Consider the following 141,347-nt stretch of genomic DNA (forward strand, 5'->3'; position numbering starts at 1 on the left):
AATACAATCTGTCTCCTACCCACTGTAATCACGTGCAAATAACTGTAATTTTGAAGACGAGAAACAGCCCAAGGTGAAACGTGTCTAAACAGAGGTCGATTTGAAAAATCAGGGCTATTACCTAAATCTGTAAAATACATATTGTAATAAAACCAGCAACAGCAATCTCCAATAAGTAGTTTTTTTTTTTTTTTTTTAATGTAGCTTGTGTTTTGATCTTCTTTATGCACCCGGTCTTCACTGGCATAAAAGAAAAATCCTTTTCCAGAAATGGTTTCATTCCATGCGATGTAAATTGCTTTCCTTGCTTGGGTGTGGGTTCAGATATAGTAGCAGGCTCCACAGCACGAGAAGCTGGGCCCACAGAGGCACGATTTCAGATACTCACCACTGACCGACACTGCGGTTCCCTCAAAGCGTGCAGTATACAAACGTTTGCCTTTCAAACAGCATGCTGTTTTGCAATATTTTGCTAGATTCTCCAGAATTGCCAGGCATAAGAGACCAGGCCTTGCTGCTTTTTCTTTTTTATTATTTGAGTGTGGAGGATTGCAAGAAGGAATGGGGAATTAGGTGAACAGACAGGGAGAAATACCACCTTCAATTTTATATTCCTTTAGCCTTAAAATTCATTGCAACCTTATAAGAATTCTTGTAGTTTTTGCTTTATCATCTCAAGTAGTTGAAGCTAAGCTGGATTTTAAAGTTCTGTCAAGACAGTCATTTTTCTCCTTGCATTGGTAGAGGCTCACTGTTATACTGGGGCATTTTTGTAACTGTAATTTTAAAATGTATTTTATACAGGGGAATTTACTTTTATATATTTTTAAAGATGTATTTATTTATTTGAAAGTCAGAGTAACACAGAGAGCGAGAGAAGTCTTACACCTGCTGGTTCACTCCCCAGTTGCACTCAGTGGCTGGGGCTGGGCCAACCTGAAGTCAGGAGCCAGGAGCTTCTTCCGGATCTCCCACATGGGTGCAGGGTCCCAAGCACTTGGGTCATCCTCCACTGCTTTCCCAGGCTCATTAGCAGGAAGCTGGATTATACGGGGGAATTTAAATCCAAGGTGAGTTAACAGAGTGCAAATATGACCCTAAGTACTGCTACACAATGTGTGTAAACACCCACTTGGCCAAATGGTCGGTGCTTTTACCTACCCCTCCCCCACCCTGCAAGGCCCGGAAATGTTTCCTGGTACAGGGTCCTCTATCTCCACTGTGGCCCTGCTCCTTGGCATTGCCTTGGTGAGAAAGCCACAAAGAACTTTCCCCAGAAGACCGCCATCACCTGTAGGGAGAGTCTGGACCTCCTAGCGTTTGTGTGGGTGTTTAACAAATCACCAATTCCACATTCTCTAACCAGAGCAGGCCAGCTGAGCAATCCCCAGCCATCCGAGTCAGTCTCCACTACCTTCTTGGGTATCCCATGCGTTTCTTATTACGTCTGCGTGAAGTTCCTTTTCCTATACATTAAACTCATATCCAGGTAAGTTTAATTTTTTATAGCTCTGTGATTTCCTTTTTGGCCTTGGTTTTGAGTGGATGTCAAGTGTGAATGTTACCATGGATGGAGAAAAGGCAGGCCCGGGTGTAGTTTGTCTCTACAGTTTGCCTTGGGAAATGATTCCTGATCCTCAAAGAAAGCAGAGACAATAGGTACCGAAGAAAGACCACCGTGTTTTCTTGTGGTCCTGCGTGAAACCCTAGACCTCCTAAGCTCTTTGGCTCTTAAAGAAGAGGAAGACTCTCTCAGAAGGACTTTCTGATGACCCTGGAAGTGTCCCTAGGATGTGCAGGAGCAGGGATGATCTTAGGCGCAGAGAGGCGGTGGTGGGGGTTATTGGAGGTGGGGGTGACACTCCTCCATGGCTCCTTTTGTACCATCCTCTGGCTCTCTGCTCTCTGCCCTGCCCCCATTCCAAACACCTGTCCTCCCCTAAAACATAAAATTCCTAAGTGCACATATATACGGCAGCAAGCTGGCCTTATCAGTTATACGAAGGGTCTTTAAAAAGTCCATGGGAAAGGACTTGTTACCAAAACGTTACACATGAATTCAGGAATTTCATGCCTCAAAATAAACTTATTTTTTAATTGCATTTCTCCACAAACATGTTGTGAAACCCTCTGGTATACAGGTAGATATTAGTGCACAGACAATTATGTTCCCTGAGCTCTGTAAAATTTGCATCTCTACAAATACAGTCTAGCCTCCCCATTCTGCGAGGGGGGAGCGAGGTTTTCAAAGCTGGCTGTCAATTATCTTGGTTTCAGTCATCAGTTAGCTGGTAGTCCTCTGATGCCTCTGGATTGGCCCCTTTGTCAAACAAAACAAAACACACACAGGCAAAGCCAGCGGAACAACTCTGGTTTATTCAAAACTCTCCTGGAAGAATTTGGGAGGCTGGAGAGTGGGGGATGGGGTGTAAGTGGAGATCCGAGACGCTGGAATGGAAGGGAATGCTTTGATTTTTATCAAAGTGGTTTGGGTTAAAGACGCGCTGGAGTTGTGCATTTGTCCTGCAGTTTGGGCCAGTGGGGTTTATGCAGAGGTGTGATGTTTGGGGTTTGGGGAGATTCGACTGGGTATAGAGAAGACATGGCTTGGTTGTAGTTATATTAAGTCTATGTGGCAGGCCCTTTTCCAACTTCACTAGGTCTCATTTTTTTTTTTCCCCCCTAAATGCCCTTTGAAGTCCTGTTGTTTTAAGAGCCAGTCATTGATTTTTCTAAACTAGTATAACATATGGAGTAGCCATCGGCTTCCAAAGGCTGAAATGTAGATGACACCCCAGGGACTCAGGAAGTGCCCAAGAGTGATCTGGTCCTTTGAGAAACTAGTCTTCTCAAAGAAAAAAGTTTAAAAAAAATATATCACCATATGGTGCTTTGTTATCATCAATGGGCCATGCGTGCATGTAAAAACCTGTGCACACCAGAACATAAAACACACATCAAAGTCAAAATGAAGGATAAGTGGATATCAGATACCTGATTTGTCCCCTTTCATTTAATGTACAGCTTTGATTTGAATACTGATTGACTTGGGGGAGATCTAAAGACGTATAGATGGTGTTCCTCTGGTTTAAATACCCCAATAAAGGCTGGAGACTGCTGTTTGTAACAATCTGTGATGTCAAATCTAGTTCACGTAAGGAAGTGAAGCAGCTAATTGGCAATTTTTTTTATGGAGGTGAGTCAATAGCCATTACTTAAGATACGTGACGTAACTACCCACAAAGTCACCGCTGAACACGGGAGTCACAGGTCCTGTCTGGCAGCACTAAGGCCTTCTGTGTGTCCCTGTGAAGTAGACACCTGCACGTTGCAACTGTCCTGTGGAAGTTACCGCCCCTTCAAAACCTGGGATCCTGATGTCTTTGATGAAATTCGCAGCACTTTCTGGCTTTAAGATGTCCACATTCCATCTCCCGCAGAAAAGAAGGGGGAATTGCAATGAAATATTTAAAATGTGGTCTAAAGGTTTAAAATATATAAACACGTTAGCTTAGGTACCCTTGGAACAGCTATTACAGTAAAATGCTCAACTTGTTATTTCATATTAACCTCTCTTATCCTGTGACCTCACAGTCCCATTAACTCGGCTGCTGGCATTGCTCCCACCATAAATCCAGAGGAAGTTCCCTGTCTGGGGGCTGCAGACCCGGTCTTTCCAGGACTTAACCCCCACCCCGAGATAGGGTTACAGATCTGGGGGCGAGGATAGGGCGACTGAAAAATTGCCACCCGGGTTTGTGTAAGGGGTTAATCTGTCTAGAATATTTGCCAACCATCGATTTTCATTTAAAAAAAAAAATAATAATCCTGGCCCTTGGCGTTAATTTGGTTGGCTGGGGCTTTATTTTATCTTTCAGCCTTTTTTTTTTTTTTTTTTTTTTTTGGAACCGCCTAAGACCAGGTGGAAAAGCCTTGTTCAGGGAAAATCTCTTCCCATAGTGGCTTTGCAATGGTTTCCAGAGCTCGAAGACCCGGAGCCTGGCAACAAAAGGGTTACTGGTTCCCCCATCACCGCCTCTACCCCCGGATCGATTTTTCTTATTTAATCAGCGAGTTAAAAAAAAAAAAGGGGTGGGGGGAGTTGCAGGCTGGGCCCTGCGGTGGGGGAGGGTGCGAGGCCCGAGCCGCCACTCGCAGCATCTGCGTCAGGAGCCGGGGTTGCGAGCCCCCTGAGCCGGGAAGGGCCGGCCCCCGGGGCGCTCGCCGTTCCTCGGCTTCCCGCTGCCCGCGAGCGACCGCGTTTTGCGTCCTGCACACCCTCACCCTTGCATTTACCGGCAGCCTGGCCTCGCAGCCTGTTGGAGCTGTGTTTTAATAAATAAATGTTTTCTGTGAATGAGGCATTTTTTTTTCCCTTCCTGCGGGAGGTTCCTCACCCCCGATCGGGTTGGAAAAGAAAGCGCTTTGTCTGCACAGCCCACCCCCCGGCGCACCCCACCCGCGCCCCGGGTGTGCTTTATACGCGGGTGTCTCTCGGCCCCCTCCAGTAGCCCCGAGAAAGCAGCCGGCCAATCGGAGGGCCCGGTTTCATAAAAGCTGCTCTCTGATTGGCCCGATGCGAAAGGGCACTGCGAACAAAGAAAAGTCCCTTTCAGGTACAGCGGCTGGGAGCTCGCGCTGCTGCGCTCCCCCGCGTGTGCGTGCGTTGAGTTTCAGCCCAGATTTCGGTGCTGCACAACAAGCCGGTTGCGCGTGTAGGCACTGGGGGCAGGGGGAGGGAGGGGAAGCTTTTTTTGTTGTTGTTTGTTTTTTTTTTAACTTTACATTTTTTTTTTTATAAAAAGTACACAGGACGGTCTGTGACACTCTGATGGTCCATCTTCTTTCCTAATAAATTTGTTGAAGAGATTAGAATTTCCAAAATAAAGCGGCCGCCACCTCCACCACCACCACCACCACACACATTCAATGCAGTTAGAAGGAAAAGGTCAACTCGGTGCCAGACAGACCGTAAGTACGGTTGCGTGGTGTGTCTCTTCTCTCTCTCTGGCGCTTAGCGGGGACTGGAGGCAGGGGAGTGCTCGCACGGCGGAGCTGGCCCCAGGGTCCGGCTCGCGCCTCTGCAGCTGCCCGGCCCGGGGAGCCGTGTTAACCCGCGGAGGCTGCAGCGTGAGTTGAACTTCACGCAGTTCCGCTCCTGCGGGCGCTCGGGGGGACTCGCAGCGAGCTGCCCTTGCGGGGCTGCAGCCCGCAGGACGATGGCAGCCACGCAGCTCCAGGTCCCGGGCCACAGGGTCAGTCCTCTCGCCCGCCTGCGCCCTCCCTCCGCTGTCCCGGCTGGGGCAGCCCCCTCCCCAGGCCGAGGCGGAGGAGGGGGAGGGGACCCCGCCGGGTCTCTGTCCCCCTGCCACGTCCCAGTGTCCAATAATTTAATCTCAGACCCGTGTCCCAGTGCAATGGGGATAAGGACCGTTTTTTTTTCCACCTCTTAAAAAAAAAAAAAAAAAAAAAAAAAAAGCAAGCAAGCCCTCCAAATACCATTGAGAAAGAAAGAGAGAGAGAAAAAAAAAAAAAAAGGCCCCACCCAACCCAAACAAACCCACGAATAGTAACAACGGTGTGTTTATTCCCCGGCTCGGCCCGGGAGCCCGCGAGACGGTTCTTTGTTTCCTGCGAGGGCGGTGGGGTGGCAGTGTGGGGGTGGGGAGCCCCTCCAGCGCCCCCCCGAGCACCCCCCCACCCCCGGCCCCGGCCGACAAATTGGAGCGAAGTTGAGGAAAGGTTTATAAGGTGGTTCTGCCACACATCTGCTGGGCTCCCCGCGCCCCGGGCAGACCCCAGGACACGGGGCTTGGGTGGCTGCGGGCGCGGGGTGGGTGCGGGGGAAACCCGCAGCACGTGCGGGCCGCCCCGGCGCGGGGGCGAGCGCGGGGACAGACCGTCAGCAGCTGACTGCTTGTGTATTTTTTTTTTAAAGACCAGATCAGTATTTTCTTGATACGCTTGTCACCATTTTTCGCTCTCACGCCGGCCAATGGAGCCCGCGGCGCGCACGTGACGGTGCGGTGGTTGGCCGCCCCGCGCTTCCCGCGGAGCCCCCCACCCCGCGCCCCCCATCCATCACCGATTCATTACTGCTTTTAGCTTCCCCGACGCCGGCTAATTAAAAAGACGAAGCCGGGGCTCCGCGCCACTCGACGCGGGCGGGGGCGGCGGGAGGAGGAAGAGGGAGACACGCGGGGACACGCACCGGCCGAGTACCAGGAGGGGAAAAGTGTCCTGCAAAAGGTCGCCTTGGAAAAAAAAAAAAAAGATTTTTTTTTTTTTCCTGACTCTAATTATCGAATTACCACATGACCGATGGGCTGGAGCGACACTGGCCGCCCTCCTCCTCCTCCTCCTCCCGCGTCGCCCGCGCCCTCAGGGACTATCCTGGGAACTCGGTTCCTTTTTCTTAAAACAACATAAAACAGGAAAACACCACATCCTCTCGGGTGGGAGGGCCGCGCCCCCAGCCCCCACACCTGCGCCCCGCGCCGCTCCCCCGCCCCTTCCTCCGCCGCCGCCGCCCCCGCCGCGGCCCCTAAGTTAGTTGGAGAAATCAAATCTGTCAGGAAGGGCGGAAAAATGCCACTTCCCGGCTGACAGGCGGAATCCAGCCCGGATTTTCAGGGCTCTCTGGCCTCGCTTTCTTCCCCGGCGCTGAGCTGCCGCGGTGCGGGCGCCCGGGGCTCGCGCGGCGGGATCCGCGCTCGCTGCTCGCGGGGACGCGAGTGCGGGGCCGGAGGCGCACTCCCAAGTTGGGGAAAGTTTTGTCTCGGACCCCTGCTCCCCCCGCCTGTGTCTCTCTCTTTTCTCTCTTAAAAAAAAAAAAAAACAAACCTATTATTCTCGATGCTTGTTAAGAGGAAAAAGCCCCTCTGGTGCTCTGTCGTGAACGTGAAACATTATCTTCCAGCCACAGTGACACATTTTTTTTTTTTAAAGGGAGAAAAGGACTCCCGAGCTGCTTGCCAAAAAGGGGTGGGGGTGGGGAGGCGGAATAATGCGATCGAGTGATGATTCTGGCTGAGATGTGCTCTTGGGTTTCTTCCTCCTTGATCATTCGGTGTTTAAGTAAAATGAGGCACAGGCTTGTTTCCGAGTGGACGGGGAAAAGCATTTTGATTTGCTGGCCTAATTAAAAAAATGATAGAGGATTAAAGGTAAGCGATGTGTGTGTGTGTGTGTGTGTATATATATATATATATTTTTTCTTCCTGACAGTCAACTGTTAAAAAGGGGCTGATCCCTTTAAAAACCGTTTTAACTGCTCTTTGTCAAACACACACTCATTTGCGGTCATTGAGGCCAGCTTGGCGCGGATCACTTAGAGTGTATGTCTTAATCAGTTTCCTTGTACAGTCAGCAGCAGCACCGTATTTAACAGACCGAGCCATTCTGTGGGCTGGGAATAGAGCAGAGTTGTTTAGATACATTTTTTTTTTTTTCTCAGAAGGCAGATACTTAACCTTTTGTTAGAACACAGAAATGCTATCGAGACATGTGTCTGTGTGTTTAAAGAAATCGTGTGTGCTACTGGGGGAGCAAGGATAGGAGAGAGGGAGGTGTATGTGTGTGTACTGGGGGGGGGGGGTTGTTGGCGGTGTTTTTTTTTTTTTTAACTGTTCCTTCCTGGGAACAAAAACCAGATTGCCCAGATAATTTCCAAAAAAAAAGTATTGAAATCAGAAATAAGGAAAATTCAGCAGATCGCTGCAGAGAACTTGGAGGTCTGGGCTTTTAAATGGCAAGAGCTAGGGCACAGTCAGGGGCATTCAGATCTGTTCCTTCGCTCTGAGTGTTGAGCCTGTGAATTTAGGGGTTGAGATAGCACATGTGCCAGGCCAAAAAAAAATTCTATACTTAAAACATAGGAACCTACAGAAACCTTTCTGGACTTGAATCAGATCCTGAGGATTTTTATAATGCCTTTTTTTTTTTTCCTCTTTAAAGAAGTGATTGTCCTCGTGTTGTTGCTACAGGATTTTTTTTTTTTTTTTTCCTCTTTAGCTGCTGTCGGAGGCTCACTGTCCTGGGCATGTGTTTCGGGTCTGGTTCTTGCCCTTCTCTCCGACACTGCACGGGGCAGACAATACCCCAGGCGTCCCGGTCCCTTCCTGACGCCGCAGTGGTAACCGCGTTCTATTCCGGCAACACCCAGACGAGAGAGATCGGCCTTCTCCCCCCTTCGCAGGAAAAGATGGACCAGGACTGAAGGGTGTCGGACGCCTGGGGCGCGCTCGTGGGACGCGGAGACGTGGAAGCTGCTGCTGCTGTTGTTTCCTTCCGAGAGCGAGCCCCGCGGAGCCAAGCGAATGTCCCCTCACCTCCCCAGGAAAGTTCTCCGGCTTTTGATGCTCCAGAGCTCGAATTCAGGATGTCAGTGAACATTGCGGCTGCAGGCAAAGGCGTGGATGCGAACGCGGTGGATGCCTACGACAGCGGTGATGATTGGGAAATCGGGGTTGGCAATCTGATCATCGATCTGGACGCCGACCTGGAGAAGGACAGACAGAAATTCGAGATGAACAACCCCGCCGGCTCCGCGAGCGCCGGCGGCTCCAAGGAGTGCGGCGGTGCGCCCGGGGCGCCCGCAGCCCTCGCCGACGGCCTGAAATTCGCTGCCGTGCAGCCCTCCGCTCCCCAGGGGAATTCGCACAAAGAGACCAGCAAATCCAAAGTGAAAAGGAGTAAAACTTGCAAGGATGCTAATAAATCTTTGCCTTCTGCTGCCTTGTACGGGATGCCCGAGATCGGCGGCGCTGGCAAGCGGCAGGAAGTCCAAGGGCGCCCTGGAGAGGCGGCTGGCATGAATTCAGCGCCGGGTCAGAGCGCGGGCGGCGGCGGCGGGGGCGGCGGCGGCGGCGGCCCCAGCGGCCCGGGTCCCGGTCCCGGCCCCGGCGCGCCCACCGCGGGCGCGGGCTCCTGCGCCAAGGCCCGGGACGACAAGCCCGCCAAGAGCCAGGGCAGCCGCGGCGCCAAGCGGGACAAGGACGCGGGCAAAGCCAGAAAGGACAAGCACGACCTGCCGCAGGGCCACCCCGGCGGCGGGGGCGGCCAGGCCCCTAACGGGGGGCACCTCTACGGCTTCGGGGCCAAGAGCAATGGAGGCGGCGCGAGCCCCTTCCACTGTGGGGGCGCCGCCGCCGGGGAAGTTACCAAAAGCGCGGCGGATTCGGGGCTGCTGGGAGCAAACTCGGTGTTGGTCAAGAAGGAAGAGGAGGAGGAGGAGAGCCACCGGCGGATCAAGAAACTGAAGACCGAGAAGGTAGGACAGAGTTTGCCCTCCGCGCGGTCCGCTGTGGCGCGTGCCTTGGTGTGGGTGTGCGGGCCGTGCCCTCCCTCGCCCCCTGCAGCCTCCCGGTTCTGCGGGAGGGGTCCATGGTGTGCACCTGTGCGTGCAACTGCGACGCCGTGGGAGCTTTCTTGGCTGCAGCGTTTGGCTCTTGCAGCGGTCGGGTCCCCGGGTGGGAGGGCCTGAGGGGGGGTCCTAGAGCGCCTGTCCCCGCAGGCGGGCTCCCAGCCCAAGTTGCAGCGTGTGTTTTAACCGCAAGCAATCCTGCGCCCGCTTCACTTGGCGGTGGGGGTTTCTCCTCTAAGGAGAGCGGTCTTCTGTGTGGACTGACCGGTTCTGGGGTGTAGCGTTCCAGCGCCCTACTTGGAGGGGCATGCCCAGGATGCTAACTTGCCCTCCACTGTCTTGCCATGAACTCACCCCCCCCTCCAAAAAAAAAAAAAAAAAAAAAAACGATTCTGTCCAAGGATGTCCCTGGACGGGTCCCTGAGGTGTGCTGGGTTGTTGGTTTCCTAACTGAGCAGAAAGGCTGTTTGGCTTGGCGGTTGCTGGGATCCTGATCCCTGGAAAGTGGAGTTGTCACTTGCGCGGGCTGGCGTGACTGGGGAGCGGTGGAGTGGATGTTCCAGGAACGTGGAGCCCAATAGGAGACTCGCGGGCTGCATTTGAACCCTGTGCCCAGGGACTTGGGCCATTTTGAGCCTCCCTCCAGCTGTCCCGTGGTCATAACGGTGGTCCTTACACCAAGCCTTGGACAGACTGCCCCCAGCCTGGTGCTGTGGAGGGGGTGGGAGAGACAGGCGGGCGTCTTCCTGGTCTGGCGATCTTGTGCACTGAGTGATGTCTGGGCGCCCTAGGGGCTCTGTGTCCACGAGGCAGGGTGGCGGCCAGCTGGGGCTGTGAGTGACGTTGTTCTAAGTTAAGCCTTGTAGAAGTGGCACTTTGTGGACAGGGGGTGTTTGGAAATGTGCTTACTAAACGACTTGATTCCATCTCTCCGGTTTCTGACTTGATCAAAATTCTCAGCGGTGGTAAATCATGTCTTTGGGCAATTGTTTTGTGTGTCAAGGTACTTTGCTCTCTAAGCCTTTTTTTTTGTCTTGGCGTGGGTGTTGTGTGTTCAAGATTGAAGGTGGAGTATGGGAGATGAAGTTGGAGTATGAGAGATGAAGTTTGGATTTTGCAAGTTGATGGAGCTACTTGAAGGGGTTCAGCATGCCAAACCCACTGAAAGCCTTTGGACCCTCCCTCCCGCATACACTTCAGCTTCCTTGGTAAAACAGCGTCTTTTTTTTTTTTTTTTTTTTTACGTTGATGAGTTTAAGTGGGTTTTTTGAAGGTGCCAGGTTTTAAATGTGTGGTTTCTCATCATTTCTGCTAAAAGGCGTTCTGAGATCTTCCCATTACTGAGTACAGTGGAGCATTTACTTTTGTTGCCACTAGTCTTCAAATTGCAGTTCTAATCTGCTTTAACTGTCTCGATGGATTGCCCTAATCCAGTGCTCACAATGGCCGTGGCGGAGGAGTCAGCGCCGTTTGATTGATTCGCGGGCTGATTGGAATGTGGGAGGGACTGCCCTTTTGCATCCCCCTTAGCCTTTTAATCTTCCAGCCAAATGTTCACATTCAACAATTTTGTTTAGCTGGCAACCGGGACATTGCAGACTCTCAAAGGCTGCTGTCATGGCAACCGAGATGAGAGCATGGTGTCGCTTCTCTGGTTTTTGTGTTCCTTTCACTTAACAGCCACAGAGGAAACTGGATGCAGAATGGGAGAACTAAATTATTCATGTAGGTGCCCCTGTTCTAGAGTCTGAGCGCTGTGTGAATTACATCAGTGAGGAGCCCAGGAGCCCTGGTGCTGGGGGCTGGGAGAGGGCCGGAAGCACCTTGCACCTTTAGATTCCCTCCCCCTCCCTGGCTGGGACTGGGGAGGAAGCTGCACCTGTACTGTCCACCTTAGCCAGTGGGGTTGGCACAGGGGCCCTTGTTGCAGTCTCCAACGCTGATCCTTAAGGCTCTGCTCCCCAGCCCCTGGCTGCATAAGGCTTTCATTCCTTGTAGGAATGCCAGCCAGGGAAGTAACTTTCTGCTAACGAGTGGAGGTGTCAAATTAGGCTTCAGTGTAGACAGGGCGTCCTGATGGTGGGACAAGGCCTTGTAAGCAGTCAGGGTTCACCTGACAATGTATTGCAGCTGCGAGGCACCTTGGAGGCAGGTTTTCTGACCTTTTTAATACAGTGTCCTAACTTCCTTGATTGTGCGGGTTTCTGAGGAGTCAGCCAAAATGACTGAGTCTGAGCAGAGATAGTTCGTGAGGGGCTGCACCTGAGAACCAAAGGGACATGGTATATGTGCACTTTGTGTGCACGTGTGTGTGTGTGTGTGTAGTTTGGAAGGTTCGAAGGAGATTCATAAGACTGGCTGCCATCGGTTAATTTTCACAGCGTGCCTAAATGTCTATTTTTGATCTGTTTATTCTGTTTCTTCACTGTACCATCATGTAAAACATGATAAATTGGACCTTATGAAACTTAATTAAATCAATGAGTGTTCTATTCCTTTATGTGGAAACCACAAGTATGTTGTAAAAGTCGCCACTCCCATAATACGTGAACAAAATCAAAACATGCCGTAATTCTGAGATGTGTGAGCAGTGCTTCTGTAGCCATTTTGTGGTTAAGCCACCAGTGACATGTCTGAATAAGTAGATTTGGCGGGTTGGCTTTTGGTTGTTAAGACCTGCCTCTCTGCCTCCGCCCTCCTTTCTCGGGAGGGGGGCGGCGTGATAGCTTTGCACCAAGCTCTCTGGCTGCAGCCTCAGCTGGCCTGCAGCGTTCACTTATCAGATTGGAACAGGCAGACATTCGGCTGAGCTCAGCAGGCACGTGTAGGGAGCACTGGACCTGCCTGTATTGGTTCACTGAAGCACTGGAGAAGACAGGAAAATTCTTAAAAACAGCTGGTTCTGAAGTAGACAGGAAAGGTACTCTGGGTCTTAGAGTTGCATGGCTTAGGGTTCTATTTAGTGCCTGTTGAGATAGGAGTGCCCTAATATTGCTATTGATGGGGCCCTTGTCATCCTAAAGGGGGTGTCTACAAATACACCAGTCCATACAAGATCCCATTTCCTCTTATTCTCTTGCAAAAACGTTTCAGCACACAACACTAGGAAATTCTGGTGCATTTTGAGTGTGAGCAGTGTTAGGAACCTGTTTTGATTGAGTTTTAGGATGCTTTGGTGTGGCCCGTTGGTTGCAAACAGTGTCCCCTGCACCTTCTGCTTGGCGTGCCACTTCTCAGCTGTGAAGGAAAAGGGCAGTGAGGTCACTTGCTGCCATTAAAGAACAAAGTCCATTGTTGGGGTCACCCAGCTGTTCTGTTGGGAACGTTGGGAACTAAGGGTGCTCCCCCCCCCCCCCCCCCCAGCATCACAGGTCCAGGGGCTGGCTGCTCTGGAGGCTTGGCTTTTCCCCATGGAGATTTTCTGTGAGAACCGTGGAGCTTGGGGTGTTTGGGGGGAATCACAGCTTCAGCACAAAGCCACAGCTTAGGATTTGAAATCTGTTGGGTTCGCGGCAGAGATGAACAGATCCTGCTGATGAAGATGGCACCAAAGGAGAGAAGTAACATGGAGCAACTTCTAGTCACTTTGCAAATAGTCTGTAAAACAAAGGCGGGGTGGGGGCGGGGAAGGGAGGGCAGCTGCTCGTCCCAGTGTCAGGAGGTTAAGAATGCTCTTCAAGGGAGCCTGCTTGGCTGCAAGATGGTTTTAATTAGAGCGTTATAAAGACTTATTTTTTCCTAAGCAGCGTTTTATAGCCAGTAAATGAAATGTGTGCCGAAAGTGCTAAGCAGAAATCTCCCCAAGCCCAGAGGTGTTCAATAACCAGATTCAAACAACGTGGGAAGGGGCCATCTGTTCTTCGTTTTCAGCATGAAAAACCGGGATTGCATGGCTGAGATTGGCTCCAATTTGGACAGTGTCTGTGTGTGCTTTTTTTTTTTTTTTTTTAAAGATTTAAAAAAAGTTCACCTGGTACTTCATAGGAACTTGAAATTGCGGTAATGTGACCAACACTGTGAAAACACATGTTCCTACATTTATTTTAACCAGTTCCATTTTTATTTAAAAGATTTCCAGAAGCTGAGCCCCTGAGCACTTTATAATGGTTATTCGGTCCCTGCAGGCAATCGCGGTGTGAGGGGTCAGTTCTGGGGAGATCTATTGAGCCAGTACCTGAATGATTCTGTCAGTTTCCTCGCCTGGAGGCAGGGGTGGGGGCTGGGGGAGCTGGCGAGTCAGCCTTTGTGGGTTAATCTAATTGTATTATGTGATGGTGCCCGGTGCCGGTGCCGGTGCCGGTGCCGGTGACCCAGAGCCCTTGCTCTTACACAGAGCTGTAGCCTAGGATTGTCGGTTACTGGGAAAATACTCTTTTAAGATAACTTTTGAGTCCTTGACTCTGTGGGTTGTGGGTTTGGGAAGAGCCCTGGGTGAAACATTACCCAGCCTTTGTTTGAGGTCTTTTTATGGAAGCTAATGACTGGGCTTGTGCCTCCCTGAGATAAATGACATTATCTCCAAGTGGGCTGACAGGAAACAGACATGTTAATGGTGAGCTGCGGGGAGGATCTGCCCAGGTTCTGACAAAAGAGTCCAGAAGGGACCCCTGGTTGTGGTCATTAACACGGAATGCATTTGCTCTCTTCCTGAGAGGCCCTTGGTAATTGGAAAGCTATTTTAGCCACAAGCACTTAAATCGTAAATCTACTACTCCCAGTTCTTTGGGCTTCTTAAAAGTAGGAGTGTGTGGTGCGGTGTGTGTGTGTGTGTGTGTGTGTGTCTTGGTTAACACGTGTGTGATCTGTATCTTTTCTTGTAAACATGGTGGCAATTTTTGAGGGCTGCCCAGAGTGGCATTTGGAGAGCTGCAGCTTGGGACTGCATCCATCAGATGCATTTGTGGGTCTCACAGCAGTGTTCAGCCATCCATCCCTCTGCTTCCTGATAGCCAAAGAGCATGCTCAAAGCTAAGAAGTCGTTTTCCTACTTGGAGATGTCTCGTGCCAGGAGCCTAAAATCTCTTCGTTATAAATTGGGAGAGAGGTTGTGCTCAGTGATTGGGAGTGTAATGCCGTCTTTTTTGATGTGTATGTTTGGCAAGAAGGTCACGGGCGTAATTGAGTTTCCGGGCAGTTTGAACTTTGTGCTTCTTAAAGGAAGAAAACTGCCATGCTGAACCCAGTCTAGAGATGAAAGGGGTCGTGGTATTAATACTAAATACTGCGGGTCTCTTACAGCCATTACGGTAGCACAGCATCATTTTGACTGCCAGCACTCTGCATTTGCCAGCCATCTGAACGTCAAGAGTTTTCACTCGCATACTGAACAGCTGATTCCTCAGTTGCCAGGTCCGCGTTCTAGCCCCACAAGGAAGCTAGAACTGAGGAGGTCCTTGTGGGCAACGTTACAGTGCAAACAGCCCTCTGTACTATCACTGTTGTCAATAAGTGACAATTCTCTCTTAATCTCTGTGTCGCTGAAGATAGCAGACAACGAGAACAGGCCAGATCCTGCCACAGTCACGAGGTAGTAATACAGAGATCACATGGGGGTGATGGACCTGGTGCTCCACAGGTGTGTCTCAGGACATCCTCCCAAGGCATACATAGGTGGTGGGTTGGGACTGTTTAGTTAGAATGGGCTTGACTCTTTAAAAAAAAAAAAAAAGGTCACTGTTGATTTTGTTTTCCTAAACTGGACTACAGACTAAATGGGCCCCTCCCTCTCCCCAGCTGAAGCTTCACTAGTGACTACTTGCTTTCTGTTGCAAGTTCTTTTTAATTTAAGCTTAAGGTCTTGGCAACTGGAACAAAGCCTTTGCAGCTGAATGGAAGGTTGTTAAACCATTCACAGTTGATTGGCCAGCACTTGGGGCTGTTTGTAATGTTGTTTTGAGAGCTGCGAAGATACTCGAGAGGGTGAGACTGGCACTTTGCTCCTAACTGCTAAATGTGGCTTGGAAATACCTTTGGGAATGTAAAGGAGAGGAGATTATGGGTTTTGCCTGAAGAACTGAAATGATCACAAAGCAAACACTTCCATTTTGATAGCTTGGTGCGCCTAGAACCACGGGGATCTCATCTGTTATTCAGAAGTTTTTTTTTTTTTTTTACCCCCAGCGAAGCTGAATAAAAATTTTAAAGTATGTATTGTAGTTGCAATGGAGAACTCCGGGGGAAAGGTGTTTCTGGTTAGAACAAATGGGTTTGAAATGCTGATCAAATCCCACTGCTGGTGTTCTGGGAGCCACTTTCTCTTCTTTCTCGTCCCCGCCCCCAGCCCAGTGTGATAAGTATTCACTGTGACTGTTCCGGCTCCACCACTGAGCTTCTGCCTCCCGGGAATCCTCATTGTCAGCCGTCACCGTAAGAAAAATGTGCCTCCCGGGACATTTTAGGCATATTCCAATCTCGCCATATGAATGCAGCTTTTACACGTTAAGAAGAGTCACGAAAAAAGTATTGATTATATTTTGTGTCGTGTAGATGTGGAAAGCAGATATTTGGGTTGTGGAATTGGCCTATTATGTTAACCAGAGAGCAGATGGCACGCTGCCACAGACGTATAATTTTACTTAAAGGGACTTTTAAGCTTTGGATGTGTTTTCTTTTCCTCTTATTTCCCCGATGGCTTCTTTTTATTGAAGGGTAACTTAAGGAGACCTGGTAGCAATTTTACTGCCTTCCCCTGACAGTTTGAAATAATAGCTGGGTCTTTGGTTGCACTGATCTTCTCCCAGTCAACTGGATTCTGGTTTTTGTTATGTGGCAGTGAATTAAAAAAAAAAAAAGTGTTTGTAGTATGTTTCAAGAAATGGACTCTTTTTTATATGCTTCAATTAGCAACAGACGACAGAGTTCCAATTGGTCACACTTTCATAAACTCCTGGAAGTCACTGTTGGTCCTTTGATGAAAGGGGAAAAATAAACTGGTTTGGTTTCTCAGGAAAGCCCCTGTGGGCTTGTGGCTGCTTTTGTACATTTTGGACACCCTTCTGTCCTCCCTCAGGGTTCAGAGGTCATGTCCAAGTCGTTTCCGGAGGCCGGCGCTTGCGTGGTCTGGAGTCTCCTGGGCGTGAAAGCACCTTGAGTCTACCCATTCCTCACCCATAAACCTTGGAGGGGCTGGCAGGTGCCTCCCGGACCCTGTTTGGGCGGGTGGGCGAGGGCCAGACCCGGCGACTTAGGGGTCTCCCGTCTCCTCCTTGGCAGCCCTGCGCGGCCTGGACGCTTGGGGCTTCCGGGCTTCACGCACAGGTGTGTGCGGCTCGTTCCACGCCCTCCCCGCCGTGATGGACATGAGCCCATGTCCGCGGGGAGGGGACCAGAGAAGCAACTGGCGGTGACGAGAAAAATAAAAAAATAAAAGCAAATAAAATCAGCGCGGGAGGGAGGAGGGGGGAAGCAAGCGGCGGTGACTGAAAAACAAAATTAAAAATAAAATAAAAATGAGCGCGTGAGGTACCGCGGAAGGGGTTGGGGGTAGGGAGTCTGCCCCGGGAGACGGCCACGGGCTTCCCGCGCGCCCACGAGCGCGCGCCCCCGCCCCGCGCGCGTCCCCGCCGCCTTTCCCACGGCTCCGCGGCAGCTCCCCGGCGCGCTGCTGTTGCCATGGCTACGGCGCCGCCGGCCACGCCTCGCCCTGGGCGTCCGACGCCGGAGTCGCCCTCTTAGGCTCTGGCAGCCTCGGCCGCGAGCCTGGGGGCGTGGCCGGCGCGTCGGGAAGGCGCACGCGCGCGGCGGCGGCGGCGGCGGCGGGGGCGCGCCCGGCTTCCCGCCCCGGGACGCGTGGATGGCCGCGAGCGCTGTAAATCTGTCAGCTCTCCGCGACGCCTTCCCTTCTTTCTTCGTTTGCTCGGGCTTCTGGTTTGACAAGGTTCCCCCGAGGCGGAATTCTAATCTGCTTCCAATTAGTTGCAAAATGTGAGTGAAACTTCCCCACGGTGAGGTGACTGCCGGTGGACTGGCCGGCACCCCTGCCAGAAGCTCGCCGATGCTCCTGCACGGTGGTTTTCCCGGCCCTGGGCTCTGCCGTCGGAGGAGGAGCTGCCAGCGGTTCGGAGCGACTTCCAAGGAGGGGGAGGGCTTCATTCTCCCCCCTACCCGGAAAGGTGTCTCTTTTCCTCGATCTGTGAAAATAAAACTAGCAGGGACCGGCGCCGTGGCTCACTAGGTTAATGCTCCGCCTGTGGTGCCGGCACCCCGGGTTCTAGTCCCGCTTACCCCTCTTCCAGGCCAGCTCTCTGCTGTGGCCCGGGAGTGCAGTGGAGGATGGCCCGGGTGCTTGGGCCCTGCACCCGCATGGGGGACCAGGAGAAGCACCTGGCTCCTGGCTTCGGATCGGCGCAGCGCCAGCCGTGGTGGCCATTTGGGGGGTGAACCAACGGAGGGGAAGACCTTTCTCTGTGTCTCTCACTGTCTCTCACTGTACCTGTCAAATAAAAAATAAATAAAAGTAGCAAAGGGGCCTTACCCCACCTTAACGCGTTTGCCCAAGCGGGTGGCGGTGGGCACGGTTAGGACCCTGTGCCCTGTCTAAGGTGGCCCAGACCCAAGGCCTCTGGAGCTGTTGAAAGGCCTTAACCGCCCTCTGAAACTCCGGGGGTGCTGGGTGGTCTTGGCACGCGGGAGGGTGGCATGAGGATGTCCCTGCGGGCCGTGACAGGGCCCTGGGGTCGCCTTGGGCCTCTGCAGCCCCCAGCGCGGACGCTGTCTCCCCGGCCGTGTGATCTCCTGGGGTTCAGGGTGGATCCGCTTCTGAGGGCTCATCACCCTGGCTCTGCGTGTATCATGGAGAAATCACGCGTGGATCTCAGAGTCGTTTCCCTCTGATTCCTCCCCACGCCTGCTGTTCTTGAAGGACCCGCCTACTCCTCAGTGACTTTGTCTCCCGACAAAGGTGTTGATCTCCCTGATTTTTTTTGAGTCTGGCCTGCTCGGTGCTTGCAGAAGGCGGGAGGTTTAAGACTGGCCTGTCTTCACCGGGCTTGGGAGCTGTTTGCTTCCTGCAGCCCTGGGCCCACAGCGGCGCCGAGAGCTGGAACCTTTCTTAAGTTGGGGAACCTACACAGTAACGTTGACTGTTTCCACTTAGAGTCCACTTGTCCAGCGTCCTGGCAGATTGATTTCCCGGGTCGTGATGGACCTGAAGGAGGTGTGCAGGGTTTTGTTGGTGGTAGATTGGTTGTGTTGATCCCTTGACTGGCTCAGATTCTCAGTAACACCTTCACATGTAAATGGATGCCCTACAGAGTCCTAAAAGCCCGTATTGATTGGTACATGATGTCTTTGTTTAATGTGCTCTCTCACAGTCTGTGTGGCTAGGGGGTGGAGCTTTTATTTCTCTTGGTTTAAACAAAACTTACTTTTTATCTGTGTACAGAATATCAATTATTTAAATGAGTTATGGGAAAACTCATTTTCTGCTGTGCCGGGTTTCCACAGAAGCAGCAGCCATGCTCTTTGTGTTGCTCCCTTTCTTGTTAGGCAATGACTGGTCTCAAGGAGAGAGAGAAAAAAGAGCCACATGGAAATCCTTAAAAATTTCAAATGTGGTTCTTTTAGATTGCAGACCTCCTGGGTTTAAAAAAAAAAATGATGGCCCCATAGTGAAGTGCGCACAATAGGCACGATTGTGGTAGCACCTCAAGTCCTGGGGTTCACTAATTACCCTTTAATGAGGTCAGTCTGCCCCGGCTGGCTCTCCCCCTACCTTGGGTGGAAAAGCACACACGACAGTTGGAGTTCAAGTGGATCGTGCTGTATTTGCAACTTAGCATAACTGCTTGGAAGGCCCCCACAGCGCTTAATTGGGGCCAGGCATTTTTGTTTTGGGGTGGGGGGGGATGGAGACTACACACAGCTCTGCCTTGTGCATGTAAAAGCCACCGTGCATCCCAGAAGCCTTCCGTCCTTTTGTTGATGCTGCATAGCTTTATACACTCCAAATGAGCTTATTGCCTTTTCACCATTGGGAGAGCTAAATAATGGAAGGACCTAGAAAAGTCTCTGGATTGGGCAGCTGCCAGGCAATTAAAAAAAAAAAAAAAAGAATGAATGGTTTAATTGTACAGCGAACTATTTGTTGACAGATTACGACTTACTTGGTCACCAAATCCCATGGACTGGGAGGTGGAAGAATGAGGCTGTGAGGTACAGAAATGGAATGCCCAGGGTTCCTTGTGTGCTCACGCACTGCTGTTTTTACCTCCCCCACCCTGGGTCTTTTTTTTTTTTTTTTATTTCCTTACAATGGCACAGTGAAGTAATGGTGAGAATGGCTTGGCCTAGTGAGGAGAGGGAGAGGGGGAGGGGCAGGGAGCAGGTTGTTAACTTCTTTACGGCCTGGTCAGGAAGCTGAGGTCTTATAGGTTGCTCTGATGGAGAGGGGGCAGGAGGCTGGAGGAGGAAAGACCCTGGTGTTGGGGGAGGAGGCGGTAGGGAGACGGGTGTGTGCTGCAGAGCCCTGTTGCAAATAGCTGGGGCTGTTGACAGAAACTCCCTGCTATTTCTTTACGAAGTGAGTAGAAAGGGACTCTCCAGCAGCGGCTCTGAAGTGGTACAGCAGTTTGGGGACGAAGAGCTGTTGACCTGCAGCCTGCATTTCAGCATCGTGTTTTTTTTTAATTTCTTTTTTTAGGGCTAGCTTATATTTAGCAGTAGAAGAGCAGAAATCATGGCCTTTGTCCCCAGTTGTAGTTGTGGTTGGCTTTAATCTTCTGATTAAACAGGGTTATGGAAATTCCAAGGGGACTGTTGCTTTCTGAAATGATCCGTCTAAAGACTGCCCAGTTGCCTGTTTTTTGTTTTTAATTTTTACCTTCATTCTTGGGGGCAGTAGTGAGACCCTTGATCTTGAACGCTTTTTTGTCTATCATCTGTCACCCATTCTGGTAACCTGGGATTACAACTATTGTTTCCATGGGATGTCTTTATATGAAGAAGCCATGAAAAAGCCCATTGTTACTGTAACACCAATGCTTGATGCATTTTTGATAGATTAAACAAGGCATCTGATCTGGCAAACAGTGATCTTGTTTGCTTCTTCTCCTTACTTTTAAGGTCTGGTCCTATTCTGTTGGCGTCACAGTAATTTGGAAGTAGCTTGGCTCTCACGTCTAAATTGTGGCTAGGAGCTTCACTGAGAGCGTGGAGAGGATGAGGCCTTCGCGGTCTCAGTGCTGTCTGACGACTGGTGGCTTCTCCAGGCCGCTGTCGCGGTCTCAGTGCTGTCTGACGACTGGTGGCTTCTCCAGGCCTCTGTTGCTCATTCCTGATACTTTTCTGTTCATGTTTTCAAAAGGCCTGAATGTTACCTTTTGGAGCATCCAACATACTTAGCATGGTCACAGTCACTAAAGAGACTACATTTATATAAACACATTTTTAAAAAATCATGCAATTTATATTTTACAAAAATGGTCAAAATCTGATTTCCTTGCTTTGTTTTTAAACATTTATTTATTTGAAAGAGTGACAGAGAGAAAGGGGGGGGGTCTGCTTGTTTACTCCCCGAAAGGCTGCAATGACCGGGCCTGGGCCAGTCTGAGGCCAGGAGCCAGGAGCTTCTTCTAGGTTTCCCATGAGGGTGCAGGGGCCCAAGCACTTGGGCCGTCACCCCCTGCTTTCCTAGGTGCATTAGCAGGGAGCTGGATTGGAAGTGGAGCACCCCATGGGATGCTCACACTGTAGGCAGGGGCTTTAATCTGCTGTGCCACAGTGCTGGCCCCCTAAATTTGATTCTTTGGCAGTGTTTTGAACGTTCATATCTGCTCAGTCCAGATTTAATTAGAGGCCCAAAAATGTGAAGTAAAAGATCAGGGCTCTTGTGGATATTTATGGCAGCCTAGGTGCTCGGCAAACTTCCGGTTTCTCTGCAGGCTTAAGAAAGGAAGCTTTTCTGTGCACGGTCAGTACCTCCACGGTGTGAACACTTCCGGAGGTTGTAGAAACATACCAGGTAGGGGCTGACGCTGTGGATTAATAGGCTAAGCATCCCATATGGGCGCCAGTTTGAGTCCCAGGTGCTCCACTTCCAATCCAGCTCCCTGCTATCGTGCCTGGCAAAGCAGCAGAGGATGGCCGAAGTCCTTGGTCCCATGGGCCTGCGTGGGAGACCCATAGGATATTCCTGGCTGCTGGCTTTGGCCTGGCCCAGCATGGGTCATTTTGGCCATTTGGGGAGTGAACCAGAGGATGACATACCTTTCTCTGTCGCTCCCTCTTTATGTCTGTAACTCTCTCTCTCAAATAAATACAGTCTTAAAAAAAAACCAGGTAAACAAAGTTGTTTTAGTCTGAGTGGTCCATGTTCCCTCCCATATCACATAAAGGATGGTGAGCAGGTGCGATGCTTCCTGCCTTCAGAGTTGAGCATCAGGAGACCTGTTGTCCCTTGCCCCTCCCCTCCATCTCCACACTATGTAAATGAATATTTTTGTTGTCACATGAAATAGGAAAAGAAAAATGCTAACCCAAGATGCTATGAACATGATTTTATAAATCTGCTTGTGTTGATATCTAAAACTCATGAAAGGCTTCAAGTGTCCTTTGAAAGCCTAACAAAGGACTCCATAAGCCTGTTAGAAGTTCATGCTTTTTTTTTTTTTTTAAGATTTTTATTTATTTATTTGAACGGCAGAGTTGCCAAGAGGCAGAGGCAGACAGAGAGGTCTTCCATCAGCTGGTTCACTTTCCAAGTTGCTGCGACAGCCGGTGCTGGGCCGATCTGAAGCCGAGAACCAGGAGCTTCTTCCGGGTCTCCCATGTGGGTGCAGGGGCCCAAGGACTTGGGCCATCTTCTACTGCTTTCCCAGGCCATAGCAGAGAGCTGGAATGGAAGTGGAGCAGCTGAGGCTCGAACCATCACCCATATGGGATGCCAGCACTGCAGGTGGCAGCTTTACCTACTACGCCACAGTGCCAGCCCCTCATATATGTTATTTCCTGGTAGAAACCAGTGTTTTCATTTGCCTGGAGTTAGTGCGTTGTGGAGTTACCTCCAGCAGGTAATACTGTCCGATTATGGATTGATGGAAACGCTCTGATCTGTAGTCACACACTGGTGATTGGTTTCTAACATAAAGTCATTTGCTCTGGTTGGATTTCAGTGCTCTAAATGTGCTGAATCTTAAATACATTGAATTTTCCCTTCCCAAAGACTAGAAAACGCCCCCGTCACTTCGTTACTGGTGTTCAACACAGGTACGGTCTGCACTTACATCCGCGTCTCTGCAGATCACGGATTTCCCACACCAGTAGTGGGAAGTCAGATGATGGTAAAAATGCGCATGTCCCATCTTAAGTCTGTAAAATAGACCGGGAGAGGTCTCTAAGAGGTTTGGTCTCAGTTTGTCTCAGCCCTTCCCCGGATCTGAAGGATGATCCCACCTGCACGCACGATTTTTGCACGGTGAGGTGTAGCTGCCTCCATGTTGAGTGAGCCCGAATGTGGAGAGTTGCTAAGAGGGAGAGTGTTTTCGCTGTGGTACATGTGGTTTATACGTCCTAGCGCTGAGCATAGCATTTGCTTTCTCAGCTTACCCACAGAATCTGTGACTAATTTGGTGAATGTGAAGATTTTTGTCCAGATGGTTAGGTTTAATTGTAAAAGCTGGGAAGATTTCAGAGTCCCCTTTGGGGGAGTGCGGGAAACAACAAGTAAGTAAACAGCAAGGAAGAAGCGAAGGGACCTAGGAACCACTAAACATAGCATGCATGTACGTTTTTATATTTATAAACACACACGGGCATCTGTCCTTACACATACACACGCATAGAAGTATGTGCAGCCCAGGAAAAGCTAAGAGACGTGATGGTAACACAGTGAACAAATGGGATCTAGGAGAGGAGTGGTTTTGAAGGAGCTACAGTTCTCTCTGTTCTGGTCTTAGGCATTTCCTGATAATGTGTGTGATTGGCCTTTCTTGGCTCAGAATAGGTTTCCCCGAAGTGTGTTAAGATGTTTGCTTCTAGTTGCTGGTTATTGGCTATGAGGTGTTGGTTTTTACCCGTCCCCACCAAACATTCAGGCCAATCCTGCTCTTGCCCAGGACATAACTGGCTGATCTTCCCAATCCCTGGGGCTCTGTGAGGCCTGGGCAGGTCTGCTCCTCACTTGCTGCAGTCGTGCGGCTCTCTCAGGAGTTCTTGCACAAGAATGGACATGTGGGGGCCGGCCTTGTGGCGTAGCAGGTTAAGCCACTGGCTGAGACACTGGCATCCCATTAGGGCGCTGGTTGGAATCCTGGCTGCTCCACTTCTGATCCAGCTCCCTGCTGATGTGCCTGGGAAAGCAGCAGAAGATGGCCCAAGTGCTTGGGCCCCTGCCATCCACGTGGGTGACCTGAATGGAATTCCAGGCTCCTGGCTCTGGCCTGGCCCAAACATTGTGGCCATCTGGGGAGTGAAGCAGTAGATGGAAAATCATTCCCTGTGTGTCTACTTCTGTTAACTCTGACTTTGAAATAAATAAATCTTGTAACAACGACAAAAAAGGGGAAATGTGCCTAGCTATAAATAAATACGTTTCATAATATTTAGAAAGTGTAGCGAAACGAGCTAAATTTATATGTGTTAAATTTACCATGTACTGCTTGCTTTAACATTTGCTTAGTGAGTCCTTGGCCCAAGGAATGAGCTTGAGGTTGTCTCACAGGGCGAGGAAGACAAGGAGAAGGCCAGCCAGCTGTGTGGGGACAGTGATTTCCAGATTATGGAAAACCTGTGTCAGGTGGGATGGGAAAAGGTGCTCAGTGCAGAGGAGGAGGTACAGCCCTGGGAGACCCCGACTGCCAGTGTCGTGGGGGAGCAAGATCCAGAACCCGCCAGCCACCCTGAAGCAGAGGTGGGCTTTGCTTTGATCTTTATGACTAAGTCTCCTTTAGACCTAAATCTCCTTTACCTTTTGCTGTGTTCCTGCCTGCTCAGAGCCCACGTTTTCTCCACCGATCGTGAGCCCTTGCCCTCTGCTAGGTGATGGGAAGATGGAACCACTCCACGTCACCCGTAGGCTTTTAAAGACCCAAGACCTGGAGCTCACATGTAGGGGCTGTGTTGGGGGAAGGAGAGGCCTGAAAGTTTGCCTGGTGTCGTAGATCACATGTTGTGGGCAGTCGTATTTTCTGCCTGTTTGTAAAGCTGGTTCTTTAAGAGTCTTAGAGCTGACAGCAAGTTGTAAGTAATGAGGCTGCAGCAGCAGTTTTTGTTTGTTTATTTGTTGTTTTTAAAGAGACTTTTGTAACTCATATAAGGAGTGAGATTTAAATAGGGGCCGAATAAGAAGTTAGGATCCCCAGGATTGGTAGTGTCATGATGTTGGGGTGTAAGTCAGTCGAAAGTGATATAAGTGTCAGATATTTCTATTTTCTGTATTTGTTCATGTATTTTTAATGTACGTTGTGCTGAGTCAGCAGCTTCGGCCACTGAGGCTGTATTGGCAGGGAGCCTGGAATCCTGGTTGACTGGACGGCTATACTTTGTTCTGGTCCTGCCTTCTGGTCTCTTCCTTGACTGACTGCACCTGCTGTTCAATCCATTCGGGTAGGAGGAGTGGAACGTGGTGTGTGTGGCTGTGTCCAGAATGGCTGGGGAGGTGGGCTCCGGCCAGATAGGGCAGGGCCTTTGCAGACCGTGGGAAGGAGTCTGCATTTTGGTTTATCTGTGAGGAAAAGACACCTTTTCAGAGTTCAGAGCAAGGGAGTGACATGCTTGGCTTGGTTTCTGAAAAGCTTGCTCTTGACCCCTGACGGGGAGTTGACTGTGAAGGGGCAAGAAGTGGGTGGAGGAGTCAGGGACAGCTCTTCCCAGTCCTGCTGGGCAGAGACCATGGACTTCTTGGGTGGTCCTGGAGTTGGAGATGCTGAGAAGTCTCCACATGGGCCCAGAAGTGGCCACATGGGCCCGAGGTGACAGGCTTGGGTGAGGGGTCATGAATGCAGGAGAATTAAGGATAGACTTGAATTGGGGGTGGAGGGCTTGAAGGGACCCAGGAGTTGTGACTCCTTTTTGATAAATCCCGTGGCTGCTGGGTAGGGATGATGTTCACGTGGGTAGTGGAGCTGGAGACACAGACTGGGAGACATGGACATATGGGGGGGCGGGGAGGGGAGCTTTACATTTGCCAGGCTGGAATAGTGAGTGTTGTTGGACCAGGGCCCCAGGCTGAGCCCTGGAGCCCCCAAGGAGGAACCAGCACTGATCGGTGACCACAGAGGAAGGCAAGGGAAGACATTTCTAGCAAGGGGGTGGTGCAAGCAACTGTGACGAGTGCTGCCACAAAATCAGACCGAGGTGAAACTCAGCCCGGTAGTGACTTGACACACGTGGTGCTGGGTGGGGGGTGGGCACCGGAAACTGGGATGCTGAGGCTTTGTCTTAAGGGGCAGCACAAGATCAGAAGTAATGATCACACTATCATGAAGTGGGGAGCTCAGCTGTCCTCTCTGTATGCTGGTGGGGGGGTATACAGAGGAGGCCCCTCCTCGGAGAGGAGTGGTGGGGTGATTGCCTGGGAGGAGGCAGGGAGCTGGGGAGGCCTGGTACAGGGTGGATCTGGGTAGGCCCTCCGCTGTAACAGGAAGAAGATGCCAGAGGGCTTCAACAAGCTACTGGAAAAATGGAATGAAAAGATAAGCTAATTATGATGCAGACATCTCCAGGTCTGTGCTTTGTAGCTGTTCAGTGAAATTCATTTTCCATGAACATTTGAAGACCCTTAGTGTGTATAGATGTAGGCAAGTTGATAGGTTCTATGATGAGAAAAGGAGGAAGTGTCCATTTTACCATGTGTGTGCAGTGTTGCCGTGTTAAGGGATACAACAAGAAAATGCACGTGTTGTAGACAGTTCAGCATTCTTTGGCCCTCCAGTCCCAGCTGCGTCTGTCACCCTGTGTTTGGATGCCTGTTCTGTGCCAGTCACAGGCTGTAGGCACGGCAGCCCAGCACACAGAACCTCTGCTTCATGTTCTGGTTTATTCTGCAAAGGTGGCTGTTCACCTGCTGGAAAGGGTAATCAGGAAGGGGAAGGTGGCAGGTGGCAGGGACAGGCAGGAGGGGCAGCCTGTGTGCAGACCCTGGGGGAAGGGACTCTGTGTGTGTGTGTGTGCACGTGTGCACGGCCTTACAGAGATGGAGGGCGTGAGGGCCAGAGGAGATTGCACAAGGCCAGGCTCCAAGGAACCTTGAAGAGCAAACCAAGGGTGGGCGTGGGCACCACGAGACACCCGCATCCATATCTGAATGTCTGGTTTTGGGTTCCAGCTTCCTGATAAAGCGCGCTCTGGGAGACAGCAGTGCTGTAGCTTAAGTACTTGAGTTGCTGCCACTCACCTGGAGGAAATGGATTCCTTTGGGGGCTCCTGGCTTCTGCTTGGCCCAGCCTTAGGTGTTGTGAGCACTCGGGGAGTGAACCACAGGGTGGAAACTCTTGTTCTCCTCTTTAAAAGACTTGTTTATTTGAAAGGAAGACTGGCAGAGAGAGCAGAGGAAGCTAGAGAGAAGGACAGAGAGAGATAGAGAGAGGGAGGGGAAGAGTGAGATCGTCTGTCCACTGATTCACTGCCCATATGGCCAGACTCAAGCCAGAAACCATGAACTCCTGCTGGGTCTCCCACGTGGATGGCAGGGGCTCAGGCACTTGAACCATCATCTGCTTGCCTTCCCAGGGGCATTAGTAGGGAGCTGGATCAGAAGTGGAGCAACCGTGACTAGAGAAACTACTTTGGACAATATATATATTTTTTAAATTAAATGAACTGCATCAGGTTTTAACTGTGTTCGTGGGACAGCCTGTCTTGGATATCCTGGGTTCTTTTTCGACCTTAGATTCTGTGATTTCTGAATCTGTGCTGCTCTGATTCTGTGATTGTAATAGCATGGGGAATGTGCCCGGTATCTCTCAGACCGTGTGTTCTGCAAAATCCCTTTGCACACACACACACACATCTCAAAACCTACCGGCTCCCAGCCTCACCCTGCATGGTTTTGCATCTCCAGTAGTGGCCATGGAATGTGTCGGTTACTGCAGCTTCATGTTGTGAGTTACCAATTTTCTGGCTTAAAACTGGGCAATCTGATGGAAATGCATGATCTTAATTTGTGTTTTTTTTTGTGTATGCAAGCTGTTTTTTTTTTTCCCCCCTGCATATTGTTAATTTTACCACCTCAGGCTAGTTTTCTAGTGAGTCTTTGGGCAAACATTTCTTAAAGTATTTGAGTGTATGTTAATGAAATACACCATGTTCATGTGGTTTGCAAATATTTTTCATTTGCTTTGTGAATTTCTTTTTTTAACCTTCATTTATTTGTCTTTTGATTCTGGTTTGAAAAACTGTTGTTTTGTTTTCTTGTTCCTACGTCCTAAATTGTATAGTCATCTTTATAATTCATCTCCTATTATGGCTGCTGGGTTTGGTACTAGTTTAGGAAGACTTTGTGACTCCAAAGGTATTAAAATTTTTTCTTCCGCTTTGATGGCCGTTGAACCATCTTTATGGCCTCTAGCTGAAGTGGATGACCTCTGTATACTCGGCTGTTGGCTTTGGGGCTCACTTTTCTCTACAAGTCCCATGACTACTGCGGTGTCTGGAGTCGTTGAAGCCTGTAGCGGAGTGTTGGGGCTTCGTCAGAGTGTGCTGTTCAGAGGCTGCAGAAGTGTTTGCATTTCCCCAAACCCCCAGGCGCCATCGTTCTCCTCTGCTTCGTGTGCAGTCAGAAGCTTCAGATAGCTCATCTGTGGGCATCTGTCCCCTCTCCTCTCTTCCTCCTCGGGCAGAAATTAGCATTTCCTGTTTGTTCTCTTTAGAAAAGCCGCCATGGAATTGCTTTCAGTGTGACCTGATGGAGGTGTTCTACAGGTGGTAACTTAGTGTACTTGGGCAAACGGCAGACTGTGCAGGAGGGACTCAGGATTTGCAGCTCCAGTGCTAGGGATGCTGGCAGCCAACAAGCACACTTGGCAGTGCTTGCTAGGATCCTGGGGCAGCAGGTGCTCCGCAGAGATGAACCCCGTAAGTACTCAGCGGGACCCGTGGCTTTGCTTGGGAGCCATTCTGGTTTAGCATGGGGAAGATTAATGGGGAGGCGGCAGGTGTGTCTGGGTTGGGGGTGCACACGACATGTGGCTGTAAGTGTCAGTGCTGTGGATCTCATCTGTGGAGGTCACTTATGTGGTCAGAAAATGGCCAGGTTGCTGTGGTGTCCTTTTAGTCTGCAGAACGTGGCCAGCATGTCCCACCAAGGTGGGCCACATGGGACTGACAGGTAGTTTGCTCCCTGTCAGGCCTCTTCCTCTGATTGCTGTTGGGTCATGATGGGGAGCAAGATGAGGGAGAAGCTCTGGACCTGGGAATTGGGAGGCTAGGACTCCACTTGGTGATGGGCCTCTTTTCTGACCTTGGGTACAGGCCATGTTCTGGCTCTTGGTTTTCTCCTGGACTCTATATTCTGAGTGTCCTTCCAGTTCCCAGAGTTGTTTCCGCCTTTGCTGTTCTGCGTTGTGTGATGTTTGGTTCCCCTGCCAGCCCGAGAGCGCTGAGGCGTGGGTGCCATCTTACATCTTTTTATGCACCCAGCAGCCTTGCATGGTGCCTGTTCTAGGCCGTGTGCAGTCAGTGTTGCTTGGACCAGGTTGCGGGGTGGCGGGGGCGGGACTCTCCAGGCTGGCACCATTTGCTGCGTAGCATTTGTCCACACGCCGATCACAGGCACAGACGCTGCCGAGAATTATCTGGATTTTCTTCTGTTGTGTGTTTCTGCGATAGTTTTCATTTGTTAAAAAATACTGTTGTTTGTGTAATCTGTTCTGTTGCACCTGCTTTCCCAGGTCCGCGTGAGCCTGTCTGTTGAATTTTAACAGCTGCTTTATCCGGCAGGGTCAGCCGTGTCAGAGCACATCGCAGTGGCGTGCGTTCTGCTGGCAGAGTTTTGTGTGATGATTTCTTTGTTACCCACACATCCTTCAGGCTGCTCTTCCAAAAAAAAAAAAAAAAAAAAGAGAGTCATTATTGAAGAGTAGAAGTGTCTTATTAAAACTTATAGCTGAGGCGTGACCTTGGGAAAGCTGTTTAAACTGGGTTAACACTCCAATTTGGGGGAGAAAAAAAGCCAATCCAGGGGTTTAGAGTGCAGTAAGATCTTAGGAACTGAAGTGTGGGTTTGGCCCCTTTATCTCTGCCCAAGTTTGTGTAGGAGCTTGCGGCGCAACACATTCTGACGACTTTGGTGTATAATCACTGATGACAATCTTATTTTAACTGTTGTGAGAAAGAACAGGGGTTTGGTTTTCACCTTGAAGCTGCCCGTTAAACTCACCATGTTATTAAAATATGTTTTTCCAAGAAGCGCACTTGGCCGGCGGGACATGCCCTAGGCGGGTTTGCCGTGAAGGCCGCTGTTGTTGGAGTGAGTCCTGCTGCCGCAGGCGGCCACTGCCTGGTTGTGGCTCCTGTGGAACCTGAGCTGAGCTATGGGCCTCCCTTGACATCGAACAGGGTTTTGGTGGAGGAGTGGTAGAGAAAGCGAGACTGAGTCAAATATAACGGGTGAGGATGGCCTTCGCTCAGCTTCTGAAAGCCCGGGACAGCTCCCCAGCAAGTTCTCCAGGTACATCATCTGCTCAGAAGGTGATTTCCTTTCTTTTTTATTTATGTTTTGAAAAAATTTTAAAGATTTATTTTGTTTATTTGAAAGGTGGGGGGGGGGGGGCGGAGACAGGAAGAGGGGAGAGGAGAAAGAAAGGAGAGGAGAGCGAGCGAGAGAGAGATATTCCAGCTGCTGGTTCAGTCCCCAAATGGCCACAGCAGCCTGGGTTGGACCAGGCAGAAGCCAGGAACCAGGAGTTTCTTCGGCGTCGCCCATGTCCGTGCAGGTGCTCAAGCTCTTGGGCCGCCTTCTGCTGCTTTCCCAGGAGCATTAGCAGGGAACTGGATTGGAAGTAGAGCAGCAGGAACTAGAACAGGCCAGCATCTCAGGTGGCAGCTTAACAACCATTATGCCACAATGCTGGCCCCAGGCTATTTCCTTTCTAATATTAAAAATACAGTCAGTGGCCTGCGCCGCGGCTCAATAGGCTAATCTTCCGCCTAGCGGCGCCGGCACACCGGGTTCTAGTCCCGGTCGGGGCACCGATCCTGTCCCGGTTGCCCCTCTTCCAGGCCAGCTCTCTGCTGTGGCCAGGGAGTGCAGTGGAGGATGGCCCAAGTGTTTGGGCCCTGCACCCCATGGGAGACCAGGAGAAGCACCTGGCTCCTGCCATTGGATCAGCGCAGTGCGCCGGCCGCAGCGGCCATTGGAGGGTGAACCAACGGCAAAAGGAAGACCTTTCTCTCTGTCTCTCTCTCACTATCCACTCTGCCTGTCAAAAAAATAAATAAATAAATAAATACAGTCAGTAATTTTTAATGTTGGCACAATGAACGCCTAGTGTCTGAGGCCCGGGGAGTGTTTGCGAATTCCGCAGCCACGTCCGGTTACGTTACTTCCGTGGTCGTCAGAGAACATGTTAGTGTTCCGACTGGCAGGTGAAGAGCTGAGGTGGAGAGTGCTTTAGATGCCAGTTTAGCAGCCGTTGATTGAGAATGCACTGGAGTGAAAAAGCAGAGTTCACGCCCTTGCATTTGCTGCATGGTCAGTTCTTATTCCTTGTAGGTTAGGAGTTCCTTTTTAAGTTTGATTACTGAGCATCTATGGCCCACCCTCCCCGCAACCCCACCCCTGGGCTGGTGAAAAAAGTAGAGAGAAAGTGCACTAAACATACACCTTTGCTGCTGTAATTACAGGCTCCCCAGAGGCCACCCCAGGTAAAGAATCTGTGATTTGGCAGTTGCTTGTCAACAAGCCCTTGAATTAAGTGACTGACTCTGGGGCCAGCCAGCCTGGACTGGGAAGCTGTCGGAATCCCATGCTTCCTCTCCCGCTCCCCCCACTCCCGCCCCCAGTGTTTTTCCCACTGCCTCCTGATGATTTTGCCATGAAAAAAACAAATGAAATAATGGAAGACACTTTGTAAGTACGGAGAGTGCTGCAAACATAAACGCAAACAGATCTGGCAGTGGCAGGGGGGTCAGTACCCATTTCCTAGTGTGGCTTCTGTTCCTGGATGAGGATGAGGGCGCGCCTGCTGGAACCCCACTACACCATGGGTTGCCAGCTGTTTGTTTTAATCTGATCATTTACAAAAACATAGCAATCCTCACTGGCGTGTATGTTAAATACTGATATAACTGAAATGAACGCTGTGCCTGTGGCACGCATTTGCACATGCTTTCTATATATGGGCTGTGAGAGCTGGTTTAATTCTAATTGCCGGGATATCAGTTGGGATTTATGTCTGTTCCTTAGATAGTTGAAACGAAGAGATTTAAGTACTTAGCGCACGTTTTGATTTTTGTTCTGTGGCAGGAAGAACCATGCTAATTTGAAGAAGCTCATTAATGTGCGAGTTAATACCAGTAGTTTCTCTTAATTAAATTTTAGTGGCTGGCTGGCTGAAGTATTGGAAATAGACTGTCTGTGAGATCTCACAGAATTTCTGATTTTGTGGGTACCGAAAAGCCAATGGACATTTCTGTTGTATGCATTACTTTAAGAAGAATTCAAGAATGACTTCACTTGCTTCATTGCAGTTTAAAAAGGGACAGCGAAGCCTTGCCTGCCTGTATTCAGCCAACAGCAGCCTTGCAGACCCTCGCAAGTTCCCATGTGTTGGTAAAAAACATTTTCCAAGAAATTGGCAGCTTTGCACCTTGTAGCTGATGCCAGCTTCCTCTCTGGGCCAATTCAACAGAGGAGAGAGAGAGAGAAAGAGAGAGGGAGAAATGACTTGTTTTAGTGGCTGAATTACCCTGACAAGCTTTCACATCGCCCCTCCTCTTATTAATATTCTTTTTGATGTGCGCTTGTAAAACAGAGGATTGGCTGTTAATCTCCAAGATCTCAAGGGCTTCTGGCAGTGGCCCATAATTGATGTGTTCACATGGCTGTTGTCTGACTGCTAATGATTAGACAGCAGTGTTATCTACCAGCTAGATCAGTGTTGCTTATAAATCACACTTGATAAACTGTACTTTCATTTCTTCAAAGAGTCCGTACATGTCTGCAGACTTTGGAGCTGCCAGAGGCATTTCATGATCCTATGACAGCTTCCATTAGGCTTATTTTTCATTTCTGTTTGGCAAAATATTAAGACTCTGTAGCGCTTGTGTGAGAGAATTGTTCTGTTCCCCTTTAAGGAGGCACTCAGGGGGGTGATGAGCAGAGCTGGTGTACCTGCTGTCCATTGGAGGAGGAGGTTGGGCCTGTTGGGGTGGTATTTTCGCTGTCCCTGCCTAGGCCCAGGTGAATGGGGTGGGGTCGTGGCATTTGAAAGAAGAAGAGCAGAGGTCCCCTGGGGAGGAAGTTCTGAGAATGTGGGTTTGTGCTCTGATTGTGACGTGGTGGGTGTGGGGGCAGGCCCTCTGGAACCCTGGGATGGCGAGCTGCTCTGTCATGGGGTGTGACTGCATTTCACACAAGGTCTCCCAAGAGGAAGAGGTAACAGCTCCTGTCCTCTCTCACTGTCCAGTGGGAGCACTTGGCTAGCTACAGCCACACCCAGGGCCCCCATCTGCACCACTCTGCTGGAGGCAGAGAGGAAGCCAGGGCACACTTGGTGGTAGGCTTGGCTTGGGGCCTTCTGCTGATAGTCTGGGGACTTTTTTTGGCCACCTGCCTTCAGGTGATTTTCCCATCTGTAAAACTCCAGGTAAGGTCTAACTACTGAGGTGGTTTTGCTGTTCTGTCATTTTGCATATTCTCAGAAAATGGTTGTGCCTGAGGCCCTCCAACCCTTTGTAAAAGCTTGTATTTTTATTTAAAAGGCACAGTGAGAGAGAGAGAGAGAGCTAGAGAGCGAGAGAGTGAGCCACAGCGAGCCCCAGTTCTCTGGTTCACTCCCCAAGTGCTTACAGCTTAGGTGGGGCCGGGCCAAGGCCAGGAGCCTGGAGCTCCATCTGGGTCTCCATTGTGAATGGCAAAGACCCAAGAACATGGTTCTCACCTGCTGCCTCCCAAGGTGCGTGGAATTCAAGCAAGCTGGAACTGGAAGCAGAGGTAGTACCCCGCTCAAAACCTGTCTGCTAATATTACTCTTTACTCAATTCTTGGGGTCAAATATTGGGTTTCAAGGAAATGTTTAAATCAGAATTATTTGTCTGTGACAGTCAAGAAATTAATGTTTAAATGGGTTCTTAAAAGTCACACTGCCTAAAGAGAAGTTTGTGATTTTTAAGGGTGTCGAGGTTAAATGCTTTATAAAATTTACAACTTTTATAGCGTGTTCTGTAGCAAAGATTGGGAGTGGGGCTTTTGTTAATAAGTGATTACGGTTTAAAGAGTGACCAGGACTCTAGAACACAAGAATGCAGCATGTACTTAGCACCGGGGCCACCGGAAAAAGTGTCACCTGCCTCACCAAACCGAGCACAAGTCACGCAAGGGGTCAGAGGGCTTCATGGTTTTATGTCCTTAATTCTAGGTACCACGTTTGTTCCTTCACTGCTTGAGTGTGACTTTGACGTGAGACTCTGTTTGCCTTGTGAATTTTTGGGCTGTACTTAAAATGAGTCTTATAGTAAAGGAATGCAAGTTTGTGTTAAGTGTTAGCATTGACAAACAAGAGGTTTTTAAGTCCGCTGCTTATCTTAAAATGATTAATTGAAGTGGATGCCTCTTTTTTTTTCTTTTTTAACTAACCAAAGCAATGTAAGTGTGAGTTGTTTTGGTTATGGTTATTAGATTTTAAAACATTTTTTTACAATATTTTATTTATTTATTTAGCAGGCAGAGTTACAGACAGTGAAAGGAAGAGACCAGAGAGGTTTTCCATCCGCTGGTTCATTCCCTAAATGGCCGCACCAGCCAGAGCTGAGCAATCCGAAGCCAAGAGCCAGTCGCTTCTTCTAGGTCTCCCACTTGGGCCGCCATCTACTGTTTTCCCAGGCCATAGTAGAGAGCAGGATTGGAAGAGGAGCAGCCGGGACTAGAACCAGCGCCCAAATGGGATGCTGTCACTGCAGGCGGGGGATTAACCTACTGCGCCACAGCACCGGCCATTGGTTATTGGATTTTAATACACTGAAAAGAAACCCGTGCTTAACAGAGAGAAGATAGTTGTTTAGTGATTTTTAAATAGGTGCTCCATTTAGTTTTCATGTGTAAAGCAACTATGTTGGAGTTTCTAATGTAGCTGTAAATGATGAAAAATACATTAAAAGGTGTGGAGTATGGTTTTCATTAAATAAAATATGTACACATATGTCAGGGCTGGATGGTAATGTTACAAATAAATATCATGGGGATATTCTTGAAGGTTTTTATATCATCTTTAAATGTTTTCTTTTAAAATATTATGTGCACATTTATGAAATATATTACCACAATGGCAAAAGTATGCATGCATTCTTTAATTTTTCTCTTCACTGGGACTTGAACCAGGCATTCCGATATGGGATGAGAGCATGCATGCCAAGTGGCAGTTTAACCCACTGTGCTACGATGTCTGCCCCTTGCAGGTACTTATTTGCTAACAGGAAGTTATTGTAACATTGAGGGAACAAATACTAGCAGTACAAATTTTTATATAAATATGAGAAGCTCTGATGCTTTGATTCTAGTATACAGAATGTTCCTCTAGTATTATTTTTTAAATTACATTTAAGAAATTATCTTATTGTTTGGGTAATGTTGGATAGGTAATAATAACCACTATAGAAGTTATGGCTAAATATTTATTTTGGAGCTGATCTCTTTTGAAAGGCAAAGAGAGAGAAAGAGACAGGTCGACAGAGATAATCCTTCCACTGGTTCAGTCCCCAAGTATGTGTAACCACCAGGTCTGGGCTGGCCTGGGCTGAAGACTAAAGCTAACAGCCAGGAACTCAATCCAGGGTTCCCACGTGTGTGGCAGGGACCCACGTACTTGTCCATCACCTACTGCTTCCCAGCGTGCATGTCAGGATGCTGGAGTCGGGAGCCAAGCCAAAACTGGAACCCAGGCACTTCATTATGGGATGCAGCCATCCCGAGAAGCTTTTATACTTCTAGACCAAGTGTCCACCCAGAGTTACCATTTTTGGAGAATGCATATAATTCTTGAGGTACTCATGGAATAGCTGAGGCTTTTTTATGGACATTGACACCGGAAGACCCTGACCTTATGCTTAGGCAAGGATTCTTCCCAGGACTCCAGGATCTGGAAGAGGAAATATTGTTCCCCTCTAAATAAATCTTTACTTTATCCGTGATTTAAATAACTGTAAATAGTTAAGAATCTGCCTCCAGATATTTTGGAGTTTTGGTTTTCATTGACTATAGTAGCATTAAAAGAAAGATTTCTTTATTTGAAAGGCAGAGTTACAGAGAGAGAGGAAGGGTGGGAGGAAGGGAAAGAGAGAGAGAGAGGGAAAGAGAGATCTGCCGGTTCACTCATCGAATGGGTCTCAATGACGGGCTGGGCTAGACCGAAGCCAGGAGCCTGGAACTCCGTCTGGGTTTCCCATGGGGGTGGCAGTGGCCAGGTATTTGAGCCATGTTCCGCTGCATTCCTAGGTGCATTAGCAGGGAGCTGGATCAGAAGTGGAGCAGCCAGACCTCGTACAGATGCTTACATGGGATGCTGGCATTGCAAGAACTGGCTTAGCATGCCGTGCCACAACACTGACCCCAGTGGCATGTTTTTAATATGTTGATTCAGCCATGTGACATACTTATCCAACCCCATAAACACATGCTATGGAGATTGGTGGAGGCTACATGTGCTGGGGCCGACTGTAGTAACTGACACTGGTGGGTGCATTAGTGATGGGCTCTGTTGTGTCGCCTGTCCGTTACATCAAGTACAGTTTGGTAAGACTGTCCCATGCTCTGTTGGCCAGGAGTCTGAAGCTGAGCAAGGTTAATTAATTTTCAAGATACACGCCATGAGTAAGTGATCTGAGATTCAGAGAGATTGCACTCGTACTGGTTTTGCACTGTGATCACAGTTCAAAGGTGTTTCGAGGTCACGTGGCGCACGGCCTGTCCCTGGCACCCATCCTGTCCGAGATGGTCTTAGTTGCCGCCCTCTCGACCTCAGTTGTGAATCGAACAGACCAGATGGAAACTGGTTCCTTTCTAGTCTCCAACAAAACTCTGAAAGCAACAGTTGTTTATCTGTGTTCATCTGGTTTTCAAGATTAAAATGTTACCAAAATCACATGGCAATGTCATAAAATGTTCAAGGTTCCTATATTCCTTTCAGGGAGGTGTAGCTTACTGACAAGAATGTTTTGTTTTTAACTCACTTGTGTGTGAGCTCTGTGGAGGCAGGGATCTTGCCTGACTGAGCACAAGCAGCCTAATAGAGATGTTCAGGGAGTACTGACTGTTGTAGGTTGTGGTAGTTCAAGTTACACTGGAACAGAGCTCTTTGCGTTCTTTGCTGGGCTGTGACAGGTTTTACTGGGCGAGGCTGAGTGGCGGTGGGCACGCAACGTCTTTTCCTCTTTGCCTCCTTGAGAGTTGTTCCCTGCGCTTCTCCCTAACCCCGCCCAGTGCTCTGGAAGTACCCCAGCCCCTGCCCTCCTCCCACCAGCATGGGTTCCAGCCTGAGGGTGAAGCTGAGTGAGCTGTTGAAGGCTCAGGCATCCCCAGTAACTGGACCTCGGGGTGGCAGACTTGGCTTTGTAAACAGCTCCCAGTGAAGATTTTTGGCTTTGCAAGCCAAGAGGCAGAATGATAGATGTAGGTATTTTACGCTGGCAAAAGACAAAAAAAATTTCCATAGACTTTTTTTTTTCTCTCAAAACTTAAAATCCACCAATAGCACTTGAGCACAGTTTTCGGCTGTAGAGGTGTACTAATGAAAAGAATGAAATTCTTTTTGGAGGGGAGAGGAGTAGGGAATAACATTTCCCTTAATTTGATTTCAAAAGTAGTGTTTGCTGTCATTAAGTTGATTCTAGTCCCTGTCGGGGCACCGGATTCTGTCCCGGTTGCCCCTCTTCCAGGCCAGCTCTCTGCTGTGGCCCAGGAGTGCAGTGGAGGATGGCCCAAGTGCTTGGGCCCTGCACCCACATGGGAGACTAGGAGAAGCACCTGCCTCCTGGCTTCGGATCAGCGCGGTGCGCTGGCCATAGCGCACCAGCTGCAGCGGCCATTGGAGGGTGAACCAACGGCAAAAGGAAGACCTTTCTCTCTGTCTCTCTCTCCCACTCTCCACTCTGCCTGTCAAAAAAAAAAAAAGTGTATGTGTACCATACATTCTTGGCTTGTGAATCACAGAAAACCTGGAGTGGGTCCGATGTGGCCTACAGGCCATCAGTTGGTTTCCTCCTCTATAAAGATCCACTGCTGTCCGACTGGAAAGGACTGTGTCGTGGGGGGAATGGGATTGTAGGGTTGGAACACCCTTCCCGGGGAACGAAGGGGCAGAAGTTTCATTTTGCAAAAAGATGTATTTATTTGAAAGACAGAGTGACAGAGAGCATCTTCCATCTGCTGGTTCACTCAAATGGCTGCAATGGCTGTGACCGGATCAGGTTGAAGCCAGGAGCCAGAAAGTCCATCCTGGTCTTCCATGTGAGAAACAAGGGCTCAAATCACTGGGCCATCTTTTTGTTGCATTCCAAGATGCGTTAGCAGGGACTATGAATCAGAAGTGGAGCAGTTAGGATTCAGATCGGCACTCAAAGGGGTAGCTGGTGTTGTAGGCAGCTTAAGCGGTTGTACTACAATGCTAGTCTCCAGGACTAGTAATTTGACTTTATCATATTTTTTTAAAGATTGCCTTTTATTATTTATTTTTTATGTTTTATTTTATTTTATTTTTTTGACAGGCAGAGTGGATAGTGAGAGAGAGAGACAGAGAGAAAGGTCTTCCTTTTTGCCGTTGGTTCACCCTCCAATGGCCGCTGCGGCCGGCGCATCGCGCTGATCCAAAGCCAGGAGCCAGGTGCTTCTCCTGGTCTCCCATGGGGTGCAGGGCCCAAGCACTTGGGCCATCCTCCACTGCACTCCTGGGCCACAGCAGAGAGCTGGCCTGGAAGAGGAGCAACCAGGACAGAATCCGGCACCCTGACCGGGACTAGAACCTGGTGTGCCGGCGCCGCAGGCGGAGGATTAGCCTAGTGAGCCCGGTGCCGGCCGCCTTTTATTATTTATTTTTAAAAGCAGAGTTAAGAGAGAGAGAGAGATCTTCCATCTGCTGGTTCACTTTCCATATGCACAATGGCCAAGGCTGGGCAAGGCCAAAGCCAGGAACCAGGTACTCTGTCCTGATCTCCCTCATGGGTGGCAGGGGCCCAAGCATTTGGAACATCCTCTGCTGCCTTTCCGGGCCCATTAGCAGGGAGCTAGATCAGAAGTGGAGCAGCTAGGACTCAAATCAGGGCTCATAGGGGATGCTGGATGAGCTTGATGCATTACAATTTGGGCCCCCAGGAACAGAAAACTTAAATACAAGAGAAGGACAAGAGAAAACAAGAGTTTATCTCTGTTCTTGGCAGGACAGTGGTTCTTAGAGTAGAGGTGGTGCTTTGGGCTGGTTAAGGCCTCACTCTGGGACACACATTGGTTTTGGGGTTCAGCCTCCTGAAACGAAGGCCCCGTCATCTTGCTGGCTGCCCAAGACACACAAAGATGGTGGCATATGGCATTTGGGGGTGGAGTCTGGTTTCTCAAAGATCATGGTCATTTACAGAGAAAGGAGACTACAGGCCTGGTGTTGAGTTGTTTGCCAGCCTGGATCGAGGAGTTTCCAGGCTGGTGCAGCCTGGGTGAACTTACGGGAACTGTTAGGAGTCGGCAGCCTTGCCCTACTGATGGGGGGTGGGCTGAGAGGTACCCTGGGATGGCCTTGCAAGGGTGGTCTCCTCGCGGTGATGGTGGGTGCCGGCACGCTCAGCCTTCTCTTAGGCCTCGTGCTTTTCTCCCTTGCTCTTGGTCCCACCAGCCACTCTGTCCCTGGCCTCCCTCTTCCTCACGGCCATTGGGGTCTGCGGCATTCTGCCCCTTTGCATTCTCCCTGAGCCATCTCGCCGCTGCCTCTGGCTGCAGGACCCCTCTTAGGATCGTTCCCTTGAGTTCCACACATCCGAGCCGTCTGCCTGCTGGACACTGCCCCACAAAGCGCACCTCTGCCTGTGTCCCCTGGCTCAGGGAATGACCCAGTCACCAACTGACACAGACACCTGGCTAGCCCCCCCCCCCCCCCCCCCCCCCCCCGCTGAGCCCTGCTCCCCCATGCCCACGCAGCTGTCGTCTCTTCTTTGGGTTTCCGCCGTGGCTTCCTAACTGTCTTCTCTCCTCCGGGCTTGCCCTCTCTCGTCTGTTTCCCCACCGATTTCTGTCTGCTTTTTACCCAGTGAATAGTCCCCTGCCCCTGCTTTAAAATTCTCAGTGCTCCCTCCCGACTTGGCAGTGAGCCCCAAAGTCTTAGCCTGGCCCCTGGCTTTTTGTGAGCTGCCATCCTCTACAGCCTTGGCTTGATGTGTCCTAGAACAGACATCCAGAGGGGCTCAGCCTGCCCCCACCCCCGTTGCTCCCACAATGCCCTGGGCTTAACTGTCTCAGCCCTGCCATGCTCGGCTCTGCAGTCACTGCCCATCCACTGCCAGCCACTGGCTCCCAGAGGGCTCCTGAAGCAATGCTTGGCACACACTGGCTCCTGGCAAAAATTTGTTGGCTGAGGGAATGACATCCCGAACAGTGAGGCGGCTTTTTGCAGTGGCCCTTAAAGACAGGGGTGGGCACTGGGTCAGTATGCGGTCCTCACCTGTCCCACAGACCAGGTCCCGAGGCCACCTTTGGCCATGAGGGGTTGCAATGATGAGGGCCAGCCACAGGCCCTCTCCCCTGTGCGTTGGCCTTTGCCATCTGACTTAGCATCTTCGTGTTGGAAAGGTTTTTAAACAGAAGCGTTTATGTTGGTCCCTGGGCGATGCAGAAGTGGTTCCCTCCTGCTTTGCGTGTTCTCACACAGGGAACCTCTGAGAGGCTGCACGGGGAGCTAACTGCTGGAAGAACCGTGCTCGCTGGGGCGGGCCTGTTGGCTGTGAATTTCTGCCCCTTTCCAGGAAGGGCCTGTGTGCAGCCGTTGCTGTGAGCCGCTGGGATGTGGCTGGAAACTCTGCACAGGGCATGGCGGCCTTCACAGGGATGGCCTGTGGCTTCCATGGCTTTTGTTTCTTTTTTTAAATATTCGTTTATTTTTTCATATTCTTGAATAGCAGAGTGACAGAGGAAGAGAGAGAGAGAGAGAGAAAGAGAGAGAGAGAGAGAGAGAGAGATGGATGGATCTTTTATCCACTGGTTTAATCTCCAGATTGCTGTAACAGCTAGAGCTGGGCCAGGCTGAAACCAGGCACCCAGCACTCCATCTGGGGAGGCTTGAGGTTTACTGCATGTGGAAAGAGCCCAGGCTAATTTTCTGAACTCCCTGCTCCAAACCTGACTTGGTCCCACCTCCATCCTCCCTGCCAGTCCTTAACCTGCTCACGTAGACCCAATACATGTCCAGGAGGCTGAGCACGCACCTGTTCTTCCTCCCTCCCAAATGCAGATCAAAAACACTGACCCATCTCATCGAGTCATGGTTACACTGCTTGGTAAAGCTCTCTCCATGGCTTATCCCAGAGATGGAACCATTAAGGAGTGACTCAAAAAGCCGCTGCCTGTGTCTTCACACGCCTATACATGTGTGTGTGCACGGTATTTTTATATGTACGTAGGCCTTTCCACATTCCCATGTTCAAGACGCATCAAAGACAGAATTATTCTTACTACCGCTCTATACAAAGGCAAGGGTGGCTTTCCTTAGCTGATTTTACGAACCAGTGAAACAAGCCTAAGGTGTTAAGTTCCCTCTCGGTCAGAAGCAAAGACAAGGAGCAGGTGTGTAGTGTTTTGCACAGAGCTGGTTAAGCTGTGACTTGAGCACCTGCATTCCACATCCGAGTGCCAGTTAGTATCCTGGCTGCTAGGCTTCCCAGCCAGCTCCCTGGGGAGATAATGTACCCTGATGGTCCGAGCACCCATGTGTGAGACCAGGATGGAGTTCCTGGCTCCTGGTTTCTGTCTGGCCCAGCCCCAGCCTTTGTGGCTTAATAGGGAGTGAACCAGTGGATGGAAGACCACTCTCTCTGGCTCTCCCTCCCTCTCTCCGATGCTCTGCCTTTGAAATATATGAATAAATTTTCAAAATTTTTTTAGTTGACACCAACCTTTTTAGGTGGCTGCAAGTGAGATGAGGTCAAGAAAAGAGCTGCTGTTAGTGGAGAGGATTGGAAATGAGATGATTCTCAAACAGGCTTTTCTTTCCTTGTCTCCTTTCTCCCTCCGTGAAGCCATGCCTGTGTCCAGAGGAATCCTGCCGGCTTCCAGAAGGGTGAGACCTGCAGCCTCTGCTGCTTTCATCCTGGCTGGGGGAGGAACGAGCAGCCACGCAGGGGGCCAGTGTGCTCACCTCCGGTCCCTGCCTGCCGAAATAGGCGTTGCTCTCAGACGCTGGGACATCGATCTGTACACCCAAGTCCAGGAGCATCCGCCGAGCTTCATTTTTACAAAGTCCGCTTCTGAGGGCGCTGGGAACAAGGTTTCGTTGGTCGAGATGGAGGTTGTGTGCACTCAGAAGTCAGCTTTGTACAAATGGAAGGATGGGTGGGAAGGATTAAGCCAAACCGTGGCTTTTCTGGTACTCTTCTTTCTTGGCGGCTGGTGCTTTCACTGTCTTTGGAAATCAGAGCCCACTTAGGAATGAGATAGGAGAACACTGACCATCACTGCTATTTACGACCCGCCCCGCTCTCTGAACTGGGACGGATGAAGTATCTGGCTGAGGGGCAGGAGTTTTTCAAAGGACACAGGCGATGCTAAGTGGGTGACAGCTGGTGTGGTCTGGTGGCCGAGTCCTCAAGGCCCCTGAGAACTGTGTCCATTCCACACCCAGCTCCGTGGCCGTGCTGGGGAGCTGGACAGATGAGGGAAGCGCCTGGTCGGCTGAAGCCATCGCGTGCAGCAGTTTGCGCTGTGCACTGTCTCCGTGTGCTCCGTGCCTTGTGCTTGGCTGGGGAATGAAGTTCAGGGTAGTCACGCTGTGGAACAACTCTGACACATGTGGCTGGCCCCTGTGGGCCTCCACTCTGTGAATTGCACAGAGGCCGGTGGCCACTTCTGGGGTGACTTTCAGCCCCCAGAGCAGCATTCCAGCGACCCCTGTTGGCATCCTGTAAGGCCAGGGTTCTGGCTAGAAGTGGAAGCATCCGCTTGGCCCCGCTGACCCTGGGACGGGAGCCATGGGCTTCTGCTGGGCTCAGCACCTGGTCAGCTGCTGCTTCACAGCTGGTAGTGAGAAGATGGAAAGTAGTGATGTCGTTCCCAGTGTGTCCCTAGTTGTGGCTTCTAAACTTGGATGACTTAAGATCACAATAGCAAGAGAAGCCAACCCCAGCTTTGGTTTGAGCGAGGTCTTTAAGCGAAGTTTCTGCAGGGCTCACGGAGTTTGCTTGCAGTGCGGAGAGGCGCTGGTCCACACTCCGCAGGAAGCTTTCTTTCCATGTCATAGTCTGTCATTTTAGATTTAGACAGCTGTGGGTTCCAATTCTGGCTCTGCCACGTCGACCCCGGGTGACCTTTTCAGCTACTAAGCTTCCCCCAGGTTTTCCTTCTGTTCTGTGACAGACGTCTGCATGAGCGAGAAGGCACGGTGTGGTGCGGCCCCTTCCACGTTGCATGTGCCATTCCTGGGTGGCTCGTGTGTTCAGCAGCGGCTGCCGATGGGTCTGTCTTTAGGAGGAATCCCTTGGACTTTGAAACCAAAGCGCTTTGGCCTTGGGTTTCAGCTCCTTGAAGGAATTACCCATCCGCTGAATTGGCTCATTCCTGCCCGTATGGAATGTGGATGCTGGGTGGTCAAAGGAGATGGCCGAAGCAGTGCCTTAGCTCCTTAGTAATAAGTGGCCCGTGCTGTTTGCTTACGCGGCAAAGCTGTAAAGCATCAACTGCTTTAACTACGGCTTTAAAAGGAGAAGCCCCATCACATGTAGGAAAGGCAGACTTTCGCATGTCTACCCAGCAGGGATGGACTTTGAGCCTGGGTGAGTAACTTTGGAGGAAAGATCTGTGCCACATTTGAGGAAACCGTCTTGTAAGCTCCCCTTGCCTTTGTTGATGAAGCCGCGCCGTGCGGCAGGAAGGGTGAGTGAGGGTCTGTCCAGTGCTCACCTCTAAACGGTGGTGATCTCTCGTACCCAGCAGTGCGGTCTCTTGTCTCCTGATTTGGAACTGAAGAGGTGACTGTGCCGTCTCACCAAACAGCCAGATGCCAGGGTGCAGAGAAAAGTGCAAAGTCATCAGAATATAAAAACACTGAGTCTGAGCCGAGCAAAAGAACCCTGCCCCCACCACGCCCCATCCCCACCCCCTGGCTGTGGGCAGTCGGCGATCCCTAGGGCTCAGGGGTCAGTAGCAGGGTGGGTGTGGATGTGTGGCCGCAGAGGGAAGAAACCTTGGGCGCTGCCTGTGTCTTCAGCAGCTCTCCTGCTGGCAGCACAGGGCCCCGGCTCAGGGCAGCTGCGTCACCCCCATGTGTATCTCTTGGCTGGGATGGGAGTCCCCAGCCCTGCCCCAGCGGCTCCCTCCTCTTTTGCTATCAATTTCCGGTTCCCCGCAGTCGTCCCCGGCTGACGGCCAGGGGCTTGCCCGGGCAATGCCGCTGCCACCACCATCTCCACTCCAGCTTTGGAGCCTTCCAAAGAGCACAGATGGGCGGGACCCCCCACTCCCCTCCCGCACACCAAGAGCCCCGCTGTTTCCCTGGGTCCCCCGGCGAACCTCCCGCCCGCGCCCCTGGCCTCTGGGGCGTCGTAAATACTTGGGCTACTGCGCAGCGTGTGCTCACACCTGGGAATAATCATGCAAAAATAACAGCGAGGGCCTGTGGCGCGGCTGCGCTTCACATCAGCTTCCCCGGGCTTGACAGGCTGCCACCGCCAGCTGTGAGACCGGGGGCCCTTTCTTCCAGCTCCTCCCCGCTGGAGACCTGGGCTCTGCTTCCTTCTCATAGGTTACATCAGTGTCCCGTCAAGATGACAGGAAAGAGCCGTGCCCGTGGAACTGTGCCCCTGATGGGCCAGGGCTCTGTTCTGCGCCTTTGCTCCAGTTATTTGTATTCAAGATCCCAAATCCCAGCCCATCTGTGAATGAGGGATCTGTGATTAGAACCATATCACCCTTCTCCCCATTACAAGTGTCTGTCACGTGTCTGTTGAGCTGCCCTTGGATAGAGCGGATTCTCGCCTTCCGCCTTCCGGGGTCAGACCTATCGATTTCCTTTTGGTTCACATCTCACAGGTATTTGCAATCATGATAATGAGACTGTTGACTGACTGCTCCTGCTTACCAGGCCCTGTACAATCAAGCTATCCAGGTGCTGTTTGCATTTCACGGGGAGAATAAGCGAGATGCTGTAGCCGCCGCCGGGAGAGCTGGGATCGCACCTCCCAAGACTGATGGGGACACTGCCCTGGCTCTTCTTGCTGCCGGGGCCCCTACAGCCAGTCCCTCTGATGAAGTTCTGCAGTTGCTGTTGGCATTGCACTGTAGTCGTGTGATGGTTCGGTTGGTGTCACAGTCGGGCCCACTGCATAGTGAGGTCCAACGAGCAGGGACCTGGGCAGCCTGGCCCACTGTGGTTCTGGCAGGGGGTTCAGCGCCAGGCCCCCAGCAGGTGTGCAGTCATGTCATTAGTTCTGCAGTGGGTGTGGCCCTAGGTGTGGGTGAGCACGAGGAAGGGGTGGCCTAGTGTTGGCAGGAAGAGCGTTTGCAGAGGTATAGGGTACACTATGGCCTTCACGGTGATCTCCTCACTGCTGTAACATGGGGATGGATTAAGCCAGTCAACGGCTGCCAGATGCCAGTGTTTAAAAGAAGCGGCATCCCCCGGGCTGAGCTGCTCAGGGGTAAGCCCTTTTCCCTACACTTTTAACATACTTTAGCCGCACTTAACCATGCATGTGGAGGGGATTATGGATTTATGTTAAATATAGTAGGATATAAAAAGCAGCTTTGTAAGGTGGTGTGCAGAGTTAGGGAACTGTAATATCAGGCCAGGGACTATTTTTTCTTTCAAGTCAGGGTTTCTGTACAGCCACACATTGCGCTCTTCACGAACTGGCTGCATCGTCTCCTTGCTGCAACCTTGGGGGGGTCCTGGTAGGTGTCAGGCCCACTTCTTGGATCCAGACACTGGGCCTTCGCAAAGCTCTGGCACGGGCTCAGGGTCCCACGCTGGCAGGGGCAGGATTTGAACCCCTGCCTGGTCTGCGCACAGCACCCTGCTGTGCTGCCTCCTTGCGGGAGGGAGCCCAGTGGAAGCCGTCGTCCTCCTGCTTCAGGGAGCCTCGTTGGTTGAAGAAATTAAGGATCAGTGTATGGCTCGCTGGCCTGAGAAATCAGGGAGCAGAGGAGTGGGTCTTTTATGTAAGGCAGAAAGGACTACTTAAAATCTTGTAAACATTTTGCTGTCGGTACGGTACCTGTGACATTGTGTCTGACCCTATGAGATACGCAGAACGGGAACCTTCTAGGGGGAATGTCCCCCTGAGAAATAGCCCGAGTTCTTTGTGTGTGTATGTGTGTACATACATCTCTAAGGTGGAGCTGGGTTTTCAGGGTAGGAGCTCTGTTAGATGGTTTCTCATCACTGTTTGAAGGTTGACTGATGTATTTTCCAGTTGAGGAAAGTGGGTCCCTCAGAGGTTAAGTGACTCCCCAAGGTCGCAGGCTAATTGGAGCTGGGGCCAAAATCTTGGTGTGCCCACAGCCCACTGCTGTTGCGTTAACTGCTCACGAGTGTCCTTGTCCCCAGACTAAGAGAACTGGTGTTTTGTAAAACTGTCAGTGCATTCCATTCCTTGCACATCCATGGAAGCTCAGGTTTGTCCTCTTGGTATTCTCAGGGGGCCTGGAGCAAGTCATTCAAAGAATGACGTCAGCATCTCATTCCATTTTGTCTTTGCGTTGGCATGTGTGGCATCAAGTTGCTGTCACTTTACAACTACCTGTACAAATTAAGATGTTGTTGGGAAGCGTGCAAGAAAAAAATAAGACAGTAGCTGATTTATAATTCCGCTTGACTTTTTTTTTTTTTTTAATGAAAAAAAAATTCTGGAAAGTGATTCTATTCTGGGACAATGCTTTAGTTGCTATAAAGACTGCAGGATAGCGTTGGATCTCCCCCGCCCCTTAAATTTCCCTTAGATCCTTTTTTTTTCATGTGTCAGCCCGGTTTTAAAATAGGAACTATCAGTGCTAACTTTGGTCCACATTAAGCAACGTTTACACAAAAGCGTAAATCACCATCTTTGGGATTTGGGACTGTTCAAGGCTTTCATTTCTTGGTCTCTGTGATCAAGAATGCAGGACAATAAAAAGTGTGGCGCAAAAGGAGTTTTATGGCAGCTTTGAGAGCAGGAAATTAAGTTTCTTTGCCATACAGATGGGCGCAGGGCTGTTCGACTGGGTCTTGGATCACTCAGGCAAGCGAACACCACTTTATCATCTTAGTGAGCTGCAAGCTGTAGAAATAGCTCCTGCCATCATAGAAGCAGGGAGCACAGCCTCAACTGTGTAACAGGAGCATGGTTCCTCATGGACTCTCTCTGTTTTGTCTCTTCAACAAGATAAGAAGGATAACTGGGAATATAGGAACAGTAGATAGGATGGTGTTGTACTAGAATGACCTTTTGTAAGTGTCCTTTTAATATACATGATTTGTGCGCACGTGATTTGTGAGCCCAGCTGGAGATCCGTGCGGGTGTTTCGCTATGCGTAGGCCGAGTCTGTGTGCGTCACAAGGCCATAGGTAGTCTGGAGCCTTGGTGCAGAAGTGATCTGTCTGTGGCGTTCTCACAACCAGGAACCCACCAGCAGGTCACAGCCGTACTACAGCAGTCCTGGCGCTTGTGAAAGTGGGCCAGATGAATGACGGGGTTGGTTGGGGGTGTGCCTGTCGAACCTGCGTAGGCTTTGGTTGTGTGATGTCCAGACTTCTCTGCTTTCTGTAGTGAGGAACTCCTTTTGCTGCTCTCCCGGAGATAGGGGTGCCCTGGAGGTTTCATTGCACGGCGAGATCTTGTACTTGGCTCCCGTTTCTGTTTCCCAGATTGAGAGCGAGGGCCGCTGAGTGTCGGTCCCAGGTGTCAGGGAGTGTTCCAAGGATACGGGCGCTGGAGTAACTTGAGTGCTGTTGATGCCGGGCACATGCATTTATTTCCCTTCCTATGTGGACTTTGCTCAACTGTGCAGTAGAGAACTTCATTAGGACTTGACGCTGAATACCTGCTGCTAATACCCAGTTGATGTGTTTTCGTGTGTGTAATCAAGATTATATATTTTATACATTCAGCAAAGTTAATGTATTTTAGTACTGATTTAATTCATTATGATTTATAAAGTACTTTGAGAACAATTTTAGTCCATCTCTGGTACTTCAATGTCCAAGAATGTGTGTATTACTGTTGATGGGTATTTATTGGAGTTTCTCCTTTGGAAAATGTTCGTATTTTGAAAATAAGATTTCTCTACAAGCGGGAAACAGACTTGAATTCTGCCAAGTGGAATTCGTTTACATCTGCCAAGGCTAGAGGTTGTCCCCTGAGGAGTTTTAGAAGCGGGTGCTCCTGTGTTTACCTTGTTTGACATGAAAAATAAAAAATAAAAACCCCAAATGCTCATTTTTCTCTTGTGCTTTGTATTTTGGCACCCTTGAACCAGTCAAAGCGTATTATAATTGCAAATGGCATGTGGAATGGTGATATATTGTTGAAGTGATGTGAGCAGATTGCATTGAACAGAAGTCGTGGAATATAGCGCTACTGCAGTAAGCCTGTCTGTCTTTCAGGTTGACCCCCTGTTTACAGTGCCAGCACCACCGCCGCCGATTGCCAGCAGTCTCACGCCTCAGATTCTACCCTCCTACTTTTCCCCATCATCCAATATTGCAGCACCGGTTGAACAGCTTTTGGTTCGGACTCGGTCTGTGGGTGTCAATACGTGTGAAGTTGGAGTAGTCACAGAGCCAGAGTGTCTCGGGCCCTGTGAACCCGGGACCAGTGTGAATTTGGAAGGGATCGTGTGGCATGAAACAGAAGAAGGTAAATACAATTTATTTTTATCTTTTTCTCCACGCCCTCCTCCCTGATGCCTTTCTGTCTCTCTGAGGGGGATTTGGTGTTCGGTGCTCAGAGAAGAAAAGAAAGTGGATATTCTGCCGTTTGGGTTTTTGTTGAAATCAAAACTGTGTGTGTCGTCTTGTTGGTGGCTGCTGCTGTTGGGGGTGAGTGGAGTGTCCCTGAGGGAAGCTCTCCACGCCGAGCGTTAACGTGGAAGCTTTGTGAGAGGCAGGGTCGGGGCCAGCCTCCCCCGAAAAGGTGCCCTGGACACGAGCGAAGGAGGGAGGTCTCGTTTTCTCTGTGTTCCCACGCTGCGTCTTGGCACGACTGTGTTTGTGTTGTGGAGCCTCGCGTTTGCCTTCTGGATCGAGCAAGGGTTCTCGTGCGTGGTGCCAGCCATCGTCCTGATGCGCTCGTAGCTGGTTGGCGCTCAGAGCTGATGAAGCCTCGGTCAAAGGCCCAGGCCCTGGTGGAGCCGGTCATCCCCTGCGTGGCCGGGGACGCAGAACCTCTGCTGCCCTTTCGCTCAATGAAGCCGTGTGGCGAGTGCAGTCCATTAGTCACGAGAGAAAAAGGTACAGGAGAACGGTGAGGATTAATCCGTCATTGCTGCTGGAAGTATAGATCAGAGCACAGCTCGCTGTTGTCACATACAGAGTTGTTTACGGTGGCCGGGGTCGTTAACAGGCTAACAGATAATTGAAAACCAAGTACTTAGGAGAGAACTTCCTGCTCCGCTGAGGAATGGGTAGACTGGAAAAAATAAAGAAGCATGGGCCAGGGGACAGCAGTGGACAAAGGAAAACGAAGGGGGGATCTTTGTTCCCTTTAAGCCAGATTGGCTGAGGTTAAAGGAGATGGCGGTGGTCAGTATCCTGGTCATTGTGGGGTGGGGATGGGGGCAGGGAGGAAGCAAGGATGAAGGGAACAAGAAGGGTCTGAGACTCAGAGTTGTTCCTTAGTTTCCTCCCACTCACGGGGAAAAGCTGAGGGCTGAAACTCCCCGGGAGAGGGTGAGGTGTGTGCGGAAGGGGCTGGTGGACGGGAGAGCGGGCAGCGGGCAGTGGGCAGTGACTGCCGGGCAAGCCCTGGCGGAGGGGGAGTGATGCAGGACAGTGGCCGGCTGGGGAGTGAATGCAGAGAACAGAGCTGGGGGAGGAAAGCAGGCGGCGGGGTCAGTGCTCTGTTGGACGGCGGGAGGCGGCCCGGGCCGTTTCAAGATAGGAAGACAGAGTCTTCTGGAAACCTTTTGCGTTCTTTTTATTTCTTATTTTTTTGACAGGCAGAGTGGACAGTGAGAGAGAGAGACAGAGAGAAAGGTCTTCCTTTTTGCCATTGGTTCACCCTCCAATGGCCGCTGCGGCCGGCGCATCTTGCTGATCCGAAGCCAGGAGCCAGGTGCTTCTCCTGGTCTCCCATGGGGTGCAGGGCCCAAGCACTTGGGCCATCCTCCACTGCCTTCCCGGGCCATAGCAGAGAGCTGGCCTGGAAGAGGGGCAACCGGGATAGAATCCGGCGCCCCGACCGGGACTAGAACCCGGTGTGCCAGCGCCGTAAGGCGGAGGACTAGCCTGTTAAGCCACGGCGCCGGCCCGCGTTCTTAATATTACAGAAAATACACTTCCTCTTCCAGAACTGCCATAATCAGATGTAAAATGGTTTTGTAGAGCGCTTCGGGAAGAGAAAGTGAAGGCTTGATACTCCGAGAGGGAGCTGGCAAGGCAGGGCGGGGAAGCCCAGTACTCACTGGGGTGAGCTCTCTTGTGTGCTCAAAGGGAAAGGGATAGTTCCCGTGTGTTCAGGTTTTTTTCAGATACTCTGGGAAGCCATGCAGAGCAATAATGCAAACGCACATGGGGAAGAATTAATGGAGGAGGGACTGGCATTGTAGCCTTCCCATCCTGGTTGTCTGTTGAGATGCTTGCCGGTGCCAGCAGTGCCGGTTGGGGAGCAAGCTCTTGTGCTGTTGCTTGCTTTTGGGTTGTGCACAGTTTGCTTTCTCTTAGATTTTTTCCCAAAGCAGAAGTGGTGGGAAAAGGGTGTCAGGCCGATACCTTAGTGTGGAAAGTATGAAAAAGGAACCATAACACAAATAAGGTCATGGTTAATGAGTTTAGGTGCAAATTTCCAGGAAGAGAACAAGATGTGCAAAGAGTAGGGGTTGATGTTCATCGACTCTCAAGTCAGCTTTTCTGATAGCTGGGTAATGGACTCATCAGGACCACAGGCCGTCTTCCTGTGTCCCAGCATTGCCTGTCATGGGGCAGGGCTGAGGTCCAGGCTGTGACCTCCCTCCCTGGCTGGCGGATGTCAGAAAATGAGCCACAAGCTTTCTGGAGCAGCTGTGAGCCTTGGGTTATTTTTCACTTTGCCTAGGAGTCTGCTCAGTTTTGACTTTGAACCTGAGCCTCTCATAAGAGGTAGGATTATTTAGGGGAAAGAAAAAAAGAGAAACCTGTGCTTAAAAACTGTGGCGGGGCTGGCGTTGTGGCGCCGTGGGTTACACTACAGGTTGTGCAGCTGGCATTCTAGATGAGCGCTGGTTCTCGTTCTGGCTGCTCTGCCTCCAGTGCAGCTCCCTGTTAGTGTGCCTGGGAAAGCATCAGAGGATGGCCCAAGTTCTTGGGTCCCTGCCACCCCAGCGGAAGACCCAGATACAATTCGTGGCCCCTGGCTTTGGCTTGGCCTAGCCCCAGCTGTTGGCAAGCCCTGTGGGGAATGTACCAACAGATGGAAGATCTACCTCCCCCTTTCCCTCTCTTTCTCTCTGTCACTGTGCCTTTCAAATAAATACATAAATCTTAAGCCAAAGCGGGGGTTGGGGGATGGGGAGAGAAGCACTGTAGCAATCAGTGAAGTGCTGTGGTGTTGTGACTCTCTGGCCATGTGCTGCAGAGCTGCCAGTTGCTGTAATGGTGAAACGTGGCCTCACCGGTCTGCTCTATCTACCCTGTCTTCTGAAAACTCAGTCTCCTGAGTGGGATGTACCTGCTTCCGGATGCTTGCGTCCGTCCCTGTCCGTGGATGTCTCCATACGTGCTTGGAACAGACAGCCGGCGTCTGCGCGTTTTGAGCCACCGCGGCGGAGCCTTGGGCAGCCCCAGCCTCCTCTTTCCAGACTGCCTCACATTTCCAGGATCTGGAATGCGTGGATGTTTACTGCGGTGACACGAAGGGGCTGGAGCTGTTAATAGAGTTATTCTTGCTGAATAAACTAAACTTCTGACCTCCACGGAGCAGCGTGAGGGCTGGCTGGAGCAGAGGCCTGGCTCCTAAGCTGTGTGTTCCACGTGCAGCCATTTCTGAGAGCATTCTATTTGCGCTTGTTCTCAGGGCAGGGCGTCGGAAAGCCTTTGTGAGGATTTAAAAATTAAACCTACTTGACCGTTAATTTTTTCCCCTCCTTTGGGGAAAAACAAAGAAACACAGAACACACACATTTGGAGCCAGTTGTTTGGCAGAGCCTAAAGAGATGCATCTGGGGAGAAGGGAGAAGGGGAGGGGAAATGCTACAATAGTATGAGGTTTCACTAACAGAGGGCCTCAAGTCAGGCGCTTGTAAAACTGTCAGATGGCTTTGACTAATGTCCTGTAGGTTGCGTTGAGTAAAATCCCTTCCCCGGGACTTTGGGTTTGAGGCTGTTTGTAACTGCGGTATTTGCCGCAAGTCCGACTGGTCCCACGCACCCACGCCGGTGGGAAGGTAGCGTGTGTGCACGTGGCTTAAGATCCAGGAGTTGCAGGGTTCCTGCCTGCAGTCCTTGGGGGGCATGTTGAAGATTGGTGTGATTTCTCTCTCGTGGTGGTGGAGAGCTGCGAGAACAGAAGGTGACCCCTCCGTGCTATGCTTAATCGTCTGTTGTGCCGGGATTTGGGTATCGGAGGAGGGCTGGATGTTCGCGACCATCTTTTCCCCATCATTTCTGCCCATTCTGGTAGTCCGACGCACATGTGCCCAGCAATATGGCGTTCCCCTGGAAACAAACAAGTGGGTTTCCGATCACGCTTGACGTGAGAGAAAAGCTGTGAGTGCATTGGCATGTTTGCTCGTTCTCCTCTGATCTTGAAGGGGAACCCATGGAAGCAGTGATGTGTGGTACCAAATCACTCCCAGATGTTGGAAAGAATTTCCTTAGCATCTCATTCCTGACATTTGGGACACACATGCCTGTGCAGAGTTACTTGTTTGAAAGTACGACTTTCTTTCTTTCTTTCTTTCTTTTTTTTTTTTTTGAAAAAAGAAAAAGGAGCCAGAAACAGCGTGGTGTATGTAGCAGTGTTTGTGGATCCATATGTGTGGAGCTTGGCTTTGTAGCCTCTTGCCAGTGCGTTTTCCTTTTGATTTTTATTTCTCACCGAGTCCTGTCTGTTGCTGGGCTTTCTGTGGCCGTGGTGTTAGCACTGTTGTCTACTGCCTCTGTGGTGCCATGTCATTCCCAAGAGCAAGGCCTTGGGAAGGCAGCGGAAGCGAGAGAAAGAAGACCCCTACCTGCCAGCCATGGTCTTGTGGGTCCTTATTGGTGATGGAATCGTGGTTGTCAGCTCTGTGTCTGAATTGCCAGACCTTGTAAGACATCCTGACGCCAGGGCACCAGGCTTGTCATTGCCTGCGCCCAGCAACGTAGTCTCAGTTGGGTGATTTCTAATGTGCTTGCAAGGGTGAGACCTCTGTCTCTGGGTCCTTTGCAGGGTCCTTGACTTTGTCCTGTTAAGGGAGGCATGTAGATTTTTGCCTCTCTTTGCCCAAGTATGAGAGTAACAGGGATACCTGCCCTGTGGCTGTGCCTGTCAGAATGCTGTAGGGTAGTGGGCGAGCGTAGTTGTTCAGGCTCGGGGCTCAGGAGTAGTTGGGTCCAACCTGGACCCTCAACATGAACTCCACAGGGGCGTGGACGGGCTGAAGGAGCTGTGACTCAGTGCCCGCTTCCTAATGGACTCAGACGGTGGGGTGGTGCCTGCTGCACACTTCTCAAGCGAGCCAGACACTGTGCACAGCTTGATTTCTGTGAGGTCTCTGCGGATTTTTTTTTTCTTTAAAGATTTATTTATTTCCTTGAAAGAGTTACACAGAGAAGGAGAGGCAGAGAGAGAGGTTCTTCATCTGCTGGCTCACTCCCCAAGTGGCCGCAACCGCCAGCGCTGGGGCAGTCCGAAGCCAGGAGCCAGGAGCTTCTTCCAGGTCTCCCATGCGGGTGCAGGGGCCCAAGGACTTGGGCCATCTTCCACCGCTTTCCCAGGCCATAGCAGAGAGGTGGATTGGAAGTGGAGTAGCCAGGACTCGAACCGGTGCTTATATGGGATGCCGGCACTGCAGACAGCAGCCTTACCCACTGTGCCCCAGTGCCGGCCCCATCTGTGGAATTGTTTCTGAAATGGTTTAGAAACCCACAGTGGCACCTGGGGAAGTTGTTGTGTGGTGTTCAAAGACCAGTACTAAGAGAAGCAGAGTTTGCCGGGGTGACAGTGGGTATGCAGGTGGCGACTTGTGCAAGTGTGGCTGTAACGAGAAGGCTGAGCTCCAGGTACAGGGGGCCAGGCCTGCTTGTTGCCATGAGGTCCCCTACCTGATGTTCTCTGTGTTTTCCAAGGAAAGAAAAGTGGCTTGGGGAATGAAGTGTTTTCAAGGCAATTGACTGGAGAAACAAATCATTTCCTTTAGACCAAGGACGATGTTCATTCTCGTGGAACTCTTGTGCCTACGCGGTCGTCAGGGAGACGGTGTTGGAGTGTGTGGTGAAGGGCGTCCCGGCCAGCTCGTTCAAGGGCAGTGAGCCTGTGGGGTCAGGGTGGAGCTGACCACTCCGCTCCAGCAGTGTTGATCGCCGGTCAGGCCTTCAGACGGATCTGCCCTGGGAAACGTCTGCTTGATTGGAGAATGGATTACACACAGAGCTAGGCTTGCTTGGCTGGAATATGGGTCACACACAGAGCTAGGCTTGGTTGGCTTGAGCAGGCGCAGTCCTTGGGTGTCCTGAAGTGTTACTTAACAAGTGGCGTTAGCAGCTCACTTGGACTCCCAGGGGGAATGCAGCAGCCAGGGTTCTTTAATCCCACAGAACTGGGGCAGCCCTCAGGGAATGACTCCCACCATGGCTGCAGCTGGGAAGTGGCAGCAGCTGCAGGCTCGGGACTGTGAGCGTCACAGCGCACGCCTCAGCACCAGGGAGCAGTGGTGTCACCAGTCGGCTGCAGGCTGGAAGCCCGGGAGCCTGGCCCGGCCTGGAGTCCAAGGTGGAGAGCTTGGCCTTTGATACCCCGGGGCCTGGGGGTGGACGGGGTTGAGTGTGGGTGGATGGGAACCAGTGCATCTCGCGTGCACGCGTGTGTGTATATGTGTGTGTGTGTGTGTGTGAGAGAGAGAGAGAGAGAGAGAGAGCAAGCACTGTCCTTTCGACTTACTCACCTTGTCCCTGTGAAGAAGGGATTGGTGAAGACCCTTACTGTTGTACTGACTTTGAACTGAAATGACATTTCCTAACTCCGAGCAGTCTCCTTGGCTGCGGACAACAGGCATACGTGCTTTATAGCAGGTTACGGTGATAACATCCATGATATAAAAGTGTACCCGTTTCAGGTGTGCAGTGAGTGAGTGGTTTCGGTGTACTCATTGTCCTTGTGTAACCGTCACCACAATTAATTTCACAGCCCCAGAAGCTAGCCTGTTGGCGGTCACTGTCCCTCACCCCAGAGCCCTGTTTTATTGTTTCTGTGTCTTTGTCCGCGACTCTCTGTCGTCCTGTGTGTGGGCTGAGCACTTCCTTCGTGCCAGGCCTTGTGCAGGGCGTGTTTGCCAGGTAATGGCTTCCTGTATAATCCCCAGAACAAAGTCCAAACTTAGCTCGCTTCTGTTGTCTGTGCTTTTATTTTTTTTTTAAGATTTATTTATTTATTTATTTGAAAGTTAGAGTTACACAGAGAGTGGGAGAGATGGAGAGCGAGAGTGAAATCTTGAGTCTGCTGGTTCACTCCCCAAATGGCTCAGGACTGGGCCAGGCTGAAGCCAGGAGCCAGGAGCTTCTTCCAGGTCTCTCATGTGGGTGGCAGGGGCCAGCACTTGGACCATCTCCCACTGCTTTTCCCCGGCTATTGAGTAGGGATCTGGGTCAGAAGTGGAGCAGGTGAGACTCGAACTGGTGCCCTTATGTGATGCCGGTGTCGAAGGCAACATCTTTACCTGCTAAGCCTCAAAGCTGGCCTCCATCTGTGTTTTAATAAAGAAAGCTTAGAAAGATGGGGTGGACATTGTGGCACAGCAGGTTAGCCACAGCCTTGTACACATGCATCCCATATCAGAGTGCCTGGGTTTGAGTTCTGAATCCACTTCAGATCCAATTTCCTGCTCATGCACCTGGGAGGCAGTATATGATGGACCAAGTACTTGGGTCCTTATGACCCAAGTTGAACACCTGGCTAGAGTTCCGAGCTCCTGGCTTCAGCCTGGCCTGCCCTTTCTGTTGTAGGTGTTTGGGGAGTAAGCCAGCAGAGGATGGAGGATCTCTCTGTGTCTCCTTTCTCTGATCACCTGCATTAGATAGCACAGCTGCAATTGGGGGACTCTGAACTTGAACCCTCTGGGTTGAACTTCACAATCCCCTACTCAATTCTATATCTGGATATACTGGGGTCTGTCTACTACTATCCAGAAGCCCCTGTGTATTTAACATACTGCTCTTTGGAAATTGGGAATAAAAGGATGGATTAACTGGAGGGTTTTTTAGAAAAAAAAATTTATTTGAGAGCAAGAGAGATGACAGTATTAGCATTTATCAGTTCATTCCCTAAATGCCTACAACAGCTGGGACTCAGCAGGTCCAAAGCTGGGAGCCAGGAACTCAATACAGATCTCATGTGTGGATGGCAGGAGCCCAGTACGTGAGCCTTTGTCGCTGCCTCCCAGGGTGCACAGCAGCAGGAAGGTGGAGTCCTGAGTTGCAGGTGCTTTGATGTGGCACTTGGCATCTTCACGAGAGTGTCTTGACCACTGGGCTGCATGTCCAGCCCCTGGGGTTTTTATTTTTAAGCAAGGAATGGTAGGAATTTCTTTCTGGGTCTAGCTTCTGATTTTGGCAGTTGTACTTCAACCAGCTTCACATAGGTTGAAGTGCACAAACCATCTCTTCTGCTGGCCCTGCTGTGAGCTGCCCCGATGCACCCGTCACTCATGGACGTTCCCTCTTGAATCTCTGGTGCCTGCCACTGAGATGCTGCCCCACGCACATGTGTGCTGAGTGTTGGGTAAATCCATGGAGTTAAATGCTAGGCCCTTGGTTGGTGCCTGTTCAAACTTGAGTAGGGTTGCTTTGCAGTGAGGAGTCTGTTACTTTTAAGTTTCTGATGATTGAAAATACAGTTCCAGGAATCAATTTGTCGTTGACCTTTTTTAAAATTTATTTAATTTATTTGAAATATAGAGTTACAGAGAGAGGTAGAGACAGAGAGAGAGGTCTTCCATCCACTGGTTCACTCCCCAGATGGCCACAATGGCCGGAGCTGCACCGATCTGAAACCAGGAGCCAGGGGCTTCCTCTGGGTCTCCCACGTGGGTGCAGGGGCCCAAGGACTTGGGCCATCTTCTACTGCTTTCCTAGGCCATAGCAGAGAGCTGGATGTGAAGAAGAGCAGCTGGGACTAGAACCAGCGCCCATATGGAATGCCGGCGCTTCAGGCCAGGGCGTTAACCCACTGCGCCACAGTGCTGGCCCCAACCTTTTTCTTAAATGTGTTATAAAATCAGATTATTTTTAATTTCAGCTTTCAACCTTGCTATGCATTAAACTAATCAGGACAAAAAAAAGATAAAATATGTGGCATGCTATATTCTTCCCTTCAATATGGTTGTTATTTTTTTCTGATTCAATTCATAAAAGGAATACACGGCCATCGGTGCAGGAGGGAAGGTGTGGAAATTATGCACACACTCGTTGCTGCCTCCATGGAGAGCCCCTTTTTTTACCAGCATTTACTGTCAGCATGGTACACATGTTGTAATATGTTGTAACACGTGCTGTGACTGGTGAGCCCACGGTGACACGGGCTTGTCACCCAGAGTCCATTAGGGTTCCCTGTCAGTGGTACACACTGTGGGGTTTCAGGTGACTGTCGAATACCCTGGTGTCAGGCAGAGCATTGTCACTGCTCTGAGAAGTCCTCTGTGCCTGTCTGTTCCTCCCCCCTCCCATCTAACCTCCTGCAAACACTGGTTATTTATTTTTTTTCTGCTGTCCCATCCGTAGTTTTGTTCTTTCCAGAATGTCATGGTATTGGACTACATGTAGCCTTTTCACATGGACGTCTTTCACTTAGTAATACTGAAGTTTCTTCCACATCTTTCATGGTTGAGTGCTTGTTTCTTACCAGTACTGAATAATCGGTCTTCCATGGACTGGACTTTTCACGGCTTAGTTACCTGATCACCTACCGGAGGAGGACGTAATGATCGCTTCCCTGTTTGGCCGTGGGTAAAGCTGTGCGGATTTCCGTGTGGACATTTTTGCAGCTCCTTAGGTAAATACCTGGGTGCAGTTGCTGGGTCTCAGCAGCTGCTTTTATCAGAAACTTTGAAAGTGGCTTCCATCGTGGCTGCCCCTGCTTTATGCTCCTGGGGAATGAGGCTTCTTGTTCTCCATCCTTACCAGCATTTGGTGGTGGTACCAGTGTGTGTGTGTGTGTGTGTTTGCTTTTAAGATTTAGATATTTGAATGTCAGAGAGGTAGGGAGAGAGACGGAGAGGGCAAGAGATCTTCTATCTGCTGGTTTATTCCCCAGTGGCCATACTGCCCTGGGCTGGGCCAGGCTGAAGCCAGCAGCTTGGAACTCCATATGGGTCCCCCACACATGTGGGAGGGATCCAGGCATTTTGGCCATCTTCCACTGCTTTCCCAGCTACATTAGCAGGGAGCTAGATCCAAAGTGGAACAGACAGAATACGAACTGGCACGCAAATGGGATGCCAGTGTCTCAGATGGTAACTCAACACCCTACGTCACAACTGATACCACCTTCTCTTTTATTCTTGACATTTAAAACACTAACATTTCTGGGGCCCCTGTATCCACATGGGAGACCCAGAAGAAGCTCTTGGCTCCTGGCTTTTACCTGGCCCAGTCCTGGCTGTTGTAGCCATTTAGGAATTGAACCAGTGGTTGGAACATTCTCCTTTTGTCTATTTCTGTATCTTGTTCTATAACACTGCCTTTCAAATAATAAAAAAAAAAAATCTTAAAAACATACAAACTTTTCAGATGTTATTAAAATATTTCATCAAAAGCTTTTTTATTTGGTAGGAAGTATATTTTGTGTGAATCCACACCAAAGTTTAATTTAGTTTAAATTCCTCTACTGATGAGTGTTTGTATTACTTTCAACTTCTTAGGTAAGTGTAGGTAGTATTGTGTGGTATATCTTGTGTTCAAAATCTTTATTGTATTTTTTATGAATTTGAAGTTATGCTAGAATCTGTTTTTAAGAAACTGGATTGCTGAATCAAAGGTGCAAGCATTATTTATTTTTTATTATTATTATCTTTTAAAGGTTTGTTTATATATTTGAAAGGCAGAGTTACAGAGAGATTTCTCCCATCTGATGGTGCATTCCCAAGGACCGTGAGCCAGGACCCTGGAACTCCATGTTGGTCTCCAGCATGAGTGGTGGAAGTATTGCCCAACTGCTTTCCCAACGTGTTGCACTGGTTTCCACTTCCTGAGAGCACCTGTCCCACAGTCTACAGCTCTGGACCTAGGGACAGTCTGGTGCCAAAGGCGCTGAAGTTGTTAAGTGCATAGTGTGCAGTGTGTGCACCCAAGGCCCTGACCCAGTTGCAGAGCGGGAGAGACCTTCCCCTTGTCCTAGATGCCAGCATTGTTGAGTGAGAGAGAGCAGGTGTAGCAGTCCCGCTCCTGAGAGGCTGTGGGGCTGGGCTTTGCTCTGGATCACAGGGAGGTGTGCATCTCACTGCTGCTTGTGTCTGCAGTGACATATTTGAAGCTTTTCCCCATCCAAGTGAAGGAACTTAAGACACTTTTGAATGTGAGGAATTCAAATACCCTGGAGAGAGAATTAGTGTGTCAGGCTCCCCTGCTAACTGGCGGAACCTGAGCTGCATGGGTTTGTCTCCCCAGACGTCTACTCTTTGGTTCTGTTCCTTCTGAAAACGGAAAGGTAGAAGGCAGGATTCTTTTTTGTTTTATTTATTTATTTCTTTGAAAGGCGGAGTTATACAGAGAGAGAGGGAGAGACAGAGCAAGAGATCTTCCATCTGCTGGTTCACTCCCCACATGGCTAGTGACCTGGGGCTGAGCCAGGCTAGAGACAGGCACCGGTACTCCAGCCTGATCTCCCACGTGGGTGCAGGGGCCCAAGCACCCTGTCTTGGGTACTTGGGAGCATAAGCAGTGAGCTGGATCAGAAACGGAACAGCCGGAACTCGAACCAGCACTCCTGGGATGCCAGCGTCACAGGCAATGGGTCAGCCCACTCTGCCGTGACTCCAACCTCAGGACAGGATTTTTTTTAAAGAAAACTTTATTTTATTTGAGACAGATGAAGAGAAATCTCTCATCTCCGGAGTCACTCCTCAAATGTCTGCAATGTGCAGGGCTCGGCTGAGGTAGATTTGCAAGTTGGGAGCTCAGTGCAGGTCTCCCACGTGGGTGGTGGAGGCCCAACTCCTTGAGCATGGAGCTGGAATCGGCAGCAGAGCCACGACTTGAATCCTGATGCTCTGATATGGGCCATGGCTCCCCCATCCCCTTCTGTCTTAACTGCTGGGCCTAGCTCCGCCCGCACTGCACCCACAGGTCTGGACTTCCCCTGGTGACTTGTTTACCGCAGCGCGTCTGTTCTTGATGTTGTCAGGCCGTGCTGTGTGTGTCTGTGTCCCTGGCACACACATGCTCTGCCTCGCGTGTGTTTCCTGCCCTGGTTCCTGTTCCCTTGGCTTCTGTGTAGCGGGAGGAAGAATCAGGCAGGTAGTTTCTCCTGGCGCAGCATCTCCTGAAGCCTTCCCTGAGGCCCTTCCTAGCCTTTTTGTTGTCACGTAAGCTTGACCTGGCCCGAGGAAGATGAGCCCGTGGCGGGCGCAGTCCGATCTTCTCCGATCATCTCTGTGCTCTCCACAGGGAGTGCTTCCGTGGATGATCAACTCGCCCTGCTGTTGTCATGGAAAAACAGGCACACGCTCAGCAACATGACCACGGGGAGAATATTATCCCTGAACTTTGGGTTCGCACCTGGAGTGGTTGGCTTTTCCTTGCGCAGAGCCTGTGTTTATGCCTGGGTGTGGATGAATATAACTCATTATTTTAAACCCGTGCTAAAAGACAAGTCTTTGGCCTGTCATTTTGAGGTTCTGAGTGACGTGAGGACTTACATGCATGAAATGCTTCTTAAATTTAATATTCAGCAATAGTTTTTACAAAAAGACCCCAATATGTTGTTTTTAACTCCATCTTTGATAAGAAGAAGAAGAAAAAAAAAAAAACAACAAAAAACAAAACTGGCCAGCCCTTCCCAGGCCTGAGGGAGACGGCGCTGTGGCTTCTCCTGGCAGGGCCTTGCCTGTCGGCGTGCACACTTGGTGTGGTGGTGTGGGGATGGGGGCTACATCCTCACGTCGAGGAAAGCTTTGGAAATGACTCAGGGTGGAAGGGTCGGCTGAGAAAGCTGAGCGGGTCGCACTTTGCCCATGGACAGAACCGACCCAGCCAGCTTTCCCCTGCTTCCTGTGCCCCAGGAGCAGCCCCAGCCACCCTCGAGGGTGCGAGTCCCCGGCAGCCCACGGTGGCTGCTGCTTGCATATTCAGGGCAGTTTCCTGACCACGCACACGTGGCGGGAGGCACTGACCTGGCGCTCTCTGACCCTGACTCCTGCGGGGCTGCAGCCCGGCCAGGAGGCCATCCACTGGGAGCTGGGACAACCTTTGTAGCTAAGCACTGGCACCACACTGGGCTCCGCTCTTCTTCCTAGATCCCTGCCTGGTAGGGCGCCTGAATGGCATTGCAACCTTCACCTCGAGTTCTAGAAATCAAACGGGAAGCTCTGGGTTGACAGTGGGACAGGTGACCAAATGGGATTCAGCGAGCCCAGGGTCAACTTGTGTGTCTTGGAGAGAGGGAAGAGTGGTGTGGTGTTTACTGTGGGTGTCAGGGATTGTCAGGGAGCCTGGTCTGTGAGTTTCCGCCAGTGCGGCTTGTTACGGTTCAGTGTCTGGTGTCATTCTCCCATTTATTTCCTTCTCATCGTTAATGAAAAGTGACAAGAGGCTAGCAGGAGTGCCAGTCAGTCGGTGAGCCTAGTGAGACAGATTAGAACTCAAAATGCAAACAGTGAAATTACATGGTGCCCCAGGCCTTTCTTGCATTGCACGTAGACTTAGTACCTGATTTGGATCTGGGAATGGAGTGCGTGATCTCAAGGGACACTATGTGATGATTGGTGCACACGACAGGTGCTGTGCCTTTATGTGCCCGCCCCTTGATAACTATGCAGGAGGTACATTTTATGTTTTATGCAAAATACTGTGTTTACTAAGACCTTCTGGAAGGCTGAGATTGCCCAATGCAAGAAGCATCTGTAATGCTGTGATTCAAGATTATCGTTGATCCTTTAGGTTGCAGTATTCTGTTGGCTCCATTTAGTGCCTGTAAAAACACAAATTGGGGGAGGTGCTGTAGCATAGTGGGTAAAGTGGAGCCAGCATCCCATATGAGATGCCCCACTTCTAATCCAGTTCCCTGCTAATGTGCCTGGGACGGCAATGGAAGATGGCCCAAGTGCTTGGGCCCTTGCACTGAAGTGAGAGATACCAGAGGAAGCTCCTGGCTCCTGGCTCTGGCCTGGCCCAGCCCTGGCTGTTGCTGCCATTTGTGGAGTAAACCAGCAAATGGAAGAGCTCTCTGTCTCTGTCTCTCCTCCCTCGCCCCCCACCCTTAACTCTGTGTTTCAAATCAATAACTAAATCTTTAAAGAAAAAAACAAAGCAATTGTTCTAGAATCCTAAAGAGATCTTCCTATTACATTCTTGACTCCCACAAGACAAAGTGCTACTGAGTGAAGACCCTTAGCTAAACTAGGCAAGCCAGATTAAGGCACGCTGGGGGCACAACGGCCAGAACTCTGGGGTGGTTAGCGTGTAGAAGAGAAGTGCGAGGCCTGTGAAAAGGGTGAGAGAAAGCATGCGACTGTTGGCTTCTGCTGGGAATTGTCACTTCCCCATTCCTGAGTGTGTGTGTGTGTGTGTGTGCGCACATGCGTGAGAGTATGTAGCCCATGATCCTCTGACTCCCTCTGCTTTTGGAAAGCCACTGCATTTTTATACCACCTGAGTAACAAGGTGGGTTCACAGACACCTGGGGACTTGTGGGGGAAGCTTGGTGAGGCCCCAGGGAAGAGAGGGGCAATAGCACTGGCCTGGGTGTCCAGAGAGCTGGGCCACGGCCTCACCCTCATCCCCGCCCTGTGTGGGCCTTGGGCCTGGGTCTCACCTGTGTAAAATGTTGGTTGTGGAGCCCAGCAGGCCTTGAAGATAGCCACAGTGCCTGTAGTAAAGGCGTGGCAATGGCGGCAGGTGCTCCTCAGGTCAGAGTCTGTCCAGGCCTCAGGGACACAGAGCAAGTGTCCATGATCCTGTTCCCCCGACGGCGCCACCTCCGCCTCCTGTTGAACCTGTGGACGTGACTTGAGACTCTAGAATTGGACCTGTTCCCAAGACTCTTGGTTTTGTGCTGTCAGCCGTTGACTGCCTGGCACTTCGGCACGTGGGTGGGGTCCGTGTGAGCAGGCTGTCCTTTGATCACTGAGGCTTTGGTGCCCTTCAGGGAAGAGCCAGCCCAGCAAAGTGGTGGTGTGGTGAGACCCCTGAGCACTGCAGTCCTATCTCTGGTCCTGTACTCTGATGAGCCCACGCTACTTTGAGTGCTGTTCATGCATGGCTCGTGCTAACCCTTAACTAAATATTCCAAGAGCACTGTGAAATAATTTACTGGGTGCCTGAGAGTCAACACATGACTGCCATTTGATTTTCTTTTTAACTTGCATTCCACTTATATGTGTATGTCATTTCAAAAGCCATGCAGTTCTATAAGTCTCTGTAAAAGAAAATAATACTTTAAATTTCACTTTCCCGGTCACCCAGTTTCTACCCCACAGAGGGGCTAATTAAACTCTTCTGGCTGTCTTTTTCTTCAGTCTTTTGAAGATAAATGTTTATGTGGGTATTTCTCCTTTTTTTGTAATGAGAGAGAGAGAGATTGAGTGATCTATTTATGTTTGTTGATTCATTCCGTAAATGCTTGTAACAGCCAGGAACCAGACCTGGCAGTAGCAGCCAGGACCCAGGAACTCCATCCAGGTCTCCGCCCATGGATGGCAGGGACCCAGGTACTTGAGTCATCATCTGGTACCTCCCAGGATGCTGTGGCAGGCAGCTTAATCAAAAGTAGAGTAGTCAGGACTCAAACCGGGTCCTGTGAAGGGGTTACGGGCACCCCAAGCTGCAGCCTAACCTGCTCTGCCACAGTGCCCACCCCTGTGTAAATATTTCTTGATAAATTTGTTTCAGTTTTAGTATTTTACAGTAACTTCTTATTGTGTGAGGTGATGAACTTGTAACTCTTCACCAGCCCCAACACAGATGTATTTTACCAGCATAGCTAAGAGCTGTGAGCTCTCTAGTGTTATGTGATCAATAATTGTAAAACACAGTACCTTAAAACAACTCATGTATGTTACCTGTTGGTTCAGTGGGTCAGGAATCGGGGAGCAGCCCAGCTGGGTGCCGGTGGCTGGAGCTGTCTCCCAGACACGTGTGCCGCTGTCAGCCGGCGGGCTTGCGTCAGTGGAAGGAGCCCCTGCCAAGGGTGCTGGCAGGCCTCACTCAGTTCTTTTCGAGCAGGTGGCGTGAGTGCCGAGGCTCATGCGTCTCCTCCCAGGGCTGCTCACAACAGGGCAGCTTGCTTTTCCTCCAAGATGAGTTAGAGTGCTACATGGAATCCACAGCCTTTGTTTAACTTAACACTGGAAATGGTAAACCCATTACTTATGCTCATTAGAAGTAGGACACTGGGGGTGTAGCAGGTTAAACCTCTTCCTGCGATGCCAGTTCCGTTCTTGGCTGCTCCATTTCCGCTCCAGCTCCCTACTGCCGTGCCTGGGAAAGCAGCAAAGGTGGCCTAAGTGCTTGGGCCCCTGCACCCATGTGGGAGACCTGGAGGAATCTCCAGGCTCATGGCTTTGGCCTTTCCCTTCCCCTGCTATTGCTGCCATTTGGGGATTAAACCAGTGGAGGGAGTAACTCTCTATGTCTCCTCCTTTCTTTGTAACTCTGCCTTCCCGATAAAAATAAATAAATATTTAAAAAAAAGAAAGACGTGCAGTGCCCTGACAGGGCAGTCATTGCGCAGGGGTGTGAGTACGTGGAGGCAGGTGCTGTAGGGACAGTCTTAGAGGCTACCCAGCACATGCGAGTTGTAGTTCAGCCACTGTTCTGTGTTTGCACAATCAGAACTGTGTATACGTGAAGGTTCCTGAGCAAGTTCAAAGAAAATACAAACCATGACAACAATTAGGCATGAATTTAAGCATATTTTGCGCCAAAAATCTTTCAGTTCCATTTTCCACGAACTTTGTGAAGTTTTACCCTCATACTACTCACAGCACAGCCATGGTCTCTAGTTTCCTTTTTACATTTCTTCAATCGAACTTTATCCCTGGAGTTCATAGTTGACTTATTTTGTTGTCTGTTTCGTGTTGTGTGCACACATCTCTCCAATTCACTGTTACCTATCATGTCAGACTGTATACGGCGTCTTAATGTGCTGACAAATACCAAGTGTGCTATACATTTTTTGTAGTGTTTTTTCGCGGAGTCTTCCTACCTGGTCCAGTCTGCACAGGTTGCCTGGGCACCAGTCCCAGCTGTGAAGGTCTGAGCTCGCCCTCAGTACTGTTCTCTTGCTGGGTCTGTGTCCTCAGAAACTCCTCCCTCATTTCCTCGCTTACAACTTGGTTGGTGCTGCTTTTGGACTGAGAAGCAGCTGTGTGAACTTCCTAACTGTCCTGGTTTTATTTTATTTTATTTTTTTTAAAATCATATTATCCCCATTTTACAGATGAGAAACTCTTATTAGAGAGCCTCGAGTTGTTTTGTTGAGGTTTCCTTTCTCTCATGACCCAAAACAGATCATTTCTGTTGGTAAGACTTCCACAGAGGTCATCCTTCTACTTGGCAGTGTCATGGCTTCTGTGGTCTTTTTTGGCTTTTCCCTCCCAGTGTGGCTCCAGTTGCACTTGGTTTGCAGACAGACCCTTCCTTCATGAGGAACTTAAAACAGCAGCACGTCAATTTTGCCTGTTGGTTGGATATCTAAGGAGAACAGATTTCGTAGCTCTTTGAATGGCAAGTCCCCCTGAGCCCCAGCCCTCCTTCTGGGTCCTTGCCAGATCATTATTTTGGGCCTGGGCACTGTTCTTTTGTGTCTCAGCAATGTGAGCTGTTCGCCAACCTGGATTTTTATCCACTCTTTCCAGTGTTTACAGCAAAAAGCTGGTCTCCTTCATGGAGGAAACCTTTAATATCTGCACCTGTAAGAAGCCAAAATTGAGGCAGCGCTCACGGGCACTTTCCTTTCACAAGGCACTGATGAATTAAAAAGACACCTGTTAAAACCAAGGGTCCACCATGGTGAGCTGTGGAACAGCCACATCTAAGCAGGGTGATTGGCTAGCACCCCAAAGTCCTGCTCACATAACTAAAGCACGTGCGGTTACTTGTGTTTTCATATTCTTCTTCTCAGCCTACCTAGGTGCTTTTTCCTTTAAAAACTTTGTGGTAGATGGAATTAAGACCTTTAAGAAAAATTAATTTGATTCACTTCCCAAGTGGCCGCAATAGGTTTTCGCACGTGGGCCCTCCTCCACTGCTTTCCCACGCACATTAGTAGGCAGCTGGATTGGAAATGGAGCAGCTGGGTCTCAGACCGAACTGGTACCCATATGGGGTGGCAGCAGTGGCAGAACTTGCTGCACCACATGACTGGCCCCTGGTTTTTAGGTCTATTTTCCCACAAACTTCTTGAAGTTCCCTCAAACTCGGGAACAATGAAAGGTACTAGCCTTCCTTCCTTGAGCGCCATGACGGTCAGACCTTTATGAACACGATCCCAATATCCTGTCTTGAGGCCGGGTATCCTGTCTGCCATGTTCATGACTGTGTCCCCAGTGCTGTTCACGTGGGCAGTCCAGTGACTGCATGTTGAGTGAATGAAGGGAGACCAAAGAGGTCACACACGATCGTGACTTTGTCCCTCAACCTAAAAGGTGTGGAGGAAGCCCCTGAGTTGGCTGTTAGGTGAGGCCCACGCAGTGCTGTCAGGCCTGTGGGTGTCAGGCCTACACTGAAGGCAGCAGGCCTATATCCTTCTAAGTGTTCCCTGGGAGGTGCACGGCTTGTGGTGATGGAATGGGGAGAAGCTTCTTTCCCAGGGCCTGCCTGGTGGGAGCAAAGCTGCCCATTTGTTCTGAGCATCCAGGAGATTCAGGACCTTGGGCTCTCTGGCTGTGGCTCCCAGTGGAATTGTTTGGTTCCTTCTTCATCTGAGTCTGCTGCCTGGCTGGGTGGAGAGGTTGGGATGTTTTCCCTAAGTTGTCTTAGAGATTGGTCACTTGAGTCTTTTCTGACTTCCTGGTTCACCCTGGGAAAGTACAGGATCCAAGGGTGACCACAGACTCTCGCATTGGGAGGGAGAACTAAAGTCCGCTGTCTGACCTGCCAGCCAGGACAGCGTCACAGGGAAAGTCCTTGGCCCACCAGCCCTGGATAGCGCTGTCCTCAGCTCTGGAGCCAGCATCACCACACAGCACTAGCCAGTGTGCAGCCGGGCCACCCACTGTGGTGAGGAAGGCAGCCCCAGGCTGTTCATTCCCAGCCCCTGGTGAGGTCCCCAGTCTGTGTAGGTGATGCTTGGAGGAGCTTGCTCCTTTTTTTTTTTTTAAGATTTAATGTATTTATTTGAAAGAATTAGAGGGGGAAGTAGTGACAGAGAGAGAAAGGTCTTCCATCTGCTGGTTCACTCCCCAAATGGCCAAAGCAGCCAGAGCTGAGCTGATCCTAAACCAGGAGCTTCTTCCGTGTCTCCCATGTGGGTGCAGGGGCCTGAGGACTAGGGCCGTCCTCTGCTGCTTTCCCAGGCCGTAGCAGAGAGCTGGATTGGAAGTGGAGCAGCCGGGACTGGAACCGGCACTGCAGCTCTGGCTTTAACCCCCGTGCCATAGCACTGGCCCTACCCCCGGCACTTGTAAGGGGAGTGCAGCAAAAGGAAATCCAGGAGATGTCTGTCCGTGCACTCTGGGTCAGAACCTCCCTTACTGTGTGGGTTTTTATAGTCACTTCCATCCATGTGGGTCTGCTGTGGTTTGCTGGTTTTTTTTTTTTTTTTTTTTTTTTTTTTTTTTTTTTTCTTTTCTCCAAGTAGAGGCCTTGGGGTTCAGAGAGTTGATGTTTTTAAATTTCCTGGTAGTGCCTGGATAAACATTCTAGGAACTGCTGCATTGCTGGCTTTGCTTTCCTGGCGGTGGCAAGTACATGAATAATGCCTTCTTTGAAGTTGAGGGCCTACAATGAGCTAAAAACTCTCTAATTGAACTTTGCAAGCTGAAGGGGCTGACTTCCGGGCAGCATTTGAACAAACTTGGAGTCACCATAATTTAGTAAGGGTTGCAGCCAAAAGCCATGGAAAGCTTTATTTGATCCATTTATGAATTGAAGCCTGCAGTAAATTAATTACCTTATATTGGGGCTAATAAAATGTAGCAGGAATGGAATGTCTTTGGGTTTGTCTGCAGAGGGCTATGGGACCAGAGAGTGGCTCCCTGGTATCCGTGCGTGTCCTGGCCCCAGGGCCGTCGGCAGGGATGGCGCCGGTGCCCCAGTGTCTGCTGAGGGGCCGCATGAGCCAGCCTTTGGCTCTGCTTCTGCTGGGAGGCTTCGCCTTATTGATCGTAATAAGCTGTTCTGTCTTATTAAAGTCGCACCGTGGAGTCTGGTTTCCAGGAGCCCCATTGAGAATTAGTTGCAGAAGAAGCGATTTGCTTGTATTTTCCGACAGTTAGCAGGCCCAGCAGATGCGCTAGCAGACCTGAAGTGGCCAGCTTGGCTGCCTGCCACCGTGGCGTGAGTTGTGATTTGCACGGATATGTAATAGTTTTATTGTTCCCTTTTTTTGCGAGTAGGTGCCCACGGGCCTATGGAAAATTAATCCTCGGTTTCTTGAAAAATACATGCCCGTAAGCGCACGCTGCCACTCCTGTGGCCCGGCTCCTTGCCGACCGTGCACGCGGTGCTGCGTGTCCGTCAGCCCAGGACACACTAGCTGCTCAGGGAAGAGCAAGCACTCTGCGGGTGGCGGTGGGGGCCCGGGCCTGGGCCGTTTCTGCCGGGAATGTGCTTTCTCTTCTAAAGGCTGGGACTCCTTCTCTCCCGTGTTGACCAAAACGGTGAATAAATGCAAGAAAGGATGGTACGCTTCGGCTTCCAAGGAGACAGTTCTGTACAGACAGGAGATAAGCTGCAGCAGCGTTTGGGTCTGAGTTCTTCCCAGACGAGCCCGGAGCCGCCTGTTATTCCACAGTGACTGTGTCTGCACACTGATGCTACATTTTAAACTTTATTTTATCCTTTTAAGGCGATTCAGTTATTTGTTTGAAAGTCAGAGTTACAGATGGGGCGGGGGGAGATCTCGATCTACTGATTCACTCCCCAAATGTCTGCTTAGTGAGACAGCCCAAAGCCAGAAGCCAGGAGCCAGGAGCCAGGAGCTTCCTCCTGGTCACCCCTGTGGGTGCAGGGACCCAATCCCTTGGGCCTTCTTTTGTGGCCTCCCCCGGAGCATTAGCAGGGAGCTGGACTGGAAGTGGAGCAGCCAGGTCTCAAGCTGGGCCTCTGTTAAGGGATACTGGCCTTGCAGGCTGCGGCCTAACCTGTGCCACAGTGCTGACCCCCACAGTGCCATTTTAAAGCATGTGTTTCATGTAAGACACAACACCAAGACAAACGTGTGTCTTGTCGGTCTACATGAAGAAGTTGGGCTTTTCCATTCAGGGCTCTTGGGAGAGCCTCTTCAGCCTCTTTCTGTTTCTTGCTCTCTCCATGTAAACTGAATCTTGAGTTTTCAGTCCCGTGTTTCGTCACACATCTCTAAATTCCTAAAGCGCACACAACTTAGTTGTGGGTGTTTTTCATCTTTCTGTGAATAGCATCACCAATGTGTGCTTTGTCAGGTGCCCCTTGTCGCTCAGAATTCAGCGTGAGTCCATTGTCACTGCTGCGTGGGGTTATTGAATGTGGCAGCTTCGTCTGTCCCTTGGGAGCACGTGGGCTGTTGGGTTAGGACCAGCCCTTCACTGTCTCAGACACTGTCTCCTGGTGTCTGAGCCAGTTCTTAAACAAACCACCCTGCCTTAAAGAGTGTACTGGGATATTTGTCCCAGGTTTGTTTTGCCGAGAGGTTACGTCATAAAATATTCCAGGTATTACGGATTCTTTTTTTTTTTAGATTATTTATTTGACAGGTAGAGTTACAGACAGTGAGAGAGAGAGACAGAGAGAAAGGTCTTCCTTCTGTTGGTTCACTCCCCAGATGGCCACAACGGCTGGTGCTGCGCCAATCCGGAGCCAGGAGCCAGGAGCCTCCTCCTGGTCTCCTATGCGGGTGCAGGGGCCCAAGGACTTGTGCCATCCTCCATTGCTTTCCCAGGCCACAGCAGAGAGCTGGACTGGAAGAGGAGCATCCGGGACCAGAACTCAGCGCCCATATGAGATGCCGGCGCCGCAGGCAGAGGTCCAACCCAGGGCGCCATGAGCTGGCTCCAAGTATTACAGATTCTAAAGTGACCACTTAGAACACCCTTCAAAGACAGGCTGGTATGTGCACAGCAGCATCAAAGAGCAGTAGCTTTGTTTGCCTGCCCTGAAGACGAGGGGCCCAGTCCCAAGTCACTGCTGCTGAGGTGCCGGCACCACAGTAATCTTTGGTAAAGCTCCAGCTGCAGGGGGACAGAGGAGTTTCAAGACCAAAAGGTAAGCCGGCGCCGTGGCTTAACAGGCTAATCCTCCGCCTTGCGGCGCCGGCACACCGGGTTCTAGTCCCGGTCAGGGTGCCGGATTCTATCCCGGTTGCCCCTCTTCCAGGCCAGCTTTCTGCTATGGCCCGGGAAGGCAGTGGAGGATGGCCCAAGTGCTTGGGCCCTGCACCCGCATGGGAGACCAGGAGAAGCACCTGGCTCCTGGCTTCGGATCAGCATGATGCGCCGCAGCGGCCATTGGAGGGTGAACCAATGGCAAAAAAGAAGACCTTTCTCTCTGTCTCTCTCTCTCTCTCACTATCCACTCTGCCTGTCAAAAAAAAAAAAAAAAAAAAGTGGGAAAAAAAAAAAAAAAGGCCAAAAGGTAAACAGAAGGGAAGGAGAAGGCTCCAGGAGAAATGCCTGCCTCCTGTGCCTTAGCTGCACTCACCTGTCCTGACCCTCTAGCACGCTGCTGGGGCTCTGGAAGCTTCTCTCCAGCCTCACGTGCCGAAGGCCTGTGGTGGCATCTCTGCAGCTTTAGCCAAAGTCAAGAACACACCAGACCCTCATCAACACGCGTGCTCATCAAGCTGGTCTTCTCTGGCCTCTGTGGTGCTCCTGCAGCACAGCTGGCTCCCGCTGTCTCAGTCCCACCTCCCCTGGGAAGCCCTCCTTGACACCTGTCCCCCGTCATTCCCTCAGCCCTCACTCTGGGTGATCTAGCTCCTAAAACGACACCTGCTTTCTTGCTTGGGAGCTGAATTGTCCCAGGTGTTCCCGCTTGAGTTGTCTAACCCCGTAGTGGGGGCAGGGTGTGAGCAAGGATCCAGGAAATTAGTTTTTCTTCATCAAGAATATTTCTGAATAAATGATGGCTGCAGTCTGATGGCATAAATTCTGGTGGAGACAAGAGACTCAGCAAGCAGATTGTTACACCGCTCGGGCGTTATTTTTCTGTGACATGGACTTAAGGAGGCGGGGAGCAGATAAGCTGTTACCGGACACAAAACAATGGGAAAGTTGTCATCGTTCTGCCCCCTTGCTGTTGGCCTCCCGGATTGAGTTCCAAGCTCCTGGCTTGGGTCCTGCCCTGCGCACCCCAGCCCCATGATGTTGTGGACATCTGGAAGATCTCTCCCTTCCTTCAGTCTGTCTCCATCTCTGCCGTTCGAATAAAATGACAGGGTTAGTTTTGTTTCCTTTTTGTAAAATGAAGCATCTGCGTGCTGTTGAGTGATTTGTGCACTTCACTAGCTAGAAACTCGTTATTAAGGAAATTTTTAGTTTTCTTCTTCCTGCTTAGGTACCCAGAACTGTGCGGGTTGGACCCTCGCTGGTGCTTGGCTGGGCGTCCCGTACCTTCATCCAGGGCTGTGACGTTCTGACCAGCTGAGCTGTAGCCTCCTTCAAAGCAGAGACTGTTTGGGTTTCTAATTTGTTATTGTATTTGGCAAAGACAGTCTTGGACGTTAGGGAAAAAAAAAAAAGCTTATTTGGGCAAAAGCATATTAAGTCATCTAAGCACTTTTGATTTAGAATCTGTTGCACCCATTCTTCTCAATACAGATTGCACATGAAAGTTGTGTTAAGAACCACGGCCCAGGCTTCAAGGCCACGTATCCTGGTAAAGTTGGTCTAAGGTGGGGTGTAGACATTGCTTTTTCTTTTGTTAAGGTTAGTTGGTGACCTCCTGCAGGTTTTCTGCTGAGCGGTCAGGGCTTAGACCCTCCCGGGTGCCCAGGAGGGCTGAAGCGTGCTGACCTTGTGCAGGTCCCACTGCCAGCTTCTGATTTAAGCGAGGGTGGACCTGGGGACATTGGCCGGGATTCTAACACGCAGCAGGTTTTGAAGCATTGCACTCATTCGTGGGCTTTTTTTTTTTTTTTTTTTTGGACAGGCAGAGTTAGAGAGAAAGGTCTTCCTTTTTCCGTTGGTTCACCCCCCAAATGGCAGCTACGGCCAACGCGCTGCACCGATCTGAAGCCAGGAGCCAGGTGCTTCTCCTGGTCTCCCATGCGGATGCAGGGCCCAAGCACCTGGGCCATCCTCTACTGCCTTCCTGGACCACAGCAGAGAGCTGGACTGGAAGAGGAGCAGCCGGGACAGAATCTGGTGCCCCGACCGGGACTAGAACCCGGTGTGCCGGCGCCGCAGGCGGAGGATTAGCCTAGTGAGCCGCAGCGCCGGCCACATTCATGGGCTTCTGCATCCCAGTGCTGGCCTCAGGCAGGTTAGCCCTTTCCCCTCACCTGCTGATGCAGCTCGGCCCTACTGCTGGCTCAAGGGTGCCTCCCCAGAATCCACAGTGGAAGGAGTGGGGTCTCCAAGTCCCTGGAGATTTGGGGAGCATGGCCCGATGCTTCTGTCGCTCCTTGCTGTAGTGTGCTTTGTGGCAAACTGTCATCAGTCACCTGGTGGGCAGCTGAACAGAGAATCCCGCTTTGTTGGCACTGCTCCCGTTTGAATCATTCAAACAAAGGCTTTCGTGTTCAGGGAAGGTGTGCGGGAGCAGCAGCAGGTGTCCGGCCATTTTCAGGGATAGCTGTGATGCCTTTTCCTCTGTGGTTAGAGAGTCATAAACTGCATGGGGTGCAAGTCCTTGAAATAAACTGCCTTTTGGATTTAACTGAGAGCATAGGTATGTGGCAAATTCTTTTCATGAAGTTTTACTTTATTTATTTGAGAGGCAAAGAGAGCAAAATCTCCCATCCACTGGTTCATTCCCCCGAACGCCCGCAAACAGCTGGGGCAGGGCTGGGCTAGGCCAAGACCAGGGACCCTGAGTTCAATTTAGATGTTTGGCTTGGGCAGCTGGGATCCAACCACTTGAGCCACCACGGTTGCTTCCCAAGGTGCACATTAGCAGGAAGTTAGGACTCGGGGTGGAGCCAGGGCTTGAACTCAAACACTCTGATAAGAGCTGCAGGCTGCCCCAGCAGCCTGAACCACTAGACGAAATGTGAGTTCGTGACTGTATTACGTGGAAAGTAGTACTAATCATGAATAATTGAAAGTCAAAACTGATGACAATTCTTGGTTACGCTTGAGGGCTTCCCCACCCCCTTCACACACACACTTCCTATGGAGTCTTTTTTGAATTCAGAGCTGTCGATTGGTTTGTGTTTCACCCTGTTTTATTTCTGTGGTGTTTGCGTTGTGGCCATACCGAGATAGAACACTATATTAAGATAGAAAGAAAAACAGCCGAAACCAGAGCTGAAAAGCCAGAAGTATTCAGTAGCTGTTGGATTCAGTTGTGTGCTAGTTTTGTGTGCAGCATCAGGAAAGAAGCTGAAAATGTAAGATCATCTCTTGCCATTGCAGAGAACTATAAATGTTTCACAGTGTCTGAATAATGTAACACTCGGCGGTCCAGGTGCAGTAACTGACTTTGGGCCGTGTGTAGGACACTGACCGTGACCGTGTCTCTCCCCGTTTGTGAGAGATGTCCAGCCATTTGCAGGAGGCGGGTGTCTGTGTGAGCCGACACTGAGAGTAGCAATGGTGGGCATTCCAAGCCTTGGGAGGAACCCTGGGGAAGGGTGCGGTACAGACTCTGCCCGTGTTCATGGCATGCTGGGACTTGCCACTGGTTATTGGAGGAACCAAAATGTGTCAGTGGCGTGTGCCGAGCCTCTCGGGTTACGCAGTTTGAGAACAGACAGTCCACTGCACCTCCCCTTTCCTTGGAGAGTCACCTTAGTAGAACAGGCCCTGGGTTTCCGCCCCATGCGCTGACTTGCATTCATACTTAACGATGAAAGAACTTTTCAGGAGACAAACTTGTTTTCTGTAGACTCCCTCTGAACAGTGGTAAGATCTGAGGCTTTCTGCCTTTTAGCATTTGAGATAGCAACATCAAAAGGCTGTTTCTTCAAAGAACTTTGTATTGCTATTTACATGGTAATTACTTTTCCCTTGGTTTAGCTCTGGGCTCCCTGTGTTTAATAGGCTCAGTGTTTTTATGTTATACTCTTGGCACCATGAGATGAGTGTCTGGGCGAGAACACTGGCTTCTGGTTGGAAAGATGCTTGGACACCTTGGTGGGCCAGCTGCCCCTATGTCGTTTGGGAGACATCTTGAACTACATTCCCATGAAATAAGTGAGGACTATTTTTGCTTTAGCACCCAGTTTCCTGGTCCACAGTGCCTGTGTGTGTACCCAGGGCTGAATTCGTTTGTTCTGTAGAGATTCGAGGTGGTGGCAGGACACCCAGGCCAGCGGTTTTCAGCTCTGGCTGTACTTCAGAGTCCACAGTGGCCTGAAACCCAGACCAGTTGAATCATAATATTTAGGAGTCAGGTCATGGCATGATGAGTTTAATTAAAGAATAAATAAATAAACCACATAATTACAGTGTGTAGCAGGTTGGAAACCACTGAGGCAGACAAGCCGGTTCAGCTCTTTGCTTAGTTGAGAAAGGTCAAGTTTATTTAACTAGGTGTCTGCTAATGTTTCATGCTAGATTTCTCAGCGTCTTTTAGGAGACAGAATGAGCCTTTTACTTTTTAAAGATTTTGCTGAATAATTTTAAAAGGTATTTTATCGATTTTTATTTGTAAGATAGAGGTAGAGGTAGAGAGGTAGAGAGAGAGAGAGAGAGAATGAGAGAGAGAGAGAATATCTTCCATCTGCTGGTTCAGTCCCCAAATGGCTGCAGTGGCCAGAGCTGGGCTGGTCTGAAGCCAGGAGCCTCTTCCCGGTCTCTCACTTGGGTACAGGGGCCATCTTCTGCTGCTTTCCCAGGCACCATCAGCAGGGATGCTGGATTGGAAGTAGAGCAGCCGGGACTCAAACCTGCACCTGTATGGTATGCTGGCACTGCAGGCAGCTGCTTTACCTGCTATGCCACAGTGCCGGCCCTGCTGCATAATTTCTTGATTCCTTGTTTCTGTTTTTTTAAGAAAGCTTTTATTTAATAAATATAAATTTCATAGGTACAGCTTTTGGAATATAGCAGTTCTTCTCCCCATACCTGCCCTCCCATCCCACCTCCTACTCCCTCCCTCCACTATCCCATTCTTCATTAAGATTCATTTTTAATTATCTTTATATATAGAAGATCAACTCTATACTAAGAAAAGATTTCAACAATTTGCACCCACACAGACACACAAAGTATAAAATACTGTTTTGAAGACTAGTTTTACCATTAATGCTCATAGTACAACTCATTAAGGACAAAGGTCCTACATGGGGAGTAAGTGCACAGTGACAATTGACACTCTTATGTATGATATCAGTAATCACCTGAGGCTCTTGTCATGAGCTGCCAAGGCTATGGAAACCTCTTGAGTCCACAAACTCTGACATTATTTAGACAAGGTCATAGTCAAAGTGGAAGTTCTCTCCTCCCTTCAGAGAAAGGTACCTTCTTCTTTAATGGTCCCTTCTTTCCACTGGGATCTCACTCAAAGAGATATTTCATGTAGTCAATTTTTTAACACAGTGTCTTGGCTTTCCATGCCTGAAATGCTCTCATGGGCTTTTCAGCCAGATTCGAATGCCTCAAGGGCTGATTCTGAGGTCAGAGTGCTGTTTAGGGCATTTGTCATTCTATGAGTCTGCTGTCTGGCCTGTTTTCCATGTTGAATCGTTCTCTCCTTTTTAATTCTATCTATTGTTATTAGCAGACACTTGGTCTTATTTATGCGATCCTTTTGACATGTATTCCTATCTTTTTGATCAGTTATGTGCTTAAAATGATCATGTTAACTAGTAAGATGGCATTAGTACCATGGCCATTACCATGGCCAACTACTAAGATACCATTAGTGCCATGGCCAACTTAATGGGATTTGGAGCAAGTTTTTAGCTTTACCTTTAGGTGTAAGTCCGTGGGAATGTGTGCCAAACTGTACATCTCCTCCCTCTCCTAATCCCACCTTTATTTTTTACAGAGATCAATTTTGAATTGGATTTAAACACCTAAGAATAATTTTGTGTTAAGTAAAGGGTTCAATCAATGGTATTAAGTAGAAAAAGAAAATAGTAAAAAGAATAAAATAATAATCTGTTCCCTGATAGTCAGGACACAGGCTGATCAAGTCATTGCTTCTCATAGTGTCAATTTTATTTCTACAGGTTTTCTTTTAGGTGCTCAGTTATCACAGATCAGGGAGAACATATGATATTCGTCCCTTTGGGACTGGCTCATTTCACTCAGTATGATGTTTTCCAGATTCCTCCATTTTGTTGCAAATGACCGTATTCCCCCCCCCCCCCCCTTAGTATTCCATAGAGGACATATCCCATAATTTTTTTAAAGATTTATTTATTTGTCCGGCGCCGGGGCTCAATAGGCTAATCCTCTGCCTGCAGCGCCAGCATCCCAGGTTCTAGTCCCGGTTGGGGCGCCAGATTCTGTCCCGGTTGCTCCTCTTCCAGTCCAGCTTTCTGCTGTGGCCCGGGAGTGCAGTGGAGGATGGCCCAAGTGCTTGGGCCCTGAACCCGCATGGGAGACCAGGAGAAGCACCTGGCTCCTGGCTTTGGATCAGCGTGGTGCGCTGGCCACAGCGCGCAGGCCACCACAGCTATTGTGGGGTGAACCAACAGCAAAAGGAAGACCTTTCTCTCTGTCTCTCTCTCTCTCACTGTCTACTCTGCCTGTCAAAAAAAATATATAAAGATTTATTTATTTATTTTAAAGTCAGAGTTACACAGAGAGAAGGAGAGGCAGAGAGAGAGAGACAGAGGGGTCTTCCATCTGCTGGTTCACTTCCCAATTGGCCACAATGGCTGGAGCTATGCCTATTTGAACCCAGGAGCCAGGAGCCTCCTCCAGGTCTCCCAAGGCCTTGGGCCATCCTCCACCATTTTCCCAGGCCACAGCAGAAAGCTGGATCAGAAGTGGAGCAACTGGGTCTGGAACTGGCGCCCATATGGGATGCTGGCACTGCAGGTGACGGCCCCTCTGCTATGCCACCACGTTGGCCCCCCATAATTTCTTTATCTAGTCTTCTGTTGTTGGGCGATTTAGATTGATTCTGTGTCTTAGCTATTGTGAACTGAGCTGCAATAAACATGGACATGCAGGTCGCTCTTTTATTTGCTGACTTAATTTTCCTTGGGTAAATTCCCAGGAGTGGGATGGCTGGGTCATATGGTAGGTCTATATTCAGATTTCTGAGGTATCTCCAAACTGTCTTCCATAGTGGTGTTATCAGACTACATTTCCCCCAACAGTGGATCAGGGTACCTTTTCCCCCACATCCTCGCCAGCATTTGTTGTTTGTTGATTTCTGTATGAAAGCCCTTCTAACCAGGTGAGGTGAAACCTTATTGTGGTTTTAATTTGCATTTCTCTGATGGCTAGTGTTGATTCTTCATTTAGTGCTTTCTTTTCTGCAGTTTTTTAAAAAATATTTATTTATTTGAAAGAGATGTTCCATTTGCTCGTTCATTGCACATATGGCATGTATGTATGCATGCATGTATGCATGTATGTATGTATTTGAAAGTCAGAGTTACTTCATCTCCAGAAAATATTTTTGGCCAGGAGAAAAGAGAGAAGTGTACTTACTTGGTGCAGCATGGGTGGAGGCGTTTGGAAAGAGGGCTGACACTCGGCTCTGTAACGTGGAATGGCCTGTGTTCCGTGACCTGTGAACAGGGCAGGCTCTGTCAGTCCACAAGGCAGTAAGGTGAGCCTGGGCACATCTGGGGAGAAGCCAGAGCAGCAGGAAAGTCCTCTCTGGGTTCCTTCATGCAGTCTGTGCATTCCGAGCCCCTGGTCTGAGTATCTGATTATCTGAGACTCAAGACCACCCTCATGGTTGGAGCCTGCTGACTTCTGCCTCTGCACTCCCTCCAGCCCACGGTGCATGTGTATTTGTGTTGTGCCTTCCATTCACCGAAGTCTCCAGCTGGGAAAGTAGAGCGTGTACAGAGCCCACCGGCTGCCCCTGACACCGCCATCAGCAGAGCAGTAGCGGGGTGGGGGGTGGGGTGGCCATCAGCAGAGCAGTAGCAGGTGGGGGTGTGGCCATCAGCAGAGCAGTAGCTGGTGGGGGTGTGGCCATCAGCAGAGCAGTAGCTGGTGGGGATGCGGCCACGCAGGGCTATGGGTACCACACTTCCAAAGGGAGGGGCAGGAAGTTTTCATTCCAAGAAGAACCGAAACAGCATTGAAAACTGGACCCCCAGAAAGTGGCTTACTGAAAGGGACTTACTTGATGCTGAACTCTTGGTTTCGAGGCCCTCCAAGAAAAGACAAGCGTGGTTGCTTCTCTCGCTCCCTCTCTCCCCTCCTCTTCCTTTCTTCCTCTTCTGTACTTTGATTAAATAGAACAGGCCAGGGCGGTGGCTGCCTGGTTCTCAGGTGGGGCGATCCTGTGGCCTGAGAGGTTCCCAGGCACACACATTGTCACGTTCTGGAGCTGTGCCTGTGTCCAGGCAAAAGCTCGCCTTGCCTACAGTCTTGCCTACTCTTAGCTTTTTAAAAAAAATCAATTCATTTATTTGGAAGGCAGAGTTAGAGAGAGATATCTTACATCCACTGTTTCGCTCCCCAAATGGCTAAAAAGGCTAGGGCTGGGCCAGGCCAAAGCCAGGAGCCTGGAACTCCATCCAGGTCTCCCACGAGGGTGGCAGTGATCCACTTACGGGGGCTATCGGGTGGCAGTGACCCACATACCTGGGCCATCTTTGCTGCTTTCTCAGGTGCATCAGAAGGGAGCTGGATTGGAAGTGGAGCAGCCGGGGCTCACAGGGAATACCAGCGTGACAGGCAGTGAGTGGTGTACCTTGCTGCACCCCAGTGCCCGTCCTCTCCTTTGTCTTGACAATGCCCTGCTAGGTTATTTGACTTCTGGTAAGAGATCACACGATTAAGGAGCACACTAAACATGGTATTTTAGGCTGGGACGGGAAAATGGAGATTCCATAGAGCCTTTCCTTAAAAAAAAAAAAAAAAAAAAAAAGACGGGGAAAATAAATAGCTGCTCTGGCATGAGAATTTCCAGTGCTTTAGTACTTCGTTTTATCTTAATAAGTGAGATTATATTAATATTTTGAAAAGCCCCAAGTTCCCCTCGATGAAGAAAGGATCGCCGAGCTCTGTCATCCCGGGTGAGTCGTCCGGCAGGATCCTGCCTCTTGCCAGGGAGATTAGTGTGGATGGGGAAATAATTCTTTCTCTAAACTGAGTGAAGCTGTTGTATTACTACTGCTGCCAAGGGCTTGGGCAGATCAAACGCCCTCAGCCTGGAGCTCGGCTCCTTGGTTCTGCCCCCACCTGCCACTCCCATACCCCTCTTACTGGAGGGTAATTAATCACAAACTGCTATTTCCCACCTCTTTCCTGGGAACAATGGGCACTGTCTGTGTTTGATTGTGTACGATGTACATTTTGTCTTTAACGTCTGTTTGCCTAGTGGCTCTGGGGGGGACCACTTTAGGAGCTGAGTAGGAGTTGGGGTTTTCATAAGCAATCCAGGGGATCTGTGTCATCTGGTGGGTTTGGCGGAACTCTGGAGTTTGATGGGCGTGGGTTGGAAGCCATGTGTGCCATTTTTATATGTGTGTATGCATGTGTGTGTGTGTGTGTGTGTGAAGGAGGAGGTGCTGGGAGAGAAGGGATTCCCGGATGTTGCGTTGCGTCGTCCAGGCTCTGACTTCCTTTCCCAAAGAACCCCTGGTTGTTGCCATTTAGAACCGGCTGGAGCGCGGTCATCGGCAGCGGCACTGGTGTGGCTGCCATCCCTGGGCTGCACAGTATCTCCTCCGAGCAGGGTGCAGCGCTTCTAGCCTTTCAGAAAGCCCAGCGGGTGCCTGAGGGTGCAGCTCCCCAACCTGTCAACCAACTCTGGCGCCTTCTTGAGCCTTGTGATGGAACGAGGGCAGGGGAGCCGGAGACACAATGCGGGTTTCGGTCTTGTCCGTGTCCCATGGGGTTTCTGAAGGGTGGTGGTGAGTCGGTCATCCCTGTCATCTTCCCAGGAAGTCTGAGGTGACCCCGTCCCTCAGTCCTGCCTGCCAGCATTGGTAGTTTCCAGTTTGATGCTCAGTGCTCCCAGTGTGGCACTGGATGGCCTGTGTTTAGCGATGTGTCCTTTGCAACAGAGTCTTCGGATTCATTGCCATCGTTAGCTGTGCCATAAACTTGGGACATTCGTGTTTAGTTGCCTTTGCTGATTGGGCCAAGAAGTTTGGGACTGATCAGTATAAAGAAGAGACTGGTGCCTGTGTTGTCTACCACATGACCTGTTACTGCTCAGTGCAGACTCCAGGGGGCCCTTAGAAACAACAGCTGTTTACTTGAATGGCAGAGCAACAGAGAGAGGTGCTCCTGCACACACACAAAGATAGAGAGGGGGAACGAGAGAGAGAGAGAGAGAGACAGAGAGAGAGAGATGGCGATCTTCTAATCACTGGTCTACCCCCAGATGGCTGCAGCAGCCAAGAATGGATCAGACTAAAGCCAGGCTCCTGGAGCTCCATTGTGGTCTCCCCCATGGTGGGAGGGGTCCCCTCCTCTGCCTCCCAAGGTGTAGTAGCAGGAAGCTGGATGGGAAGAGGAGCAGCTGGGACTCAAACCCCAGCGCTCCAGTATGGGATGTGGTAGTCGGAAGCCAAGGCTTAGCCTGCTGCGCTGCTGTGAAATGAAGCCGGAAGCGGAAGTGTGATCTCCACTGGTGTTATCTGTGCTGGGCAGAAACGGGTGCTCTCCTCGCCCTGCCACCAGGTCCACCCGGGATTTCAACATAGAAGACTCCTTGATACTGACAGATCTTTTGTTAGTTTTGTTTAAAAAGATTTACTTTTTATTTGAAAGGCGGTTACACACACACACACACACACAGATCTTTCCACTGGTTCACTACCCAGATGGCCACCACAGTAGCCTGGAACTGCATCTGGGTCTCCCACATGGGTGTGGGTGTCAGCGATCCAAGGACTTGGGCCATCTTCCCCTGCTTTCCCAGGCACAGCAGTGGGGAGCTGGATCCGAAGTGGAGCAGCTGGGCCTTGAATCGGTGCCTGTATGGCATGCTGATGCTTCAGGCAGTGGCTTAACCCACTGCACCACAGCGCCAGCTCTGTAGGTTTTCTAGTTAATAAGGAATAGGTAAATGCTGTCACGCGTGGTGTGAGGGGAGGGAAGCAGTGGTTGGCAGACAAGGTAGCGCAGGCCCTGCAGGCAGTGGCCACTGTTCCCAGGAGTCAGTTTCCTTCTTCCTTGGTCAAGGTCAGAGAGAATGTAAACTTCCGGAAAGCACATCCCATTGCTGGGAGCAGTGCTTGATGTGCGAGTGTTTCCCGGCCGCCTGCACCGCCCGACTTCCAGACCTGTACCAGGCAGTTCTTGTTTCTTTGACATAAGGGCAGGGCTGTGAATACAGCCGAGGTAGAGGTGGCCTTGAAGGATTGATGCTCGAGACCCCGTGCACTCAGGGGTCGGGTTGGTCGGCTGCTTTCTGATATCAAGTAAGTGGGGATTGGCATTTCTCTGACCTCCTGCACCTGTCTCCACTGTATTTACTCATGTTGATTCTGGCATCTGCGTCCTTGTTATTATGACCATGGTTTATTGTTGTTTAATTTAATTTTACTTTTTTAAAAATGCAGTTCCAGGATCCCACTCCAGACTTCTTAAACCAGACTCTGGGTTGAATTGAATCAAGAAGTCTGGTTTTGGTTTTTTTTTTTTAAAGTGTTTAAAAAATGCATCTCTGACTGAGAGAGAAAAAAAGACCTATCTGCTGATTCAGTCCCCAGATACACACCGTGGCCAGGGCTTACCCAGGCTGAAGCCAGGAGCCTGGAGCTCGGTCCGGGTCTCCCATGCGTGAGTCAACAAAGCAAGCTTGAACAATGACCGCTGCCTCCCAGCGCCTGCATGGCAGGAAGCTGGAGTTAGGAGCTGCAGCTGGGCATCAGACCCTGATGTGGGGCGCAGGCGTCTTGACCGCCAGGTCAGACAGTCACCCATCGGGGTCTCAAGTCCGAGGCTAGCCCCTGACCAGCAGGGGCCAGTACAGACACTCCCAAACAAGGCAAACGGGAGAGATAAGGTCGACCGGTGATGAACACACCACAAGCACCCATGAGTTCTGTCGAAGCAGCAACCGCTTTATTGAGGAAGTGTACAGGCTTATAAAGCTTACGAAGGACAAGCGCAGTAAGGGAGCCAATCAGAGAAAAGGTCACGCAGGCATGGGTGGAGCACGCACAGGGGCACCTTAAGTAAAGTATAGAGACCACGCACTGTCCACGTGTCCGGAACTAAAGCAGACTTATCCCTGCCGGTGGTCTGATCTTATGTAGCTTAACTGCAGCAGCCGCAGACACGCCCCTCGAACATCCGCCAGGTGCCATATTGTAATGGACATTTTAGGATTTTAGGCAATGCCCAACAGTCACCCCCCCACCCCGCTGTATTTTTTTTTTTTTAGAATGAATTTTTACTTATTTTTCACAATTGGCTGTTGTATTTTGCGGATTACACGGTGGAATACTGGTATTTGTATCTAGTTGCGAAGCTTCAATTTTAAATACGCCTCAATATAACATGACTATAATTGAATTCACTAAAACTAAGCATTAAAGGCCACAATTTGTTAGATAGACATAGAGGAAACTTAAATTTGCTTTTCCATCATTTGAGCTGTGACACGTTCCCTATCTTTTGGGAAAACTGTGTCTCGACCATGAAGGGGAGTATTGACATGGTCTCCTTGCCTCCTCCCTCCCATGTATCAGGGCCAGGTGCATCATTCCAAGTGGCTTAAAGGGCTGACGTGTCCAAACCAACTGCCAAGTTTGTGTTTTCTGGAGAGCATGAGATATCCCAAGGTGTACCCGGGGGAGGGACTTCACCTTCTGCATTTCACTTGGCTCCGAGAAAGTCCTGGCCACTTATGGGAGGTGACTGCCAGCTTATAACCCCTTCCAGGAACCCCACCGTGACCGCAGGGCAGGTGGGACCACGCGAAAGCATTGCCCACGTTGTCCACGACCGGCAGTCATGAACATGTAACCTGGGATTCGCACTGCTGAGCAGCAAGTGAAATGGTTTTTCTATTTCTTTGAAGTCAGTTTCTGGTCGCACGCATGCAGATTGAAGATCATGGCTTGAAGATGTACATTCAGCAAATAAAATTTACACTTCCCGAAAGGCAGAGGCCGCCGTCATTTCATGGTTCCTAGGCTTCATTGTCTGCCTTTGGTCGACACGCACAGCCCGTTATGGAGAGGGAGAGCTCTCTGCTCTGTCAACTTCGTTTTATAAAACCTGTGTTTTCGGTCTTGCCTCTATCTGTTATGTCTGTAGGCTATTTAAGCAATGACGAGTCTCTCCTTGGGGCCCCGACACTGGAAGAAGAACCCCTGGCAGGCCGTTGAGAGGAGATTTGTTGGCTGTGAGTGGGAGAGGCCAGGAGGAATGGGAGAGGCCAGGGGTCCTGAGCTGCCGGGGCTGGGTGGGTTATGGGCTGTGCCGAGAGCTGCTGCTTCAGGTGGGCCACAAGAGTACCTCATCAGCTGCTTTAGTGACCGCTGGATGAAGGTGGACGTCTTCTGAAATCCCAGAGGATGGGTTCTGGTTTTTTCCCACCGGAAAGGTGGATTGTTTACAGCTCTGTGAGTGTCAGAGAATCAGCTGAGATGGGCTCCGCAGTTAGCTGATGGACGGCTCAGTCTTGCAGTTTTCACGTCTACATTTTAATGTGTGTACACAATTATAATACAGGAGGTTCTTTTAAAGTTTCATTTATTGACGTGTGAAAGAGTGTCAGAGAGGCAGAGAGAGTAAGAGTGATAGCGATCTTCCTGCTGGTTCACTCTGCAAATTCGTGCAGTAGCTGAGGCTGGGTCAAGTCGAAGCCAGGAGCCAGGAACTCCATCTGGGTCTCCTGTATGAATGGCAGGGACCTGGACCATTACCAGCTGTACCTCCCCGGTACACTGTTGGGAAGCTGGATCGGAAGGGGAGGCGGGATCCCACAGACACTGTGATATGGGATGCATCCCAGGCAGCCGCTTAACCTGATGTCCCACAACACTTGCCCCAAAAGAGCCTTCCTTTACTTGTATTCATTGAAATACATTTTTTTCCTCTTAAAAAAAAAAAAAAAACATCTGTTGAGCATTTCCTCTTTGAAGATATGGTATGTTGCCTACAGGAGAGACTGGTGGGTAATATCCAGCACCCTGGATCTCCCAGGAAGTGTGTGGTTTGGTAGAAATACACACAGGGCTGGGCAGTCGGGCAGTCTTGGGGCTTTCCAGTGTTTGGACTCCAAAGATGAAGCCAATCAAGGGAGGGCATGGTTCTCCAGGCAGAAGGTAAGCACAGTGCGAGGAGTATGAACTCTGTTCCAGGAACACTGTAAGACCCTTTGATGCGTGAGGTGGGGCCGAGGTAAGTGGGAAGGGTAAGGACTCAATAGAGGCTGGGCTGTGGCCAGGGATGGGGTCATGGAGTGAGGCATGATGAGGAGTCTGGCGCCCAGTTGGATGCCAGGACTTGAACAGGAGAGGAGGCCTGGAATTGTGTGGGAGGGGAGAGCTTTCGTCTATAACGAGTTCAGTTCTGAAACCTTGGAAGTGGCTTAAAATAGATAAACGCTTCCCAGGTCCCACTCTTTTCTCTAAGCCGTTGCCGTTTGCAGGCGACCAGTGGAGAGTTCACAGGTGACAGCCATTGGTGGGTGTGCTGCCAGGTCTGCGGTGGAGGTGGAGCCGCGGGGCCTTCCCTGCTCTCTGGCGTCTGCTGATCACCGCCGCGGTCAACACCAGGCTTCCCTTGTCGACATGGGGTTGGGAAGAGATGCCTGCGTGGGCAGCCTTTGTGTCCTGCGTGCCGCCAGGCCCACGGAGGTGGCCCTGCTTATCCTGCAGGCCCACACACATGCATTGGGTTCCTCGTGAAATTGTGCTCTTGACGAGTTCATGTTTCTATTGACTTCCGAAGGCAGGAAGATTGGAGCGTGGTGCGTGGTGGATCTCATGGCGTTTTTAACTGAGGGCAGGGGGAGAAGGGGAAGGGAAGCCAATCCGCTGAATGTTTTATTTACTTATTTTTATTTTACTTGGAAGAGAGAGACAGACAAAGATCTATCTGCTCATTCATTCCCCAAATACCCGTCACAGCCAGGGCTGGGCCAGGTGGAAGCCAGGAGTCAGACACTCCATGGGAATAGCGCAGTGTGGGTGTCGGAGCCACGTACTTGTGCCGTCACCTGATGCTTCCCAGGACGCGAGTTGGTAGGAGTTTGGGTCAGAAGCCGAGTCGCCTGGACTGGAAGCAGGCACTCCTGTGGGGTGCAGGTGTCCCACACGGTGACATCAAGTGCTGCACCAAATGCGCACCCTGCAGTTCAGCGCTCCAGGAATGTTCTCCTCATCAGTAAAACGTGAACATGACAGCACCCATCGGACAGGCCCGGAGGAGTAAACGCGATGATCGCTGTGGAGGCATTTACCCTTGTGCTGTACGTTGAGCACTCCCGCTGCCCAAATCCAAAATCGGAAGTGCTTCAGTAGCCAAAAATTTGTGAGTTCCAAACGGATGTCATGAGCGGAAAATTCCACACCTGACTTGGCGTGATGGGTCGCATTCGAAACACAGGCACACTAGTTCTGTTGTCTAAAGTGACCTTCATTCAGGCTGTGTGTGTGAATGAACTTCATGTTTAGACTTGGGTCCCACCCCCAAGGTGTATTCCAGAATCTGAAATACTTGTGGTCTAAAGCATTGCAGATAAGGGACACGAGGCCTGCATGTATCTCCCATCTCCCCCCGCTGCATGTATCTCCCATCTCCCCCCCTCAGGACAGTGACATGGATGCTCCTGGAGTGTGCTGTGTTATCAGTTCTGCGGTGCCTGCTGGGAGCTTCATAGGAGGCCCCAGACTCACGCCTGCCAAGACTCACTGAGCAGGTCTTGAGTAGAGTGTGTGCACAGGCCTAACGAGTGTGTTCTTGTGCCACTAACACAGAATGCCTGGGACCGGGTAATTTATAAAGAGCAGAAATGTGTTTTCTGATGGTTCCGGAGCTGGGAAGCCCAAGTTCAGGACTCCAGCATCTGGTGAGGGCCCTCCTGCTGTGTCATCCGTGGCAGAGAGAGAAGGGCAAAGGGGAGTGGACTCCTTCCCCACCAGCCCTCTTGGCAGGGCTCCTAATCCCACTTCCCTGCCAGCCCTCTTGGAAGGGCCCCTAATCCCTCTCACGAGGGAGGTGCCTCTGTGGTCTGACGGCTTCTTCAGGACTCGCCCTCTGAGTAGTCACCTTGGCAGCATGCAGATTTCGGAGGGGGCACATTCAGGGCATGGCAGTGTCCTTGCAGCTGCCTTCCTTATTAAGTCAACGCTGAGAATCGATAGTCTCTCTTTACACAGCAGTTGATTTTCTCTGGATGATTTCCCAACTTATTTCTGGGTATTAGCAGGAGGACTCCTCTAGGGGCCAGCACTGTGGCACCTCGAGTTGAACCCTCTCTTGTGCCCGCATCCCGTATCAGAGTGCGGTTCAGGCCCCAGCTGCTCTGCTTCCGATGCAGCTCATTGCTAATGTGCTTGGGGAGGCAGCAGAAGACGGCCCGAGTGCCTGGGCCCCTCCAAGCTCACAGAAAAGCATTCAGAGTTCTTTGCTTTTCCTGCAGAGTTCTTTGCTTTTCCTGGCGTTGGCCTTGCTCAGCCATGGCTGTTGTGGCTGTCTGGGGAGTGAGCTAGCAGATGAAATCTCTCTCTGTCTGGCCTTCTCTCTCTGTCACTCAGCCTTTCAAAGAAAGAAACAAAAAAGGAAAGGAGGTGGGGGGGGGGGAGGGGGAAAGGAAGGAAAATGTTTTTAAAAAAGAGCAATAGGACTCTTGAGGCCTTTGTTTATGTAAGAACAGCCTACACATTCACTTTTGTTTTGAACACTTTACCAAATATTTTTTTGGGCCCCGGCAACCCAGTGTATTTGTGAGTTTAATCTGCTACAACTGTGCATTCTTAGTGGTTTGAAAATTAAGGGGTTTTTTTTTTTTTTTTTTTTAAGTTAAACCACACATAGGACTGTGTCTTCAAGAGGAAAGATTAATTGCAAAATCTAGTTTTTCTTGATCTGATCGTCTCTCATGTTGAAGCGGAGTGGGAGTGTGTGGTACCCGGGAATGTAATTCGCTGCCCAGGAGGCCTGCAGGAAGCACTGCTCGGTAACCCGGCACCTGGCAGGGAGGCTTATCCAATTCAACGGTGCCTTCTTCATGTTCTCAGAGCCCCTGCGCTGTCCAGCACACAGAAGGAGCAGCGTGCGAAATGCCTCTCCACTCACTCAGCAGGCCTCACTCACGTATGCTATCCCATGTTCTGGGATGTTCCAATTAACAGCCCCGTCAAACCCTCTTTTTTTTGGGGGGGGGTGTTAAGATTTATTTATTTATTTATTTATTTGAAAGAGTTACAGAGGGAGAGAGAAATCTTCTATATGCTGGCTCACTCCCAAGCCAAGAGTTTCATATGGGTCTTCCACATGGGTGGCAGGGGTCCAAACACTTAGGCCATCTTCTGCTGCTTTTCCCACGCCCATTAACAGGGAGCTAGTCAGGAAAGGGAGCAGCCGGGACAGGAACCCATGCCACCTGGGATGCTGGCGTCTTAGGCGGCTACCTTACTGCTACTGTACAGTGATGGCCTCTGTTGAAAGCTTTTGTGGCCGAGAATGTCTTAATCCGATGCTACAGAAAGATCCACATCATGTGGTTCCTGTGCTCTCCACCTCCCTCCCCAGAAATTTGATTTCCAAAATGTCCACGTGTGATAGGACCCTCGATCAGATCCACCACATTGAACAAGGTGAGGGTATTGTTTTTTGGTGTTCACATGCCTCCCACCTGGCCACCCAGAGTCGTTTTGGAGTAAGACCCTGGTTTGCCTGTTTTTTCTTTCAAACAAAACCGGAAGGCTTTGGACCCTACCTGGATTCTTGAGAGGCAGCCTCGGTGGCACGCTGCCCTCTGCCCCCAGGCCTTGCAACAGACACAGCCCCCACCTCAGCACGAAGAGCCAAGGACATCCGAAGGGAGTAAGAGGTTTCTGCCTCATTCCTCCACCAGGCCTTTTCCTGCTCCATGGACTAATAATCCCCACAGCTGTTTGCCGTGGAAAAAAAGCACTGATTTATTGCTCCGTGTGCCAGCTCCCAAGTGTGACCGTTGTGCCGCCAAACAGTGCGTGTTTCCATTGGTGTTAGATTTAGCCATTCATGGGGCTGTCACGGGACCAGGCAGGGCTTTGCCCAGAATGTGAGCGCAGGAGTGTGCGCGTGCGTGTGTGTGTTTTATGACCCTGCAGAGAATTACAAGGTGACCCGGTGAGATGCTGAAATGTCGAGTCAGGCCTCCCTGGAGTAGAAAGAGGCGCCCGAAACCCTCCGTGTTGGTGCGCGCGATGACCGTTGCGCTCCTTTCTGGATAAGACTGGGAGTGCTGTGCCCCGTGGGTCCCAGTCAGTAAAGACTGACAATAGCGTTTCTCTCTCCCGGAAGCCTTGGACTGCACCCTAACTTGATCAGACCAGAGCAGAAAGACAAGAATGGGAACAATGGGAGAGGCAGTAGAAGCTGTCAGAGAGCTTGATTGATTGGCTCCTGCGCCTTGAGGCCCCTGCGCACTGATGCTTCTGCTGCTTGCGCAGGGGCCCTGTGCCACCCGGGGTCAGAACTTACCAGCCTTGTGGGGCTAACATCGCAGACTGGGCCGAAGTGCGGTCGATCATGTATACAGGAGTTTGTGTTCAGAATCGCAAGGAAAGCAGGTTTGGACTTGGGAAGGTGGGGGGGGCTGCTGCTTTTCTCCCCACGAAAGCGATTGTGTGCTTCCAGTAGGTGAGCCCTGGTTGGAGCAAAGGGTGACCGTGGTCATGGCGCATTTATGTAGCAGCTAACTGGAGCCACGTTTCAGGTGTTTCAGAATCAGCAGGGTAAAGGGAGCATCAGCAATTTTGGATTTATTAAAAAGGAATCCAAAAAATCGCCTGGAGGCTGTAATAAACCACATCAGGTGGCATGGAGTGACTTGGGCAAGTGCTGCGCACCTGTGGAGAGTGCGGGGCGACCGCATGGAGACAAGTGTGGGGTAAGCAGAGGGCTAGGGGGCGCGCAGGTGTGGAAGGGAAATGGATTTCAGCTCCGTGCCTCAAATAGGAAGGGAGCCCAGAGGGAGCCTGGCGGCTGGTGTGTGACGGCAGTGGTGTCGGGAAAGTGTCCACGCACACACACGTGTGCACCCGCGGTACCCACAGACAGAAAGACAGCCACGCAGGGCCGGCCGATTGACCAGCTCAGCTCTGCTGTGCCCCAGTAAATGCCAACAAAAGCCCCCGCCCCTCCCGTGCTGGGGTGGTTAGTCACGCTTCATTAGGCTTGTTTACCTAGAGGAGCTGGTCTCCAGCGCAGTACTGAGGAACTTGGAACTGCTGGGCTTTTATCCTCAGCTGAAAGATAGGAATTTCGGAATGTGGGGTGGGGTGGGGGTGGGAGGGCAGCCTCTGAGGTTGTGGAGGGTCCTGTTGTTCTGGATGGGAGCAGTGGCCTGTACCCCGCTCCGGGGAGCTGTTTGCACACAGGCGGATCTGCTGCCGTGGACCCTGTCTGTGGTAACTGAGGTGCGGGTGTCAGGTTCCCCCGCCCTGGGTGGCCTGGGGCAGGGGCCCTCTGTGATGTGGCACCTGCATTGCTCAGTGCCCTTCCTGGGCAGAAGGTCAGGGTGAGGTTTGCTGCCCTTAAGACGGGAGTGTCATGTCCCCACGGAGTCAGGCCCTCGGGAGTGTGCGCCATGTGTGGGTTTCGGAATTGTTTTTGTGCCAAAACGCTGGACTTCATGAGGCCCGTGCGCAGGTCACACAGCTCACTGAACTTGTGTGCCCATCCCTGCTTTGGGGGAGAGAAGGCTATGGCTCACGGAGGCCCTGGTGAGCTCACTGCATGAAGCAGGCTGCGAACCAGGTGCCTCTCTCCCCCAAAAGCCATGCTTCCAGGCACTTGGGCAGCTCCATTGGAAGGCCCTGCTGTTCCTCCATGTGTCATCTTCAGAGGTGACCGAACATGAGACTCCCCTCCTGCCCCCCCGCTTCCCTTCTTCCCTCCCGAGCCTGAGCCATGGTAGGAGGGCAGTTTCAGTGCGACAGCAAGTGCACTACCGCCCAGGCTGCCTTGGAGGGCCGGTGGCCTGGCTCTTCTGATACCTCTGCTCCTTGCTTTCTCACTGGGTTTGCCAAGGTGGTGGCTTTCTGGTGACACCCAGAATGGACCTGCTCATGTGCTGTGCCCTCTTGGGCCCCTCCCGTGTGCACACGCACGGACACACAGACCCACACAGCCGCGGAGAAAGGCAGCCCTATGTCAGCTGCTGTCTTAAATTGCTGTTTACACTCGAAGCCCATGGGATCCTAGCAGAAGGTTTGTCTCCAGCCATGGTTGCTGACCTCTGTAAAGAAGGGGCTTGTTGGGAGGTTTTTATGATCTACACAAGACACAGCTGGTGGCCAGCAGAGCTGCCGGAACGTGGGCTCTCCCGGGCCCAGTACAGCTGGAGGCAGCCCCAAAGCAGTAAGCACTCCCACCCTGCACCGGGCTCCCCAGGACATGGAAGGTCTGGTGCTCTGGTCCCTGAACAATGCGTGCACGGGAGCAGCTTTGGGATGTGTCTCAGCTTGAGTGGCTTGAGGCCTGGCGATCGTGAGGGCCAGTCTGTCCCTGTGTCGCACGCGTCTTGACAGGCACCCCAGTAGCACTTAGGCCTGGGAACTCTGCTCACCACCCTCGGCCGGTGCTGACAGACAGGCCACGGCGGGCGTGTGAGGGAGACTGGACGCTCGAAGGCCCTGGGAGGAGATTTTTCACCCTTTCCCTGTGTTTCCTCTGCACCTGTCCATTTCTTTCAGCTCTGACTCCAGGGGCTCAGTGCGCTGGGTAAGAAGCAGGCTGCTGCTGCCTAGCCCGGCATGTGGGTCCCTGACAGATATGTGGCCCCTGGCCGTGCACAGACAGCCACAGCGTTTCACACCCGTCCCCACACAGTGGCTCCAAGCACTCTGGGCAGGTGGATGGGGTGCAGGGGGCTTGTCCTACTGAAGGGCAGTGTGCCTCTGTCTGCTTTTCTGTCCCCTTTGCCTGGTTTCCTGGTGGAAGCGATGGCTGGCCCTGTAATTAGTGCTCTTGAGCCTGGGGGAACCACTGGGACAGCCAGTTGGGACAGCGGCGTCCTCTCAGTGGCTCATCTTCAGTGACGTGGGGGGACCCTGGCCATGTGGCCTGTCCCCAGGGCCACTTGTCTGCAGTTGGAATAGCAATCTCAGGAAACGAATGACTGTTTGGTCTGATGGCAAGAACTGAATCGTTACTACAGCTCCCTCAACACATCCTTGCGAAATGCCTCTCTCGGACTTGTGAGCGTTTTTATGTAAAGGATGAAAAAACTCATTTGAAGGAGCTAATGACAGAAGCTGTGAGCCTGGGTGCTGGAGGGGCGCCTTGAACCCATGTCTTCCCCGGGCGGAGCCCGAGCCCGAGCCGGAGGGGATGGGAGGCCGTTCTGCCACTCGGGAGAGGGTGTAGGAAGTCATCCTCTGATGGCGGCAGAATTCAGGGGAGCCAGAGGGCGTTGAGCAAGGAGCCACGTGTAGGACTTCGTGGTGCTGTGGTGATGCTGTTGCCCGCCAGCCTTGCGGGAGGTGGGTCTGTGCTGGAACGTCCCATGCCGGGCAGGAGTGAAACCTCTCTGTACTGATGGACACCTGCCCCGCCTGGTGGGGACCGACCCTACGTCTGCATTGAGCCCGCTCAGTGTCAGAATTCGCCTGTGCCCTGCTGTGTGGGGCTGAGCCTCGCGGGGGCCAGGTGGCTCTCGGTGCAGCCCAGCTGACTGTGTCTAACCTGCTTGCTCAATGGCAAGCTCAGGCTCTTGTTCTGCCTGTCCCCATGCTGCTCCGCTGGGCACCTTAGCAGGGGTGCTGCAGAGGGTCTGTGGACGCCTTGCCGTGGGGGTGGGGCTGCACATGCACACGCAAGGGCAGGATCCCTGTGGCTGCCTGGCTCCAAAGCAGAGGTTTTTGTCGTCGATTGTGTTTAAATTTGTTTCCTGACCGTCTCCCTGTGATGATTTTTCTTCTCGCACGTCGCTGTGTGTTGCTTCAGACGTCTATACTGACACCTAAGGCGTCCTGCAGCTAGGAAACCCGCTTGGTAGGACACAGCTTTTAATTACTGAGAAGCAGTAAAGCATCTCTTTGGGTGGTAGACGTTCATTGATCGCTAATGATCACTTCCGATCTTGGACGGTCAGAGTCCTCATGATCACTTAGACCTGCGTATGGTGACAAGAGTGTCAGCGTCCTCACAGGCTGCGGGCACTCCCGGTGGCGCCTCCCAGAGGCCTCGTTTCTGCTCCCGCTGCTGACCCACAGGACTCCCCAGCAGGCCACTGTGTTTTGTAGGGCAGGGGAAGGATGATGTCACCAAGGAAACGGGGGAAAAGAGGCGCAGCAAGAGCTTCTTGGAGCTGGCCAGTCAGCTGGGTATTGACCACCTGTCTTCATGGGAGAGAAATAGATGGCAGTGAATAAGCGAGAGCCTAGTTTTCCAAGAAGTTCAATGATTTTCCCAAATCAATACAGCTCATCAGGCCTCAGAACAAAGGCTACGGGGGAGGTGACAGTGATGGAAGTGGCTGTGTGTTCTTTTGTGTATTAAACCGTCAGGCCCGTAGGGAACAGAGTGCACTGCTTTTTTTTTTTTTTTTTTTTTAATAGGGCTTATTCAGTTTATTTAGGGAGGAAATCCTTTCACACTCTTAAAAGGGATCTCCATAAGATTGTGCACCATCAAATGTACTTTTGAAAGAGGTAAGCATAGTCAAGTAAAAAAGGGTGCCATCTCTCTCTCTCTTTTTTTTTTTTTGGCAGGCAGAGTTAGACAGAGAGAGACAGACAGAAAGAAAGGTCTTCCTTCCATTGGTTCACCCCCTAAATGGCTGCTACGGCCGGCGTGCTGCACCGATCCGAAGCCAGGAGCCAGGTGCTTCCTCCTGGTCTCCCATGCGGGTGCAGGACCCAAGCACTTGGGCCATCCTCCACTGCACTCCCGGGCCACAGCAGAGAGCTGGCCTGGAAGAGGAGCAACTGGGACAGAACCAGCGCCCCATCTGGGATTAGAACCTGGGGTGCCGGCGCCGCAGGCAGAGGATTAGCCTGGTGAGCCACGGCGCCGGCCGGTGCCATCTCTTAAAAGCAGCGTTTTGCTGTTGTTATTGTGCTTTGGACTTGGTTGAAAATCTCCTCTTGTTGCCGTTTATAGATAGGGGTTTAGATGCAGTAGAAAGAACATTCCTGGTTTTGAGAGTAGCCTCTGGCAAGTCGAGAACCAGAGCTGTGCTCCCAGAAACAAGCCCCAGTCCCCGAGTCCTGAAGATGATACCTAGCCAGAGAGGATGGCTGCCCGTGTGCACCGTTGTGATTAACGGAGACAGAGCGAGATCCCTGCAGACCAGCAGTGCTGAGCCCCTCCGTCCGTTCCTCTCGAAGCTCACTGTGCCCGTGCAGAGTCATAGGGGAGCACCAGCGCCATGTGTCTCTGGGCCCCGGGGCTGGGGTGGCGGCACCCTGGGGCGTGAAGTGGTTGACCAGACTTTGGTGAGTGCCGCCCTGGCTCTGAGCCCCGCAGCCCCGGGTTACAGATGGCTCCATTGCAGGATGTGGCTGGAGCGACTCTTCAGACATTCAGCCCTGAGCGGTAGGGCTGTTTGAAAAAATTCCTGCCTCTTGGGTCATGTGACCACACTTGCTTCTGTTGTTCTGTGCTCATGTATATACTTGGCACTGGTCATACCGGAAAGTCCCTCTGCCTCTGGGCTGGCTTGTATCCTGTGAGCAACCTTAGCTGTAAATTTTGAAATTTCCCCTTACATACTTGGAAACTTACCTCGGTCCTTTGAAAAAGGGCCCGTCGCAGGGTGCAGAGCTCTGGAGCCAGAACAGCCAGCCAGGGTACAGTGCGAGATGCAGCATCATTTAATAGAAGACGCGCCAATTGTGAGTGCGACACTGAGCCGCTGGTGGTGAGGAGGAGTTTGGGACAAAGGCGTGGTGGTAAATGGTGCCTTACACACTAGCACATTGTGTCAGTATGTAGGGTGAGGGCCAGCGCCGTGGCATAGCGGGTAAAACCACCTCCTGCAGTGCCAGCATCCATATGGGCACCAGTTCGAGTCCCGGTTGCTCCACTTCCGATCCAGCTCTCTGCTATAGCCAGGGAAGGCAGTATAAGATGGCCCAGGTCCTTGGGCCCCTGCACCCACATGGGAGACCTGAAAGAAGCTCCTGGCTCCTGGCTTTGGATGGGGGCAGCTCTGGACATTGTAGCCGTTTGGGGAGTGAACCAGGGAATGGAAAACCTCTCTCTCTCTGTATCTCTCTGCCTCTGCCTCTCTGTAACTCTTTCTTTGAAATAAGTACATCTTTTTTTTTTTTAAAGAGCACATAAAATTATTTAGAATTTTTTTTTAAATGTAGGGTGATATGATACCTGCTAGTCTATAACTTTATCTTGTGGCCACAAGACCAGAAATTGGTAGCATTTTTGTTGACACTAATGTTTCCCTACAAGAATCATAAATTAAGGAAAGAAATGTGCAAGCTTTTTATTTACTTATTTATTTATTAAGGGTTCGGGCATCCTTGGGTTAGAATTGGGGCCTGTTAGAATGAGGTTACGTTTTCTGGCCATGCGCACACCAGGTCCATCCAGATGTGGTCATCAGAGTGAGAGTTTGAAAACACGCCGGGCGGAGACTCGGGTCCCCTTTAAACTGTAACACAGGTGGGTCCTTTGGGAAATGGGGCATTTGCCCAGTTCTTGAGGCAACAACCTCACGCGTGCCAGCAATGCTAATTCCTACAGCACATCTTTGGGGCAGGATCTCTCCACAGAGCCTCTCCTGGATGTGCTAGGGGGAGAGGACGCTGATGGGGAGAGCTTGGTCACCGTGGGAGGAAGTCCCCGGGGGGATTCTATGTCTATTCTCTTTGGTCAGCCCAGATCTCATCCATGCCTGGGTGTCCAGTGAGCTGGGGGCTGACCCTGCTGCTGCTGCTTGGGAGGACCCAGGCGCGCTGTGTGTATGAGGGCAGGATGTGTGCTGGGTGTGAGCTGGTAGACTGGGGCTGGAGGCTCACTGTGCTGCTCAGGGCTCCCACTGGAGGAGGCTCTGCCACCTTCAAGGTCACTGCCGTCATTTCCTGCCCAGCCAGCCAGCAAGGGGAGACCAGGCCCCCCAGGTTCTCAGAGGTTCTGTGATAGACGTGTTCTTGCTTAAATGCCTAGATGTTTAGACGCTGTACCAGTATGAGACAGAGTGGCACCAAAGCAAGGAAGAAAACTGTATTGGGATTCTCGTTAACAGTGTTTCTTGGTGGCCTGTGCTGTGGCACAGCAGGTTGACCCCTGGCCTGCAGCACCAGCAGCCCGCACGAGCACCAGTTCCAGTCCCAGCTGCCCTGCCTCCAATCCAGCGTCATGCTGGTGAGCCAAGGAAGGCAGCAGCAGGCAGCCAAAGCCCTGGAAGAAGCTCCTGGCCTTGTGGCCGTTTGGGGAGTGAACCAGCAGATGGAAGACCTCTCTCTCTGTGTCGCTCCTTCTCTCTCTTAACTCTGCCTTTCAAATAAATAATTTTTTTTTTTAAAAAAAAAGTTTACTTATTTTCGTCCACTTGAAAGGCAGAGAGAGACACCTGCACTCGTCTGCTGGTTTGCTCCCTCAGTTGTGGCAACATCCAGGGCAGGCGAAAGCCAGGAGCAGGAACTTTATCCCTCTGCCTCACGTGGGTAGCAGGGGCCCGAGCACTCGGGCCGTCTTCTGCTGCCGGGCATTGTATGCCTGGTCAAGGGATTTGTTTGTTTTGCTTGCATGTGGAGCACCCGTGTTCCCCGAGGCCTGTGCACTGTGCGGTGTACACTAGGCCATTCTTCAAGCCGCACTGCACAGCTCCAGCTCTGGCCGCGCGGACAGACAGGTGCAGGCGCACGCGTGGGATGAGGAGTAGAGCGTGTGTCTTGAGCATCCTAAGGGCCACGCGCGTGAGAAACCCAGCAGGCCCTTGGCAGCTGAGAGCGGGCTCTGGTGTCCCTTCAGCTCCCACCGCCCAGGGCAGGCGGGTTAGAGGCCTGTGCGGTGCAGCGCGTGTGCCAGCCCCCGCCTGCACCGCAGCACGCAGCTCCTGGGCCCGCCTGCCTCCAGCGAGGGTGGCCGGCGCTGGCCAGTGAGCGGCCAGCGTTCGCGGGGCCGGCAAAGGCCGTGGTGGGGGTAGTGGCAACAAAAGCCGGGCATGCAGCTCCTCCGCTCCCAGTGTGGAGCACTGCGTGTTTGCAAGCGCGGGGATCCGCCTGGAGCTAGGGGGAGCGGGGTGTCTCAGAGGCCGCCCCCAGCCCCCCGCTCGCCTTTCCCACAGGGGGCTCGTGAAAGAGCCCTTTCCCCCCAATGTGTTCATTTTCACCAAATACCTGATGACCATGGGTGCTCAATGCAATGTGACCTTTTAGGCTCAGTGGTTACCAACAACAAAATTCCCCCTTCCCCAGGGCACTGCAGAAGACCCAGACGTGATGGCAGGAAATGCCTGCCTTGCTCCATCCTAGCGGTTATTTGCCTCCCACCCCTCCACGAGCACAGGGAGCTGCACCGCAGGAGCGGCGACACACACCCTCTGGGAAGCAATTCTCAGAATCTCCCTTGTGAAAGAACCCCCCTCCCCGCCCCTGGAGTCCCCTGCTGCCCTGACAGGGTCCCGAGGAAGTGAGTTTGACCTGGTGAGATTTCCCCCCAGCATCAGCGAGCTCAGTTCGGGTTTCCTGTGAAATTCAAAATGGGAGTGGTCAGGCGAGGGCGTGGGCCAGCCGCACACAGACTCTGAGTGAGGCTCTCCGGGATTTGGGGGGGAGAGAGAGAGAGAGGTGGGGGCAGCGAGGAGGAGGAAGGCTCACTGCCATGTTTCGGTACCCTGATTCTTGAGATCTGTCCCCAAATCCAGTCCTTTTAACATCAGCTGTGAAGCAGGGAGTCTTTAAAAAAAAAAAGCTTGCCTGTCCTCCAGAGAAATAAAGAGGATGTTATATTTTGTATCTCTGTGACATTTGTTGTACTAAGTGCACTTAAGTTTAGTAATTCACAGATGTAGAGCTAAATTAAATTGTCTGTCTGCAGAGCAGTAGGGAGAGGCAGAGTGGCTTGCAGGAAACAAGCCGTGTTGGTTTTGAGATTTCTAATCCTCAGTGGCAAATGCTTGCCAGAGTGGATTCTAAAGATAACCCCCAGAGCAGATCTTAGTGTGCACATTCATTTTCTTACGAGGGCTATTTTGGGAGCCCTTCATATACCACAAGACCAAACAGTGACATGGATACCCTAGCAAAGGCTGGTGACTGCCTGCCTGAGTCGAAGAGGGGAGGGTTAGGAGAGAGAACTCACAGCTCAGCGTCTACTGCCTGGCCTCCCAGTCCCTGTTTTTAGGCATCTGCACCGTATTTTTTTTTTTTTTCTTAATAAAAATGGCCATCATTTCAGAGTTGAATTGGAATCAGAACCGATGGCTCTCGGTCCCCTCTGGTTTAAGCCCTGGTAACTGGCGCTCAGTTGATGTTGGCCGCTTGCCAAGCGAAAGCAATTATGTGTAATAATAGAAAAATTAAGAGGTGAGTGTTGCTGTTTTACAGCAGGACATGGCAAGAACCATTTCCTTCTGTCAGCGGTATCTTGATTACACTCTCACACACTCTTGCCACACGCATGCGCATGAACACACACACACACACACGCATACACAATTTCCTGTGGGTTTTAACTTGAGGTCACTGAAACCAGAAAGAGGAAGAAGGCAAACCACAGCTTTTGAAAGCAAGCGAGGATAGAATGTGCTGGTAAAACCATCATCATCATCATCATCACCACTGAGCTGGCAATCACCGTGCTGAGCGAGGTCCTTTCTTTGCTGTCTCCCCCCAACCAGGTGTCCTGGTGGTCAATGTCACATGGAGGAACAAGACTTACGTGGGGACTCTCCTGGACTGCACCAAGCACGACTGGGCCCCCCCCAGGTATGCAGCAGGTCTTTGGCTTCTCTGCTCTCTGCACACATAGGGAGCCACATGGAGAGACCTGTGCTTCGTCCAAGTCTGCCTGTGGTTGCAACGTGAGCAGCTTGGGATGGAGCACGGTGAGACACAGATGCTGGGTTTCTTCTCTAGTCAGCAGAGGCCTGCTGGTCACACCTTCTCTCTCTCCCTTGTCATCGTCTTTTCTCAAACTGGAAATCAGAGCTGGGCTGGAAGCAGGCAGCCCCCCCACCCCCGTCCCACAGAGCCGTCAGAAGACTGGTGGTGGTCAGTCCTCGTGCAGGTGTTGGAGGGAAGGAAGGAGGGTCTCGTCCTGGGCTGGGCCCAGCCGTGGAGCCCCTGGGTGTTGCCTCCCCGTTTTTTGGTGCTGTATCCTGTCCCGTGTGATGTCACCTGTTCTGTGGGTGCTCTTTCTGACCTGTGTTCCTTGTTTCCCCCAGGTTTTGCGAGTCACCAACGAGTGACCTGGAGATGAGAGGGGGCCGGGGCCGAGGGAAGAGAGCGAGGTCGGCCGCCGCGGCCCCCGGCTCTGAGGCCAGCTTCGCGGAGTGCCGAGGGCTGCAGAGCAAGAACCGAGGGGGGGCCAATGGGAAAGGGAGGCGGGGCAGCCTCAATGCCAGTGGCCGCAGGACGCCCCCAAACTGTGCCGCCGAGGATATCAAAGCCAGCCCTTCCTCCACCAACAAGAGGAAAAACAAGCCCCCCATGGAGCTGGATCTCAACTCCAGCTCTGAGGACAGCAAGCCTGGGAAGCGGGTGCGCACCAACTCCAGGAGCACCCCCACCACGCCCCAGGGGAAGCCGGAGGCCACCTTCCTGGATCAGGGCTGCTCCTCTCCTGTGCTGATCGACTGCCCCCACCCAAACTGCAACAAGAAGTACAAGCACATTAACGGCCTGCGCTACCACCAGGCCCACGCGCACCTGGACCCGGAGAACAAGCTGGAGTTCGAGCCCGACAGTGAGGACAAGATCTCGGACTGCGAGGAGGCCCTGAGCAATGTGGCCCTGGAGTGCAGCGAGCCCAGCACAAGTGCCCCAGCCTACGACCAGGCCAAGGCCCCCGCGTCTCCTGGGGCCGGGAACCCCCCTGGGACCCCCAAGGGCAAGAGAGAGCTGCTGAGCAATGGCCCGGTCGCCACACTCGGTTCCAAAGCTGGAAAGAATTCGGGCAAAAAGAAGGGCCTGAGCGCTGACCTCAGCAACCTGCCCGTGATCTCCAACATGACGGCCACACTGGACAGCTGCTCGGCGGCCGACGGCAGCTCGGCTGCCGAGATGCCCAAACTGGAAGCCGAAGGGTTGATTGACAAGAAGACTCTGGGAGAGAAGGAGAAGGGCCGGAAAGCCAGCAACTGCAAAATGGACAAGAACCTGTCTAAGCTGAAAGGCGCCCGGCCCATCGCCCCAGCGCCCGCGCCCACCCCCCCGCAGCTCATCGCTATCCCCACGGCGGCCTTCACCGCCACCACCACGGGGACGATGCCTGGCCTGCCCTCCCTCACCACCACCGTCGTCCAGGCCACGCCGAAGAGCCCCCCGCTGAAACCCATCCAGCCCAAGCCCACCATCATGGGAGAGCCACTCACCGTGAACCCGGCTCTCGTGTCACTCAAAGACAAGAAGAAAAAGGAGAAACGGAAGCTCAAGGACAAAGAGGGCAAGGACTCGGGCAGCCCGAAGACGGACGCCAAGCTGGGGAAGCTGGAGGAGCCCAAGGGGGCGACGGGCAAGGACCTGGCAGGGCATTTCCTGAAGGACCACCTGACCAAGGGCGAGGGGCTGGCCAACGGCCTGGCGGAGTCCCAGGAGAGCCGCATGGCCAGCATCAAAGCTGAGGCCGACAAGGTGTACACGTTCACCGACAACGCGCCCAGCCCCTCCATCGGCAGCGCCTCCAGGACGGAGTGCAGCACCCTGGTGAACGGGCAGGCACCCATGCTCACCCAGAACGGGCCCGAGAGCTCGGCGGCGAAGACCAGCAGCCCCGCCTACTCAGACATCTCGGACGCCGCAGACGATGGGGGCTCGGACAGCAGGTCGGAGGGCATGAGGTCCAAGGCCAGCTCCCCGTCGGAGATCCTCTCTGGCAAGGACGGTGTCGCCAGGGGGCATCCTGCAGCCACAGCGCAGGTGTCTCAACTGAAGGAGTCCCCCTCCCCCTATTACCATGGCTACGACCCTTACTACTCCCCCAGCTACATGCACCCAGGCCAGGTGGGCACGCCTGCAGCCGGGACCGGCGGGAGCTCGCAGGCGATGAAGGTGAAGAAGGAGTGTGAGGAAGACGCCGAGAAGAAAGACAAGGCAGAGCAGTTAGAGTCTAAGAAAGGGGACCACGGCGCTGCCCCCCTGCAGCCACAGCACCAGTCAGTGATCACTCAGAGACACCCGGCCCTGGCCCAGTCCCTGTACTACGGCCAGTACGCCTACGGGCTCTACATGGACCAGAAGTCCCTGATGGCCACCAGCCCCGCCTACAGGCAGCAATACGAGAAGTACTACGAGGACCAGAGGCTGGCCGAGCAGAAGGTGGCCCAGGCCGGCAGAGGAGACTCTGAGCGGAAGCACGAGCTCCCCTTGAAGGAGCTGGGCCAGGAGGACGGTAAACAGAAACACGTGCCGTCGGCCACGGTCTCAAAAGCTCCCTCTACCCCGGAGCCTAGCAAAAGCCATTCTAAACTAGGGCCTTCCGTGCCTAATAAAACTGAGGAGACAGGTAAATCGCAGCTTCTCTCCAATCAGCAGCAGCAGCTTCAGGCCGACAGCTTCAAAGCTAAGCAAATGGAAAACCACCAGCTTATTAAGGAGGCTGTAGAAATGAAATCTGTCATGGACTCTATGAAGCAGACAGGTGTAGACCCAACCTCGAGATTTAAACAAGTAAGATTGTGGAACGTGGCCCCGAGAGAGAGAGCAGTCTGGGCGTGGATCTGGTGCAGACCACACACAGCCGAGGAGCCCCCCCCCCACCAACACCCGCCCTCCCCCGCGCCCCCCCCTACCACCACCACCACGTGAGGGTCTCCCCCCTTGTCTCGGGGCTCTCGGGAGCTGCTCTAGGGCTGCCGCGGAGGGCACGGCGCCTGCTGTCGGTGTTGGGCGCGTGCAGTCGGAGGCACCTGGGGGTGTACATGCCTGGCTGGCTCATGCTCCCTGTGACTCTGTGGAGGCCCCGGGGGCTGCAGGCATTCCAGCCCAGGGTGGCCAAGTTCCCGTCCACCTCCGAGGCTGCGGGTGTCTGCTCTCTCTCAGATGCTCATGTCCAGTTTGTTAGTGTCTTCTAGGAGAATGGAAATCGGGCCCCTGCATTCACCCTGGCCGTTCATCTTGTTTGTTGAACGAAACGTGGGGCCTAGGTGTCTCTCCCCCAGGCTGTGTCTCACCCCCTGTGTTCACTGCCCCAAAGAAGAGCTCAGAGCTGCGTGCTTGTGAGCAGAGTTTGGGAGGAGCCCCGAGGTCAGCCAGCCTGAGAGCCCGTGAACTCGGGTTGCAGCTGTGCGTGCTCCAGCTCATCCTGTCCCCGCTGGGACTCCCTGACTCGCCAGCTGCACCGAGCATCGGTCCTGGTATTTCCCAGCCTCAGAAACCCTCCTCGCCATCTCCCCCAACACCCCCCACCCCTGCAGTGCTAAGAGCGTCCCTGGTGAATCAGATGGAAACTCCTCCCCCGCGCACACGCCTGCCACAGGCCAGGAGGATGCCAAGCCCCCACACCCCCACCTTCCCAGGCCGCAGCCCGGCAGGGCTCCATCAGAAGCATCTGACCTGGGGGCGGGGCGGGGGGAGAGGCGGGGTGCATAGATGGTTCTGTGTTTCTCATAGAGAAGCCAGCTTGTGTGCTCTCAGTTTGAACTTGTGTTTTGGCTGAGATGTTAGCGTGACAAGAAGTGAGCCGATGTACCGAGCGAGCCTCAGCCGTAGCAGACGCAGAAGTCTGTTAGGAATCCCAGGGTTTTTCCTCCTCCTCAGCGATGTTAGCAGGTGTTGTAATTACATAAACTGACCCTTACTAGCTTACATTGGGGTTTTTAAAAAAATTCTTCTTCTTTTTTTTTTGTTTTTAAACCTAGGTGAGATAGTAAAAGGAGAAGGAGGGTTGTGATGGCGTTATGTATTGTTGCGAAGTGACCTTAGTTCCAGCAGACTGGAGTCTGGAACACAGCTCCACTATTGTGACCTTGATCTTGATGTTGCTTGTAAAATTTGGTCTTGTCATCTGTACGAGGAACCCATGGTATCACCTACCCCAGAAATGATTTGCTTGGTGTGGGAAGGGGGTAAAGCTATTGGCCCAGTGCCTGACACATGCATAAATGTTAAGTTACTATCAGAAGTCAGAGGCATAGTGCTGTCTGTCGTGACGATGTAATGGGTTTTCTTAGAAATTGAAATTTGCAGATACACACACACACAAATCTCTTTTTCAATTAGGACCCAGATTCAAGGAGTTGGCATCATTATGTGTACCAGCCCAAATACCTGGAGCAGCAGAAGTCCGAAGAGCTTGATAGAGAGAAGAGATTGAAAGAGGACAGTCCGAGGAAAACCCCTAACAAGGAGGGCGTGGCGTCCAGCCTTCCCGTGTCCTTGGCCAGCATCAAAGAGGAGCCCAAGGAAGCCAAGCGTCCCGATTCCCAGCCGATGGAGGAGAACAAGCTGAAAAGCGACGACCGGAAGACTCCCGTGAACTGGAAGGACTCGCGGGGAAGCCGAGTGGCCGTGTCCTCACCCATGAGTCAGCACCAGTCCTACATCCAGTACCTGCACGCGTACCCGTACCCGCAGGTGTACGACCCCAGCCACCCCGCCTACCGGGCGGTCTCGCCCGTCCTGATGCACAGTTATCCCGGTACGTGCCGGGCACTCTGACTGCACACGAGGGTAGGGGCTGTGTTCTGCAAGATCGAATGGCATTCGTGTTGCTTGTTTTCCTGCTGCTTGGCGTCTGTGATGGTCCAGTGTGCCTGTTAGACTGACAGATCCTTTATCGCCTGGGAAAATAGCCTAAGCACTTCCTGTCCGTAATCATTACGGCTGCCATTGCTTCCACTTAAGCAGACGCACAAGTGTATGAAGTGGCCGTAAGCTCCATTCCGTACGTAACCTCCGTTCACCAGGATGGATAAACTGGGGGAAGAAAATGGGCACACGTGGTCCCTGCAGTTTAAGGATGACGGAGCCCGGTCCTCATGTGACCCCCCCCCTGTGTTGAGATCCCCACCTCTTATGCCATGTTCCTGTAGCCTGAGGGATTCTGTGTTCTGTCGCAAGGTGTAGCCTGTAACTTGACGCGGCCTTTGTCGTGTACCTGCAGGGGCCTATCTCTCGCCAGGATTTCATTACCCTGTCTACGGGAAGATGTCGGGGAGAGAAGAGGCCGAGAAAGTCAACACCAGCCCCAGCATCAGCGCGAAAGCAGCCACTGAGTCGAAAGCCCTGGATCTGCTGCAGCAGCACGCCAGCCAGTACCGCAGCAAGTCTCCCGTCGTAAGCCGCCTGCCACTGCTGTGTTTGGGGGCGCCATGGGGGGCAAGCTAGAGAAGGGTTGTGAGCCCTGCGAGACTTGGGAACCCCAGCTGTGAATTCAGGGGTGCTGTGTTACCCCAGCACACAAGGAGCGAGCGCTCAAGGGTGAGGCCGTGTCACACGGAAGGGAAAATGTAGTCGAGGTCCGTGTGGCTGTAGCAGGCTTCCCTGTTGGAAAATCTCGTGTCAGAACTCGCTCACCCAAGGCTGGAGTTTAGATGCGTGGGAGCCAGCTTGTGGCGCTGAAGCCATTTTTTTTTTATAAAAGCCGGAGAAATTAAGTCCTGGAGGATTCTGTCGTACAGCCTGCCTGTAGCTAAGTGGTCCAGAGCCTGCAAGCCCTTGATCCACTGGGCAAATTGTGCTTTTTGAAAGTGTTTTTCTTTTGGAATAGGTTTGTAAAAAATCTGGGACTCTAGTGTACAAATTCAGATGAGCTCCTTCTCCTTAGACAGTGGAAAGTCTGGTGTAGTCACTTGGCCGCGATGGCTCAGAGCAGGCAGCCTGAGCTGGCCGTGCGTCCCGCTCCCCACCAATGCGAGCACGGGCGGGGCTCAGGACCCCCCCAGCCTGCATCCCTCGATGTCCGCGCTGGGCGCCTGGCTTCTCCAGAGGTCTGAGCTGTCAGCGTCTCCTTTGCCCCTCGGTCAGTTTCCTGCTGGGGGCAGGAGCGGAGCCGAGGGCCCGGTGCCCTCTTGGTGTCATTCAGGCATGGAGTGGAGTCTTGCACAGGTGAGGCTCCTAGGCAGGGGCCAGCCTCCTGGCTCTGGAGCGAGGGCTGCCACGGCCGTGCCTTGGCTTGGGTCAGCCGACACAGTGCAGGTGAATGGGGGAGGAAGACGTGGGTGAAAGGGCGGGGCTTCTGAAAGGCACACATGTGCAGGAGACACACAGTCCTTCACCATCCTGGGACGGCGGCTAGTCCGCCCCGACTAGACGGTGGCGGACTGTTTGTGAGGCTGTGTCTTTGAAGGGTGTGAAGCGGTTACAGAGGTGTTGAAGATGATGAGAAAGTCTCTCGCCCACAAATGACCAGTTTAAAAGTCTGAATGGAAAGCATGGGTGTAAAGATGCGGCTCCGGGGCCTTGTCTTCCTGAATGCTTGTGGAGGAGTTGTTCCTGGGACATGGGCCAGCCTGCAGCTGCGAGCGAGTCCAGGGCAGGTTCCTCTCGCTGCTGCGGCCATGCAGGAGACCCTGGATGCCGCTGGGCGTCCCTCCCTTAGTTGTTGGCTTGAATTGCAGCGGGAGGCGACCCTGAGTTATCAGCGAAGACTGCAGTGTCTCTGTCCACGCCTCAGGGCTCAGCGGGCTGTAGCAGCGGGACAGGGCGGTGTGGTGCTCCTGCTGGTGCGTCCGGAGGCATTCAATGGGGGTGCGGTTTCTCTTCTCTCCTGCAGCCGGTGGAGAAGGGAGCGGCTGAGCGGGAACGGGAGGCCGAGAGGGAACGAGATCGTCACTCGCCGTTCAGCCAGCGCCACCTGCACACGCATCACCACACCCACGTGGGCATGGGTTACCCGCTGATCCCCGGGCAGTACGACCCCTTTCAAGGTCAGCAGCGCCGTCCTTATGGTGTCTTTGTTCCGCCTGCCCTGGGGAACAGTTGCTGACACTGCCTGACCCCACCTTCCAATAAAAACGCGGAGCGTTGAGTTGCCTTCAGCTGTGGGGAGGGCTCTCTGCCTCTTCACCCGGTACAGCCCAGGCCCTGCCTGCAGCTCCGTGTTCTGTTGGGACACAGCGTGACTCCTGCGTGGTAATTGTCACGTGTTGCTGAGTGATGTTATCGGGCTCTCAGGGTTATCGCGCAGGCTGAGGGTGGCGGCCGGCGCCTGGGACGCTGACCGTAGCAGTGGAAAGATCAGATACGGACTGTGGGGGCACAGCAGAGATGGGGGCTGGGGTGGCCGCCGTGACATGGTTTGTCTCATCTCTGCAGCCTGTTTTCCCAAGCAAGTCGCATGAGTAATAGACCAGATTTAACACTTTTATAACGAAGCTCAAGGTCCTACAGCCCTTCCTTCGCTGAAGAGGAGGGAGGAGGAGGAGGGGGAGGAGGGTTGAGAAGGGGCAACCTTCTTTCAGAGGCGCAGAGTGGATGCAGGGGAGCCTTGGCTGCGTGGTGGGGTCCCCGGCTGGCAGCAGCAGGCTGTGTTTGCTCACGGATCTAGAGGCCGAGAGTTGGCGATCAGGGTGCCAGCAGCCGCCGTGGCTGGATGCTAGTGAGGCCAGGCTGTGTATGTGTGTGTGTGTACATGTTTATGTATATGTGTGTAGGTGTGTGTCCATATGTATGTGTGTACATGGTCATATGTGTATTGTGTACATGTGTGTATGTGCGTACGTCTGTATGTATGTGTACATGTTTATGCATATGTATATATCTAATGTACATGCATGTGTGCATGTTTGTATGTACATGTGTGTAGGCGTGTGTCCATGTGTACGTGCGTGTGTATTTGTGCATATGTGTATGTCCATGTGTATGTGTATTTGTGCATATGTGTTTTATGTATATGTGTATGCCCACATGTATGTGTGTGTGCATGTGTGTGCGTGTTTGTGTGTGCATATGTATGTGTCTATGTGTATGTGTGTGTGCATGTATGTGTGTGTGTGTGTGTGTGTGAGAAGCTCTCCAGGGTCTCCTCTCACAAGGACCTAGTTGTATGAGGCTCCACCTTCGTGACCTCACTTCACGTCACCCCTTTGAGACCATGTTTCTAAACTTACAGTGGTAGGTACAACATCCCCATGTAGGGTGAGGCACGATCTAGTCTAGACATAGTTCTTGCCTGGTTGCCTCTTGCCCAGCTGTGTGCCTATCAAGTAAGACGGTGACTCTTCCGGGAATAGGAAGGGATAGACCAGTGCAAAAGGGTGGTTCTGATTCATTCAGCCCCTGCAGCTGTCGTGTTCAGAGAGAGCCCCTCTCGTCCCTGAATGACTTGAGCTGAGCGTGAGCAAGCTTGCAAGAGAACAGGCTTTTATTTCTCACCTGCGCATCTGTGGCAAGGTCTAGCGGGCCGGACAGTCCGGCACTTTCAGGGCGCTGGTCCTGTGATTGTAGTGCCTTCAGTTCCCTCTGGGGAAAGAAAACAGACACAAGTCCAGGACAGGGAGAGAGCAGCCTTCCTTAGGTTTGCGTTTGTTGACTTTCCCCCGCCCCTGCCCGGCACAGTTTTCTGTAGACATTAAAAGAAGTCCGCATTTGGAGTGATCATGTCCTCGGAGGGCCGCCTTTCTCTTACATGTTAAGACTGTTTCTGGGTTTGCTTTAGACTGAGGTGACTTCTAAGTTTCATTTACTGATTGTGTGTGCTTTTTTAAAAAAGCTTTTTTATGTTAAATAATATACAGAGAGGGATGGGGTGGGAGAGGGAGAGACTTTCCGTCCACTGGTTCACTCCCCCAGTGGCCTCAATGACTGCAGCTGGTTCAGGACAAAGTCAGGAGCCCGGAGCTCCATCGGGGTCTCCCATGTGTATGGCAGGGGCCCACGCACTGGGCCATCCTCTGCTGCCTTCCCAGGTGCATTAGCAGGGGAGCTGGATCGGAAGTGGAGCAGCTGGGACTCGAACCCTTGCTCCTATGGTATGCCAGCATCGCAGGAGGCCGCTTAACCCGCTGGGCCCCAGTGCTGGGCCCTGATCCCGTGTGCCTACGGGAAGCATTCTGTTGGGTCACTGGGGAGAGTGTTGAAGCGGTCTAAGTATCAGCGCAGTGTCGCGACCTCAGCAGCATGCCGCGTGTTCTGTGAGTCGCCGTGCCTTTTGCTGGCTGGGCTTACCTGGACTTACTCTTTGTCCTGAGCTCCCACTTGAGGCAGCCTTGCACACCATTGGGTGCCATGCAGAGCCGGAGAGCTGGCCTGCTCTGTCCACTGAGGAACCGCAGCGGGTGTGGCAGAGGGACCGGGGCAGGCCCGGGGCAGACCGCCATAGGTTTGGTCGACACAGGACGCATTGCTGCCTGCAGCCCTTAGCTGCGCAGCCTGCGTGCTGTGAGCTTTCTTATCCTGGGAAAGGTCACCAAACGCTGTGTTTTTCCCTCCATTAGGCTTGACCTCTGCCGCCCTGGTGGCCTCCCAGCAGGTGGCTGCCCAGGCCTCTGCGTCAGGAATGTTTCCTGCACAGAGAAGGTGAGTCTCCTCCGTGTTCTGAGCGGTTGGGAGGGGGCAAGCACACAGGCTGCTGAGGCCAAACCCTTCGCTCTGTGGTGTTCACAGCATGGCACTGGACGTGCGTGTTCGACAGGTGTGCTGCACCTGCAGCCCGCGTGCCGTGAACCCCATCCCGTAAATGCGCCGTGGATTGATAGCAGACTGACCCGGTTTTTAGGCAGTTCAAGTTCTCTTGGATTATCCTTACACTTGGTGGAAAAGAATTCACCGTGACTCCCTGCGTTGGGTTTCAAATAAAGTCAGAGGTGGAAAGATTTGTTTTCATGATGCTGGAGATAATACTTATCCTATGGTTTTTTTTAAATTTGTTTTTGTTTATTTGAAAGGCAGATTTACAGGGGTGGAGGGGAGGGGGAGACAGGGAGATTGCTGGTTCAGTCCACAAATGGCTGCAAAAGCCGAGGCTGTGCCAGCCTGAAGCCAGAAGCTTCAGTCAGGTCTCCCACATGGGTGCATGGGCCCACGCGCTCGGGCCGTCCTCCACAGCCTTCCCAGGCCAGTAGAAGGGAGCTGGATCAGAAGTGGGGCAGCTTCACAGGCGGCCGCTTACCTTGCTACAACACCGCACCACCAGCCCCTCCTGCGGTATTTTCAATGATTCGTTAAGTTAGTTTTAAGAAGGAAAGTAACTGATCGGGGGTTAAATTCCTGTACAATGAGTGTTTGCCTCCCTGTGAGATCCCTGGAATTGGGTCCCACGGGTTGAGAAGTAGAAGGGGCCGTGTGGGGTGAGGGGTGCGGGGTGCGGGGTGCGGGGCCGCTGTTGCGGGAGCCCTGTGCTAAGCTGTGCCTTTCTCTTGCAGAGAGTAACAGGAGTGGAAGTGTCCGTGGCCATGTGACTGGATCACATGGGGAAGGCTTTATACAGACATCAGTTCCATGGTGTTAATTTGAAATGCCTTAATGGCAGGCAAAAACCAGTCATTTCATTTTTGTAAATTACAGATTTTATCACAGAGTAACAAATGTTGCTGTAATTAAACTTCTGTTTTATATATATATATACGTATACATATCTGTATATATACATATATATATAAATATATATATATATATTCTTTACTTTTTGTATCAGTAACCAGGCTCGCACACACAGGGTCTGCTACCAGTCAGTGAAAGGAGGTTTTTAAAGACATACCTGTCACGTTGAGAAGTGTTAGCCGCGAACGGCTGCTTTTCCTTTTTTCTTTCCTTTTCCTTTACAACTGTAAATAAATAACGTTCCGTATCGGTGTGCCTGAACCTGCATCTCCTTCCTGTATTTCCCAGAAGCCCCTCAGTAAGGCGACGACACTTTGGTACAATGTAGATGTCTACTTGGTGGCTCCTGTGAAAGACGCATCAGTGGAACATGTTGCTGTGGTCACTGTGTGTGCTTGTGTATCGTGGGAAAAAATACTTTTGGAAGGCATGGGGTTGCCAGTACCACAAAAACTGTGTTGTATATAATGTAAACATGGAAAGGGGGTGACGGTGAGCATCTGTGAGTAATGAGGTGTCATTTTTGGATAATCTTGAACGGCAGATAACCCAATAGCCTGCGTACCAGAGACATCTGTGATTGTTCTATACTTGAATAGTCCTGCGGTCCTTATTTTTGTTCTGTTTTGTTTTTTAAATGTTTACAATTATCCAGTTTTAGAAGAGAGAGACTTTAACGCCATTGCCTGGTTACTTGTTTTATGCTGTAATCTAGTTTATTTTATGTAAAATGTATATTGAATGCTTTCCTTTTTTATACCTGCCTTAAATAATTTGGCAATCAGAATTAAAAAAGGTTTTTTTTTTTATAATGGCTCCTTGTCTGTCTCGTGTTATTTCTGGCTTGCCTGAGCATGACCCTCACTTTCAAACGAGGGTTTCTGCGTATCGAATCCCGTATGCTTAACAGAGCGGTGCCCAGACGTTCACCCTTGTTGGATGGAAGAACACAGGCTTGCTTCTTAGTGCTGTATTTAACTGCGTGACTGTGTACTTACTAACGGGCTGTCTACCCCCAGCGTGGGGCATCTCATCCCTGCAGATGGGTCCTGATACATTTCTGCCATAGGGACTGATAGGCCAGATGTGCATCCAGGGACACAGGGACAGGAGCTAAACCGTGCCAGTCAGCGAGCAGTCATTGAACTGCTTTACTGGAACGTTCCGTGCCACACCTGAACTCCGCCTGCCCTCTGCCGTCTTCCCTCCCAGTGCCTCTACTCACCCCAGGCACTGTGCAGGGTGCTAGGGTAAAGCAGTGAGTGAACAGACAACCATTCCTGCCTGCGTATAGCTGGCATTTTCCAGGGCCTGAGCAAGATACATAGATAACATTCAGGGCTGTTAGATGCTGGAGGAGACAGCCGAGCCAGAGGAGCAAAGCCCGGCCGGGGGCAGGAGGCCAGTGTGGGGCAGTAAACGGTGGTGAGCAGAGTCCGCGAGGAGGCCTCGGGACCGAGCTCGGGACCAAGCCAGGGAGGGCTGGTTGCCCTGCAGAGGGGGAGAGGCAGGTGCAGAGCCCTGCGGGGGAGGGTGCACAGGCACTGGCGCTGGCGGGGGGTGGGGGGTGGGGTCAAGGACTCATCCAGCTGTAGGCTTTTAGGACTTGACTGTGATTGCTAAGTACAGGTTCTGCCCCTTGGATTACCGAGAGGTTAGATTGGCAGAATTGGTCTTGGTGTAATTTGGTTGGTTCTATTGGGAGGCATTGGCTTCACAAATCAATGAATGTTTGTCATCCTGACGGGTACCTCCCTGCCTTTGAAAGGCCACCTACAGGTGTCACCTTTGCCGCCTGCCTTTGGAGCCTCGTCTGTGTTCTTCGTGTTTCGATGGTAGGGTAGTTTTTCTCCCAAGTTCCAGCCTGTCTTTGAAATTTCATTTGTGTCTCCATTTGTGAAACCATTGCTTATGGTGCTTATTCCTGCACTTGCAAGGGTCCTCATGTATTTCTCATCATCTTGAAGCTATTAAAATTTTCAGTTCTTAAACCATGTGTTGATGTGTCCTTGAAGACTTGCTCTCACTTTGTTAAAAACAGGTGTGTATCCCCTGTTCTGATTTGACTGATAGAACCTGCTCGTTGTCTCATGTGGCCCAGTTTTTTGTTTTTGTTCCCTCCCCTTAATTCTGTGAAAGGCAGAGTGACAATGAGAGGGGAGAGACAGAGATCTTCCATCCGCTGGTTCGCTCCCCAGGTGGCTGGCAACAGCTGGGGCTGCGCCAGGCTGAAGCCGCGTGAGTGGCAGGGGGCCCAAGTACCTGGGCCATCTGCTACTTTCCCAGACGCATGCGCAGGGCGCTGGCTTGGGAAGTGGAGCAGCTGGGACGTAACCTGGCGCTGTGTTACGGGCTGCTGGCGTCCTCTGATCGGCCTCTTCGCTGCGGGCACCCAGGAGCAGAACTCAGGTCAGGGTCCATCTCCACCGGCTAAGTTGGCAGATTCCTGGGGGGATCTGGGCCATATAGATGGCGGATTTCTGAGGATTGCCCTGATCTTAGGAAAACAGATTTTAAAAGCCGTGCATGATGAAATCCCATCTTACCTTTCAGCTGCAAAATGACTGGCTGTGTGTTTATGGCACACCAGCTTTGTAATCACTTCTAGTGAGGTGGTTAAAGAGATAGGACCGTTAATAAGTGCATTGGAACGTGCTTAACTCCGCCACTGTAATGGACAGGGGTGCTGGTAAAGACAGCAGGATGCATGGCCAAAAACACGCAGTGCGGTGTGAGTTGTGTTTCCCGAGGCTTTCGCTGGGGTATCTTTCCTGACTGGTTTGCATTCGTCACTACATGAAGCTTTGCGTGGTTCCCTCGCTGTGACATCCTTGCTGATGACCACGTGAATGGCCAAAGGCCAGAGCTTGTTGCTGTGACGTCTGCCGTTTCTCTGGCTGCGTACAGAGCAGTCAAGACCAAATGGTAAATTAAAGATTCCCAAAAGGCTGCATCCTTGGCTTCCGTTATATTACTATGATGAATCTGCCATTAATGCGGCCTAATTGTTTTACTTTCGTGGACATAAAATCAGTCTCCTTCGTGACTAATAATAGGGTTTATTGATTTTACTAAACATTATTCATCCTGGGCCTGCACACATCGGCTTGCCCCAAACACAGCCTGGGAGCTCACAGCGCTGACAGCACACAGAACCCCTCGGCAGAGCCGTGCTCACAGCGGATGCCCCATTGACTACAAGGTACTGAAAACATCTTTGCTGGATTAGGTGGCCTTTTCATGGACTCTTGCCATTGATGTCCAGGTCATTAACAGTTACAGCGGAGAAAGCCTGGCCTTGCACATTCGCACTGCCAGAGACCCTGGTGGACGGTGGTCCGCGGAGAACCGGGGTGAGGGCTTCTGGCCGATACACGATTGACCAGCGGCTTCAAGGATCATTGCGGGCCGTTCATTGCGTCCCCAGCTGTTTGCTTTCATTCTGACTAAGGATCCCTGCCATGGATTCTTCACTTCTTAACAGGGTCACTCTTGGACATGCGGGTTGGTTCTCAGCCCAGTTACTGTGGACATGCGAGACTGTTCTGTGCCGCCAGCAGCCTCCTTGGCGAGTGACAGCCAACCAGCCCTGTGACTAGAAGGACCCCTGCTTGGTCCTGTCCGCACGGACATCACGGCCTTTCTGGAGCTTTGTGGCTTTCGGGGGTGGCTCCTGGTAGCCCTGTGCAGGAAAAATGGGGGTGTTCATTGATAAAGCCGGACCAAACCTCCAGGGGTTTTTTTTTTGTTGTTTTGTTTTGTTTTGTTTGTTTTTGTTTTTGTTTTTGAAAGGCAAAGCAGCAGTGCTGGAAAGAGATATCTTCTGTCTGCTCATTCATTCCCCAAATGGTCACAATGGCTGGGGCTGGTCCAAGCCAAAGTCAGGAGCCTGGAGCCCCATCTGAGCCTCCCACGTGGGTTCAGGGGCCCAAGCACTCGGGCCGTCTTCCGCTGCCTTCCCAGGCGCATTAGCAGGGAGCTGGATCAGAAGTGGAGCAGCCAGGACTCAAACGGGTGCCCTAACATGGGATTCCTGCAGGACTGGCAGCAGCTTAGCTCCCTGGGTCACAGCCAGAGCTCCAGGTTTTTAAAGAACATTGTGGGATCCGGATTTTAGCATAATAATGAGTGCTTTGATAAGGTTGAAAATGACTTCCATTTGAAAACTTGGGTGCGTAATTCAGTTCACAGCACATCAATTAGCAACACTAGCCCTCCAAGAGACATAATTTTCCATGGAATGAAGACTGTGAAGGTAGAAAACCTGAGACAAAGTGGGTAATTGTCAGGTTACAATTGATTGAACTTGGATTTCCTTCCCGCAGGGAGGGCCTTTTGTTTCATGCACAAGAATAAATTGTAAGAGGTTCTCAATATACACAATACATTTCAGGGACGTTTTTCTTTCTCGCTTCGACACTGGAAGATCGGGGAAAGGAAACATGCCAAAACCCGACGTGGGGGAGAAAACAGTGGTCTCCGGGGCCATGGGAGCTGAGGTGCACACAGGTGCAGGAGCAGGTGTGTGGTCCAGTTAGACCGTGGTGGGACCCTTGTCCATGTGATGTGCACGAAGCCCCAAGCAGCACAGTGGCCAGAGCTCAACGGAGTCTGTGAGGGACGTGGCCCATCCCAGCACTCGGTGAGGGCCCTCCATCACGTGGGCAGGACAGAGAAGGGAGAAGCACGTTGGACCCATCCTTGCATCCCACTTGAACTTGGTCTGTTCCCCCTGCGTCCTGCCCACCCTCCTGAGCTGTAGCTCTGTACGGGGGGATGGGTGTGGCTGGGAGGCAGCAGTTTGCTCCCTAACAGGACTTCAGAGAGCCCCTCAGTTGTGGGAGGCTCTGCCTTAGAGGATCTGGGGCTCGGGCAGGGTTGAAACAGCGAGGCTGTGGTGGTACTGGGCTACCAGAACATGCAAAGAGTGACAAAGGGATTCAGACCCCGCCAGGCTGCTTTCCCCTCTCTGGTGACATAACCAAGGACGGACAGCCCTGCAGGTGAGAAGAATGGATCCATTTGCCACCTGCATCCCCGAATGCCATGCGCACACATGTGTGCACACAGGTGCATACCCTCGAGGCCTGCAGAACTCCCACGGAGCTGGTACAGCTCACAGGAAACACGTGGCCTGCACTCTGAGAGGAGAAGGGGCGCTCGGGCCGTTCTCACCAGACCAGGTACACAGCCGGGAGGGGCGAGGGCACCGGCACGTTGGGGGGGGGCATGTGTTGGGCCACGGGATACCTAAAGCAGACGGAGGCCGGGAAGAGTCCTTGGGGAGGAAGACCAGCTGCTGCCTGGGCTTCCTGGGCGTCAGTGAAAGCTTCAGGCAGAGAAAGAGCCTTCCCACACCCCAGGAAGCGGTGTCACTTGGGTGTCACTGCCCCCTTCTGCTTCCGTGGACACACCATCCCTCCCTCCTGTGGCTTCACTGCCCAGGGGGCTGGCAACGGCGGTGGAGCCCACTCTGGCCAGGTTTCAGCCTGATTAAGGGACCAGCCTCTGGCTTGCACTCTGGAGTGCTGTGTAATGCAGATCCATCCCTGGAAGAAGCCCATGTGACTGCGCCACTCTGGGATGGGTGGGGCGCAGTTCATCATCAAAACCCGGGGTCCCCAGCACTCCTGCGACCTAGAAAACTCCCAGTGGTGTAGGAGCCCTGGGGTAGGCATGGTGGTGGCTGGGGAGTGGGACAGAGACCGATGTGTGTTTTTCATTTAACACAGAAAAGAGACACTTCCCCTTCCTCCTGCGGGGCTCTGCCCTTCTCTGTGTGGTGTACACCTGTGGTGTGCTATTCTTGCCTGTTCGTTCTCACTCTTCTTCCCCTTAGAATGGGAGCTCCATGTAAGTGCTGACTTCATCTGCTTCCTTTACTGTTCTGGCTCCAGCACCCAGAACAGCGTTCAGCCCATGTGGAGCCAGTGAGTGACACTGCCAACCTCCGTCACGTGCCAGACCAACGGTGCCGCCTAATCTCGCACTGAGAACCTCCAAAACCGTGAGCCGAAACCAACCTCTTTCTATCGTAAGTAACTTCTCACTGGTATTTTAGGAAAAGTTACAAAAAGCTGCCTGATACACTTTTTCCTGGGTTGTATTCTTTTTTTTTTTTTTTTTTTTGGACAGGTAGAGTTAGAGAGACAGAGAGAAAGGTCTTCCTTCCATTGGTTCACTCCCCAAATGGCCGCTATGGCCAGCGCTGCGGCAATCTGAAGCCAGGAGCCAGGTGCTTCCTGCTGGTCTCCCATGCAGGTGCAGGGCCCAAGCACTTGGGCCATCCTCCACTGCCTTCCCGGGCTACAGCAGAGAGCTGGACTGGAAGAGGGGCAACCGGGACTAGAACCTGGTACCCCTATGGGATGCCAGCACCACAGGTGGATGATTAACCAAGTGAGCCACGGCGCCAGCCCCTGTTTGTATCCTTTATAATAGAAATTTCAATACAGTTCCTATGAGTTCTATGAGTCATTCTAAAGCATTATTGAACTGGGTGGTCACTGAGGGGCTTACAGGAAGTTCCAGGTTTGTAGTTCGGCAGGAAGCAGTTCGGGTAGTCTGGAGACCTCATTGGTAGCTGGCCTGTGGGGTTTGCACTAATTCCAGGTAGTTAGTGTCAGGACTGAACTGAATTATCAGACACCCGGTTGGTATTGGAGAACTGTTGGATGGGAAATGATGTAATTTCATACCAGGGGCTCAAGGAAGAGACATGAAGGCACAAGCTACATGCATGTCTGGAGGAAGCGTTGAAGGCAGATGGCAGAGCAAGTGCAAAGGTCCCGAGGTAGGGGCGTCTTTGGAGTATTTAGCAAAAAGCAAGGAGAACAATGTTGTCACAGCCCTGGTGCAATGATGCTCTCCAGCTATGCAGCCGGCCACACTGTGCCATGGTCACGAGACAGAAAGCTGAGAGATGGTAATTGTACCAATCATACAGTTTATCGAAACAGCTTAAACTAAAGCGTAGGGTAAGAAGCAAGTGAAAGACGTGGAGTGGATTTGCGAGCAAACAGAAGGACGACCTGAATTCTCTGTCATTCAGTGCTCACATCACCCCGCCGTGTGTGCTGTGTCCACCTTGGCCACTGATTGTGTGGTTCGGAGGGCGAGGAAGCTGGAAGATGGCCAGGAACTGTAGCATCAGCCTGGTGACCAACTCCAGGGCTGGAGGCAGGTGGGGCCATGCATGAGTGTCAGGGAGGGGTGGTGGCAGTAAGACCTCTTGGATACCAAGTGAGTGATTCCTGTCCTCATGTGTATTTAAGATCCAATGAATATTCAGTGCTTTGTGTGTCTCATGTATATTTAGTGTATCATGAATATTTAGTATTTACTTGGTTTTGCCTTTCCTTCCTGTCTAGGTTCTCACATACATATATGCCCTAATTACTTTATCTTACATATCTCCCAGGTCTATAATTTAATTATCTATGCTTAACACATCTAATGATTTCCGTGAGCTTCATTTGTTTTCTTGTTGGATATTCTCAGGGCAGCAAGTGCTCATTGTGTGTGAGGTTGGTGGGGTGGGGAAAGGGACGTAATCAATGGGGTCTTAGGAGCTCTTATAAGGTTCTTACTCTTGCTCTGAAGGGGATGAAGGAGGCTGCTTGTGTGGAGGCGCCTCCGTCCCAGGCACACGCAGGATTGTGGGAAAGGCAGGAGGTGAGACGTGCCAGACCCAGACGCCGGCTGATTCTTCATAGGCTGCTGGCATGTGGAAGGTGCCACTCCGGCTAAGACACCGCCCCAGGGTGTGCAGGGAGGAGCTGGCAGGGCACAGGGCTCGGCCTGAAGTCCCGCAGCAGGTGCAGAAGGGGCTTGAGTGGGAGGAGCCTGCGGGAATGGCCGCTCTCTGCTGCCAGGGAGGGCTACAGTTCTCAGCGGATCCATCCCAGCAGTAACCTTGACTTTAACACCCTGCCTCGGTTCCTGCTGCACTGTGTCCTCACGGATTTCCTTCTGCCTATGTGACTGTGTTTTGAACGTTGTGACATTAAATACCTTAATGGCACCGTTGCCCCGGTTTGTCTGGACAGAGTGTGAATGTATTTTGTAACCGTGATGAAGATGTTGCTGTGTTTCTTCTGGAAGCCAAAGAGCTTTGCGAGTTGACCTGACAGGTGTGTGTGTGTGACCGTGGAGTTGAATGGAAGTGCTCCTGAGAAAGAGCCACTGAAAAGTGGTTTTGCGGAACACAGTTGTTCTCCCTTTTTTGGGAGTCTTTGTTAAAAAGAAGTCTGGGCGTTGTTCCCCTCTCGTGTTCCCTCCTAGCACTTACACCTGTGATCTGTATACTTCTAAACTGCAGAATATAATTCGCAAAGGAACATATCCTAACTCTTACTCATTACGGTGGCATTGTGCTGCTTGAGATGCCTGCATTCCACTTGGGAGTGGCTAGGATCAAGTCCCGCCCCCACTTCCTATCCAGCTTCCTCCTCATGAGCCTGGGAGGCAGCCGATGATGACACAAGTACTTAGGTTCCTGCCACCCACGTGCGAGACCTGATGGAGCTCCTGGCTCCTGGCTTCAGCTTGGCCCAGCCCTAGATACTGTGGGTGTTTGGGGAGTGAACCAGTGGAAGGAAGATACTTCTCTCCCCATCTCTCTTCCTTTCAAATAAATCTTTAAAGAACAAAAAAGAAACTTACTCACCGGGTTCTAGTCTCAGTCGGGGCGCCGGATTCTATCCCGGTTGCCCCTCTTCCAGGCCAGCTCTCTGCTATGGCCCGGGAAGGCAGTGGAGGATGGCCCAAGTGCTTGGGCCCTGCGCCCCATGGGAGACCCGGAGAAGCACCTGGCTCCTGGCTTCGGATCAGCGCGGTGTGCCCACCGCAGTGCAGCACTGGCCGCGGTGGCCATTGGAGGGTGAACCAACAGCAAAGGAAGACCTTTCTCTCTGTCTGTCTCTCTCACTGTCCACTCTGCCTGTCAAAAAAAAAAAAAAAAAAAAAACTTACTAAATAACTGGTGTGTACTATTAGTATTTCTGAGGCGTGAAATGAATAAATGAACACATAAAAGAAATTTTATCTTGGTAACAAAACATTGTGTGACCAGCAATTGGGGTATGTTGCTTCAGATGTACCTAGACACGTTGGTTAGCCAGCTGGAAGAAAACTTGGCCTGGATTCCTATCCAATAGCTTACAACAAAATAAACTCCAGGTGGATCCAATCTTCAGTGAAGAGACCCAGGTACCGGGAGAGAACGTGGGTGCGTTCCCTGATATTCTTGAACTTGGAATGGCTCTTCTGTGCAGAGTGTGAACTTAGGGAGGAGAAGGTGGATCATCTGATTATGGTAAACGTTTTTCAAGTTGCACTTGGGGAAAACATCATAAATGAAATCAAATAACAAACAAGAGACTTAATAAAATATTTTCAAAATATACCTTAGCCAAAAGACGAACTGTCCTCCTTAAGATTTTAAAAAGCGTTGAACCAGAAGCCTCGTGGGAGAGGGGTAGGCCGAGTGGTGGAAACAGCGAGTGCGTGGAATTCCGATGCCTGGACAAAGACAGAAAGCTGGTTGCAGGGTGATGGCCAATGACAGTGGATTGGTCTTCACCCATCAGGAAGACGAAGTCACATGTTGGGGTTGTGGAGGTGAAAATTCCTACAGCATTGGTGAGAAATACATTCGAAACAAATTCGGTCTGTTTGTCAGATAAAGTTAAGAAGGGAGGGAGGCTGTCGCGATAGCTTTTGGAGCCCCCAAAATCCGGCAGTGCCTAACCCAGGCCCTTTCTGTACTTGTCAGTGGTCCAAACCAGTGGATGCCCCTTCCCACATCTGTCTGTTCCGTCAGTTAGATGAGGCTGAGTTGAGATTTTTTGACGAGTGACACAGAGTCATGGCTGGTGTATCCGCTCCGTGTTTCTATATATAGCTTTCTGTTTGTATGTTTAAAGATTTATTTATTTGAAAGTCAGAAGTACGCACACATGAGAGAGAGGGGGGAAGGGAGACAGACAGGGAGCTGGTTCGCTCCCCAAATGCCTGAAAGAACTGGGGCTGGACCAGGCTGAAACGGGGAGCCCAGAGTTCAGTCTGGGTCCCCCACATGGGTAGCAGGAACCCAAGCGCTTGGGCCTTCTGCTGCTGCCTCCCAGGCACATTAGCAGGAAGCTGGATTGGAAGTGCAGCTTACCTGGGACAGGAACCAGGCCTCCCAACTGGGAACTTCATCTGCTATGGAGGATGCCTGCCTGTGCACAGCGCTGGAATATGTGTGGGAGTAGCCGCTGGACGATTTGGTGAACATATAAAGAGGTGTTTGAGAAATATCATTTACCATGTTAATGTCTGTTGACAGGAAGTATGCTTTAAAAGGTAAGAGGACAATCATATTTTTGTTTCCGTCACCTATAATTCTAGCTGTTGTGTTTTTTTGTTTGTTTGTTTTTGTTGTTATTTAATTGGCCTACCAGGTTTTGTTCCTTGCCAAAACAGTTTCATGTTCTCTGAGCTTCATTTGATATTTTAAGAAAGCAATGTGGATGCCCCCACGGTCCCCAGTGACCAAAGAAAAGAAACAAGACAAACAGGAGGGCACTGCATGGTGGCTTCGGGGCTGTTCTCATCTCCTCCATTTGCTGTAAGCAAGAAAGAATGCTCGTTCTGTTGCACTCAATGAGGCTAGCAGACAGAACCAAGAACCGTTTGGAAAAATCTGCTCCTAGTTTTAACACAGCGCCTCCTCTTATCTAAGGTTCAGTCACAACAAAGATGGAAAACAGTGCTTAAGTACTTTTTTTCAGGTTTTGAAATGAACTGGTAGCATATTCGCACTAGTATGCAATATTGATTATGAATATAGATTCTCGTGCCTCTGAGTCTGTGTCCAAGACCCTAGCTGTAACGTCAGAGGGGTCCCCATTGTCTCCTCTCCTCTTCCAGAAAGAGTAATGAAAAGACAGCTAAAAGCTGAACTCTATCGTTATTTTATAACTGGCACTAACAAATTTTGCCAATTACAGAGTCCATTCTGTAAGCAGTGAATGTGTGGTTCCCAATTAATCTCGTGCACCTCCAGGCAGGGTCTAAATCAGCTGGATACAGCGAAAGCAATTTGCACACAGCTCACAGCAAATTGGAAAATAAGTGTTCCACGCTGCTGCCTATCTCTTCAAGCCAAAGACACAATCGGTATTCCGGCAGCAGCCCTCTGTCAGGTTATTTGCAGCTATCAATTTTAATTATAACAATTATTGATTAGTTGGGAAAGTGAATAATCTGAAGGCCGAACGAGGGACGCTGGTGCTTCCGTTTCATTCCTGGCCCTGTAAGACCACGCAGCGATCTTACCTGGAAGTCCGCACTGTTCTGGCTTTTTTCTCCCCAGCTTCTCCCGCACACTGGGTTTTCTTTATGTAATTTCATATAAAGACTGCTGTGACCTGAAATAAAACTTGGTCCGCATCTTAACGTGGGAACTTCAAAACGGTCTTGGGGAAATTGGCTTTTTTTTTTTTTTCTGCATTCCATTTCTCCACAAACCTTTTGGAATCCTCTTATATTTCTAATCAGAGAATTTGGAGGCAGTCAAAGACTAAGTAGCTTGGTTTTGCGGATTTGGGATTCATAAAACCCTTGGTTCTGCTGGGTGAAGAAGTGGAAAAATTCAATGGGAAGAAGGGAAAACAGAACTATGTATGAGAGAGAAGAAAAAGCAGTCACTGCCTGGCTAGAGAGAGCAAGGAGGACAAGCTGGTGGAATGAGCGAAGACGGAAGTGGATTTGTGGTTAAAGGCACAGAAGACTCTGCCTTGAGACAGAGCCACCCTCTTTAACTCTGTGATCCTATGGAAATCAAACTGCACTGCTGAGCCTTTGTCTCTGGGCCTGTGAAACAGAGATGTGAGAGATGCCTGCATCGGAAGTGAGAAAGATGCCTGCATCATTAGCTAGTTTTATGTTTTAACCTGGTGAGGGTGGGTGTAGAGATGCGATTACCGGACGCCCTGGATGGAACAGGATTGTGCGAGGTGGTTCTCGGGGTGATGTTGAACTCTCCTGGACAAGCTCCGTCGTGTTTGTTGAGCTAACCGCATTCTCCATGAGTCGGTTGTCTGCCATCAGGTTCTGCATGAAGAAGGTGCCAGAGAGGCAGGCAGGCACACACACAGAGGATAATAGTTGGGAACTTACATATATGCATCTCTCACTGTATGAAGTATGAGCGCACTAGCTGATTTGGCCACGATGTGAATTTTGGCAAAACAAATTCCATTTCCCTATTGAAACCTATTATAAAATCAGGTCCGTACCCGTGGAAAAATTTCCCAAGGCACTAAGTCAAAAACTGTTACAGGACAGCCACAGCTTCTTTGAAGTATGTTCAGCATTTGCAAGCATTTGGCATGATTTTGTCAACTCTGGGATTCGTCTGAAACCTATCTTTGCAAGAAAGGTTGGTTGATGTCTAGGAAGGGTAATCAGCCCTGGGAACTAAGCTCCCCTTCTCCTTTGGCCCCAGTGTTTACCAAAGTCCTTGGAAATGAATTCTGTGCCCTATCCCTTTCTTAATCCAAAAACTCAGCATATTGAGTTCGCTAGTGGAAGGCTAGAAAGAGCTGGATGGATCTTGTGAAGTGACCCAGCCTGAGGGTCACAAGTACAGTCCCAGTGGCTGACGGTGGTCTGCAGAGCTAGGGCAGAGCCTTGTCACTCTGAGTGGTTCTCACAGAGAGGCAGTTAAAGCCTCAATCGATGATCCACCTTTATGTGTTTGTCCTTGCAAGAAAAACCACACATTTGGAGAAGCGTGCTTATAGGAGAAATTAGTCAACTAGTTTTGGCTGGATGTATGTTTGTATAGACTGCTTAGAAGTGATTTCAAAGTGTGTGGGTTACTATTTATTTTTGTTCTTTCACTCTAATTTATGGAAAGGCATGATCTACTTTGTTAATTTGCTCTGTGCCAAAGAATATGATTTTTTAAAAATGGTTATATATTTGCTAGCAAGACTGTCACTCTATTTCAAGAGAATCTGCTTACTGCTTTTGTAAACATTTAAGTTCAATGCCAGGGTACACAATGATTTCACAGGTGACATGAAGAGGAATCGGTAACATTCTATTTCCAACATCTTATTTGGATGTGCAGTATCAGTCATAATGGAAAGTATTTTAGAAATACCGCGTTCTTGTTCTAAAAGATCCCGTTATCTAAAAAGATCTTTGCTTTTGACTCTTTGCTGTCCTGTGTATTATAAAACAAACAGGGCTGTATTTTCAATGTATGGCACTTACTGTTCTGTACTGATTTACTGGACGTCAGTCAGTTAATTCTGTGACTAGAATGGGCATAAAGACTTCCTTGTTTGATAAAAGGTACTTAGGGGCTGTACCTGCATCCGGAATATCCTTGACTTACGGCTACATTTAACACTCATTTGACTTTCAACACTGGATGGGAAGTGGTTTGGTGGAATTCATCACAAAGAATTTTTTTTATCTCAAAGGATGAGACAGAATCTAACACATTGGAAGAGAAACATGAAATTTGGTATCGGAAAGTCTGGTTTGACCCTAAATCTGTGCCCTGTCAATTCTACATCATTGGGCAAGTTATCTATTCTCAATGACATCAGTTCTTTAATCTATAAAATGGGGGACAGCAAAGGAAAATGAGTACTAAACAGAATTAAATGATAATGAATTTTAAAGTGTGTGATAGCTGCTTGGCAAGTTACCTTCTGTTTTTCACTCCTTCCCCTGTCTCAGGATAGCATCAAGAGCTGTATGGAGGAGTCAGGGTCTCTCAACTGCTGAAGGGAATGTATTTGCAAACTTCTGATTTCTCTGACAAGAAATAAACAGGAAGTTCAGGTGAGATGATTTCATTATTTTTTTTCATTAAGGAATTTACTAATACATTAGGTTCTCAGGGTCACAGCAAATGCCTAATTACCACAACACCGTTCTGATGTTGATGTGCTGTTAGTACAAAGAGAAGAGATTCAATGTAGTTTACAGATCAAATTATAAGAACACAATGAGTATTCCCTTCCTCCCTCCCTGCCTCTCTCTGCCTCTCCCTCCTTCCCTCCCTCCCTCCCTTCCTTCTTTCCTTGCTTCCTTTCTTCCTTGTTTTTTTTGTTTGTTTGTTTGTTTGTTTGTTTTAATTTTTGACAGGCAGAGTGGACAGTGAGAGAGAGACAGAGAGAAAGGTCTTCCTTTTGCCGTTGGTTCACCCTCCAATGGCCGCCGCGGTAGGCGCGCTGCGGCCGGCGCACCGCGCTGATCCGATGGCAGGAGCCAGGTGCTTCTCCTGGTCTCCCATGGGGTGCAGGGCCCAAGCACTTGGGCCATCCTCCACTGCACTCCCTGGCCACAGCAGAGAGCTGGCCTGGAAGAGGGGCAACCGGGACAGGATCCGTGCCCCGACTGGGACTAGAACCCGGTGTGCCGGCGCCGCAAGGCGGAGGATTAGCCTAGTGAGCCGCGGCGCCGGCCTCTTCCTTGTTTTTGAGATAAAATTTTTAAATCCCATTATAGTCAAAGGCTTAATGCTCCCCTGAATAAAGAGGTGAACAAGCAAAAAATAGAAAGACCCTAGTTCAATGGGAAGTTTTCACTATTTAAAAAATCCAAATCTTTATTGCAAGAGTCTGATTGAACCAGAACCTTTCAAATCCTTAGCTTCAGTTCATATACATTCAGTGAAACGTTTCCGAATCACGTAATCTCCATGCAAGAAGAGATTTTAATTTTCATCCAGTTTAGCTGCCCACCTCCTTTTGCAATCTCTGTTCTACAATCGGCTCTTATCTGCACCAAAGGGGAGCAGAGATCTCTTTGGGGCCCACTGGACTGGGATTTCACCTGTGCAGCAGAGTGGTGGGCTCTGGCCCAGTGACCCTGTTAAACACATTTCCTCTGGAATGGGCCTGATGACCTGCCCTTGGGGGGTCCCCTTATCTGAGCTCTTCCTGCACTGGGGCACCAAGAGGGCCGCTCGGGATCCTCCACCTTGGATAGCTTGTCGCCCAGGTCCGCTCTTCGTGGTCTGTGTGGACGGTAGATCATCTGCTGCTTTAACCTTGCGGGCATGAGCTGTTCCTAGTCTGAATTCCCCAGACTGATAGACTGACTAATGTGATATTCTGGTTTATCAGGTGTTAATGATAATCTCCCCCCTTGGGGCTCCTCCCATCTTAAAGGTGACTCAAGATACGACTGATCTGGCCAGCCGGGGCTTCCTTCTTTGGGAGTTATCTGGGCAAAGTCTCTTCCCTTTAATCACATGAGATGGTTTCTTTCTGCCTGTTTGCAAGATCACCGAGGGTGAGCTTCCGTCATCACTGAAACAGTGGCCGTGTCTTTCAACTTTGCTAACTACCAGAAGCAACGGAAAGTTTCAGCATAATATTGCAATGACTGGGGAAGGCTGAGTCCTCTCGCCTTCACTCAAAATGTCTTGGCTGTTCAGTGTCTCCAGAAAGGAAAAGCCGGTCCGGCTGCTTCGTGTGTGAATCGGGGGGACTAGGTCCTGCCAGATGACCCTTCTGCATGGGGAGCTGGAACCTGTCGTCCCTACCAAGGCAAAGCATTGCTTTTCACAGAGCAAATGCCCAAGAAGCTTGAGGGAGCCTTGTTTTGAAACACCAACCACAGCCATAGAAAACCTGTGTGCAGGAGAGCTGGAGGCTGTGCTATGAGCATTAGAGAGAAGCAGTAACTGAGTCAAATGGATTCCCGAGCGGCTGTGTCATCACCTATGGCGATCCCTCGTCACATTTGTCCCCAGAAAATGCCAACCTTGTATTTCACTGGATGTTCTGATCAGTGGTCCACTCGGCACCTGTGCCTCTCCCATCGCATCCATCAATTCACTCCCAACCCTATATTATTTTTTCAAGTTTTAATTTTTATTTATTCGAAAGGCAGAATGATATACACACACACACATACACACGCGTGCATAGTTTCCACTACAGAGCTTCACTCCCTAAGTGGCTTCAACAGGTAGAGCTGGGTCAGGCTGAAGCCAGGAGCCTGAAACCCCACCCAGGTCTTCCGCATGGCTGGCAGCGGCCCAAGTCCTTAGGCCATCATTTGCTTCCTTCCCAGGCACATGAGCAGGGAGCTGGATCAGAAGTGGCACAGCCGGAATTCAAACAGGCGCTCTGCCATGGGATGCTGGCATCACAGGGGTGGTTTAACCCCTTGCACCATAATGCTGGTCCTCCCATTCCTGTTCTTAGCATGTTTAACACATGACACTTTTATTCCCCAAGCATGATTAGGCCATTATGTGTGGGGACTTTAGTAAGAAAATGGAGGCCGGCGCCGTGGCTTAACAGGCTAATCCTCTGCCTAGCGGAGCCGGCACACCGGGTTCTAGTCCCAGTCGGGGCGCTGGATTCTGTCCCAGTTGCCCCTCTTCCAGGCCAGCTCTCTGCTATGGCCCGGGAAGGCAGTGGAGGATGGCCCAAGTGCTTGGGCCCTGCACCCGCATGGGAGACCAGGAGAAGCACCTGGCTCCTGGCTTCGGATCAGCGAGATGCGCTGTCTGCAGCGGCCATTGGAGGGTGAACCAATGGCAAAAAGGAAGACCTTTCTCTCTGTCTCTCTCTCTCTCTCTCTCACTATCCACTCTACCTGCCAAAAAAAAAACAAAAACAAAAAAAAAATGGAGGCCGGCGCCGCGGCTCACTAGGCTAATCCTCCGCCTTGCGGCGCCGGCACACCGGGTTCTAGTCCCGGTCGGGGCACCGATCCTGTCCCGGTTGCCCCTCTTCCAGGCCAGCTCTCTGCTGTGGCCAGGGAGTGCAGTGGAGGATGGCCCAAGTCCTTGGGCCCTGCACCCCATGGGAGACCAGGATAAGTACCTGGCTCCTGCCATCGGATCGGCACGGTGCGCCGGCCGCAGCGCGCCTACCGCGGCGGCCATTGGAGGGTGAACCAACGGCAAAAGGAAGACCTTTCTCTCTGTCTCTCTCTCTCACTGTCCACTCTGCCTGTCAAAAAAAAAAAAAAAAAAAAAATGGAGACAAGTGAGCAAACTGTCCAATCTCTGGATGCCCTGGATAAAGGGGGCAGCCACGCTAACACTGGCAAACAGACTGAAACCGAACTACAGACTCAGAGGGTCCTGGGCACCAGCCACGACACTGGACCCCCTCTCTGGCAAATTGTTAAAGAGGCTGCAAAAGTCGAAGCTCATTTCCCTGTGTGTGTGAAGGTGCATTTCCCCGACCCCAACAAGTCTCGCTGCTTTCAGCTACTGTCACCCCAGCAGACGGGAACTCCAGGGTGGGACATTTCAGTCTGAAACAGTGGCTCCCGTTGGCTGCAACATGCTGCCCCAGAGAAGCGCGAGGCCGGGATCTGGCACCTTTGCCTCCCAGAGCAGGGGACAACACGTCTGAGTTTACCGAGAGACCGTGAATGGTGGCACCGGCTGGGTCCCACACAGCAGTAAAGGATGCTGCTTGGGGATTAAACTCCTTGTTTGCTGTCCTTTTGAATCCTGATGGCCCACTGAATGTTGAAGCTGCAGAACGTGATGTATGGAACCAGGATGCTGTGGATGGCGACGTCGAGGGTTATGCCAGGGGAAATATTTGTTACAGTTGGCCCCTGATGTGAAACGCGAGCAGTAGCCCTGGCCCCGTCTTCTCTCTCCCTCTCCACCCCCGGATGGCCCCCATCGTGTGGCCATGTGTTCCAGGAAAGACCCACGACGTCCCATTGTGGATAGAGACTATGGCAATGAACAGCCAAGAAAATGTGCCTGGACTTCGAAAGACTTGTCTGCTCCCTTTCTGGGAAACTGTGCTGGGTGGGCTGTTGGTGCAACTCAGGAGAAGCAGAAGCTGAGTTTCCACCCCTTTTTGCGAACTGAACAGATTTCCAGCACAAGTGATGCTAAGAATCGGCTCAGCGTAACTCTCAAATGGGCAGTCGGAACCCCATACAACTGTGGTTGGATGCTGGTCCACGAATGGTGGCGGCCGTGCCTCCACGCCGTGAGGCTTGCCGGGATGCACAGCCACTCACTCACAGGGAAGCACAGGGAGATTGTTTTCCTTACGCCAAGTGTGCCCTTTCTTAGGCTTCTGCCCCCCCGCCTCCTACCTCCTAGGGACCCCACGTCTTTGCCAGCTCTCTCTCCAATGCTCCCTTTCCCTCTCATGCGAGTAGGATCGGTTCAAGCCTTCATTATCCTAAAACATCTCCATTTCATCCCCAACGTCAGAATGCTCTCCGCATGCCATTTCCCGTCAAGCATCTTGGGTTTCTGTTGCTCCGGCTCCCCTTGTTCACCAGCTCGCGACACTTCCCTGCAGCCCATGTCTGCCGTGACCTCGGTGTCTCATGACCACATCTGGGTCTGTCTCCTTGGTGCTACTGTCAACCTCAAAGCTGATAAACCCGCAGCCCGAGTCCCCTTTGTCCACTCCACCACGTCTTCTCCTGGACACCCTGTGCCTTGGCAAGATGCTGTGGCCCACGCACACGCAGACCCCTGAGTCACTTAAGTCCTTCTGCACACTCAGGATCGTGTTCCTCCTCCGTGATCTCTCTTGTACACATCTCCTACTTTCTTGTCATCACCCCAAGTCAGGTTCTCAGGCTTCCTTGCTTTGACCTTCCTGAATTACGTGTCTGAACTCCTTTACTTTGGGCCACTCTATCTACTACAGTAGACATCCTGCTACTCAAACACCAATGAGGATTGGTAGCTGTGGGTTAAAGGGGAATTAAAAAGGAAGTCCATCAAAAGGGACCCTTGAGTGATGGGTCTCATATATCTGAAAGGCCTTCTTTTAACTTACAGCTCTCAAGTGTGTGGTCATCAGCCCCCTTCCGGCCCACTGATTCTTGCTCATCTTTTTGTTCTTGAGCATTTTAACTGCTCAATTTCTTTTGTTTTGATTTCTTTTAAGTAGAGTAGGTCCTTAAAGAACTTTTGAAGAAATCAGAGAACAAAAGTCCTGTTAGATTTTTCAGTATCTCATCCATCGTCAGCATTTTCCGCATTCACACTGGATTGGAAGACACGTTTAAAACCCTCTTTCAGAGAAAATATAAATCTCTTCCTTCTGCCACTTTCATTTTACACTGATTTGAATATTAAATAGATTGCATCATCATAGTAACAAAGACAACTTGGGTGAACGGGATTGGGAGCAAATGCAAGGTGACCTTGTTGACTAGCTCATGTCATTAAGGAGAGCGGAAGAACTCAGACCGTCTGTCCAGGGAAGAGCCAGGGCCAGGGCTGGGAAAGCATCAGCCAGACTAGGATTTGGCTGTTGCAGGGTGGGGACAGGTAGCAGCGTCGACTGTAGTTTCAGACTACCTGGAGTGAGCCCTTGTTGTCCAGGGACCTCCCCTTTGAGGCTGGAGCAACACCTGTCACCTTGCATCAATTTCTGACTTGGCAGAATGGCTGCCAGTCTGGCATCCAACCAGGGAAAACATCAGAATCTTTCCATTTTTTTTAAAAAAGTCTTTCATTTAAAAAAGGGTGTTTAGGCCGGCGCCGTGGCTCAACAGGCTAATCCTCCGCCTTGCGGCGCCAGCACACCGGGTTCTAGTCCCGGTCGGGGCACCGATTCTATCCCGGTTGCTCCTCTTCCAGGCCAGCTCTCTGCTGTGGCCAGGGAGTGCAGTGGAGGATGGCCCAAGTCCTTGGGCCCTGCACCCCATGGGAGACCAGGATAAGCACCTGGCTCCTGCCATCGGAACAGCGCGGTGCACCGGCCGCAGCGCGCTACCGCGGCGGCCATTAGAGGGTGAACCAACGGCAAAGGAAGACCTTTCTCTCTGTCTCTCTCTCTCTCTCACTGTCCACTCTGCCTGTCAAAAAAAAAAAAAAAAAAAAAGGGTGTTTATTTATATTTTACTTGAAAGGCAGAAAGAGAGAGAGAGAAATGTTTCATCTCTCCATCTGGTTGTAATACCTGTGGCTGGACCAGGTCAAGGCCAGGAGCCTGGAACAAAATCCGGAGCTGCCATGTGGGTAGCAGAGGCCCACATACTTTGGGTGCAGGGACCCACACACTTGAGTCATCTTCCGCTCTTTTCCCAGGTGCATTGGCAGGGAACTGGATTGGAAGTGGAACAGCCAGGACTCGAACCAGCACTCATATGGGGTGACCATGTTGCAGGTAGTGGCCTAACCTACTATGCTACAACGCCAGCCCAATTCTTTCTTTGAACAAAGACTTCCAAAAAAAATCATATATGCGACCAGTACCACCATGAAAAAAAAAAAGAAATGAAGATATTTATATATACATGTGATTTTAATGTGGAATTTCCACAGCCACATATTACTTCCTGTTCAGTAGCTTCGAGGCCGATTTGCCTGTAAAACAATTGAATAATGTTGTTCAGCATTAGATTCTGGGTGCCTCATTCCGACATAAAATATTATGATCTTGAGCCCTTCAGTCTACCACGATGTAATGCCTACCCTGGGAATTGGTGTCCTATTCCCAAACTACTCTCACTCCTGGAGAGGAAAAATAATTTATTGAGGGAAAAAGTCATAAAAGAAATCGAGTGTACTAATCCGTGGATTAAAATAGAATTTAAAAAACTCCGACTTAAGAGTTCATCTGTGAAATGATTTCACGGAGTCTCATCTGCTGTGAGTTTGGGCACTGCTCAAACCCAGAATTGCCTCCTTTTAACGTTGAAAAATGTTTCACAAGCCCCAAACCAGCCCAACCCCATCTTGCGATTCTTAAAAGCAGGGCTCTCCATCCATAATCAAGTCCACTCACTTGACCCGTGAGACAATCCGAGGTTCAGATTTCATTGACATGCAGAACCTGACCCCGTGAGTTTTCACAAGGCTCTGGGCTGCGCCCCGAGGAGCCTGCTTGGGCCTGTCCCCTGGACCTGTGTCAGTGACCGCCCCCGGGGAGTTCGGCATCATCTGAGATGCCGCCGTGAACTCTGGTGCACGGATGACTTGGTTTTCCAAAAGGCACGCAGGCTGGCATGACTGTGCACACACAGGAAGTTGACATGATCTCATTCGCCGGCCTCTCTGGGGTTTGTGTCGGCGAGGTGGCCCCTGCAGAATGGGAAGCCTTTTTTTCTTTTTGCAGCCACACATGGTTGTCCGCCTCATTTTCCTCATTCTTAACCTTTGCCTCCTCCTATGCTGCCCAGCCTCTGCATTCTCTCTGCAGATCTGCCTCTCAGTCGTCAGGAGAGGCAGAGTTCAAGACGCTTGCTTGCACACGCAGAAAGCAATTCCCATGCACCGTGCTGGCTCTCAGCAGCCAGCGGCGCTGGGAAGGGGCTGCACGCGGGGATGGGCTCAGAGAACATTCCTTTCTTCTTGTGCACATTCACCTGGTCAGACGTTGTCCCATTTATCTTTTTAAATTTTTAAAAACTGTTCAATTTGATTCAAGTTACAAATTTGATGTGTTTCATAGACACAGATTTCGTAATTTAGTGATACTTCCCACGGCCCCATTTAAATGAATGCTAAAAGCTATCTTGTAAATGATACAGAATCATTTAATAGTACTAACTGTAAAAAAAAAATAGTACTGTCTTTGAATCAGACTTTTCTTGAGAACCTGTTTTAGCACAAGCAGAGAATTAGTGATGAGATAAATAGTGCAGCCATCACTTAGCTTGCTGTGTTTTATATGGTAATGCTTTGTTTTCCTTTTTCTTTTTTTTTTTTTTTTTCTTAGTTGCTGTACATAGTTTAGAAATGTGAATCCTCCCAGGGACAAGATGTTGCTGAGAAAGGTGGAGACACTGCTTTAACTGTTTTTTGTTTTTTGTTGTTTTTTTGTTGTTGTTGTTTTTGACAGGCAGAGTGGATAGTGAGAGAGAGAGACAGAGAGAAAGGTCTTCCTTTTTGCCGTTGGTTCACCCTCCAATGGCCACTGCGGTAGGCGCATCCTGGTGCTTCTCCTGGTCTCCCACGCGGGTGCAGGGCCCAAGCACTTGGGCCATCCTCCACTGCACTCCCGGGCCACAGCAGAGAGCTGGCCTGGAAGAGGAGCAACTGGGACAGAATCCGGCGCCCCAACCGGGATTAGAACCCGGGGTGCCAGCGCCGCAGGCAGAGGATTAGCCTGTTGAGCCATGGCGCTGGCCTTGCCCATTTTTTTTTTTAAACTGGGCTGTTTGTTTTGTTGTTGAGTTTCTGAGATCTATTTTTAATCCTTTTTTCTCTTTGCTCTTTGATGGTTATAATGACTTAATAGCCTTTTGGAAGACGAAATAAAGGAAAATCCTATCACATTTAATGTAATTATCTCAGTACAATTGGCTTTACTCGTTTTTTTAAAAATACAGTGTCATCCAGGCTTCTAAACAAGTTTATCTTTATGTAGTTAGTAACCACAATGTATCATTTTTAAAAAGATTTATTTTGTTTATCTGAAAGGCAGGGCTACAGAGAGAGAGGCATTGAGGGACAGAGACAGAGAGAGGTCTTCCATCTGCTGGTTCACTACCCCAAATGGTCACCACAGCTGGGGCTGAGCCAGGTTGGAACCAGGAGCCTGGAACTCCATCTGGGTCTTCCACACGGCAGCAGGGGCCATCTTCTGCTGCCTTCCCAGGGTGCTGGTTGATGAAGTGGAGCAGCCGGGACTCACACCATTGTTCCAATATGGGATGCCAGCATTGCAGGTGGCAGCTTAAACTGCTGTGCCGGGGCCGACACTGTGGTGCAGCGGGTTAACATGCTGGCCCGAAGCACTGGCATCCCGTACGGGTGCCGGTTCGAGGCTCAGCTGCTCCACTTCTGATCCAGCTCTCTGCTATGGCCTGGAAAAGCAGTAGAAGATGGTCTGAGTGCTTGAACCCCTGCACCCGCATGGGAGACTCAGAGGAAGCTCCTGGCTCCTGGCTTTGGATTGGTGCAGCTCCAGCTGTTGTGGCCAATTGGGGAGTGAACCAGCAGATGGAAGACCTCTCTCTCTCTCTCTCTCTCTCTCTCTCTCTCTCTCTCTCTGCCTCTCCTCTCTCTGTGTAACTCTGACTTTCAAATAAATAAATAAAAATATATTTTTTTAAAAAACTGCTGTACCACAGTGAAGACCCCGGTGCCTGATTTTTTGCAGTTAATAAAGGCACACTGCTGTTTTTCCCACAGTCTTCATAATTATTAAAATAAGTATGTGGCCGGCGCCGTGACTCAACAGGCTAATCCTCCACCTAGCGGCGCCGGCACACTGGCTTCTAGTCCCGGTGGGGGCGCCGGTTCTGTCCCGGTTGCCCCTCTTCCAGTCCAGCTCTCTGCTGTGGCCCGGGAGTGCAGTGGAGGATGGCCCAAGTGCTTGGGCCCTGCACCCCATGGGAGACCAGGATAAGCACCTGGCTCCTGGCTTCGGATCAGCGTGGTGTGCCGGCCGCAGCGCGCTGGCAGCGGCGGCCATTGGAGGGTGAACCAATGGCAAAAGGAAGACCTTTCTCTCTGTCTCTTCTCTCTCTCTCACTGTCCACTCTGCCTGTCAAAAAGTAAAAAAAGTATTGTAGTTTGTGAAATAGATGGTCTCTCCTTTACCTGAGAGTCTCTCCCAGGGCCAGCATTGCAGCACAGTGGGTTAAGTTGCCACCACACTGGCACCCCATATGAGCGCCGTTTCAATCCAGCTCCCAGTTAATGCAGGAAGTAGTGGAGGATGGCCCAGGTGCTTGGGACCCTGCCCTCCATGTAGGAGACCTAGACTTGGCTGTTGGCCGCCATTTGGAGAGTGAACCAGTGGATGGAAGATCTCTCTCTCTCCCTCTGTTACTCTGCCTTTCAAATAAAAATAAATCTTAAAAAAAATAAAGAATTCCTCTGATTTAAAAAAATTGCATTTTAATTTGGGCTCTGTTACTCTGCCTTTCTAATAAATAAATCAATCTAAAAAGAAACACACACATGTTCTAGGCTAGAGACCCAAAAGTGGATGTCATGTCTGAACGGGTCTGAACAGCACACAGCTCTCTGTACACCTGTCAGATTGTTGTGCTAGTTTATACACAACAATTAAAGGAGAAAATTCTGGTCAGAGCCGTGTAGCTCAGACTGCATTCACTCTATGTGGCCGCCACAGCTCACACAGGTACCATGTGTTCTGTGTTCTATTGGTCGCAGGAACTGGCTTCACATGATGATTAGGGAGAAAACTGACATCTTCCTCTGATAAGGCAAACTGGGTATCACATTTGGCCTAGATGTTATACTATTTACATTCTTAGCCTTTACTCTGTTTCTATTGCTCATTCATTTTATAGACTTGGGTTATTTGATTCATAAAGATATCTTGATAAAGTCATAGTTCCAGAGAAAGGTTGTTGAAGTGTTGAAAACTCTGCTGATTTCATCCATCCGTGTTCTGAAACCTCACCAGGCTCCATTACCTGAGAAAGACATTCTGAATTCTCTATTCGGACTTTTCCGCTTCTTTCCATCTTTATCTCTCGCTACCAGCTCCCTCCACACCAGCCATTCTATCAACACTTGCTCTTTCTCAAGTAGCAGTCGCTGTCCCAGCTCATACGCTTCCCTGCCGTCTGCCTGCCCTGGCTGCACCTGTCCTGTTGAAATCCCTCTGGAATCTCAAAGTGTTGAAAGCCGGGCCCTCCTACAGCTTTCCCTCACTCCTAGTGTGCTTCTCCCACGCACCGGCGGCTTCTTCCTCTTCTGGATCATTGTAAAAGCTTTGCTCTTCCCTAAAATGCTCATCACATTCTATCTCGTAATACATATGAACTCGCCAGATGCCAGTGCTGTGACATTCTGGAGGCCAGCTAACTTCTTCGGCGTTCGTTCACCTGGCAACATGTTTTACATACAGTAGTTTCTTACGAAATAGTTGTGTCCTTCAAGTACGTGGGTTGGGCCTCATTAGTGTCCTCCTCCACCATTTGGTAGCAGCTGTCAGAATACAGGCAAAAGATCTCTAAAGCAGTCACTAGACATCCAGGCTCGTACGGTACCAGCGTAAATAACGGGGGCCTGCCCGTGCTGTGCAGTCTGCAGGTGCCTTCTGAAGCCTCCAGGGCAAAATCATGCTGTTAAACTCTTTTCAGCTACAAAGCCATTAGCGGACATTCAGGTCACCCCAGTTAGGGTCCTGGATGTAGGGATTCGTGAGACCATAAAGTCTAGAAGTCTCATTTACCACACTGCCCCAGCTCCTGGAGCCTGGATTTGTAGGTCTGTCGACCTGGTTTCCTCGTCCCCCAGCCCTCGTCTCTGTTGCTCCCTACTCCAAAACTATGCCACTATGACAGCTCGGCTTCCCTTAGTCTTTATTGTCATCAAGTTTTTTTTTTTTTTTTTTTTTAATTATTTATTTGAAAGATTACAGAGAGAGAAACAGAGAGACAGAGATCTTCCATCGTTCACTTCCCAGATGGCTACAACAGCCAAGCTGAAACTAGGATCCAGGAGCTTCATCCAGGTCTCCCACATGGGTGTAGGGGCCCAAGTACCTGGGTCATCTTCCGCTGCTTTCCCAGGCACACCGGGAGGGAGCTGGATTGGAAGTGGAGCAGTAGAGTCTCCAGTGGCACCTGTATGGGATGCCGGCACTGCACAAGATGGCTTCAGCCGCTGTGTCACAGCACTGGCCCCTGTCATCAAGATCTTAAAAAATTAAAAAATTATTTTTATTTGGAAGTTGAGACAGATACAAAGAGATAGCCATATAGAGATCTCCCATCTGCTGGTTCACTTCCCAAACGTCCAACCCAGCCAGAACGGGGCCAGGCTGAGTCCAGCAGCCCAGTGTGGGGTGGCAGAGGCCCAAACACTGGAGCCATCATTACTGCCTCTCAGGGTGCGAAGTAGCAGGAAGCAGGAAGCAGGGGCAGAGCTGGGACTTGAACCCAGTCATCCTAACGGCATCCTAGCCTCCATGCCAAGGGCCTGCCCGTGTCATCAACCTTGACTTTATCGTTTGAGTGGAAGATGGGACCTGCCAGCCAGTGGGGCCATCTAACCGCCGATGGATTAGGCCACAGCTTGCAAAGGTGGCCATGTGCCAGAATCTACAGACTGGGCCCCCCATCTGTGCCCAAGTGCTTGGGTGAGGATGACCATGAAAACTCTGTAAATCCTGGCTGCTTTTTCCGCAAGGAATTTTATGTGTGACCAACACTCAGAGAATTAAATGTCTGAAACAGGTTTGGTATGTGAATAATAAATGCATTTGTAATATTATACAGTTTGTGGTGTGTGTGTTCTATATAAAGTTTATTAATCTGGATTTTATGTCCGTCAGAACTTAACAGGATCCAATTATGTTAGGTGTTAATGGATTCTCCAGTAAACAGTGAGGGTTCACTCTATCAAGCTCTTACCATTGTGATGATAGCTCTTTTCATGTTCACAAAAACTCTGTGAGAGATTTTTATGCCTGTTTCATAGATTTAAAAAAAAAACTGAAGTTTTAAGAAGGTTATTGGCTTATTTAAAATCATATGACTGGGGCCGGCGCTGTGGCGTAGCAGGTAAAGCCACCGCCTGCAGTGCCAGCATCCCATATGGGCAACGGTTCAAGTCCCGGCTGCTTCACTTCCAATCCAGCTCTCTGCTGTGGCCTGGGAAAGCAGTAGAAGATGGCCCAAGTGCTTGGGCCTCTGCACCCATGTGGGAGACCCGGAGGAAGCTCCTGGCTCCTGGCTTCAGATTGATTCAACTCTGGCCGTTGTGACAATGTGGAGAGTGAAGCAGCGGATGGAAGACCTCTCTCCCTCTCTCTGCCTCTGCTTCTCTATTAAACAATTAAAAACGTAAAGTCATAAGACTGAGACATAGCAGCACAGCTACTGCTTCGCATGGCCTCATCCCACTGTGCCTGGGTTCAAGTCCAGCCTCTGCTTCCTGTCCGGCTCTCTGCTGATGCACATCCTGGGAGGCAGCAGGTGGTGGCTCAAGCACTTGAATTTCTGCTGCTTGCATGGAAGACTTGAATGGAATTCCTGGCTCCTGGCTTTGGCCTGTCTCTGGCCTGGCTGTTGCAAGCATTTGGGGCCTGAATCAGCAGACACAATCTCTTTTGCTCTCCCTGTTGCTCTGCCTCTCAAATAAACAAAAGTAAACAAATAAGCTTTTTCAAAGTCACATGATTAAGTTCCAGGACCAGAAGGTGGAGTTTGGATTATTTAGCCGTCACGTTTCTCTAGGTGGTAAACAAATCAGGTTTTCTGAACTCTTTAATTTCATATTTTAGCGACGGTTTGGACATTGTGCAAGCAACATCAGGAAGTGCAATGCCGAAGGGATATAACCGGAGCTTCAGTGTTGTTGGTATTGCTGCTCATTCCACCGTGGCAAGGTTCCCCCAGTTGGTCCCGTTTCTGTTTTGAAGTATTAGGAAATGATCCAGAACACCGCCTCAATGAAGGAAGGATGTGCAGGACACTGGGGCTGTGCTTTTCGCTGAGAGCTGCCGGGAGAGAGCTCGCATGTGAAGCAGCCTGGCTGGCGTTTAAGGCTTAGCGGAGCCTTGCAACTGCTCAGGCGTTACTGTTGCCTTCCTAAGCACACACAGAGCAATTAGGAGGGTGAACTGAAATGTGCAAAACCGCCAGCGCTTTCCCGGAAGCAACCACACAAGGTGATCAGCCTTGATTCCTTTTCATCAGAAGCTGACCTGGCTGCCGGCTGCACTTCTAATGAAAATCGAAATCAGAAAACTCGCTGCAGATTCTCCTCTCTGGGTTCTCTTCTTTTTATCTGGCATCCCAGGTCCCTCGCTCCTGTTTCCTGGGATTTGCAAAGTAGCAAAAGCAGCCAGTGTACTCCGAAGACGTGTGATTCTTTTCTCAGACTCTGGCCAGTGTACTTAACACAGAATGATTAAAACCTGTGTGTTCGGTTAGAACTGTTACAGTGTTTAAACAAGGAAGTCTGTGTTTAAGAGAATGGGGAAATGGTTATCTTGACAGATTAGCCTGAACAAACAGGACAGCCGCAGTCTAGCACAGATGTCCACATTTGCCACTTGGCTGGCTGTGGGAGGGGCTGTGAACAAGACTGGCTTGTGCTGCCCCCCACACCTGATCCAGGAATGTGAGCCCAGCCACGGCCCGCACCTGTGTGCCTCTGAGTGCTCCCACGTCTGAGATTTCTGAGTCCCCTGAGCTGTGCTGTAATGAAAACGAAGGGAACACAAGAGGGGTTTCTGTAACTAAGACCTTGCCCAAGTGTGATGTCCACCCCCACCGCACCTGGTTCCTGTGTCTTCTCTGCCCCGTGCACAGGAAGCCAGCTGAGCAGAAGCAGGGGGACCCACCGATGGTGCAGCTCTCCACAGCAGGATCTGCAAACCAGACGAAGCAGGCGGGGCAGCTGGGGTTCAGTGGAAAGAGCACTCGAGGACAATTCCAGAATCCTTGACTCAAGCCCTAATTCTGCCCCTTCCTGGCTGTTTGATCTTGCTCCAGGCCTCTCTTATCTTGGTAGGGTCATGAAGCTGGTGTGTGTGATACTGGGGACAGCAGGGTGCACTGAGTGAGCCCACACTAGGTGCCAGACGCTGGTAGGCTCGACTGGCCGCACCTCGTCTTCTCCTCCAAAGGGCTTTGCTGTTTCTTATGGATTTGCACAGAAGCCAAACATTTTGATTAAAGTTGTGGATCTGCTAATAAGCATCCTAGCTGGTGTGTTGGAACCCACCCAGCTCTGACTATCGCAGCCTCTTTCTCAGACCACAGGATCTCCAAGGTTCACGTCCGTTTGTGAAATCTGGACATGTCAATGTCACCTTCAGTAAGCCTACATGTAAATGAAACACACGAAGATTCGTGGTTGGATATAACCATGGCTATGCATAGATGCCTGTGTATGCCAACTTTGCCGTTGAATTCAATGTTAAATCATTTTATTATAGCTTCATGAAAATAGAGACTATCCCTTCTAGGTATGTGCTTACTCTGATCTTGGAAGCTTAAACCTTTGGTGTGGGTGACCATGACTTTTTACATAGGAAGAACTTAAAATATGTGGAGTCTTCTAAAAGTTCATTGTGTCAGTTATGAAAAAAACTATGCATAGATTTCAAAATTTTTTTGAAACCAAATAAAATTAATTTTCTTTTTTTTTTAAGATTTCATTTATTTATTTGAGAGGTAGAGTTACAGACAGTGAGAGGTAGAGACAGAGAGAGAGGTCTTCCATCCGCTGGCTCACTCCCCAAATGGCTGCAACAGCTGAAGTTGAGCCAATCCAAAGCCAGGAGCCAGGATCTTCCTCAGGGTCTCCCATGTGGCTGCAGGGGCCCAAGCACTTGGGCCATCTTCTGCTTCCCCAGGCCATAGCAGACAGCTGGATTGGAAGTGGAGCAGCCGGGACTAGAACCGTTGCCCATATGGGATGCTGGCACTGCAGGCAAAGGATTAACCTACTGCACCACAGCACTGGCCCCAGAAACTTAATTTTCAATTTAAATGTCCCACCAGCCTTTGAAGTCTTGTATAGTGTATAACTTAGAACTTTGGGATGTGCTTTGTATGTCATATAAGCAATTGCTAATTTCACTCTCTGTTTTGTATTTATTATTATTAATATGTGTTTTCTTTTGTATTGTGAGTGGTATTTACATCTGGATGCAATCTGTCTGAATTTCGAGGTTATTCCAATGCAGTTTTATTGGTAATAAGGAAAGCTTTCCATTGTCTTATTTTAAATAAATACAGTTTTTTCATCTATTGCTGGCGTATTCACAGGTGACATGTGAACTTCCTTTCCAAAATTCAGGTTTTAATTTAAAATCCACACATCGCTTCTCGGCCTTTTGGCTAAGATCAAGTGTAATTTAAAATCCACAGCTTTTAATTGAAAAAATTAAAATTCCAAATGTCTGTGGAACTAGTGACAGTCCATTTCTGATGTGATCCTTTGGTCACTGTTGGTTGGATGACCCAGGCCGGTGGCAGACCACATAGGATTACAAGCATGAGTTCTGGTGACCTTATCCTTAGTCCTGTGCCACGCAAAGTCTCAGTAATTGGTTTGAACAATTAAGCCTTCCAATTTTGATACATCTGTACATACTTATCAACCAAACACAACGTAGTTAATAATCAACTTTTTGTGTCGTTGCTTAAATGATGTATGACGTTGCCCCTGTTCCTGTAATCTTGATCTACAGACTGCCGGTCCGGGAGGCCTCCCTGCCATAATCCACCCATCCCATCCTTGGGACCTGCCACTGCTCGCTGTGCATCTCATTCCTAACATTTGCAGCCACCTTTGTCCCTGTTTCTGCTACTTTTCTCTCCTACCAATCCTGTTTAGGATATGTTTCTGAAAGTTGGAAGCTTGACCTCAGCTCAGTCTCTTATCTGAGGATAACAGGACTTGTCAGGGCACCATTTGTTTACATCGAAACTAAAAGCCTGCTGCTCTCCAAATAGAAAGCCATTGTTTTGTTTTATCTCTGAGAAGTAAGGCTGGAACATCAGGGTCACTTGTTTATCCCCAGGCTGATGGAGAGCCTGGAAATTGATACTAACAGAGAGCAAAGCTGCTACCATGGAATTATTTATTACATCCATTCTTGGCGCTATGTTATGCAACTGTGTGGTTCGATTTCCTTGGCAATCCCCAAAGCTAGAAATTTCTTGTTGGCTCCCCTGTAGGATCACCTCACTGGGCTGTGAGCTCTGTTTTATACAGAGCTCAAAGGAAAATGGAAATGCTGAGCTTGAGGACGTAGAGTTACGCTGAGCACAAATGAGGGTCGGGTCTTCCCATGCTGTGAGCCTGGGCTGAGTCTCGTGGCCTCTCCCTTCCCTACCTGAGCTTTGGGGAAATTCAGTAAAGTAGGGATCCCAGCCAGGCCTCAGCAGGGCAGTGGGTGAGGCGACGTGGGTGAGGCTTGCCTCGCTATTGCCAGGAACTTAGGGAGGAATGTGCGTCTATGAAACCCAGGTCTTTTGTTCAGCCTCACTGTCCAAACCAGCCCCTGTTCCTGTCTCTGTCCCCTCCCACAGAACCGGTGCGAACTTGCCCGCTGCTGATCCCTGGTCACACGCAAAGCTCCAGGCCAGAGGTGATCACTGGGGTTTAGAGATTAAAAAAAAAACAAAACAAAAAAACCAGCAAGAATGTCTCAAAAGCAGCATTTCCTTACCCTGAATCACTGGTGCAACCACTTCTCCGGAATTTACTAAATCTTAAAAAATTAATTTAAAAAAGACATTCACTAATATTTTAATTAATTAACTAATTTTTAAAAAAAGACGTTCACCAATATTTTAACTTCAGTAAATGTACCAGAGAAGGGCACAAGCCATCTCATGCTCTAAATAAGACAGAACCCCAGAACTGGGAAGACAGAGTGATGGCTGTTAAGATGTAAAGGTCAAGAAGCCCCGAGCTGAGGCCGGGTCTCCTGACCTGTTAGAGGAGAAGCTTCCGGTGTTAGCAGGTGACAGTGCCCCAGTGCCACGCTCAGAGAACGCGTCTGTGTGCTCCGAAGGGTGACAGAAAACTGAAGATAGAACGGCGTCCTCACCACGCGCGTTAGTGTTATTGGGTGCTGTGTCTGTGAACGCTGGTTTCCCCAGCCATCTCACACGTGGAGAAAGGGTTTGGACCATCACCCAGTAGTACCTGGGCAGTACATTGGCTGGATCACTCTGGTTTACTAAACACCCATGTGTGTGTCCCTTGGGCAAGGTGTCACGGAGAACACAGGCAACTCAGAACAACCTGAATTGTGGTTGGAAGACATCTGAGCGTGTGTATAAGAGGTGGCCCTTCCCTGGCATCTCCCTCTCCATTACCAGTGGGCAGCAGCGGTCCAAAAATATGACACAGAACATTCCAGAAATAAATCATCATACATTTTAACTCGGGTGCTGTTCGGAGCGGCGTGGTGAACCTTTGCACTTTGCCACATTATCCTGCTGGGGACGCGAAGCATCTCCTTGCCCAGCACAGCCACACTGTACGTGCTCCCCGCCTGCTGCCACTCTGTGACTGGGGTCCTCA

The 141,347-nt window shown here is 50.9% G+C and overlaps 1 protein-coding gene across 2 annotated transcripts; it reads left to right on the forward strand.

Moving 5' to 3' along the window:
- The first annotated feature begins 4,625 nt into the window (after positions 1–4,625).
- On the forward strand, positions 4,626–108,371 carry ZNF608 (zinc finger protein 608). 2 transcript variants are annotated; one of them, XM_062189242.1, is made up of 10 exons: positions 4,626–4,715; positions 4,806–4,971; positions 8,014–9,271; positions 48,277–48,529; positions 98,590–98,677; positions 99,136–101,578; positions 103,130–103,547; positions 104,013–104,185; positions 105,624–105,777; positions 108,286–108,371. In XM_062189242.1, exons 3-10 carry the CDS (start codon positions 8,381–8,383, stop codon positions 108,369–108,371), a joined length of 4,506 nt encoding a protein of 1,501 aa, XP_062045226.1. In that variant the 5' UTR covers positions 4,626–4,715; positions 4,806–4,971; positions 8,014–8,380. The 2 variants fall into 2 exon arrangements, with proteins under 2 accessions (XP_062045226.1, XP_062045227.1); XM_062189243.1 differs by lacking the exons at positions 4,626–4,715; positions 4,806–4,971 and adding an exon at positions 7,120–7,166.
- The last annotated feature ends 32,976 nt before the right edge of the window (positions 108,372–141,347 follow it).

Source organism: Lepus europaeus, chromosome 4, assembly GCF_033115175.1.
Source record: "Lepus europaeus isolate LE1 chromosome 4, mLepTim1.pri, whole genome shotgun sequence".
NCBI classification, from domain to species: Eukaryota; Metazoa; Chordata; class Mammalia; order Lagomorpha; family Leporidae; genus Lepus; species Lepus europaeus.

What these genes read in the sequence shown, in the direction of transcription:
- ZNF608 (XM_062189242.1), top strand. Translation starts at nt 8,381, where the DNA reads ATGTCAGTGAACATTGCGGCTGCAGGCAAAGGCGTGGATGCGAACGCG. An exon ending in CACGACTGGGCCCCCCCCAG is followed by an intron (nt 98,678 to 99,135) that starts GTATGCAGCAGG and finishes TGTTTCCCCCAG; the next exon opens with GTTTTGCGAGTCACCAACGA. An exon ending in GCAGTACGACCCCTTTCAAG is followed by an intron (nt 105,778 to 108,285) that starts GTCAGCAGCGCC and finishes TCCCTCCATTAG; the next exon opens with GCTTGACCTCTGCCGCCCTG.